Genomic DNA, 129,654 nt, shown 5'->3' on the forward strand with positions numbered 1-129,654 from the left:
CTCATAATGTTGTTGATAGTCAGGTGCAAAAGGCATTTGGAACTGTTGTGGAGGAGGAGCTTGAGAAGTAGTTGAGGAGAAGGTGGTTGGAATTAGTTGAGCAAATGCTTCCATCATCTCATTACAGTTTTGATAGACGTCATTCAATGACTGCAACGGATTTGGAAACACATTTGTAGGAGCACACCTATCCTGAATCATTTTGATAAAATTGCACTGAATAAATGGAAAAATTTAAATTGTTAGAATATGTCAACACAAAATAAAATAGAATATAATAAAATATGTCAACACAAAATAAAATAAAATATAATTAGAAATGTTTTTGTTATTACTGATCCGACCGAATATGCTCCATTTGGAGATATGTATTTCCTTGTCCTTTGTAAGTGCCATTGCATATACTGCGAGTAATGTATTTCCTTGTCCTTTCTAGGATGGGTTGTTGTAGACCAAACTGCCTCATCACCCGATCAGCAGCATGCCACTCAACAAGTGCAAAGCAGATGAGTGGTACACGTGCTCTGACTACATCACGTATGGGGCCCACATAGGTAATGTTCCTATATGGGGTCCACACAAACTAATATATAAACAAAGTTAGTAATTAATGAATACAAGAATAGTTAGAAATAATAGTAAATATATTAAAAATTAGAATTTACAGAAATTACCTGATCAATGCATAAGCGACCCAACATTGACCGTATTATGTTCGTTGCATGACCAGCGATGTTGGTGGTGATTAGATGTTGTGCCCACCTAAAATGTAATGTTATTGGTAGTTATTATTATATGAATAATTTCAAACAAAAACTATTGTAATTTGAAGAATTTTAGTAATAAAATCATGGAAAAAATATACCTTTGGACTAAAGGGAAAGTTTGTGAGTCATTGTTGTATACTCTTGGAGCTAGCATTGTGATGCGGTCATATGTCCATGACTGTAGTAAATGCAAGCATCCACCGATTTCAATTTGATGACTTATGAGTGCTGCACGACATATTCCACGATATAGACACGCCAATACAGCTGAACTCCAACTATATTGGAATGTCTGTGACAAGTCCTCCAACAATGGGAGATACATCAGGTGGACTCGTGATCTTGATGTATCTGGCATGAGGAAGCCTCCAAACATGCGTAAAATAAACGCTCTTGCGTGTTGCTCAATAACAACATCATCAGCATGTGGTGGAAGAACCACAAAAGTTGAGTCGAGCCAACTCATTTGGATTCTTTGACCCATAATTTGTTTGTCAGTTGGGATTGCACCCAACAAGTTGTGACAAATCATTTCCCAATTACCACTTGTAATGCCAGTAACAGGAGCTCCATTTATTGGCAACCCAAGTTGGTATGCGACATCTTCAAGAGTTACTGTGCACTCGCCAACAGGTAAATGGAAGGTGTGAGTCTCCGGCCTCCATCTCTCAACTAATGCCGTAATTAGGTGGTTGTTGATTTCGATTGTACGGATATCAAGAATATGCCCAAATGTCGTGTTACGAATAACTTCTAACACCGGTGCAGAAGGTAAATTTTGCCAAAAGTTATACCTTGCTCGAAAAGTCACTTCTCCATCATTCCAAATGTTGGTGGATACATGATTTTTTTGAATGGTGAGAAGGGACGGGTTAATTGGACTTGGACCAATATGTTCCATTTTTTTGATAACAATTATCGGGAAATGAGAGAAAGTAGGATTTTAGAAAGTAAGATTTCGGATGGCTTGGTGTGACAATGAAGGCGCTGGATGGTTCAATATATAGGGTTGGAATTCGTGGATGGGGTCCACGACTTCACCAAACTCATGGATGGGGTCCACGAGTTCCTACCTGGCAATGGTACTTGTGCCCTAGCCACACATGAGATTCCCTGGCTAAACCTACCCTGGGCCAAACTCGTGGGTGTAGTCCACGATTTCCATTGAAGTCGTGGCTGACATCCACGACTCTCTTTTAATTTCGTACACAGAACTCGTGGATACCATCCACGACTTTCATTGAATATTTTGATTTTCCGTTCTTTTTTTGAATTCATATTTATTGATGTATTTATGTGTTGTGTTTTTTTTTTAATTTGAATTTGAATTTGGTACTTCCGAATTTTTATGATTTTTGAATTTTGAAATTTGTTAGAATTTTCGAATATGTATGTTTTTTGAAATTGAATTTTCATATTTGAATTTTAAATTGATGTGTTACACCACTAAATTTGAATATATATGTATTAAATTGAATATATATGTATTACACCACTATGTCACGATTGTATTAAAATTGATACTAACATAGCTTTATACCTCTCCACACTTCCATCAGCTTTGTATCTGGTCTTAAAGACCCATTTACAACCTAATGGAGACTTATCATTAGGTAAATCTGTGATTATCCATGTGTCATTTTGCTGTAAAGCAGCCAACTCTGTTTTGATAGCATCCTCCCATGGAGGTGATTTTATGGCTTGAGCATAGGTTTTTGGTTCTATATGTGTACTAATGGTTAGGACCTTTGACTTATAGGAAGATGTCAAGTTCTCATAATTCAGGTAATAGGATAGAGGATACTTAGAGTTGGAGTATGGAATGTCAGCTTTGTAAAGCATGGCACAATGGCAGTCCTGCAAGTAGGTTAGGGGCTTAGTTATCCTTCTAGTCCTTCTGATGTTAGAAGAATCAGAAGGTACATCCTCGGTTAAAGGAGGAGTGGAAGATTTTTTTTCCAAATCATCATTCATAATGGTATTATAATGATCTTGAGGTATGCAACGGTTTTTGTCTTTCTGTTGAACAAAACTGGGTAAGGCATCTTCATAGATGATGGGGTCTTGAGGGGTAATGTTCTCTGTATGCTCATCAGAGTTGATATATGAACAATTAGGTTTGTATGGTAAGATATTCTCATAGAAAATTACACTTATACTAATGCTAACAGACTTATTGACAAGGTTGAGAGTTATAAACCTTTGTCTCCTTCCTTATAGCATAGGAACAAACATTTGCAGGCTCTAGGATCAAACTTAGATCTTTGGTGATTTTGTGTGCTAACATAGCATAAAGATCCAAAAACTTTTAGGTTTTCTAACTTAGGCTTTTTATTAAACAGGACCTCAAAGAGGCTTTTCTTGTCTAATGTAGGGTAGGCAAGATATTGATTATATATGCAGCATGCCTTACTGCATAAGACCAATAGACTTTAGGCAATTTTCTTTGAATTAGTAGAGGCCTTGCTACATTCAAAAGATGTTGATGATTTCTCACCATAATCCCATTTTGTTGGGGTGTGTAAGTGTAAGAGGTTTGATGCAGAAAAAAAGATTTGATGAGGAACTCTAGCCCATTGTCACTTCTTACAACCCTAACTTTGGCAGAGAATTGAGTTTCTACCACGGGGATGAAGTTTTGCAGGGATTTGGATGTTTCACTTTTATTATTCATAAATAAGACCCAAATAAACCTACTATAATCATCTACTATAGTCAAGAAGTATTTGTGTCCATGGATAGAAGATATAGAAAAGGGTCCCTATATATCTACATGTATTAAATCAAAATTTCCTAATGAATCAGAATTACTTAAAGGAAAGGGCAATTTCTTTCGCTTCAAAAAATGACAAATATCACATATATGTTTGTTATTAATGGTGACAAAGGGGAAATTGTTTTTCATCATATCCATGCAAGAAAAAGAAGGGTGCCCTAATCTATAGTGCCAAAGATTGTGATTATTAGTAGTAGAAAAATTTATTTGATGTTCTGATCTAAAGGCTTTCAAGAGATATAGTCCATTGGTCATTCTAGCTGAACCAATCTTCTTCAAATACCTCTTCTCCTGAATTTGGCAGTGATGAGCATCGAAAGACATAATACAGGATGAGTTGGTAGTTAACTTAGATATTGAGATCAAGTTATAGGACAAGGTTGGTAAATATAAGACATCATGTATAATAAGGCAGGGAAAAATAGGAACAGTTCCTGAAATCTCTGCCATGATGTTATCACCATTAGGCAATCTTATCCTGATGGACTTGATTTGTCTATATGCAGAGAAATTGGATAGACTAGAACTTATGTGGTCGGTGGCACCACTGTCTAGTATCCAAGGAATGAAATTCATATTAAGATTACATGTAGTTTCCTCATGACGTGCAGTTGATGTTGCTGAAAGGACAATACTGATTTTGGTGGATCCATGATCAGTCTCCTTAGGACCATTCCCTTCCTTAGCATGCTGACCAAACCTTGGCACTGCTTCTTATTTAAAACAAATATAGTCTCATCTTGTTGTGTCTGATGGGTCGTTGCCTTCTTAGATTGATTACCTACTTCACTTGCCATTGTATTGATTCTTTCTTCGCTAGCTGAGTGAAGTTTGTAACAAGTTTCTGTTGTGTGTCCACTCCTTTTGCAGTGAGTGCAAAATTTTCCTGAACTTGAATTATTGGTCCAAGATCCTTTAGTTATACCACTTGTGTTGCCTATGAGATTTGTAGAGGTGACTCTACCTTGGTTCTTGTTACAGAAACCTCCTCTTTTCAAATTATTGGAAACAACCATAACCTTTGTATCTAAATCTTGTCCATATATTTGCCTTTCTTGTTGTATGACAAGGGAAAATACTCTACTCATGTTTGGCAGGGGCTCAACCAACATAATCTATGATCTTACACCAAAATATACATCATTCAATCCTTTTAAAACCTTATCACATGTCCTCTATTCTATGGCCCCTTACATCATAAAGGGCACCACATTAGCATTCAGCGTCAATCAAATTACCACTTGAACACCTGACCTCACATTTACACTTAGGCATAGGTCGAAAGTTATCCAATTCATCCCAAAGAATCTTTAATTTAGTGAAATAATCAGTCAAAAAAAGATCCCATTGCCTAAAATTAGCAATGGATTCTTGTAAATCAACAATTCTGAAAAGATTACATTGGGAGAATCTTTCTCTCAATTCGTCTCATATCTCATAAGCTTTGTCTATCCATAATATGCTTTATGCTATCGAAGGAGTGACAGATTTAGTAATCCAAGAGATTACTATATTATTGGCCCTCTACCAAGCCTTGAATGTAGGATCTGTCTTTGATGGCATTTGAATTGTGCCATCCATGAATTCCAACTTTTGCTTTGTTATGAAATTCATCTCCATGGCTTACTCCGTTGATAGTAATTCTCACCATTTAGAGGTGGTGAGACCAGAACACTTGCTGGGTTTTCAGATTGGTGATAAAGAATCTTGTGAAGGATTAATAGTGATAGTATTATTTTAGGATGAGGAGAGATCAGAAGTCGAAGAAGAAGAAGAGGAAGACAAGAAATAATGAAAAAGGGAATTTTATTATTGAGTAATGATAGCTTTCTTAACTGACTTGATTAATTAGAAATGAAAAGGGGACAACATATAAATAGCTAATGAATAACAACTATAACAAACTAGTTGTTATTCTTCCAATTGAACACGTGACAAATAAGAGAAAATACACATGTGCATATTGTTTGCAATACAAGTTAATTGTTTCTACGCTAGGGGACCAAGTGCTTTTGGCCTTGATTTAGTGTCCTTGACTGACTTATGAAGCATTGATGTAGTGGATTCATTCTGCATTGATGTAGTGGATTCATTATGCTCGAGATTGGCATGAATTGAGTGGCCTAACAAGCAAGCAGCCTTGTCTGCATATTCAAAGGGTTGGTCGTGATCTCTTATACAGCCAAAACCAATCTCGAGGCACTATTGTCTTGGCTTGGCCTAGCATCATCCTGGTCCCTTGGTGCATCTAATTGACCAGGCTTTCTAATGTAGGAATCTTCATTAATGTGTTGTTTGTCATCAATTAATTTTGATAAAAATGGAAAGTGTGGATGATGAATAAATTTAAAAACCAATGGCATGGTTGAAGAAGCAAAAGAAGAAGAAAGAATATATATGTGTGTAAAGGGATCTGTAGCCTAACTTTACCCTTGTGAATTTTGTTAGGACTATAGGTCAACCCCTAATTTATCCAATGCAACCTATAAAAAAAGAAATAATCTTCTATTAAAGAAGTAAGAATGCTTTGGTTTGTTGTGGTTTGGTCCTTTTGGCTGTCGCGTAATGATGTTATTTTTTAAGGGAAGAATATGAGTTTAAGTGTGACTGTCGATTTGATAAAATTAAAGTCTTGGTTCTCAGAAAATACGATGTCTCGGTTGTGTCCTATCTTAATTGGTGCACGGATCCTAGGTCGTGCATTTTTGTTGTTTGTAGTTCTATTTTTGTTTGACTCTTTTGTATTAGGTTAGCACTTTTTGTGCTTCTTTAATACATGTTCTCTTTGCTTATAAAAAAAAGATTTCTAAAAAGACCAAAAGGTCAAGAATTTGATTCCTGAGAATTACATTTGTTGAGAGAGACAACTCTATACATTCTTAAAGTCATTAGTTCCTTACCCAAAAGATAGAGATACTCTTTGAAATATCCAAAATCATGCATTCATTTATATGACTATATCATCAATTTTGGAATACATTGCATCATAATTTTGAGACTTGTTTTTTTAGTTATATATTATTTTTTAAGAAAAATATGTATATACTGATAGTGTAAAAGTTTTTTAATACTATTATTGCATCATTTAACATTTATTTTCAATTATTTTTTACTTTTTAATAAAATTAATACAAATGAATGATAGATAATACATTAACTGTTTATAAATCTTTACGATACAGTGTATAAATATTACACTAATCTTTTATTTTATACATTTACATGTAAAAAGAATGGTTAATATGCAAATACGCTTGGGGCCCCTAAATAATTCATGAGTGTAATTGCAAATTCCTTTCCATGATACATCTTCTTGCATCATGTTACACAAGGAGTACTACATTTGTCACACGGAATTCAAATGCACCATTTATATAGTAAATATCCGTTGTGGATAACTTTCTTGGGTATCATTGAGTTTAGTTTCATTTCATATCAGGTAGGGGTGTCAATATGGGCATTGCCTGCGGGCCAGCCCGCATTGCCCGCAAAAAAATGCGGACAGGGCATGGTATTTTTGTCTGTTAGCTCATATTGTCTAGCCCGTTTGCCTGCTTTATTAACGAGCAGTTTAAACGGGCTCCGCGGGCATTACATTCTACACTTTAAAATTTTAATCCATGACTTTATTACTGCTTGGTTATTTTATAATTATTATTGCAGACTTGTTAGAGAGAATTATTATCTAATAAGGTTAGAGAGACATGTTTTGAATTATTATTAAACTTTTAATTATTATGTAATGTGGTTATGTAAAATTTATTGATTTACTGCCTAATGTACTTGATAACTTAGCATTCACCATTGTTGCTTTTTTAATGTAATAAGGAAAATGCCAGCGGGCCGCTCGTTAGCCCGTTAGCTCGTTTTAAAACGAGCAAGACATGACTTTTTGTCCGTTAACCAATTGCGGGCATGCCCGACCCGCTTAAATTATTGCAGGCATTTGCAGGCACGGGCTAAACGGGTTGGGCGGCCCGTTTTGACACCCCTAATCCCATGTTTGGCAAAAATAATTGGGGGAAAAACATTTAGCCGAAATGACGGAAGACATATAATGCTTACGTGTTTGACAAAATTGGTTAAAAAAAATCAGTCAATGTTAAAGGCTAAATGTTGATAAATTGATATCTTTTCTTTGATATTACTAAATGTATTCTTTCACATTTTTATAAGAAACTAATCTATTTTGTGTTTTGTGGTTATCTTTTCCCAATAAGTAGTGTTCTTAGAAATCGAATATTTGACATTTTAATCATCTGACATCTTTGATAAAACTAGTTAATAAATTAATTGAAAATGATAAGAAGATGAAAAATATCTTATAACATATTGAATTATCATACATAAGTTATTTCAATGTCCTCTCATATTATAATTTTTAATCTTATGGCTTATGTTAAAATATTCTCTAACCAAAACAATTATCTAGTCATTTTGGTCAAATAAGAATGATGCTTAACTTATAATTATCAAATATATCCAAACTGTCCATATTTGAGTTCAAACCCTAAAAATATGGTGTAATCTTATGCTATCATGCCTCTATTAGACATTTTTAACTATAAAATTTAGATTAACAAATGGTATTTTATAGTAAACATTAACAAATGGTGTATCATCATCATTTTTAATATTCTTTTTTTGTATATACATGAATGATTATTATTTTTAATTAAAATAATAAATGCAATTATAAAATAATGACAGTTATAATTATGGTCATTGTATGACATGGAATTAAAATGAGACTTAAGAAATAAAAATAGAAAAATTGATTAAAAAAATTTAGAATACATTTAACCTATGAATTTACAAAAAAAAAAAGAAGAAGTAAATATCCATCTTATTCATTACAAATTTTCCTGTATATCAATCTAATCTATAGGAAAGCAAAAATCTAAAGTTGTAACTAAATTGTATCAAATAATATATGATAAAGACTAAAATATCCCTATAATAAGTCATAATAAATAATTAATAGGAAAAATGATTAATTTGATCATTATTCAATATTTTTAAATCAATTTAAAATTTTCATTTTTCAAATGAAATTGGCAGATTCAAATTTTTTTGAAATAAGAAAATGAATCTACCCTAAAAAATGAAATAGAAGGAAGAAAGGGCCTTGAAACCCAACCAAACAAAACATCACAAAAATTGGTCTCTTATATCATATATCATCGTACTTTGCCTACAAAAACCATAACCAAGTGAAATTTGTTGTTCCCCCCACTCATCTTTTCTACTAAACTAAAACCCTAATAATCTTCTCTTCTCTTCATTCTTCAAATCCCATTCCAATTTCAACCAAATAATAGAAGATCCAATCCATGTTGTTGGTGATTGATGATTGATGATAGTGTTACAGTGTTGTGACTCATTCACTCATTAATTGACTAACTCACTTTTTCAAACAATAACATGTTAAGCGTTCTACGTGTTCATCTTCCTTCTGATATTCCAATTATTGGATGTGAACTCACTCCTTATGTTCTTCTTCGCCGTTCTGATAACAACTATACTACCGATGATGTTCCAGAAACTGCTCCGTTAGAAGGACATTTTCTAAGCTATAAGTGGTTAGTTCTTTTTCCCTTCTTTTTTTTAATTTTGATGAAGATGATTGATACATGTGGTAGAATGTTATTATAGCGCATATGATTTATTTTATGTTTGGTGCATTTTATATGGAGAATAGAAGTGGTGTGTAGTTGTGAGGTGTAGGATGTTTAGGTTTTGCGATCGGCGTGATTTTTGGATAAACGGTTTAGTCGAGTGTTTAGCGAATATGATTTTTTGAACTCAACCCGTTTGAATGTTTGATATTGAAGTTGGTTACCTTTTACTAATTTCAGTGAAGAATTTCACATTTGGGTAGTGTTTAATTGTCGTGTTGGAACGGGATATAATGTGATATGTAAGTTCTAGGGAATTTAGATTGATTGCTGTGAAATTTGGAATTCGTAAGAATTATTTGAGATTATTCATACCATAAAGTTGGATGTACTTTGCTATTGTTTTTATGGTGCCATAAAGTTGATTGCTGAAATAATGGTGAAAATTTTGATTATATTATATACCAAAATGATTCCAAATACTGCCTTTATGTGCGGTTTTTCTGTTGAGTTAATATTATAATTGAACGATTTGGATTTATTTTTGACACTATCATTTGGTTGTCTTTTTGGCAGGTATCGCGTACAAAGTGATAAAAAGGTTGCTATATGTAGTATACATCCATCCGAGCTGGCTACACTACAGTGCATAGGTTGTGTTAAGGCCAAAATACCTGTTGCCAAAAGTTACCATTGCACTCCAAAGTGTTTTTCAGATGCATGGCAGCATCATCGCGTCTTACATGATCGTGCTGCAAGTGCAGTTAATGAAAATGGAAATGAGGAGGAGGAGTTGTTTGGCAGATTTAATAATTCTGGGTCTGGATCAATCGCTAGCGTATCTGCCACTATGTCAAGTGCTAGTTTGACAAATGGGTCCGCACCTATGTATCCAGCAGCTGTTACGCATCGAAATGGTGGTGAAACTTGGTTTGAAGTTGGACGATCTAAGACATATACCCCAACAGCTGATGACATTGGTCATGTCCTTAAGTTTGAGTGTGTTGTAGTTGATGCCGAGACAAAACTTCCAGTGGGGTATGCTAACACTTTACTAACTTCCCGTGTCATTCCTGCCCCCTCGCCTAGCCCACGCCGCATGGTACCTGTTGATGGGATGGGGCATTTAGATGCAGATGGACGTATAACATCTTCAGGAACTTTTACTGTTTTATCATACAACATATTGTCTGATGCATGTGCCTCAAAAAATGATCTATACAGTTACTGCCCCTCTTGGGCTCTCTCCTGGCCATATCGCAAACAAAATTTGTTACGGGAAATAGTTGGTTACTGTGCGGATATTATCTGTCTTCAGGAGGTACATAAGTGCTTTTGGATATGATGAGAAACTTGATTTAATTACTGTGCTCATCTTCAACTCTTTTTTTGTTAAGAAATTTCTTTTGAATGGTGTTCAATAAAAAGTCTTCCATTCACTGTCCTGAAATCATGTTTAATTTTCAATTGCAGTTGGTTTTAATAAAAACATGACCATGGACTTGGGGGCACAAAGCAATGCTGCCACTGGTCAATCTAATATTTCTAAACTCGAATTGCTACCAGTTGTAAATGATATACTATCTTTTCATCTATTGCTTAAAAAACTTTTCTTTCATTTCCATGCTTATGTGGTGTAGATTTATGTTAGAATCTGTTTTCTTCTCCACTGCACTAAATCCCTTAGAAAGATATAACTGCTTCCTATATTCTAATAACTTTCTATTAAGCTAATGTGCATTCTATTTCTCCTCAGATTCAAAGTGACCACTATGAGGAATTTTTTTCCCCTGAATTGGACAAACATGGCTATTATGGTCTTTACAAGAGAAAAACAAATGAGGTTGTTACTGTATTTTATTATAAAAGAGGTTCTTATAGTCTACTGGTTTCCAATGGTTATAGTTTTTTAATATGGCGGGTTTACAGGTATACAATGGCAAACCCAATTCAATCGACGGTTGTGCAACATTTTTCCGCAGAGACAGATTTTCACATGTGAAGAAATATGAGGTTGGGATTGTTTTATACGTATGGTAGTTCTCTTAACTTTGTACACAACTTATAATCATCTCTGCTTGCATGCAGGTTGAATTCAATAAGGCTGCACAGTCTTTAACAGATGCTATAATTCCACCCAATCTGCAGAAAACGGCCTTGAATCGGCTAGTTAAGGTGGCTTATTGCACCTAAAAATTCTACTTCTGCTTTTTAAAAATTAAGTTATTTCTTATGGAATAGGTGCTTACCAAGTTTTCTTTATGTTCTTAGGATAATGTTGCACTAATACTGGTTCTAGAAGCCAAAGTTAACAATCAACCTGTTGATAGTCCAGGGAAAAGACAGCTTCTTTGTGTGGTAAGCTGTTACTTATGTCGACAAGCAATCATCTTCTTTGCACTAATGTGTGTGCCTTCATGGTCCACGATGTGCTTTTTATGTTTACATGCATATTTGGTAACACTTATTTTGTAGAAATAATCGTTTATTTTCGGGAGCTTTTGATTGTAAGCTGGTATGAATACAGAACTAGCTAATCCAAACATGCTCTATTTTGTGTATGCCTTTTGTTTATTTTCCCCTGTTTCCCTAAGTGTAGCTTCAGCCTTCATTATCTGTTCAAAATAGGGCCTTCTCATGAAAGGCCTTTTCTTAGTTATCCATTTATACTAATGAATAATGATGGTCATTTCCTGATATGGTCGAAGTTTTTCACCCTCTAAGCTGTTGTTGGTTACTAGGTTTTCATGTTTTTCAATGGTGATTGTTCTGGCTTATCATTTTGTTGATGGTTGTTGGTCTAGAGGAAGAGGGAGGCCAAGAAAAACCATATCCGAAACAATTAGGAAAGATTTAGAGATCGATGTTTTGTCAGTGAACATGATTAATGATAGAACATCATGACGTCATTTGATCCATGTAGCCAGCCCCACCTAGTAAGATTAAGGCTTGGTTGTTGTTGCTGCCCTAGTATAACAACTCTTGATAGTTCAAATCCGAGGTGTTTCCTTTTTTCATTAAGAAGCTCAAAATCTCAGTTAGAACGGACCAAGCTAGATGTGTGGTTTCAAATTTTATGCTTATTTGGATCATTATTTGAGGGTTTTTTAGTAGTTTAGATCAAAGCAACTTTTTATGCAATACAATATCTATTACTAACTCTAATTCTGCTTGTGTATAGGCAAATACACATATAAATGTCCCCCAGGATTTAAAGGATGTCAAACTCTGGCAGGTAAGACCTTTCCTTGTTCATATTGAACAGTGTGTTTATCCGAAATGTGATTGTTATAAATTTTCTCCCCCTTATGTAGGTGCATACTCTCTTAAAAGGATTGGAGAAAATAGCTGCAAGTGCAGACATTCCAATGTTGGTTTGTGGAGACTTTAATTCAGTTCCGGAAAGGTTTGATTACTTCTCCTTTTGATCTAGTTTGGATGCTCTTGTTCTGACAGGGTTTTCTATTAGTATCAGTAATTTATTTCTGAGGCAATTTTTACTTTTGTAGTGCACCTCATGCACTTCTTGCAATGGGGAAGGTAGATCCTTCACATCCCGATTTAGCAGTTGATCCGCTTAACATATTGCATCCTCTCAACAGATTGGCTCACCAATTGCCACTGGTAATGTTTTAATTGAAGTGCAACACTTAAGGGATAACTTATTTATTATGTTCCTTCACGGTTTCACCTACTTTAGTTATGTATTTCCCCCTCAGTTTTCGTTCATGATTTTAATTTATGTGCTGTGGCCTTGTTGGTTACTTCCAATAGGTCAGTGCATATTCATCTTTTGCAAGAACTGGTGGTCTCGGATTTGAGCAGCATAAACGGAGACTGGACAGCAAAACGAATGAGCCATTATTCACACACTTCACTAGAGATTTTATCGGTTCTCTGGATTACATATTTTATACAGGTGAGCTATCTTTCAATCATTTGATAATTTAACATCCCAGACACATTTATGAAGCTGTCATTTTTGTTTCAGCGGATTCATTGGTTGTGGAGTCATTACTGGAGTTATTGGACGAGGAGAGTTTAAGGAAAGACACAGCACTCCCTTCTCCCGAATGGTCCTCCGATCATATAGCTCTCTTAGCTGAGTTTCGCTGCTGCAAAAATAGATATAGGCGTTGACTCATAAGGTACCATCATCTCTCCCCCTTCACTTCTCCAATCATTTTCGTATATACCATCTTATATTATGATTGATTTACATTTGGTTTTAGAAGATCAATTTCTTGTTTATCAATCATTGTATGGATAGGTCAATGACTCCACATTTTCATCTACACACATAGTCGAAGTCGAAGCGAGGGCTGTACCTTTTACTGCTTGACTATGTTCCCATCTTTGATATATTTAGCTGAGCTATACCACATTGGATAGGGCTTGAGTATTTATTTTTTGGTATGTCTAAATTCTTTAATTCTTGACCGATGACGCGGCTCTCGATTTTTGCAGGTCAAATGCAGATACAGATAAACATAAAGGTTAAAAGAAGTCGTCGGTCGATAGTTATTGTCAAATTGGTAGATCATGCCTTTGCCTTTTTTTCAAGGTATCTCCATGTGGAGGTCCTTGCAATGATCTGCTATGTATTATGCCACCTTTTGTCTCATAGATAAGTTATGAGTTATGTTTTACTGATTTGCCTCCGGCCCCAATCATTTTTATAAAATGAAAATTTTCTTAGTGTTGCAAGCTACAAATTTTATAGATTTCACATTTTAGGGTCCTCCAAATATGATTATGACCCTATATCCAAGGTATATCAAACATGCTAGCAGCGGCTTGTGACCTTGGAGGTCATTATTTGAAATCTTGTAATAGGGATAAGACGTCATATATCATTATCGACTTTTCAAAAAAGGTAATACAAATTAATGGTGGATGATAAATTGACAGTGTATAAATCTTTTCAGTGATTGTACATAGATGTTACACTCTCTTGAAACAACCACCTTTATTTTAACTATAAAAGGTAAAACGTGTAATAAATAGTACTTCAATTATTAACTATTAAGTGATTTTCTTATAAAATAGGTGAATGTATAGGATAACTTATGTAGATATATATTACTCTTGCAGAAAATATTACAAAATAATATTAACTTGAAGTTATATTATTTGTGGTTACTTGGAGTAGAAATGAGTTAATGGGGAGAAGTTTGAGTAAAGGGTGTTGTTAGAGACTCATGTATGCATTACTGCGGAGCCACATTTATTATAATCCACAATGTTTAAGTCCACCTTAAAAATATAACAAATTAAGTTTGTATTGAAAAACTAAATTAAACATTTTTTGATAGATTAAATGAACTATTTTTATTATATAGATTATTCGTTTTCTTTCTGAAATAATGTATCAAGTCGAAAATTCTCGTGCTAAATCATTACTTATAGTGAAAATATCTTGCACATTGAAAAGGTTAAACAAAATGGTAAAGAAATGTTGCACATCAAAAATTAAATGTATTGAGGGCCAGACATGTATAAAAGTCAGCTACAGTACCACCCGTAATTACTCATATTGAGTAAAGGTACCATTCGATTACGGTTTAAAAGAAATTTATACGGATAAAGAATTCTAACCTTTAGTTTGTAAATTGAGTTTTAGAGTATAAATGATTTATATATGAAATTATTCTAAAGTTTTCATTTTTCATTTATTTTCTTTTAAAATTCAACTTATAAATAGACTCGATGATAATCATCAAGAAATCTAAATTTAGGAAATGTTTACTAAAAATGAAATGTTGTTGAAAATTGCTTATTCAAATGTCCTAATTTGATAAACAATTTTCAATTTCCATTCTGCATTAACATTAAGAAATAAAAGTGAGTATAAATTTCAGAAGTTGGCACATTAACAATCTAAAAGAAAGTAAAATTTGCAGCGAACTACTACCAAGAAAGGAATTATTACATATCAAGGAGATGTGGACACGTCAACTGCATTGCATTTTCATTTCCTCCCTTAAAAGCTCCTTCTCCTTCCAACTTTCACCATCCCTCTACTCACACACTCCACGCGCCTACTTTACTATACAATATACACTATGAAAATAAAATGAACTAATAAAGTCTTAATTAAAAAAGAAATCAACATCTCTTATAATGTTTTGTTTGGTTTGGTGATTAACAACCTCAAATTTGATTTTGGAGGCACTTATATATTACGACTTAAGTCATGAGAAGAGTTCAATCTAAAAGACTAGTCTATTTGGTGGGAGAACCTCAAATTTGATTTTCACTCTATCGACACTGACCCAATGGTAGCTTTCTCTTTTGGCGGCTTCACTCACCTATCAGTATTCGATAATGTATCTTAATTCAGCCTATAGATAGCACTTTCCGTGACACAACTCTCAATGAAATACACTAATTTTCTACATGAGGAGAATCCAACCCAAAAGACTAGTTTATTATGTGTGAAAGTCTCATAGCTTAAATAACACATTATATGAACTCATAACATTATCTGTGCGATTTTGTCATTTATAACGGATTTCTATCCAAACATTGTTTTGAGTGTCCAAACCCTGATTTCATTGGGAGCAATCAAAAGTAAACAGTAATCACTATCTAAATCATTCTATATCCAATGCCAATAAAATATTATCACATAAAAAACATAAACTTTAAAAAAAAGAAAATAACATTTTGATATTATTTATTAAAATTTTATTGGTCCGAGATAAAGAATATAACTTCATGAAGACAAATGATCTCTATCGTTTTTATATTTTGAACCACTGCTATAGTGATTTGAGTATAAAGGGGTGAAGATGGTTTACAACTTTACATTATTTTCTCTGTTTCTCTTATGCATGCGTACCATTAATTTACATATTTCACCACTACTTTAACAAAATATGCATAGCACGTGACATGCAAAGTTTTTGTTTTTGCAAGGTTAATGCATAACAAGTGCTTGATGATGCTATTAGAGTTATGCATATTAGTAAAATGATTATGCTATTAAAGTAGTACAAAGATCCGAGAATAAAAATATCCCTCGTCAAAGAACCCTAACTACATAAATCAATCTTTTGATTTGAGACCAAAGACATCCAAGAATATTATGCATAAAACAAAGATAAATTTGTAGAAAATAATGTATAAATTTTATTCTTGTAATAATATATCATTTATGTTTGCACAAGTCTCATTTTTTGTTCAAACCTTAGGTGAGAGATTCACGTGGTTAATTTTCTTAGATAAATTAGGGGTCACATTTTTATTTTACCTAGGGCACAAAAAACTTCAGAACCAAGCCTCTATCTCTATGAATAGATCGTCTAGCAACTCAAGTTTTTTTAAACCCTTATAATTAATAGTTCTTAACATGTTGAATGAAGTTGATTCACTAAAGACATCATTAGTACACAACGACCATGGATCAAAACCAAATTTGATTTCTAGAAAGTTACTCACTTTTGTCACTATTGTAAAGTGCTTTCAACTAAATTACAAAGATAAATAAAAATTATGTGAATGTAGTTAACTTTCTTGATATTCTAAAAAATGATACAATGTTACAAGTTTACTCCCATTTAATATTTGACTAGTTGTTAGTTGATAGTTTTGAATACAACAAAATGACAAATATTTAATTTAATCCCCTATGTATGTATGACCTATGACTTAACCTACATAAAAAGGAAAAAAGATAGAAATAGTTAAACCCTATAATAAAGACTTAAAAATTGTAAAACGCCCTATAAAAAGTACCACCAAGATTTTTTAGATGGTGCCTTATAATAAAGATTAAAGAGAATATAAAGAAAATATAATTAATTGTAAAAATAAATTATGTCCAAAGTAAGATTATTGACACACTTAATATTTATTTATACTCGTCATCAATCAATAATAATCTATAAAACTTAATGCTTATATATGTGCATAAACACACTAAAGTAGACTTAATAATGTTTTGGTTCATGAAAATTTAGCAAATTTAGGTTTCAGTCCTTCTAACTTTTTTGTTTGATTTTCATTATTATATGTTTTTAAAATTTGGTTTTAGTCCAACATAGTCAATTATGATATTGTTAAATCATGAATAGAAACAAAACTAAATTCTAGAACATAAAAATATACCTGAATTAAATCCAAAACTCATGGAAAAAATTCATATTTAAGAATGAAAACCAAATAGCATTTTTATTTACCCTTTCATATGATAGTGCAACACACGCAGTTGTGATGCGTGTGGTTAATCAAGAAAGTGGAACAGAACATGTCTTTTAAGATATATGGTCTTTCTTTCTTCAAAACATGTTGTAAGCATTTCAAGTCTCTTTCAATTCTTTCTCTCTCTTTCTCTCTCTTTCTCTATGTGTCTCAACGACCATACTTACTTAGATAATAGAGAAGTGAACATAACATAGCATAGAAAAATGGGTAGGCTTGCAACATTATCAGAAGAACCCATCAATGAACAAGATACAAATAACAACACTACTTCAAAGAAAGGGTTTCTTAAGTCATATTCATTGAGTACAAGGAACTTGTTTAACTCTATCAAGTCTCATTTTTTCAATAAGAAGCATGATCTCAAGATTCTCCTTAGTGTTCTTGCTTGTCCTCTCTTCCCTGTTCCTCCTAATCCTAAACTACCCTTTAATCAAGTAAGCACTAGTTCAATCACTTAACCATTTTCTTCATCTACCTTATTACTTTCAATTGTGTTTTATTTTGTATACTTCTTTGTTTTACTATTACTTTGAAGATCATTTTGTGTTTTTACAACTATAGTATTTGGTCTAGATTTTGAACAAAATATGTGTTATATTAGATGATTAGGATGAGGTTATTATCACTTTCAAATGGGTATTCATTTCTCTTTGATCATTGACAAAAATGAAAAATAGAATAAAAATTATAGTTGATAAGTGGAAATTATGAATAAGTATCTTGAAGTATAAATGGTCTCACCTAGATATACATATTCTATTTTATAATAGAAGATAACATGATATAAGGTTGAAAAGTGAAATATTTTGGTTTTGAGGAAAAAGTTGAAGCTAAAAAGAATAAATACATTATATCATGGGGTATTTAGAAATTGAGATCCTGCTCCAGAGCCTTGTGCACTAAACAATATTTTTTATTATTATCTTATAATAGAAGTTTATGAAAATATGTTTTTAGTTAGATGAAAATATCTAACTCCACCCTCCTTCAAATGCAATGTTAGGCTTATGATATTATTGAAGTTTTGGTACAAGTATTTCTTAGTGTTAGTGAAGATCTATGTGTTTTCTCTGTCAAATAAAGTTAGCATAAAAAGAAAAAAGGTGTTTAACAAGGGTCCTATTATTTTTGTCACTTTATGTACAAATTTCATGTGTGCCACCAATAAATAATTTGCTATTCTCAGACCCACTTGCAGGTTTCATTTTCTTTTGCAAGAAAGGGAATTAGTCCTTCTATGCATGTTACCATGTGCATCTAATTTACTCTAAAGTCTCAACCTTTTTATCCTATCTACTAGACTAGTACTATTATAACTTTTTGTACTCTCTTTCTATAATTTAGATACACTTATATAAGATTGTAATATCTATCTACATAAATATTTATACATAATAATATTAAAATATGAATGATGAATAATAGACTAGTAATATATAAAACTATTGTTATCGGTGCATACATTTTGTTTAATCTTTCTATAATAATGACCATTTATTACCGGTTGTTGTTAAAGGTGTCATCATCAGCTGAGTATATTATCCAACACTTCACGGCGGCGACTGGCTGCCGGAAGTTGGAAGGGGCGGTAAAGAACGTGTTCGCCACCGGGAAGGTGACAATGGGTGTGGTGGATGAGGTTGGAGGCACAGGGGTGTTAGAGAAGGGCTGCTTTGTAATGTGGCAAATGGCTCCTAATAAGTGGCAAATTGAGATGGTTGTGGCTGGTCATAAGGTTGAAGCGGGTTGTGATGGCACCATTGCTTGGCGCCATACCCCTTGGCTCGGTGCTCACGCCGCCAAAGGTGGTGTTCGCCCGCTTCGACGCACCATTCAGGCAAGTTCACTATGATTAATGCTATTAACAATTCATTTCAAATAATTTATTCATGTTCTATTAATCGATCGTAATTTAAATTATAAAATTATGATCGATTAATAAGTAGTGTGAATAAACTATATTATTTCATGGATATATTGTTTTTAGAATTCTAATTGGTGTGATTGGTTTACTTGTTTGTAAAGCAAGGTATGATGATGTTTGATTCTAGAATTATTGTTGGTGATTTCATGCATTTCATCATGTTTTTTAGGATTTAAGTACCAATTTGGTGAGAGACAGCTCAATGTCAATTTTTAAAATAGGATGATGTTTGATTCTTCAAATATTATGTCACCCCTCATTATAACAAAATTGGTGAAGTTAAGACCCAACAAACCCTTAGCTTCATGAAGTGGTTTAATATTTTTATATTGTTAATAATATTAGGAATGAGCCTCTTTTGGAATTTGCAATGGTGGGGCTTGGCATTTAGCAAATTAAATTAGCATTATTAAAGGGTTACTAAAAGAATTTAAAATCTATGTATTGATCGTAAAGTTTTTTACACTGTCAGTACATCATCCACCATTGATTTTTGTTTGAGAGTCAATGGTGATTAACAAATTAACGATGAATGATTTGTTGCTAATATAAAATACTCTTACACTATTAGTGAATACATGTAAAATCCTTACTAAAATCTTGACAAACAAAAACATGATGAGCATATATTTTCAACTCTTTTAAAAATTCTTTAATGTCAATTAATGAAGTATTGTTCATTCTAATTAATGTTGAGCATGCTTTTTCCATATGCTACCGGCCAATATAATGGATCTTTGTTTTTTCCTACTAAGCTCTTCTTATTTTGGTATATACCTATTAAATTAAGATTCTTTTCACATAAAAAAGTAGAAAAAACTTAGATGACTAAGAAAACAAAGGTAATTTTTTTTTTAGAAATAGTTGAACTTAATGTCATTCTGAAATTTCAAACAACTTTTTATTGGACCATCTGGTCCACTCTTCAATATAAATGACTTGATCAGCATCTTAAATAGTCCCTGTGCTGTTTTCCATTATTGAATAGAGAAATTCCTAGATTGTAACTTTTTTATTTTCAACATACGAATCAATATATTTAACATTATGTAACATTAAGAACATAATTAAAAAGTGCATTCACACATATCATGAGTGCCTTAGCCTCTAGTTAACAACTGAATAATTGTGTTAAAATTAAATTGTTGTATGTTAATTGTGAACAAAGATCTATTGTCGTAATTAATATTTTTATCGGCGCGAGACATGATTTGGGTTAGACCAAAAATTGAATTGCATATTAGTGATACTGAAAAATGTAAATTATTTTGCTTTTGGTACCCTTAAACAACATTTTGGTTGTACATATTGTAGGGACTAGACCCTTTGGCAGTGTCTGCTGTATTCTGTGGTGCACAATACATGGGAGAACAAGAAATCTCAGGCATTGATTGTTTTATGTTAAAGCTATGTGCTGATCAAAAAGACTTAGTTGATAGAAGTGATAACACAGCAGAGATGATAAAACATGTTACATTTGGTTACTTTTGTCAAAAAAATGGTTTACTAGTGTACCTAGAAGACTCTTATCTTACTAGGATTCAATCACCAGGGACACACCCTATATATTGGGAGACAACTATGTCAACAAAAATTGAGGATTATAAGGTTGTGGATGGTGTTATGATTGCACATAGTGGCAAATCAAATGTTATGATAACAAGGTTTGGAGATAATATAAAAGCAGGACATGGTATTACTAGGTTGGAAGAATCATGGGTTATTGATGATGTTGCATTCAATGTTCCTGGTTTATCTATGGATTGTTTCATACCACCTAATGAACTTCAGAAAGATTATCCACAAGAAGATCTAGATTGGAGATCACCATTGCATAAATGATTTGGATGAAGAAATTGTTGATGCTAATTGTTGCTTAATATATACATATAATCATTTTCTAATTGTAGTATTCATATTTGGTATACCATGTGTTGGTTATTAATCTTGTATACCCTATAGTTTTGTACCAATGACATTTTTAAATTAGAATAATTTAAGGACTCGTTTTTTCTAAAAATTATTCTAAGGTAGAGAGCTATGGTATTATAGTTAATAAGGTAGGAATATACAAAATTTCTTTACAATAGTTCATATTATAGTTAAAGTAATTGCTCACAAAAATCAATTAATTCGTATTTAGGCTTGTTAGATACTTAGATTGGCTTCCAACATCTCAAACCTATGTGATTAACTTAAGAAATTCTTCCTTTTTTTCTTTTCTTGAATAACTTAACAAATAGATGAAAGTGATTAAGATTAAGATAAAGTCACTAGTGATTTGATAATTACATAGATGAACATGAAATGGTAAAATTAACCCATTGTTTTACGCAATTGAACAATAGATGGAAGAAGTGATGAGAACTTTGGACTATATAGTTCAATCAATTAAATTAACTAAAATTGTTATTGAGCTATATAGTTGAACTAAAATATTTGTGGTGGCCAACTCCAACATGTAGAACCTAACACTCTCCCACACCCTTTCTGCCCCTCTAATTTCTAGAAAAGAATACAATGTTTAATAATCATATATACACAAAAATAAAACATCTCATTAATATTTACATGTAGTATATTTATTTCATTTTGATAATATGGTATATGAAAATAGAGTACTTATTTTTTATCTCAACAACTTGTATCCTCCTTAAGAAATAATTATGTTAATGAAAACATAGACATGTATCATTTGAATGAATAGAGATATCATGTGAAAGTTATTTACAAATATTATATTATAAGGTTGTCCAAAAAATGTTGGTAACAGAAAACCTCAACTTAACCAAGAATATTAATGAAACAATTCAAATAAAGAGTGCACCCTACATATTAGCTTATGAAATGTGTGAAGGGGTGGCATAAAGAGAGCCCTTATAAGATACTCTCACATTTCATCAAAAAATACAATATTATAAGTACCTAACAATATTCTCCTTCATCCTAAACCCATCCTACTTTTCTTTCATATTCATAAATTTCATCACACATCTTTTATAAGCTAAGTTTGTTTACTTGCTTTTTCCTTTTGTTTAGAAACAAATTAGCTAAGGTTTCAACTCAACCATTTTCAACTACATCATATTTAGTTAACACCCTTTGTATTGAATTGTGTTGATTTTCATTTTCTTCTTCTAGTCATGGTATTTTTGTCCCTAAGTTCTTCTTCAATTTCACCAAACAAATTCACTAGAGTGAATGAAAATAATGAGTGGTTCCATGCAAGGAGAAAGAACAATGTTGTACATTGTCAAGGAGGTAGTGGTAATGTAACAAAGATTTCTTCTATATTAACAGAAAGACCAACAACATTGGTTAGCACAGATCACACTACAACTCTAATGGATCCAGGAAACTTGGTAGTCAAGGATTTGGTGAGTTATGGTGGACCAACATCCACCACATTAATTGGCTTGGAAGCTGGCATAGGAATTGTCAAGTTTCTTAGAGGGAAGAATTTTTTCATTACTGGTGCAACTGGATTTCTAGCAAAAGGTATTATTAACTCAAAGAGTCTTTTTACGAGTTAAGTTTTGGATCGGAATGAAGGGAAAAAGAAGGCTTCGAAACCATCTCATCAGTGTATTTTATAGCTTCCAAGCCTTGCCTTTTCCTTCCTTCACCTCGAAAACTAAACTCGTAAACAGACCCTAACAGAATTTTCGATGCATCTTAAGCTTTTCCTTCATGCTTTTAAGTATGGTATATGGTTAACATTTACTTACTATTGGTCCAGTTCTTGTTGAGAAGATTTTAAGGACAGAACCTGATGTGGGAAAAATGTACCTTTTGATTAAGGCTGAGAACAAAGAAGGTGCAATAAGGAGATTGCAGAATGAAGTATGGTTTTATGACATTTTCTTTGTTCATCTTACATTGCATCACTTCAATATAATTTGAACAACTTATTCCAACAATTAATAGTTTTATACACAAAGTATAGGCACTTTACTATACTAATGTGTCGCGATAAGTTGTCGGAATTAGTTGTTCAAAAACCATTTTTGATCGATTTTCGTGTTTTCACTCGTTGATTTCATATTAAAATTTTAGTTGTTTGTGGTCTAGATCATAAATGCAGAGGTTTTCAGTTGCCTAAGAGAAATCCATGGAAAATCCTATGAAGCCTTCATGTTGAGCAAGCTAGTTCCTATTGTAGGCAATATTTGTGACTCCAATCTTGGACTAGATGGAGATACTTATGATGTTATTGCAGACGAGGTAGACGTAATCGTGAATTCTGCGGCGAATACGACATTTGATGAAAGGTTAGCTTCTTAGTCTTCAATTTTTTTTCTTACTCTCCAAATGTTCTTCAATTACTGTGATATTTTGATCAATGTCTTATGTCAGATATGATACTGCTATCAACATAAACACCAGAGGCCCGTGCCGCCTTATGGCGATTGCGAAAAAGTGCAAGAAGCTTAAGCTTTTTATTCATGTTTCAACAGGTAAAAAGAGAAGAATTGGTTGAAAAAATTCAGCAAAACACCTATAAAACTTTAATGTTTAATACAAGTATAGTGACATTGTTTGTTCAAAATCTTTGATTGTAATGTGCAGCTTATGTTAATGGACAAAGGCATGGTAGAATCATGGAAAGACCATTTAGGATTGGAGATTGCATAGCAAGAGAAAACTCTATATCAGAAGTTTCATCAAAAGTCCTTCCAACATTGGACATTGAAGGTGAAATAAATCTTGTTACAGATTACAAGGGAAACATTGAAGACAACATTTTAGCTCAAAATATGAGAGAGTTGGGTCTAGAAAGGTATTATTATTTTTCATTTTGTTGCCCTATTTATGAAAATATCAATAAGGAAAGTGGTATCACAAAGATTCAGCATCCTATGTAGATTTTGATGTCACAAGATGTTGACAAATCAGAAAAAGATGTATGCATTAACAGTTAAAACTATAACATCCACCATTGATTTTCAATCGACTCTTAAATAAAAGTAACACAAATGAATGGTGGATAATATATTGATTATGTATAAATTTTTACACTATCAGTGCATAGACAAATATTATGATTCATATATTTGATGTGAGTTATTGTTTAATCAGGGCTAGAAGATATGGATGGCAAGATACTTATGTGTTCACAAAAGCAATGGGAGAAATGATGATAGATAAATTGAGAGAGGATATTCCAGTTGTTATAATTAGGCCAAGTGTTATTGAGAGCACTTTTATAGAACCATTTCCTGGCTGGATGGAAGGAAATAGGTATCTCTCTCCCTCAAAATAAAAAACAAGAATTTTTGTGACATTTGTATTAATTATATATGGAATCACCCAATTAAACTGAACGGTTTAACCGTTTAAACTAGTTAAACATAATATGTGACTTCTCCCGGTTTAACTGTTTAAACCGGTTAAACCCAATAAAGCTCCGATTATAGAATTAACATTTTTTTTCTTTTAACAACTAGGATGATGGATCCAATTGTTCTCTGCTATGGGAAAGGGCAACTAACAGGTTTCTTGGTAGACCCAAATGGAGTATTAGATGTGGTAAGTGAGAATATATGTACCACTGATTCTTTAAAATGGTTGTCGTATATCCGATACATATTTTGATATTCTTTAGATGATTTTTTAGTCTAATGTGTATACATTATTCAGTTATTTTACGATATTTTTTTTACGTTTCAACATATCTATATTGTGTTGTATCGATATTTGTATAGGTGGTTCTTATGTGAGACTTAAATACTTATACATAGATGAAATTTGATCTAAAGAGTCCATAATCTGAAAAGGTAAAGAAAGGTATAAGTATAAACTCATAAACTATAAAAGTTTGGTTAATAATTGTGACAGGTTCCAGCAGACATGGTTGTGAATGCAATATTGGCAGCAATTGCAAGGCATGGAATGAACCAAAAGGCAGATATAAATGTATACCAAATTGCTTCATCTGTGGTGAACCCTCTAGTCTTCCAAGACCTTGCAAAATTGCTCTATGAACATTACAATTCATCACCATGCATTGACTCAAAGGGTAGACCAATTCAAGTTCCATTGATGAAGTTGTTTAGCTCCACTAAAGAATTCTCTGACCATCTTTGGTTAGATGCTATTCAGAAAAGTGGCCTCACAAATATGACACACTCAAAGGAAGTGTCTCAGAAACTTGAAAATATTTGCAGAAAATCAGTGGAGCAAGCAAAGTACTTGGCCAACATTTATGAGCCATACACATTTTATGGTGGAAGGTTAGATACTAGTAATTAACCTCTCATTCTTCAACTAGTGGTAATACTAATTAGTTATGCAATGACAAAGATATGTTATCCCAACCATAGTCTGTCTCGGGTCAACGATAATGAACCAAAAACAACAACAATAATGAATGTTTTTATTAGTCTGAGACAACATATGAGACATGATTTCGGACAACAAATATTTGTTAATGCATCTTTTGAAGAATAAAGTAATGAGTTAGAAGAAACAACTGTTTGATGCAGGTTTGATAACAGTAATACTCAAAGATTGATGGAAAGCATGTCTGAAGAAGAAAAGAAGGAATTTGGGTTTGATGTAAAGAGCATAAATTGGAAAAATTATATCACTAGTGTTCATATACCTGGTCTAAGGAAACATGTTATGAAAGGAAGAGGAATGGGTAGTTAGTAACTTAAATCTTATGCTATGTCAAAAATCTTATCAACAACTCAATATTTGCAACTAACTATATGTAATAAAATATACATTTTCCTTCTTTCATTGGATACTATAAAGTATAAAGTATAGTTTGGCAAAACAATTAGCATATGTATTTTATCAATATCTATAATCCTTTGGTTCACACATAACATGTATACTTTATTCATCTTAATTAAAAGAGAATGGTGGTGTTACTAATGTTTGTGATAGAGAAATTACTTCATGAATTGAACTTTCATCCAACATGATGCATTAGTCTGATCATAGTGTTAATTGTATTGATCAATTGGAATAATGCATCCAACTTGAGTGATATAGGTTTAGGCACAAAAACTATATATAACAAAAACTATAACTTAAAATAGAAGTATAATATAGTTTGGTCTAGTTTTATTTTAAGAAATGAAATGGAAAATCGAAAATAACTGATCAACTATTATATAATTAATTCAAAATAATCCAATTGATTTATGAATTAAAAGTAAAATAAATGTGCTATTGTGTAAAATTGAATAATAATAAGATCCACAAGACCATGTTGTTAATTTTCATACCAAATGATAACTTATTTGAAGTAAAGCTTTAATATCAAAAATAGATATTTGGGTATTTAGTAGCCCATTTTTATTTCTAATATAATACTTATATTGGCATAGTTATTAAATGTTCTAATTGATTACTATTACTTTTATATTTATTTATTTATCTTTTTGGATATATTTCCTATGATGTTAATTCTCTAGCAATTTATATTTACTACTTATACTATATTATCTCTTTAAATCTAAAATCATTATTATATTACATTTTTAAAATTAAATTAATATTATCACATACAATAAATTTTACTTTAAAAATTAACGTATATACTTTTATTTTTAAAAGTATTAATTTGTAATATTAAATTTAGTGAGAGGAAAAAATATGGTTCCATTTACATGTCAAAGGTAATGATAATAAAAGTCCAATTGATAATTTTGGGGGTTTAGATTAATGTTGTGAAATTCAAGCTACACGTCAAATCGACATATTAGGTTTAAATGGTTAAGCTGTCTGGTTTGATTGGGTTATTTCATACATAATTAATAATTTTTATTTATAAATATATAGATATATAAATGTACATATAATTAATAATTATGTATAATTATATTGAAATGTATCTTTATCTTTTTTTACTGTGGTAAAACAAAATATTAGAACAATGTTTCACTTTTTATATTTTTAAGTGACCCGTCCGGTTTACTTTTCGGGTTAATCTCCTTTAACTGGGTTAACATAGTCAGACTGAATTTTCCCCAATTCAAAGTGGTTCAACTTTCATTCAATTAAGACCACAAATAGAATCATTTTCAAGTCCGGTTAACAAATCGGTTGGACCCTATGGTCGATTCTGAAAACACTGATTTAGACACTATTACAAAATAATAAAGTTATTTATCAACGGGACACATTGATTAGTTGTATAATATTATAGTAGATCATCAATAATAAGTATTGATAGGATAACCATATATTCTGAAATAATGGCTTTTTTACCCATATGATTAGTATATATAACCAAAAAAGTATTGAAGTTATTTTGGGTGGAAAGTGGGGGCTTTTGTTTGTGGCCACCTTCCAACTATTTCCATGACCAAAGTCCATAAGAATATAAAATTCATGGTTCAAAATAATCATCCTACATCAAATAAAATAAAGCAGGGTAAAATCTATACATTACTAGTATAAAGAATTATCTACATATACATCATCATATATTATTTATTTGGATTACATTTATTGAAAAGACAATAATAATTAATATCAATAATAAATATACAATAATAATATATAAAATTCATACTAATAATTTTGAAATAAATAAAAATAGCAACAAAATTGAATATTCTCAATCCCACAGTTTCCTTTGAACTTCCATGTTCTTCTTCTTTTACTATTTCTCTTCCTAACACTCTTCTTTCTTCATTCTCTCTCCTTTTCTTCTTCCTTTCTCTTTCTCTCTCTTTCTCTTATTTCTTCATTTCTCTGTTTTTGTTCTAACCCCAAAGAGAGAGAGAGAAGAAAATATGGAGGTTGAAGGTGTATGTGTTGTGTGGCAAGGTGCTATTTTGGGAGGAATACTCTTTTGGATTTTGTCATCATCATACCTCAATCTCACTCAAAAGCTTAGATCTTTTCTACAACCATGGGTCATTCATCATGTTCAAACCAAAACCCATATCGTCCTTCTCATCCAGGTAACTCACAATTTCACCAAATAAAATATTCATTCTTATTTGGGTCCCGCACATTATTTTCTGACAATGACAAATATCATTCTTATTCGTATTTGGCTCTCAGAACATGTAACTTTTTCTCGTAACATCTACCTCCTCACTTTCCCTTTGCTAAGAACAAACAAGAATTCTTATTTAAGAACAAAAAGCATTAAATAAGAATTCTTATTAAGAACAATCTGAAGACTCTGTGGTTGCTATAAGTTTTTCCACTTTTCAGCTCTAATGCAGATTTGTTATTACTTTTTTTGATTTATGGGTTATTGCAGATTTAACTAAATAAATGTGTTTATTACTTTCCTTTTATGGTTCATAAATAGTCCTGTTTCAATGAAAAATAATAAGGGCTTAGATTTCCATTCTCCTAAATTTCTAGGCCTTTCAACCTTTTAGCTATAAATGCATTTTCTTTGTTTTTATTTTGTTTGGTTTGCAGAGTTACCAACATGGATTTCTGGATGCTCTTTTCTCTGGGTTGTCATGTGTTGTTTCTGTGCCCTTTTACACTGCTTTCCTCCCTCTGCTATTTTGGGTTTGTACATTTGACAATTTTGCTTTACGATCCGTTTGTGAGTTAGGCTTTGGAGGGAAAAGAATTGAAATGAATGGCTTCAGAGCCATCTAATAAGTGTATTTTATGGCTCCGAATTCGTCCCTTCCAAAACTCAACTCACAATCGGATCAGTAGGAGTAAACCTTCAATTCAGTCTGTGAATGATTTTGCTGTAGCCGGATAGGTCACGACATTGGTCTTTCTAAGGACTTAATTCGTGACAGAATTTTCAGTTCCATGATTATTTCAATATTTCATACACTGAATTGGTGACAATAACTTTCAATGACCTATCCGGTGATGCCATAATTTTTTAAGGACTGAATTGAGGTTTACAATAGTTTTCATTTTGATTATCTTGTTTTGAAACTTAAAAATTTAATGTCTTTTCATGTCTATGTAGAGTGGTCATGGCCAATTGGCAAGGCAGATGACATTGCTGATGGCGTTTTGCGATTATATTGGTAACTGCATAAAGGTATGTATGTATTTGCTTTTTTCATTTAATCCGAAAAGTAGATTCAAGTCGTTTTCGTCTTTCTCGGATCAGTTCTTTTTTTACCTGTTAGTGTTAACTATTGTTTGTGTTTATGTCACTGAATAGGATGTGGTTTCAGCTCCAAGACCTCCCTCTCCACCTGTTCGGAGAGTAGCCACGTATATACTTTTATTTTTAAAAGTATTAATTTGTAATATTAAATTTAGTGAGAGGAAAAAATATGGTTCCATTTACATGTCAAAGGTAATGATAATAAAAGTCCAATTGATAATTTTGGGGGTTTAGATTAATGTTGTGAAATTCAAGCTACACGTCAAATCGACATATTAGGTTTAAATGGTTAAGCTGTCTGGTTTGATTGGGTTATTTCATACATAATTAATAATTTTTATTTATAAATATATAGATATATAAATGTACATATAATTAATAATTATGTATAATTATATTGAAATGTATCTTTATCTTTTTTTACTGTGGTAAAACAAAATATTAGAACAATGTTTCACTTTTTATATTTTTAAGTGACCCGTCCGGTTTACTTTTCGGGTTAATCTCCTTTAACTGGGTTAACATAGTCAGACTGAATTTTCCCCAATTCAAAGTGGTTCAACTTTCATTCAATTAAGACCACAAATAGAATCATTTTCAAGTCCGGTTAACAAATCGGTTGGACCCTATGGTCGATTCTGAAAACACTGATTTAGACACTATTACAAAATAATAAAGTTATTTATCAACGGGACACATTGATTAGTTGTATAATATTATAGTAGATCATCAATAATAAGTATTGATAGGATAACCATATATTCTGAAATAATGGCTTTTTTACCCATATGATTAGTATATATAACCAAAAAAGTATTGAAGTTATTTTGGGTGGAAAGTGGGGGCTTTTGTTTGTGGCCACCTTCCAACTATTTCCATGACCAAAGTCCATAAGAATATAAAATTCATGGTTCAAAATAATCATCCTACATCAAATAAAATAAAGCAGGGTAAAATCTATACATTACTAGTATAAAGAATTATCTACATATACATCATCATATATTATTTATTTGGATTACATTTATTGAAAAGACAATAATAATTAATATCAATAATAAATATACAATAATAATATATAAAATTCATACTAATAATTTTGAAATAAATAAAAATAGCAACAAAATTGAATATTCTCAATCCCACAGTTTCCTTTGAACTTCCATGTTCTTCTTCTTTTACTATTTCTCTTCCTAACACTCTTCTTTCTTCATTCTCTCTCCTTTTCTTCTTCCTTTCTCTTTCTCTCTCTTTCTCTTATTTCTTCATTTCTCTGTTTTTGTTCTAACCCCAAAGAGAGAGAGAGAAGAAAATATGGAGGTTGAAGGTGTATGTGTTGTGTGGCAAGGTGCTATTTTGGGAGGAATACTCTTTTGGATTTTGTCATCATCATACCTCAATCTCACTCAAAAGCTTAGATCTTTTCTACAACCATGGGTCATTCATCATGTTCAAACCAAAACCCATATCGTCCTTCTCATCCAGGTAACTCACAATTTCACCAAATAAAATATTCATTCTTATTTGGGTCCCGCACATTATTTTCTGACAATGACAAATATCATTCTTATTCGTATTTGGCTCTCAGAACATGTAACTTTTTCTCGTAACATCTACCTCCTCACTTTCCCTTTGCTAAGAACAAACAAGAATTCTTATTTAAGAACAAAAAGCATTAAATAAGAATTCTTATTAAGAACAATCTGAAGACTCTGTGGTTGCTATAAGTTTTTCCACTTTTCAGCTCTAATGCAGATTTGTTATTACTTTTTTTGATTTATGGGTTATTGCAGATTTAACTAAATAAATGTGTTTATTACTTTCCTTTTATGGTTCATAAATAGTCCTGTTTCAATGAAAAATAATAAGGGCTTAGATTTCCATTCTCCTAAATTTCTAGGCCTTTCAACCTTTTAGCTATAAATGCATTTTCTTTGTTTTTATTTTGTTTGGTTTGCAGAGTTACCAACATGGATTTCTGGATGCTCTTTTCTCTGGGTTGTCATGTGTTGTTTCTGTGCCCTTTTACACTGCTTTCCTCCCTCTGCTATTTTGGGTTTGTACATTTGACAATTTTGCTTTACGATCCGTTTGTGAGTTAGGCTTTGGAGGGAAAAGAATTGAAATGAATGGCTTCAGAGCCATCTAATAAGTGTATTTTATGGCTCCGAATTCGTCCCTTCCAAAACTCAACTCACAATCGGATCAGTAGGAGTAAACCTTCAATTCAGTCTGTGAATGATTTTGCTGTAGCCGGATAGGTCACGACATTGGTCTTTCTAAGGACTTAATTCGTGACAGAATTTTCAGTTCCATGATTATTTCAATATTTCATACACTGAATTGGTGACAATAACTTTCAATGACCTATCCGGTGATGCCATAATTTTTTAAGGACTGAATTGAGGTTTACAATAGTTTTCATTTTGATTATCTTGTTTTGAAACTTAAAAATTTAATGTCTTTTCATGTCTATGTAGAGTGGTCATGGCCAATTGGCAAGGCAGATGACATTGCTGATGGCGTTTTGCGATTATATTGGTAACTGCATAAAGGTATGTATGTATTTGCTTTTTTCATTTAATCCGAAAAGTAGATTCAAGTCGTTTTCGTCTTTCTCGGATCAGTTCTTTTTTTACCTGTTAGTGTTAACTATTGTTTGTGTTTATGTCACTGAATAGGATGTGGTTTCAGCTCCAAGACCTCCCTCTCCACCTGTTCGGAGAGTAGCCACTACAAAAGACGAAGAAGATAATGCCTTAGAATATGGACTGCCTTCTTCTCACACTCTTAACACAGTTTGCTTATCCGGGTATTTATTATTCTCTTTATTTACCTTTATTCCTATGTCGTATCCTACTCGGCGTGGGGCTAATTTAGCGGGTGAGGTAACAGAAAGGGATTCTATGTCTGTCTTTATGATGAGAAAGTTTTTGTAGTGCTATAGAGAAAGATGAGATGATATATTTTATCTTTTATTGTTAGTTTAACTTGATTAGACGGAGATAGTTTTGCAAAGTCAGATTATATCCATTGAGAAAGATGAAACCTTTGCTTTCAATTCTTTGGTTTTGTCATTGATGGATCTTTCTCCTTGGAATTTCTGTTTATCAGCTATCTTTTGCACTATGTGCTGATTCATACTCAAATTCAAGGTCCCTATGTTAATTACCTTGGAGTTTCCCTTGTTTGCTTGTTCGTGACCCTCATTTGCTTAGGTATGTCTTCTATTTTCTTTTACATTATTAACAACTTCTTATTGTTGGCCTATTGCACATAAAAGCAATGAAAACATTTCGTCTTTGTTGTAGGAAGAATTTATCTTGGCATGCATAGTTTGGTTGATATTCTTGCTGGCCTTGTTCTTGGACTCGGGATCCTTGCATTTTGGCTTATAGTTGATGAGCACATAGACAGTTTCGTGATCTCAGGACAAAATGGTACTCTTATATCTAATTAATTAATCCGGCATGATATAGCTGTATCCTTTATACTAACTGCAGCACATTATGGCATTGAAATTGTAAAGGTTGGACTATATTTATATCATCTCCGTTTCTAGGATGCATTTCTTATTTCACAAGCATCTTTTGCCTTTGAAATGTCCAAAACTGCTTAACTCTTTATATGCAAGATTTTTATTTATTTGAGTAATCTTTTTCTCTGTAATCTATATCATCTTAATCTATTTATTTTGTTTCAGTTACGTCTTTTTGGGTTGCCCTGAGCTTCCTCTTGCTTTTTGCTTACCCAACTCCTGAACTTCCAACTCCAAGCTTTGAATATCACACTGCTTTCAATGGTGTTGCATTGGGAATTGTAAGTAGTTTCTCATCCTTTAACATCATCTAAACTCGTTTCATCTTCCGTCTTTCATATTATGAGCGAATACACACAAGATTACATGATTTCTTCTTGATATAGTTTAGAAATAATTAGTGGAATAGAACTTAGGAATATAACACTTGAGTAGAGTCATCGACCAAAAGAAGAGGTTTTGGCTCTTGAGGTGCTTTAGTTAATTGCAACTTATTAGCTTTAAGAACCTTTCCGATATTGGGGACTCCACATCAGAATTTAAATTCTGAATGTTGATTGGGCTAGATCTAAGTCAGTCTTCAATGGTGACTTCACTGACAGTCTTGCAGCTATTGCATGGAGTGCTGATGTTACCGGTGAACATGCTGAATACAAATTTATCTAGTGCAACTGTAGAGTAGACACATCAAATGTCCAACATCAGCTATAAAAATGCTCACGGATAGACATCAAGCCGAGTTAAAAATGTAGCTGTAAGTCTGTAATGCAATTCACTTTGTTGCAAGTTTGGAATACAACAATTTTAAGTAGAATCGAGTTGTAACACCTCAGTCCTGACATGGACCTCTTGGGCCCATGACCATGAATATACTGAGCGTGCCACCCACGAGCTTAAATACCTCATTCAATATTTTATTCGCCAGAAGGAGTCTTTCGCGACTCGAATCTGTGACCTCAGGGACAAATAATCATTGTTCAAACATTGAAGAACAACTACATAAGTTTGCTTCTAGGATTCGAACTCATGACCTTTAGGCCATAAGGCATGCAACTTTATCATTGTGCCGAGACTCACCCTCTAATACAATCACATCGTTGCAGGAAAAATGATTTGATTGTCGTTGTTGCTGCAATATGCATTGATTTAAATTGCATATATTGTTCAGGTGACCGGGGTACAACAAACATACCATCAATTTCACCATGGCGCAGTTCCTCATTTGTTCTCCGGAGACCTGACATTACCTGCATTTATGGGAAGAATGATGTTGGGAATACCAACAATTTTGGTAGTGAAATTCTGCAGCAAGACTCTAGCAAAATGGATAATCCCAGTGGTAGCGAACACGTTGGGCATACCGATAAAATCAAGCAGCTATATAAAATCAGATAAGAAGATTAAAGAAGGAGGTTACTTGCTATCAAAGCATGGGGTATTTGATGTTGATACTGGGATTAGATTTGTTCAATATGCAGGTCTTGCTTGGTCTGTGGTGGACCTTGTTCCATCTCTTTTTACGTACACCAACTTGTGATCTTTGAGATATAAGATCCAATTTTGTACAGCAAGATATCATTGCCATTTGGTCACTCAAAATTGTAGTTTATCAGTATATATTATCAACAACGTATTCATTTTCTTCGTAGTAGGATTCTGAAATTAGTCAATCATATCTATAAAAATTCAAGGTTTATAAAAGTCAGTGTAAGCTTTGAAATAAGAGTAATTAAGTCTATTTTTAATCAATTTGTATATGAACTTTTTATGAAGTGGTATATGGCAAGTGATTTTCATTATGGACATTGTCAACTTACACGCTTTTTGCTGTACTTTTTATTTTATACCTCAAATAAGAAAAAGGTTTCTCTTTGATATAAAAAATGTTCTCAACCTCCAAACCCTTGCACGGCAAAAATTTGAAATTTCGAGTTTCACGGCAAAAGAAGAACATATTAGTTTGGATGGATTAGATGAATTGTAATAGATAAATGAAAAACTATGGATTGATCCAAATAAAATTTCTTAAATTATACTTAAAATTGTTCAATATATCCTGGGATTGGACCAATAAATTTCTTAGTCTAATGTTTTTTTTAATTCAAATCTAGCCATTGTTAAAAGTAGTTAATGGCATTACTAATCAGGATAGATTAATAATCATACATGGAAGACTAATGTGTCAACGAAAGAAAAGATGATGGACAGTGTCTGAGCAAATTTGAACATGATTAGTAAGAGCAAAACTGAAGCACTATTACCATTCATTTTTACTGATAATTGATGGAGCATAGCAAAAGCATCCACTAGACAAAAATACCAGTCATAGCTTCTAAAGCCTGAAAAGTAAAGGGATAAGAAGAAACAAAAACAAAAACAAAATAAGCACATTTTGCTGGAATAATGCCATATACTGACATGGTCATCATCTTAGCAACTTCTCCAAAAGGGTGTCCACAGCAAGTTGTTGAGTAGGGAAGATCAGTGGAATGTTACTTGCACTATAATACATCAAAGTAGTCTTTGAACATGTATACCCATGGATTTAAATGCTTACACCAATCTCACCATTGTGGATGATGCACAACTATCTGAAATAAGTGCAGAGAGTAGAGAAGTAACAATGATACCACCACACATTCAGCAGCAGCTGCATTAGAGGAAGTAATCCGGCGTTCTTCGTGTCACGTCAGGTTCTCCTCTCCTTGGAGCAGGTTCGAACTGCAATAAACAATTCATATTCCAAGGAATTGGAATGAAGTTAACAAATATAATTCCCAGCAGAGCAAATTATGTTATATGTCAAAGAAAGAGACCTGGATAAATGTGTGGTTCATGCAATCATCAACTTCCAATATGGAAGCCATGTTCCCACACCGGTAACAATAGTTAGGTGCACTAAAAATGGTAACCACCTTTTGTTCCTGTTTCAACAACAAAATAATGCACATGTCTAAAACTATATCCCCATTTTTTAAAAGCAAGCAAATGAAAGAGAAGATCACTGCATGAGATGAAAAAAATACATGAGCCCAGTTAAATCCATCCATAACCAGCTGATGAGCTCTAGCAATCAACTTAAGACCATTTGTGTGATTGAATTGTTCAGATATATCCTGACAGAACGTGAATTAGCAACGTGAATTAGCATTAAATTAATTAAAACTAAAATAGTAATAAAAAGGAAAGACAATAACCTAGAGTTGAGAAATTAAAGTTATGGTTACCTGGCCAAAAGTGTATATGTTATATGTCAAAGAAAGAGACCTGGATAAATGTGTGGTTCATGCAATCATCAACTTCCAATATGGAAGCCATGTTCCCACACCGGTAACAATAGTTAGGTGCACTAAAAATGGTAACCACCTTTTGTTCCTGTTTCAACAACAAAATAATGCACATGTCTAAAACTATATCCCCATTTTTTAAAAGCAAGCAAATGAAAGAGAAGATCACTGCATGAGATGAAAAAAATACATGAGCCCAGTTAAATCCATCCATAACCAGCTGATGAGCTCTAGCAATCAACTTAAGACTGTTTGTGTGATTGAATTGTTCAGATATATCCTGAAAGAATGTGAATTAGCATAGAAATAATTAAAATATTTAAATAAAAAGAAAGAAAGGCAATAACTGACATCTCGATGCTTCAAGTATAACATACTCAACAACCTGGAGTTGAGAAATTGAAGTTATGGTTACCTGGCCAAAAGTGTACCCAGCACCACGAGGAGAAATTCCCCAGCCACATCTGTCATCTGGGTCAGACCACAACAGATCACACATGGGCCCTTCATGAGGAACCTCTTGAACACGATCAAAGTTCCTTATGTTATCAAGGGTCTCAATTGAAGGGGACAGTCCACCATGCAAACAGAATATTTCAGATTCAACCTGGAAGGGACTAAACTAAATTAGAGGCTGAATGCTCAAAATCCTATAACTACAACTTTAACTTACAATTTCTACTTTATTCATTGTGTCAAACATGATAAAGTTGTTAACCAGCCAATCTAACATTGTGTAGCATATAGTAAAGACAATCAACAACAATTAGCTGGTCACAGAAGGCAAACTAAACAACCTTGAGCAAATTACATTTCCTGAAAATTCAGTAGGAAATCAAATGTTCAAAAAAATAAAGAAAAGGGGATAAGAAGGAGTTCATTCAACCTCTCAAAGAAAAGGTAAATATTGATAATTTTGATTAACATTACAAACGGAGAATGTAATTTATTCCAAGACTCTTCTATCTTCCAAATTTTCAGTTTACATAATAATGACTTAGACATACAAACAATGTACTCAAATCACACAAAAAAAGAATAAAAGATGGGGGGGGGGGAATACTAACCAATGCAGTCAATGGAAAAAAATCAAAAAGGTCAGTAAAGATCTTCCAGACATTAGCACTACCATACCTGTAAAAAAAAGAGCTATCATGAAAGTGAAAAGAGAAACAAGGAATTATATTATTGAAGTTTAAGAAACCAAACCAATAAGCTAACATCTAAATTCAGCCTGGCAAAGGGTTCGATCCCCCAGAAGCCAAGTTGCATCGGAATCTAGATCCAATTACATGTGATATCAGTCCAGCCACATCAGCACATCTATAAACTCGTCTACGTTACATATACACTTATGCATGTCACCTTCAAAGTCCAAACTCAATTTCAAATATAAATATAAATCTATTCATTGATATAAGCAGTTTGCAATCAATTATGAATATATTAAACAGACCACTGGATGTAACCAGCATAAAAAAATTAGCTAATTACTTAATACCTCACAACATCCAACTGAAACAACTACAACAATATACGCAAACAAATCTTTGTATAAAGAGAAGCATCTCCTGTTTTGTCCCAAAGGACCTGTAAGTGAAGGTGCTGAAAACTCACTTTCTTAGGCATTCATCGTAAAATCCGTATACTTGGGTAATCTGCATATAAGAAAAATAATGTCAATGAATAATATACACCAATAAAAGTCTTCAAATCAAAGCCGAAAGTGTTTAGTAATAACAATTTGTGATACAACTAAAAAGCCTCCAAGACTATTTAATTTTTGTGCCATTCAGGAATAATATTTACCACCTAAATTCAGAAATTAAAGCCATAAAAGGCCTCAAAACACATAAGCAATTTATAATTCTGAATGAAAATAGTGAAAATGAACACCTGACGGCTTTCATGGTTTCCTCTAAGAATAGTAATTCGCTGATGATACCGCACTTTCAGTGCCACAAGGAGCTGCGAAGAATGTCAAATAAAGGAAAATTAAGAAACAAAAATATTAACAAAGGAGTAACTATACATTAACTTCAAAATCACCACAAACCCCAGCTCAAAAGGCAACCAAAAATAATATAAGATTAGGTATAGAACAACTGCACAATATCCAAAAAAAAACCATTCAACCATCTAGATAAGCACAAATCTTCATAATTACAGTGAAGGAATTTAGATTACAGTATAACCATGATTAAAACATAGTACACCTAATGTCTCAACCTTCAACGATCTCTAATTGAATGGTCAATCCAGAAATAGTTCTCAAACATCTGGAATATATTTATGGCAGGTTTGGGATTTCATCAGAATATGATATGACTTGCCTAAAACCATCACAATGCCTAAAATTTGTCAATGACTATTGTGTCTGTTATTCACAAGTTCAAAAGTTCGCGCGACAAACATATCCAGCAAACATGATTGTAAGATAATACAAACTTCTATATGCAAATAATCCACCTTCCATTCCTGATAGCCTTTTAAATGTTGAAGCATCGAAAAACCTTTTACAATGCTACACATTCTAATACGACTCTCTTCTCTATGTGCTTCTTTATAAATAAATAAAAAATGAAAGCAGTTATCTGCCACTTGGAGATGGTCCTATTTTCTATTTTCTTCATAGTTGCAAAAGACGAGTCAGATGAAGCTCACAGCTCACTCCAAGCTTCACCTGACCTCTTGAGAACATTTTTTCACCTGATCTTTGTAACTCCAGTCATTAATGCACGTTTGTCATAAAATGCACTCCCATGTACGAGTGGAGAAAGAGAACAGTATCAATAAAACAACTATTAAAAAATGAAGAAAGAAGAAAAGGCAAGTATCTATAATGGTTGTACTTACTGTCACGGTCTCAACTGAATAATAACCCCGGTCCACATAATCACCCATAAACAAGTAGTTAGTGTCTGGACACTGCAAATAAACAGGTATATTTAGAACTCATAATTAAATAATCAGCAAAACATATTATCCAGAAACTAAAATATACAATGTTATCTTAAAAATTCATTTTGCCGAATTAAAAAGGAACTTTTAACATAATATCAGTGAAGTCAATAGCTAGTAATTCCTGTATTTTACATTTCACTCCCAATTCCTCTGATGCACTCCAGTCCCCAAAAAAATTTCCTTTCACAGGTCTCAATTAGCTAGTTAAGAAATTCCAGAGCTGAAAGAGAAGAATTGAATACAAAAAGAAATTCTTAGTCAGAAATTATACCTTTCCTCCAATTCGAAACAGTTCAGCAAGATCATGAAACTGCCCATGAATATCGCCACAAATTGTCACAGGGCTTTTCACAGGCTGTTGTTCAGGAAAGACATAAAAAATTAATGCTTTCTCTCTCTAAGAAACTAGCAATTAAAATTTGCAAATGGAATACCTTGAGGTTACATTAGCATTGAGAAACTATATAGCACAAGCAAAGTAAGCACTTAAGGTTAGAAAGGTTGAAAGAATTACATCCTCCTTCCACAAAATAGGAATCAAAAGCAATTGAGTATTGTCATCAGGATAATAACCCAAATAAGAGGAAACTAAGACAACTGGAAAATATCAACTCATTTCTAAACTAACAAAGGATTACTTTTCATGCAAAACAAGTAGCTGATCAGACATTAGTGATGCAAGTGAAATCTTAGCCATGGAAAATTCTAGCATGCCCCAGGTAGAGTCAGAGCATAGCTGGACTTTCAAAACTGTTGATTTATTATCTACAAAAATGAAGTAAAAATAAAAGATGAAAATTTATGAAATGACAACATTGACATCTTCCTTTCTCCGCCCATCCAAGTCACACCACCAACCATCAATTCCACCAGCATCATCTCTGGCAACCACCATCCATCTCCACAATGCTCTGACCATCACTATCCATTCTCCATTTTCCTCAATGTCATCACCATAACAACCCCGTAATTGTGACCACAGCCATGTAATTATATATAGATCTTTTTGAAAAGTTGTAAACTGATTATTATTATTGACAGAGTTTGGTAGAACAAGATTATGACATTGAGTAAGTGATGACTGAATATTTAGTGGTCTGTCTTATTCCTTACATATTTTTTGGCAAAAGTCCACAAAAACCCTAAACTTTATGCATTTTACAAGTAGATACAACAAACTATTTTTTTTCTTCCTAATTACCCCTTAAACTTTAATTGTTGGTGAAATTAATCCTTGCATAAAAATATAATGTTAAATTACTAACAATGAAAAATTCTCTCATGCTTTTTGTTTTAATCTCAATTGTGAGATCATTATTGTTTAATTTTAATTTTTTTAATACCAATATTACTATATTACCCCCTTTAACTGAAATTTATTTATCCTCTTCTTTATCAATTTGTATTTTGACATTGGTGGTTTCCTCCGACCACTAACACTAACTAACATGCACTGCTGTAGTGGTGGGCCTGTTGTTACGGTTGTGAGTGTGATGGCAACAGTTCCTTCTTGGCTTAATAGTAATTTTACATTACCTTTATGATGGAACCAATTTCACCAACGGATAAAGTTGAAAGGGTAATTAGGGGGAAAAATTTCATGATGACTACTTGCAAAAGACATAAAATTGGAATTTATAAGGTGGTTTGATCATGCTTATTATAACATTGTTTATATTGCATAACATTACACATTCATTTTATTGAAACAAAACTTGCTTTAATTTTTGTGTCATTCTTGGGATCTAATAATGTTGAAAAGATCAGAACATGGCCAATATTGACTTATGAAAGATAATGTTGGCATTTGCGAAATTTGGTGACAATAAGGTGGGGGTAATAAGGGGTTTTCATGGTGAAAATTAGACTGGTGCATGAGAAAGAAAACTCAAGTTGGTGCATCCTAGCATTTGCACAATGTCATTAGAAACACAAAACGACATCATTAAAAAATAAAGCATAAACTAAAAAGAGGGGAAGAAAGGGCTCCACCTGGACATTACTCTCATCCGTTAAAATCTCCTTAGCCTTCTCACATAAAACTTTAACCTACGGGAATGTGTGAAAACAAGACCATTAGTTTATTTTTATTTATTTTCCTCAAACATAGTAATAGCAAGAGGTATATAGATGACATTTGAGATAGCTTCCCAGAAGAGGTCATGACAGCTTAAAACAAAGAACACAAAGACAGACAATATAAAATGATATTTTTGAGGTGAATAAATAGCAAAGGGAAAAACATTTTCTAAGATACATCACTCAATAGCAATGAAATCCACACATTTTTCCAATCTCAGAACTTTTTACATAAAAGAACTTGGGACCATAAAAGTGACAAACCATATGAGACCACTACCATAGCACTATAGCACCCACACAATTATTAAGCACCCCTTCCTGTTAATCTCATCAATCTTCAGCTTTAACCAGTGGTATGCTTCAACTTACACCTATACAAAGCCTATATACCTGCTCTGCCACCTAATGATTTATGATAGAACATTATGGCATCCTTTGATCCATGTAGCCGACCTCACCTAGTGGTATAAAGGCTTGGTTGTTGTATAATGTTATTACATTCGAGGAATTATCTCATCTCCCCAAATATCTGACGACATTATCAACAGTTTCACGAAAATTCCAATTCCCAGAGGCAAGGCCAAAGAAAAAACCATCCACATTTTTAGATATCAAAACTCCATACTAGAAAGACGCAGAAGGATCTCCTCCAAATTAAGCCACTAATAACACAATTCATGAAGCAAATTTTACTTCATATCAGGGCAAGTAAATAACAAACATCTCGTATCTCTACCTCCATTTTATGAAATCGAACCGTAGTTTCACATAGTTTTCACTGAAGATTCACGATGCAAATTTCACAGCCGAAACTCATTTTGAGGGGAAAATAATATCTAACTCTTCCTATTTGCTTCACTCCAAATTCCAAAGAAAACAATTCACCTATCTCTATCTCCATTACATGAAATAAACCATAGTTTCACATACTTTCCACTAAAAAAACAAACAACTACAGAAAGCAAGGCTGATTCCGTAAATTACAAAAAATTCGTTCGGAAAAGAAGGAGATTGTAAAGAATGAAGGAAAGCGAATCGAACCTGTTGTTCGGAGAGTGGTTTGCATTGCATGAGCTGCGAGATCTGTTCGTCTAGATCGTGAGAAGACTCTGAAGGTAACGAATTGGCGCCCATGGTGATGGAGAGATAGAGAGTGAGGATTCAGAATGAAGGGGGCGCGTGAAGTTAAAGGAAATTATTTTGTTAAAGTGGAGCGGTTGATTAATAATAATAAAAAAGAGTGTAATGTAATATCTCTATAGAGTAACTTCATTATGGATTATTTGTTTTATTTATAGTGCACCATAAATGATATAAGAACAGTATCATTTTTTTTATGAGTTTAAAATCTGTGCACTGACAGTGTAAAGTTTTTTACACTGTCAGCACATCATCCACCATTGATTTGTATTACTTTTGTTTGAGAGTCAATGATGGTTAATAAATCAATGGTGGATGATTGACTGACAGTGTAAAAAATACTTACACTGTCAGTGTATACATATTAAATCTTTTTTTATAATACCTCTTTTTCTCTAATACTTAATAATAATAACAATGGATGGTTTGGATGCCCTTGAGTTTTATTGTTTTTTTGGTACTAAGATATCTCTTCACTATTTTTTGAATAAGGAACTAAGCATTTCAGGATTTGTGGTTACCTCACAAACATTTGATTTTGTCCTCCATAGTGACTCAATGTTAATGATTTTGCATAGATGGCACGTAAGAGAGTATATGTCACATTCTTTTTTTGTTTTTCCACTTGTATGACAATATTCAAGTGACTTAAATTGGTTTCTAGAAAAATAGTGTGGCACAAAATTGTCCATTAGCAAAAAACTAACTATAACATCCTTCAATTCCTTTCTTTCAATTACTTGTTATGATTTAATAAAAAAACATATGAATCTTAGTATATGTGGAATTGTTTCAATTTAGATCAAATGTGTATGTTGTCCATTTGATATTACACTCTCATGTGTTAAAATAGGATGGTATTACCCTAACCATTAACTACTCCTAGAATGAGAATGTACTTGTTCACAATAGCTTGCCTTAAAGTGCCCAATTTGTGAGACATTAATGCAGCAACTTAGATATGAAGCTCACAGCTTATAGTTCATAACAACTTTAAATGGTGACTCATTCGGAAGATATATAAGTAGTTCAGCACAATGCACACATTTTATATTAAAAAAATTATTGGGATTTGTGATGAAATATTCCTCATATTTTTAGGGATACCCAAATGGCAAGAAAACCCACACATTTACATTATATGTGAAACTTGTGCTAGTAATGGACATTGTTCAAATCAGCCATTAACAGTTAAAAATAACCTTATTTTATAGCAATAATCGGACAAAAAATGCAAGCAGCAAAATCAGATAGCAAAAGAATTGTCAAATGATAATTTCATCTAAAGTTGAAATAATGGATAGGTAAGAAAAAAGTATCAAGAGGTCAAAAGATCACACGAAAATAATATATTTATTGAATATACACTATCATTACTGTTTTATTTAAAAAAAAGAATGCACCTCTCACTAATTTCACTATTGTACAGTTTATTGTGCCAAAGCCCTTTTCCTACTGTATAGTAATTTCTGAATACTACAACAAATACAAAGACAAGAAACTATCTGTTTCAGAAGAAGAGTTCAACTTTGTTGTCCAAGACTAACAAACAGCATAGATTGGAATTACCATGACAATGAAGCTTCCCATGTTGTTAGCTTTGGACAATTAATGGTTGGATCAGGAAATCATAGGATAATAATTTGTCCTCACATGTTGTAGTTGGTTGTTCATTTTCCATTATGGCTATCTCACTTTCCATATACCATTGTTTAAAAAAGGGGATTGAGGAACAAAATGTATATATCTAGTTCAGTGCATAATGAACTCTTTCAAGAAGTTGAACTACCTGGCTGACAGAAATATGAGGAGGTAGGAATGGCTTTGAGCTTGGTTTTACTGTTTTTGGTGGCGGCTCTGAAGAAGACAAAATCATCTGTTGCTGGATATTTGTTAGCTCCAAAAACTGGGTCAACATGTCACCATCGAGTATCTTCGGCACTCCAACCTAAATATAAAATAGATGTCAGCAAAATAAAATAATAAGAGAAGAAGATGTATATACTGATAGGGTAAGAGGTTTTTACACTGGTATTGTATATTCACCGAATCATCCACCGTTAAAATTTAATCATCATTGACTTTTAAATATAACTAATACAATTAAATGGTGGATGACGTTGTAACTATGTATAAATCTTTACACTGACAAAATGCATAGATATTACACTCAAATAATAAATGACTACAAGAACAGGAACAACAACAAAGCCATTTCCAGCTAGGTGGGGTCAGGGTCAGCTCCATGGATCAAACCACTCATGTCATGTCTGTAGAAAGGCCATTCAAATCCACGTCCTTTTTAATGGTTTTCCCTGTATTTTTTATCGGTCTCCCTCTACATTTGACTATTAGGCCACTACTTTTCTTACTAGGACTTATAATGAAGGCAAGATTCTATCATCATTTCCTCAAAAGGTGTTACCCCTAGTTTATAAAACACTCACCCCGAATCTTATCTTGTTTAGCTTACAGTCATTCCCAAAGGAACAAGAGAGAAAAATCAAGGACGAGAACAGCAAAAATTATTCCAAGTAATGGATGTGTCAAGATTTTAACCAATTAGTGAATATTTATTAGATGGAATAAATAACAAAAGATAATCGTGAAAGAAAATAAAATGAATCATCATAGGATAATAAACCATGAGTCCCCCCTCACCCCAATGCTTTCAGGATTTTTTCAATAGTTTTAAAAAGAACAACGAATTTGCAATCATACTCCACTAACAAGATGGCACATATGTGAGGAAGTTAGATATTGGACATAGGTAAGCATAGGAAGAATTAGAAGGTAAATTTGGATCAGCTTCTAAAAATAATGACCAGTGAGGATTCTGAAACTATAAGATTTTTAGGCAGTGGGTAAAAACTAGAGCTATAAAGAGATAACAAGGAAAGTAAAGACAAGCTAGCATCCAATAATAACCTAGTAATAAAGTAATTAACTAGCCAAAAACAATTAGGCAATATATTTAAAAAAAAACCCAATAATTAAAAAGCAATGAACGTCAAATTTAGTAACTCTTACTGGATTTTCACGGCTACGGAACTCGTTATGATCGTTTCCAAGAACAGGCGCTGTCAGATGATGGGCAACAAGTCTTGCTTGCACCGCTTCTAAGAGCTCATATTCTTCCCTACACATAGGATAAATGGTATTTGCCAGACATGTCAAAACTCAAATCCAAGTCAAAAGGACAACATTGCCCTAACCCAAAAACAAATCAATCCATTGAAAGTTGAATACTTAGGCCGTACTTCATAATGTTTTATATTCACTGTTTCATATAAGTTTTGGTTAAATTAATTATTTGGTCCCCATAGTTTCACTCGATTTATACATAGCTTCTCATAAGAAAAATATCAAGCTTCGCAAAAATATAGCTTCCTTATGACAAAAAACTCGTCTTCCCTATACTGTTATATAATATATGTTTTTTTCATATAAAGAAATCAACTTATAAAACTCATGTACAATTTGCCCTAACCTAGCAACCTGAGTTGATAACTGAAATGATATCATTTTCATTTTAAGATTGACATTGAGCACAATAGTGTTGGGACAAAATTTACTCGACCCAATCACTAACTTCTAGGGTCAGATAACATGACCTATTAAATCATTTCAAGCATTCTATTGGACACACTGGACTGCTATATCTATATCAACCAACTTACATGAGAAAATAGAAATAAAAATCAAGCACGGGTAAACAGCCCTTAACAATTATTCTCCTTGATATTTATTAAAGTTGCTGCCAAAACTAGTTGGTACCTTGATAAAGGGGTGAAGATGATTATGCTTCCTAACAGAGTACTAGCAATAATAGTATTTTCAGTATTTATCATTGAGTCAACATTTGTCTTGGGAGTATTGCCACCTTGCAAAACATCATCAGCTGGAAGTCTGTATGAATATGAGCCCTGAAATAATAATAGATAAAAAAACATAAATGACACTAACCAACAAAAAACCTAATGGGTTAAAACACACAAGTGAAGGAATAGAAATAAGAGTGGCAACAAATTGCGAAGTTACAGAACAAAACATTACAAAATCCAAAAGCTATAAATGATAAATTACTTTGGATGTCCCTACAGCTTCACTGAATTTTCAAGTAGGTCCCTATAGTTTAGAGTTTTTACAGGGCCCCTATTATTTTAAAAATATTCATTAGCTTCTTCACTCTTAGGCAGTTTGTCAAAAGTCCGGCCATGGCAGAATGCAGTGGTGGATTTTAGACGGAACGCCATTCACCATCCAATTTATGACGGAGGCCACCATTTGGGGTTTATGAGCCACCATGATGGTGAAGGTGCATGGCGGATATGGAGGGGGTTTTGGGTTGGGTTTTATTACCCCAGGGTACTTTAGGATTTTACTGGGTCTTTTGGTGGGGTAGTATTTCATTCTATATAAAAACCATCTCTTGCAGAGTAACTCGCGTCACTATGGCAATTGATTACAGTACACTGCATCTGCAAGCTGCCCGCTTTCAAATCAAATTTCCACAAAAACTTATGACATGATTTCTAATGCAAATTAACAACTGTTCTCCCAGGATGTTTAAAGTATATACCTTTTGTATGCTCATGGCTACCTCAGCCATGAAATAACCACAGCTTAGTATCAAGTTGCTTTCATGACTTGCATTGTCTGAGGCAGAAGAATAATCCGGGTGAGTGAGAAATAAATAAGCAAATAGCTTTAACCTTTAAGCATGAAAATAACATTCTATAACCATCTAAACCACCATTGTAATATAAAACACAGGCCATACTATATTGCATCAGAATTAAGTATAAAGACCTTCAATTATGACAACAACTGTACAAATGATAGAAACCATATACAAACTACATCAGTGACCATGAAGGTCCATTTGCATAACATGAACTACAGAGACGTATTTACTCCAACAGTGACTAGGAAATTCCATTTGCATAACATGAACAGGCACGTTTCTTAACAGGTTTCGAATTACATTCATGAATGTTTTGGTTGTCGTAAAAGCAAATAGTTCATATTTTGAAAATCCTGGTCCCAGAGAAAATAGAATTTCAAACACAAGCAGTAACCCCGGAATTAAAAAATGGCTAACAAACACCTGATTAGACAAAAGGCTTTAGTTCAGATTTACCTTCCAAATATTCTGTACATAAAACAGCAATGCTTCCTTTGCGATCTGAAACAACTGCTGTTTCAGTATCCATAAGAATGCAATCAGCAACTAACCTCTGTGATGGGTCACAGTAAAGTTGCTCAAACTTTCTTGCTTCCTAGCATAGAAGATACAAAATTAAACAAGTTAAGCATTGCTTTTTCTTAAGATAAAACTATAAAGCTATGTCACCAATAACCAAATAACAAAATGAGGACCATGATCCTACCATGTCAAGCATAAACATTGTGAGCTAACTTTCAATGCAAAAGGAAATGAAGGGAGAGGAATGAGGTACCAAAAATAATAACTACAATGATATAAATACAAAGTTTAAGGAAAATATGTTAGCCTTAATAACTAAAAAAGAAACAAACAAAACAACAATATAGAATTTATTTGTCTATTTTTATTAGAAAGAAATATTAATAGCAGGGAAGGGGTAATATACAATTAAAAAAACATCAATACAGAATTGCTCTTAGTCGTGTAACCGGTGTTCAACCGAAAATCTACCAAGGGCATTCCATAAAAAGCAATTTAGTTATTGGTTTCCTATGGTTTTTAGCTTTAAAAAATAACAACAGAGACGGAAGCCATCATCACTCACCTCATGGTAATGATAGAAAAGGATACCATCACGGCAATCACCAACTGCAATTCTAGTAGAATCTGCAGTCAAAGATGTTACCATGAAGCGTGTCCTTCCCACAGCAAACCTTCTCACTCTTAGGGGATGGTCACTTGGGAAACCACATACATAGAACTGAATAACAAGAAAAGAGCTCCATGAGAAGATCACAAAAAACAAACATAGATACGGAAGCTTCTGATGTGGAAAGAGAAAATGTGAAACGACGGAGCAGTAAGGAAGTGATAGAAAGGGTGCAAAAAAGGATAGAGTTTCACCACTTACGGCATTGCCAGCAGATGCCAAGAAGTAATGATCAGTATAAGGACAGATTGCAAGTACCATTCCCTGCCATGTAGTTGCATAAACCAATCGAAACTGCCATACTTCATTTTCATCAAGTTTGATGCCATCAGAACTATTGTCATCAGGGCTGCTGCCAAGACTGCTGCTTGAAAGCTGCTCAGGAGCATATGCAACAATTTCATGGAATGGTGAAGTCCTTTGAGATGATGACCCAACTTTTGAACAGAATGTCATTGAACCACTATCTGAATTTTGCACATGATCAAGGCAGAGAACAAGAAGACGACCCTTGGCGCTGCCAAAGAAGCATCCAATTATAAAATGGTAATTACTGTGAAGTGCATAAATTTCCAAAATACAACTAATGGACAATGATATCAAATAACTTGTTTTGACATTGTACATGCAATACAGGATTATCAAAGACAGGTCATGAACACATGTTTTGGTAGAAGATCATAAACGTATTTTATTAGATATACAGATGTAAAACAAATATATCACCCTAAAGATTTTATATAATTTTGAAAACTTTCACCTTCACTTTATGTGATGTTATTTTGGAAATACATATTAGATATTTCTTATAAGGAGGTGGAAAAATTGAGATTTTTTGGCTGTATTCTAAATTTGTCATACCTAGCCTTACAGAATCCAATTAGGCAAAAATCAGCCCAAAAGTAGAATTCTTGATGTGTGACTAAAAAGCAGATTGGTGAAATAGGGGGAGTTTCTCTTGAAGGCCAAATAGCTTATTGCTAAAATGCAGTTTGGCATAATCTAATTTTGTGTACACCTAATAACTGTGTTTTCAACCAACAATATCTTGACTGAGCACACAAGCCAAACATGTCATAAATCATATTGTAAAAGATTCCAGTGTCCTTCAGTTTAGACCTGTCCGAAAAGGAGAGTGGGTGACCATTTAGAAGATTACACTGCCCCTTTTAAGCAAATGTAGAATTTGAGACTTTCACAATGAAGAACAAAGGTTTTAAGTTCGAGGTCTTATATTAGTAGGTGAAAGTGATTGTTGCAAATGGTGATTACATGTTACTAAATAAAGCTTACTTTTGAAAATTCACTTTATACATCATACCGACTATATTTAGCTTAATATTGCATTATTGCACACTTCTGTGACTCAATTGTCACTGAAGCATGACTTGAACTCTTCTTTTGGTGAGTTGAGGTGTGTAAAGACTCCTTCAAAAGTAACTTAGAAGAAGCTCGCCACAACTTGGTTCATTTAACTTGAAAAGCCATATGCCCATGTGCAGTTCGAAAAGATGAGTCACCAGCAATTTGATAGTAAAAGCCTGGTCAATTAGCTTGGGATATAAAGCTAAAATGTCATACCTCTCAGCTTCACCATTGGGCATTATGGCTGGACCAGAAGACAGACTAGTTCCAACTACAAGCACCTGCTCACTTCCAACTCTTATTAATTCCATGGATTTTCCTGTTTCTCCAAGTTCAAGTCTAAAAGATGACAGCACTGACCCACTTAAGGGATCCACACAACATATGTCAGACAAACATGTACCACAATTGAGTTCTGTCCTCATCACAAGCAACATCCGGCTTTCATTGTGATACAGGACCTTCCGTGGAGTGCCCTCTAAATGAAACTTCTGCACATTAAGTCTCTTGCTCTGCACCATCTCCACCTAACACATCATGTGATAAATGCATCGAGACATCAACACAGAGCCACAAACAAAATCAAATCAGGAACGCGAACAGTAGTTATTTGGCTTACTTCTAATTGCTAAGTGATAAAAAATGACAAGGGGGAGAAAAATCAAGGAACAAAAAAAGTAGTAGAGTAGACACCATTAAGAAACAGGACCAACAAAAAATATTTAAGATACGAAAAGAGACTCTCTAAAGAAATTAGACCATTTTTATTTTCTCCTCTACCCAGTGCCTCCTTAAGCATGTTACATGAGTCAAACTAACCCACAGTAATAATAACATGTATATCATATCTTAGGGCTTTCTGCACATATAAATCTGAAATCTAAAAGCATCTTCCAGTGCACTGTAAAAGAAAGAGCAACCAAATAAATAGTGGGGATGAAGAAATGTGGCAGCAAGCAACACTGTCGTATGATTTTCTTACCAGATGCAAACTGTTCTCTGCAACAAATAATATTCCTTTTGGACACTCAACAGAGCTAACAGGAGTCACATGTGTGGATGGCTGAAATGAGATTGAAGTATAGGAAAGGCTGTGTCTTGCAGTATGCAACAACCAAGGTCTATCACTCAGAGCAATTATATCAGCATCAAGTGTGTCACCCAGGGGTACCAAGAAAACTGGAGTAATGCCGATGCGACGAATGGCAATCAATTGAAGAGTGGAAGGAAGGCCACTCCTCTTGTCAAAAACATTAGTCACAGAATTTACCAAATTTATAGAAGATGGAGCAGTATCCGCCACATTTAGTGGTGATGAAGGACATGGTTCTGCCGGCCACTCAAAGCGAAGGAGCATTCCATTCCTCAATCCAGCTAGAACATAATACTTGTCAACAAATACAAGACGCACATCTTGGGGTACACACCCAGTTATAGCAGTTCCCATAGTATTTGTTAATGAAATTGTCCCACGAGCAACTACAGTAACACCGTCAGATGCAAAAGACCAAATTTCCACAGAAGGCTTATGTGTGCCAATAATAAATGTCTTATTGTTGTCCACCCCACTCAAAAAGGAGGACATGCAGCTATTATTTGCTGAAATGGGTGAATGTGTTTGTTTTTGCTCATTTTTTTGTCTAGGGATGGAAATGCATGATAATTCATTCTGCAATTCCAAATGCTGCATTTCATAAATTTCATAATGAGAAGCTGATAGCAATCTAACCCCAAGGATAAACAAAAAGGATGGGTTAGATGTTGATACAACAACAAAGTTATGCCCAACCACCCCTAAACTGATATTCACATTGTGTGGGGACCAAGATGTGCAAATAGGAGAGGACAAAGGGATACCTTCAGGGTGAGCAGCCTTCGTAGGCAAACAAAGCCTAACAGTAGATTGGTGGATCTGAACAAGCAAACCATCACTCACAAGGCCACATGCCAAAGTACATACATTAGGATGGAAACCAACGGAATCAGTCACATCAGTAAAACTTAAGCCAACTGACAATATCCTGGTCTCCTCAACAAACGACAGAACTAGGAAAGAATGATATGAATCAGCAACTTTCATTCGAACTGTCCAAGTGCCAGTTACACCTTGATATATAGGAGCAGTTCTAAGTAGCTTTTCTACACTAATACCACTCCGAATAATCCTTAATGAACCCTCAGGTGCCACACCACAGCAAGCAAACATTTGATCATGCCTCTCATCATGATAATCCACAACTGTCATGTCCAAGATTGGTGCAATGTTTTGAATAGGGTTTGAATGACAAAGCCTTCCATCTTCCAATTTCAGGAGCATGCCATCTCCCATTTCTACAAGAGCAGCCAGATATCCGCCTTCAACCCACAAAAGTGCTTTACAGGGTAGACCTTTATAGAGACACTCAGAGAGATTAACATTAAGGTCATCAGGATCAAAATGAATTTCAATCATAAAAAATTCTCCACTATCTATACAGAAGATCATCCTAGGATCTTTTCCATTTTCAGGTTCCCAACACCATGAGCATACGTACTTATAACTTGAACTTGTACTGCCATTGTCACTGTCTATGCACATAGGATCATAATCACTCAGCTCCAACAAAGCACAGGCAGCAACATTGAAGCGTTCATCATCAATATCGTGTAATTTACATGAGTCTTCAACATAAGCCTGCTCTTCCACGACATTAGGTAAAAAGTTTAAGCTAGTTCTATAGACACAGCATGGATTGTGAGGATCTCTAAAATCCATTAAGAGAGCATCACCAGCCCTGAATAGAAATGCAAGTCCACAAGAATTAGGAACTTCAACAATGTCATGCGCTAGGGGCCCAGCTTCAACATACATGGAAATAACAAAGATTGTATGTGCTTTAATATTCCATTCCAATAACAGCAATTCATTTAGAAGTGATCCCTTCCTGTAGAGCACAAAAATCTGAGGTTCAGTAAGTATACATCAACACACAAAGAACAAAGACAACAGACGCTAACTTCCATCATAGAGCAACATTCCGGACTCAGAATAATCACTTGACGATGGTTAACATATGAATCACCATACCTATTTAGAATAACAGCTAGTAAAGGATTTTCTTCCTTGCTTGGTTGCTTGGAATTTTGCGAAATAAAGCACATGCTCCAAATAGTACCACGTATACTGGTTCTCTGGATGCTTCTGGAAGTACCTGCAGCTGCTGGACCTTCCCCTTCAGAAGGATATGTTATTCTCTGGAGTTGAACAAAAAAGATTAGGTAAGTATATTTCTTTGGGCAAAAGAATTTGTTTATCAAAATGGGATAAATTAGAACATTCAAAAATGATAATAGTGTGTAATAATTCTCAATAGGACATCATAAAAAGAAAAGGAACTGTTAAAACAGGAGATCAAATCTCTCCAATGATCTCTTTGAAGATCCGTCAAACATCATTAGCAGAACACCATAAAGGCAGCAACACAAAAAATCTTGTCCTACATGTATTTCTACATCACAGCCTAATATTACCAATGAAACAGTTGTATTGCATATGCATTATACCAACACACATGCATGCAGATTTTGTAAAGTGTAGGATGGTATAGTGGCTTTAGACCTCATCAATTATATCATTGCCAGTCGTTGACATCGAAAAGAGAACCAGCCGATCCTCATATGCACTGGCAGCAATAAAACAACCACTGCATTAAGAGAGTCGAGAGTTAGTAATGTTCACAAAAATTACCGTGCTTTTTTATTTGTCCAATTTAACATAATCCAGAAGTGCACTCTATTGTGCTTGTGCAAGCACAAAATATCTTAGCCAAAGAATGAAAAAATATATCCCCATTCTATTATCAATACAGAGCAATCACAAGTAGTTAGATTTAATGATTTACATATAGTGAAGTAACTCGGTAAGCATTGATGACTACTTTATTGAAAGGATTTAATTTTGATCCACCGAGACAGTGTAAATTATTTTGCACAATTAATGAAAATATGGTGCCATGTTCTTGAAATAGAGCTAAAATATTTTTTTAAAGAAGGGTGGTCCAGTGCACGAGACTCCCACTTAGTGGGATCTGGGGAGGGTAGATGTACGCAGCCTTGCCCCGCAAGCATAGAGGTTGTTCTTCTTTATGGAAGTGAAAAGTCTAAACTACCATAATGATTTGTCCCTTTGATGTTAACTGATAGCTTCACATTAATATAATGTGCAATTTAAACTCTTACTCTGAACCCCACAGTAGGTCAAATACCGTATGGGGTAGGGGCATTATAACAAGAAAATATTGTACTCTCCCGTATTTGTGTGATTTAACGAGTATATTTCAAAATGCATCATACTACACGCATTTTATTGAATGAAAAGAAGCCCGGGGCAGAAGGGAGTAAAATAGGAATGGTAGAGTCACCTCATCTCAGTCCAAACCATTACAACCTGAACCTGAGCCACAGGCCCACAAGTCAGTAACTCAGTATTGTTTGTAGACATCAAGAGATCTTATCATTAATATGACCTGTTTATGAACAGACAAAGTGACACTTACATACTTAAAAGCTTGGCAAAGAAACCTAACCATGGTATTGAGGATAATATATTACAGCCTGGTACAAATTGAAAAGATACATAAAATTCCTATCGGTAGAACCCTACAATAATTGTCCTAAAAGTTCATAGACCAATTACAAGGGCAACACTATTATTTTAAGTCTGTGAAGCAATTAATATATGCTTACAGAGTGAGAGTATAACACACAACAGAGATAACAACAAAGATAATGTAGATGCCTTCCTAGAAAATAGAACACACAACAGTGAAAAGGCCATCACCTGGAATCAATTGCTAACATTCTTCCAGGAAGATCTCTTGGGTTTCCAGGATGCGCTAGGGGCCCAGCTTCAACATACATGGAAATAACAAAGATTGTATGTGCTTTAATATTCCATTCCAATAACAGCAATTCATTTAGAAGTGATCCCTTCCTGTAGAGCACAAAAATCTGAGGTTCAGTAAGTATACATCAACACACAAAGAACAAAGACAACAGACGCTAACTTCCATCATAGAGCAACATTCCGGACTCAGAATAATCACTTGACGATGGTTAACATATGAATCACCATACCTATTTAGAATAACAGCTAGTAAAGGATTTTCTTCCTTGCTTGGTTGCTTGGAATTTTGCGAAATAAAGCACATGCTCCAAATAGTACCACGTATACTGGTTCTCTGGATGCTTCTGGAAGTACCTGCAGCTGCTGGACCTTCCCCTTCAGAAGGATATGTTATTCTCTGGAGTTGAACAAAAAAGATTAGGTAAGTATATTTCTTTGGGCAAAAGAATTTGTTTATCAAAATGGGATAAATTAGAACATTCAAAAATGATAATAGTGTGTAATAATTCTCAATAGGACATCATAAAAAGAAAAGGAACTGTTAAAACAGGAGATCAAATCTCTCCAATGATCTCTTTGAAGATCCGTCAAACATCATTAGCAGAACACCATAAAGGCAGCAACACAAAAAATCTTGTCCTACATGTATTTCTACATCACAGCCTAATATTACCAATGAAACAGTTGTATTGCATATGCATTATACCAACACACATGCATGCAGATTTTGTAAAGTGTAGGATGGTATAGTGGCTTTAGACCTCATCAATTATATCATTGCCAGTCGTTGACATCGAAAAGAGAACCAGCCGATCCTCATATGCACTGGCAGCAATAAAACAACCACTGCATTAAGAGAGTCGAGAGTTAGTAATGTTCACAAAAATTACCGTGCTTTTTTATTTGTCCAATTTAACATAATCCAGAAGTGCACTCTATTGTGCTTGTGCAAGCACAAAATATCTTAGCCAAAGAATGAAAAAATATATCCCCATTCTATTATCAATACAGAGCAATCACAAGTAGTTAGATTTAATGATTTACATATAGTGAAGTAACTCGGTAAGCATTGATGACTACTTTATTGAAAGGATTTAATTTTGATCCACCGAGACAGTGTAAATTATTTTGCACAATTAATGAAAATATGGTGCCATGTTCTTGAAATAGAGCTAAAATATTTTTTTAAAGAAGGGTGGTCCAGTGCACGAGACTCCCACTTAGTGGGATCTGGGGAGGGTAGATGTACGCAGCCTTGCCCCGCAAGCATAGAGGTTGTTCTTCTTTATGGAAGTGAAAAGTCTAAACTACCATAATGATTTGTCCCTTTGATGTTAACTGATAGCTTCACATTAATATAATGTGCAATTTAAACTCTTACTCTGAACCCCACAGTAGGTCAAATACCGTATGGGGTAGGGGCATTATAACAAGAAAATATTGTACTCTCCCGTATTTGTGTGATTTAACGAGTATATTTCAAAATGCATCATACTACACGCATTTTATTGAATGAAAAGAAGCCCGGGGCAGAAGGGAGTAAAATAGGAATGGTAGAGTCACCTCATCTCAGTCCAAACCATTACAACCTGAACCTGAGCCACAGGCCCACAAGTCAGTAACTCAGTATTGTTTGTAGACATCAAGAGATCTTATCATTAATATGACCTGTTTATGAACAGACAAAGTGACACTTACATACTTAAAAGCTTGGCAAAGAAACCTAACCATGGTATTGAGGATAATATATTACAGCCTGGTACAAATTGAAAAGATACATAAAATTCCTATCGGTAGAACCCTACAATAATTGTCCTAAAAGTTCATAGACCAATTACAAGGGCAACACTATTATTTTAAGTCTGTGAAGCAATTAATATATGCTTACAGAGTGAGAGTATAACACACAACAGAGATAACAACAAAGATAATGTAGATGCCTTCCTAGAAAATAGAACACACAACAGTGAAAAGGCCATCACCTGGAATCAATTGCTAACATTCTTCCAGGAAGATCTCTTGGGTTTCCAGGATTAGATAGTTCAACATGTGTTATGGGAAAAAACCTACAATGGTGCATAGAGAAAAAAGAAGGAAGCTTAGTACAAAATAACATACAGGGTTAAGGACAATTACAATTGAGTGACAGCTAGTTCTTGACTTGTAATTAATGGTTATTCAATTCTGGATACGCATTGATCCATCAAACGAGAAATACTCCTCAATAATACTGTTACAAAAAATAAAAAGATAAAAGACAAAACAAACCTGTGCATTTCATTGCAAAACGTGAGCAACGAAAGTTTCCCAGAATCAGATAGAGCAACCAAAAGGTCTTTACCCCACATCTACAAAGCAAAACAGAATCAGATTGAATAAGATTTAACCTTGCCAAAAATAATTGTAATCTACTCACCACAATTAATTGCATTCAACAAAACAGATGCTTTTTCGGGGGGAAAGCAGATTTACTAATCTACCATCATTAGATGAAAATGAAATGACTAACACACACCTGTGGATCGCGGGTACGGAATTTGTCATTCCAGGGCAATATGGCAAGATCCTTAATGGTGCCAAAAACGGGCTGATCACAAACAGAATGTACATTTCCGTCCTCACCGATCACTGCCAATTCTATAGATGTCTCCTAAAGCCACAAATCAATAACACTATGAATTATTAATTAATAGTAACATAAGCATAGCATATGTAGCATAGAAGTTCAGATTTTGCTTGGGCTATATAACAAAAATAAAATAAAATAAAATGGAGATGAATGACATCATTAATTAATAACAACACAAACATAGCATATATGATAAACAGGTTCATAATTTAGTTGTTATACAACAACAAAAAAGAAAAATAAAAGGTTTGAGATTCTAAATTCAATCAGCAAACCTAACCTCGGAAAACAAAAGCTATAGAGCTTGATTTCAAAATCAACAACACTATCATATGCAACTAAACCCTAAACCTAACAACAATAACAACAACAACAAATAAGAGAAGTGATTGTTTGAAAAAGGAAATAGAAAGAGATTGACCTTAGCGAAAACGACGTCGTTTGAGGTAGGTGAACGAATATGACCGTAAAGGAGTTGAAGAACAACGCTTCCTCTGAGAACGCACTTGGAAAGGTAATAACGTCTGGCAGATGAAGAAGAGGAGAAAGAGCGAGCAGAAGCACCACCGCCAGCACCACCGCGCTTAGTGGAAGAACACTCTTCCTCGGTAACCGCCATTGAGAGAGAGAGAGAGAGAGAGTTTTGAGTTTTGAGTTTTGAGGTTTGAGTTAGGTTTTTGAAATGAAGAAGAGTGAAAGAGTTGGGGTTAAAATAGGAATATAAAAAATGGTATATTGAAATTATGGTGCCATTGGAACACTAAATGATTCTTAATCTTATTATAGAACATATGCTCATGATGATGATGAGGATCAGAGTATCACTATTCATGCACGCACTCTATTGCCCCTTTTCTCTATTATTATTAATAGTGCTATAATATAATTCAATTAATCCGAATTCATAAAAATATATTCACCGATAAGTTTTATTATTCATATTTAATTATCATTCAAGTTGGAGAGATATAAATTAGAAGGAAGAGGGTATAAAACATGGAGTTTAAAGTGAAAGCAGAAGGAAGAGGACATAAAACATGGAGTTTAGCCTAGATTTGGAGGTACATATGAAGGGTGAAGATATTAACAGTGTTGCAAAGGAATCATAAAATTGATCATTTTTCTTTGGAATATGAGGGATTAAATTGATTTTTTCCTCTAGAGCAAATTAAAAATTCCAAAAAAAAAAATCATGAACTATGAATATTTTAAGACATAATTTTTTGGTTTCCCATAGGCATCGTTACACTAGAGGCAATTTTGTCCGAGTCGGGAATATCCATATGTATATAGGGCTAACTTTCCCAACGGGTATTCTTTTTCATCCACAATACCCGAACCTGAGATTTTACTTAAAGGAAATCAAGCATGTACTACTAGAACCGACACTTGTTAGTATTTTAAGGCATAATTGATTTATATCTTTTGTTCTTAAAATTAAAAAACAAGTCGATCTATTAGGTTGAATATCAAAAGTTATATTCATTTAATGTGCAAGACAAACTTGTAAAATTAAAATTGAGTTTGACAATTTATACTCTTTACATTTTCCCATGAAAGTTAATATCCTTTAAATATGTGTTAGTTGTAACACCATTACCTTGATATGTAACTCCTTTTGATTCATTATGATTTTAAGAATTTATAGTCATTGATTTCGGTGAGTCTGAGTCTGAAGTTAGGAGGGTCAGTATTAGGAAAATAAAATATTGTATGATGTAATATAATAATTTATGAGTTAGAAATGCAATATAGGAACAAAGCTCTCTCTCTTATAAATTCATTAGTATTTAGTATAGACACGTCTTAGTTAAAAGAAATCATATTTATAGTTCATGCATGTAAAAAAGTGAATTTGTTTTAGTTTAGAAAAAAAAAAACAGAACATTGCATCCAAATTTCTGATTTCTGAATCACAAGTACGCATCACCCTTTAGAATCTAACATACCCATGTCGGTAAAGTTTCATTTTTTATTCATCTTTTTCTGTTTACAATATAATTTCAAAATTGAATGTGATCATAGACAATTAGATTTGTAATAAGAGAAACTATTTTCTGAATAAATTTTTGCACCAAGTTATGTAATTTCATATTTGACTTTAGGTTTTATTGGTGATGATGATTGTGGTATCTTGAATCCTGAATTGTGCAATATTTCTTAATCATTGTGCATTACATTAGATGTTGAATTTGTTCTTTCCTTATGTAAATTAGATTAGATTAGAAATGATTCACTGGATGATAGTATTACAAAACCATGAAACAATGAATTTAATTTAAAGAAATCTAGAAGTGATTTCATTATGATGGTTTTTATGTGATGTTTTCCTTTAAATTTTTATAGATTTTATCAAGCATGGATACACCAACGATTGATGTGGACCTCGGCGGGCCGGAGAAAGTTGAAGAGGTGAAAGAGGGGGATCAATTGTTCCGTTGTGATCTCTGTGATACAGAAGTAATTCACAAGTTGGCTCAGATGTTGCTTCCGGGACTTGCTTCGGCTTGTGTTGACAACACATCAGGAGGTCTCTTCAAGACTCCTGGTTCAGTGGCTGATGATTTGAGAAAGGAAATGATAGATTATGTTACCCAGAGAAGCGAATCGTTCGTTGCCGAGTCTGTTATATTGGAAGGTGGTCCGGATAGTGAAGTATCAGATCATCCTTTTGATATCATTTCTAACATGGTTGATGACTTTGTGATTTTAAAGAGGAATTTCTTTAGCCGTGTTTCGGGATGGCTGTTAAGTGAAAGGAGGGAAGACAAGATAGAGGATTTCGTTCAAGAGATGGAAAAGAAAGGTTTTTGGACTTTAGATAGAAGGGAAACAATTGCAGAAACTTTCCTTAAGAATGTTGATTTTGAGAACAAATTTCATTGTGGTATGAAGATCAATTCTCCCGAAGAGCTTTCGAATCATGTTGGCGAGTGCAACTTCAGATCTATATTCTGCGAAAGCGAGGGATGCAATGCTAGATTTTGTGCAAGTCATCTGAAGCAGCATGATTCAACTTGTCCCTTCAAGATAATTCCGTGTGAACAGAGGTGTTCGGATAGCATTATGAGACGTGACATGGATAGGCATTGTATAACTGTGTGTCCCATGAAGCTTGTAAACTGTCCTTTTTTCGTCGTGGGTTGTCGGTCTGCCATTGTGCAATGTATGATTGATAAGCATCGTTCGGATGATGTTCATTCTCACTTGTGGCACCTGCTTAAAGGCACACACAAGCAAGCAAATGGCGAAGATCTTCAACGGCGAGTAGAGGAAATTCTTCAGGTTAGTCTAAGTAAACAACACATACATGAGTGTTGCTCATTCCTTTTTCGACTTGCATTCCTTTTGGTCGACGAATCACAAACACCACTAAAAACTTTTCGATGCTGAGACTAAACACTTTTCCACAGCCAAATTGGCTAATGACAATGCCCAGTTAAGGCTAGAAGATCGTATTTGACAAAATAGTATTTCTATGGTTTCTTACAAGTTACAATATTATTTTGTGCATCCACTTTTTCCATTATCTCTTTCAAATTAAGCAAGAGTTTTTTGCATTACCTATTGATCACACCCATACAACAGAATTGTTTCTGGTGTCAACAAGCGTCTCCCTTAATACGAGTGACTTCTTTTGTAGTTTTTTGGATATAATCCGGATCAAGAGTATGATGGCATAAAATTTATGTAGAAAGGCTTAATTTGTTTCTTATAATCATACATTGGAGACATGAAACTTGAGACTTCAATCATTAGTTACCATTTATTATGAACTATTAGTTGGGAAGGGATACTCAATGTCTTTGTTGTAATCATTGTTCCGAACTTTTTGCTTATTGTGATAGGCTGAATCAAGCGGACGGTTAGCTCAGGCTCGGGATGTGAGATCTTTAAACTTAATTGTCAATGGTATTGAAGCTAAGTTAGGGCCTATGAAGTTGAGCGCCATGGAAAAACATAGTGCGGAGACTGTTACCAAGAATGCTGAGGGAGAAGTTGGTAACACCGATACGAAGGGCAATGAACAGAGCACACAGGATTCAGATACGGTAAATTCATCAGATAAAGCTGACAAGGGTGACATTGTGAATATATATAGTGCAGAGAATAGTGCCAAGACCGAGGATAGCGAACATAGTCATGTCGAAGAAAAGGATGGTGAAGAGAGGACACAAGCATCAAATATGGTAAATCTATCATATAAAGCTGAGGATACTGCTAAGAGTGATGATAGTGAACACGATCTCATTGAAAACAAGGACAGCAAAGAGAGGACACGGAGTTCCGATATGATTAATTTATCTGATAAAGCAGAAATTAATGTTGCAAACGACGATGGCACACAGGTTCACAAGGAGAACCAAGATGCCCCAGATAGTGAAATACTTAAGGGCAACAAAGAGAGCACTCAGACAAATTTGGAAAAAGAATCATATAAAGGAGAAATCAGTGCCACAAATGAGGACAATGCAGAGACTACCACTACAAACAAATATATTGAAGACATCAACTTTGAAGATAAGGATAAGGAAAAAGACATTCGAAATTCGGAATTGGATACTAAGAACAAAGACACTGAATATGATAACTTGAAAGAGACCATAAACACTTCAAAGGTGCAAAATGTATCAGATTAAGCTGCATGGCAAAGGATATGCCGCGGAGAATAATGCGAAGAACATGTTGATATACTTTCAACCCAAATCATCAGATAAAACTGATGACTATTCAGAATTCAATAATACTCTCCTGCTGAATCTTTACATGCAGAGGAGGTTTTCAACTTTGCATGTACCTTATGCTAAATTTTGATTTTTCTTTTTTGTTAATCTTATCATTCATTGATTTTCTTGTGCTTTTCCCTCCCCTCCTTGATTTTTTTGCTGCTTAGCTTTCTTGGGCAGTTCTTATTTAACTTTGAGCTATGAACTTGTATGACATTTGTTCTTTTCATCTTCAAGATTAAGCTACTTTTGGTTGCTTCACTACTATGTTGTTGCTGCTATTGAATGATTAATCAAAATATACCTTCTGAAGACAAGCATGAGTCTTGAACTGTTTAAATTAGATTCAAATTGCATCCATACTAATATTGCAATTTATTTTGGTTCAAGTGAAAATGTTACTCTCTCATTTTCTTGTATTTATGTTTTCGTTTTTCCTTTTGTTCCAAATAAGTCAATACTCAATCATATTGCTTTCCAACTATTTCATTTATTTTATCACATATGGTCAAAAGGTTTTCGTTCTTAGAAAATATGATTATTGGGATGAGTAACCATGAATCCCAAAATGGATTACTTTATTAAAAGCATACTTCGTAATAGCAAAAAAACTATCTCATTTATTTTATCACGTATGGTAAATAAAATTGACTTTATGCACATACGCAATATTTATGACTAAATAAATAGTTAATACTACATCTTTGACTTCAATAATTTTTTTTGACAATTGAACACATTGAGTGACAATCATAACTCATGACAATTAATGTTTAAAGGTATACATTTTTTATATAGGACTAACTTATATGATTATGTTATTACACATCTCAAAAATCTCAATTAAAAACTAAATAACAACCAAAAGTTGTATCAACCAAAAATAACTTGGTAATTGAATCTAAGTGCGCATCATATTTTTCTTCTTAGTGCGTGTCTTCACGTAGTTGTTTAATTCAACTAACAACACTGCACGTCTATTGTTTGCTTTAAGATTATATAAAACGACCCAAAAAACGTTAAAAAGAAACAGAAAATAAGGAATAAAAAAAGGAGTAATAAATAAGAATATAAATATATAATATAAATAAGTATTTGATTTCAAAAGTATAAACAAAAATTAAAAACCAAAACTTCAAAATATATATATATATATAATGGAAGACAGATTTTATAGTGCTGAAAACTAATTCAATATCCCTGCTAGTAGACACACCATAAAATCCTCTTAACAATAACATATCCTCGTTAAAATTAAACATTACAAAAATTAAAACCAGAATCTTCAACTGCATTAGTCAAATTATCAAAAGATAAGATACTGCAAACAATTTTAAAATGCAAAAGTTAAAAGCTTCTTATCCAAAAAAATATATTTAGGAACGAACTCCCTTAAGGCTAACCATACGAGTAGATATATCCCCTTGGGTTCCCCTCAATGATGAACCACCTTGACTCCTCCCTCCATTTGCAGTATCTTGATACCTTGTACTCTGATAACCTCGACCGCCTCGGTCCCTCGAATAGCCACCACCTGCCTGATTGAATACTCTTCCACCACCACTGTATCCTCCTGCACGGCCACTACCTTGCCTTGGCTGAGAAAGGGACAAATCTTGCCACCTGCCACCACCACCTAAAGTGCCTGTTCCACCACCAGCCGCGTAGTCCTGACCGTCCCTCCGCCTTTGAGGCAGGTCCAATCCACCACCTATCCTAGCCTCTGTTGCTCTTTCGTTATTCTCAGCAAGGATAGTTAATTTCTCGGTCAACTGGAATGCCAATGCCTGCAACCTAGTGTGCTCAACATCCTGGAAGACAATGCACCCGGTTGGCTGGTCCCAGCTTGCATGAAGCTCCTCATTGATAATCATCTTACTAACAATGCTATGAGTGTGGGGAACGGAGAGGTCGAAGATTTTTGTGAGCTGATCCAGGCTTAAGGAATCATATGAGGAAGAGAAGGTAAAGAGGTATGTCCTCAATGCCTCTTCCTTGATTTTGAACTTCAGCATTTCAAGCACAGCATCTCGATTTCTCACAAATTTCCATACATCAAGAGAGACAATAACATCATAAGCCTTCTGGAAGTCTCCCTTGTTAAGAGCCCTTGTGGCAGCCATAACGTGATCTCTGACATTTTCAGGTGGCCCTGTGAATGATTGTCTGTCACTGACCTCAAGCAAACGGCGGAAATTCTTGCTGATGATTTTCCGCTTTGAGTCATGAACATTGGCAGCCATATTGGGAACTTCCAGCAGCATAGCAGATATTAGATGCACTGACTCCAGGAGCTCAAGATTTATGTGCATATGATATGGCATTTGACGTCGTCTTTCCAACCGTTCCTGAAAGCAGATAAAGAGTTATAATACTATGGTCCGAAATATAATTATTACAATTCTAAAACAAAGGCAAAAAGTAATCCAGATTGAATGTATCACAACAACTAATATCATTTACTAATTGCAAATCTTTAATCATACACAATATGGAAAACAACACTATGACAGTGACATAGCTGTACATTTTAAGACTATGGAAGTTTGAATAATATAACCTTTCCAATGTAAATTATAATACACCTTGGCAGTATATAGACAAATTCCTATCATTTTCTTCTGAAAGTATTCATGAGACAAATTTCATGTAAAACTCAAGGCCATAATAGCTGCACTGTGCAGACAACTGCCTTACTTGACACTCAGTGCTTCGGAACGAGCTACTCGGGTGAGTGACACAGACAATTAATTTTGGGACTATGATTTTTTATTGATTTAAATATATATATGATAAGGGTAAACATAGATACATCGTCTACTTCCTTGGTCTAAATAAATGCAGGAAGCAGTTATCTAGATCAGCAGCTAAAAACTTAAAACTTGCACCATGTAATAAAACAACCATAAGAATTAAACATTAGTTTGAGAGCCAATCAAAAAACTTGATTTGATATTTTTCAATAATGAAAATAGTGATTTCCTAATTACTCAAAAACATTTATCACAAATTTAAAAGTGAAGGGTAGTAGGTACCTGTTCTGGAGTCTTCTCATGATAACGACTTTGAGACACACCTTGAGCAAGCAACTCCTTCACCCTACCACCAGAATAAAGTTCAGATAGACAGCCGTGTGCTTCAGAAATCAGTCCAACACGAAAAGCAGATAGACCCAACTGTGACATAGCCCTGTTGAATAGTATCTGTGTTGAAATGTCCATATGCTGAACACTATCCTGCAAATGGCTCATAAGTAGTAGATCACGGGCAATTGAGAACTCATCACGAAGAGCATGATGATATATATCACAAAGCATTGCCCGTGCTTTAGTGCGCTCATCGCCATATTTGTATATCAGTGATACCAATACATCCATTTGGGTCCTGCTACTCTCAGGAAAGGTAGGCTTTCGGGGTACAATCTCCGGAGTAACAACAGAGGCAGTAGGAATTCTTGTTGATTCATTCCCTTTGGACTCCTCCCCTGCCTTCCCATCATTATCTCCATCTTCTGTCAGCTCAGCAAGTTTTCTCATGGCATCATAAACCTCTTGTGGTTTGTAATAAATAAGTTCAACCCTCCTCAATGCTACCTTAGAAGCAGATTTGTAATCTCCACTCCTTTCAAGATATTCCTGAACATTCTGAGCAAGAACCTGAAATATAGGCTCATCCCTCAGTCTCTCAACATACTCACGGGTATGAGGATCTATGCACTGTAGGCTCTTGAAAAACTCAGCATCTATTTTTTCCAAGAAAGCTACTAAGTTACCCCAAACATGAATTGGTCCATTATAGTCAGCACCTTTCTGAGTTTCATTCTCATTTGACTCCACTGAATCATCAGCCACTATGTTTGGGTACTGCACTAGAATATCAAGAATGATCAGCATGTTCTGCACACATTTTTTCCACACATTTATAGGCATATGCCCACTAAGGCCGGGATTAACATCAAACTGAGCAGAAACCACACTGAAAAGAATTTCCAGCTTCTGTGCAGGTGTTTTAGCAACTTTGGTTAAGAACGTGAGCTGTTCCACCTGTTCAAATATGCAATAACAACAAACAAAAGTCAATGGTAATCAATAAATTGAGGATTTATAATTTTAACATGCATATGGCCAAAGCATCGATAGTTTTTAGAGGACATTGTGCACAACTTACACCTGTTTATTATAATTGTTATTAAAATAGATGATTGACTTTAAAATAATGATAATAAAGTAAAAAACATAGACATGACTGTACCTGTTCAAACCTTCCAGTACCCTTCTTGCCTCTAGCTGCCACAACCTCTTTGAACTTCTTGTTAACTATGTCCCAAGTAATCTCACTAGGGTCTTTCATAAATTGCTTATCCATAAGCCTATCTTTCTTGCTAAGCTTTTGATCCCACGGTCCATCAGCAGCATCTGCCTTATCATCATCATAACCATCAGCTTCAGAATCAGATTTTGTTACTTTCTTGCTAAGCTGATCCGGCTCGATAATCTCATCGTCACTCTCATACTCTTCCTCAGAATCCTCCTCTTCTTCCTTTTCGCCGTCACTCTCAGGGCTCTCCCGGCTTTTATTGATCAAGTCCTCATATTGCTTATTGTTTTTCTTCAATTTCTGCTTCATTGAGTTCAACGCCTTAGCATTGCTACTACTCATCTTCTTTTTGGCTTCCTTATTTGCCAAAGCCTGAGCCAAGAAATCTTCCAATATCACAAGTGCCTTAATGTAAAGATTGGGGACCTTGTCAGACTCAGTAACACGCATAACTTTTTCAAGCTGTTTGTTGATCTTGTCAAAGCTCTCTTGCAAACTGACCCAATCATTAATCTTCATGGCATTCTTCATTTGGTCAACAGTAAGAGTCATCTCCTCGAAACGCTTATCTTTTGCAGACCTGACGACACGCTTCTCGCCATCAGAGTCATCACTGTCACTTGCATTACCCCGGATATACTTAGCAGCATTAGAAGGTTCGCCTGCTACTTCATTTTCCCTTTCCTCATTTTCATAATCACTTCCTTCCTCCTCCTCCTCAGAATCACTACCACCCTGCCATTCAGAAGAATAACATTTTAATATCAGACAACAAAATTATCGTGAACCCACAAAACATACAAAATTAATCACTATTCTTTATCAATGGAAATCCAGGTTAAATACCTGTGTCCAGAACCTCGAAGCCATCTTTTGTCAAAGTTCTGAGAAACAGATCAATACAGCAAAAAAACCTGCATTGAGCATAATGATATGATTCAATAAATGCTAAACACAGAAATATGTTTTGGTCTATAAAAAATATAGAAAATTTTGAATTTAGTACACCAATCTTTTTCCTTGGCTTCTAAATTCTAATCCCGTCTTGATTTGGTGGTGTGTATTATAGTCCCCATCGATTATGATGTCTCAACACAACTAAGATTTTTTAAGCATCATAAGAAAAGTGATTTTTGACTTGAGTAAAACACTGATTCAACCTTTTGATAGATTTTGATATAAACAATAACTATAAGTGTTTTACACAAAAAGCAATCTGAAGTTGCTTTCAATTATAGTGATAAACCATATTATTCGTTTAAATTGCAGAACTCAACAGTGACTGAAGCTACAATAACCAAATCGCGACCACAGCAATTTGCGCAATTGCAATAAACACACATAACCCTAACCCTAAATTAAAATCAAAATTATGATAAAACGAATAAATGAAAACTGTTACATAATAATATGGCAATATCACAAATCATAATAAGAAAAGGATTAATAAGAGAAGAGAGAGATGAAGAGGAACCTGAGAAGAGAGAGAAAGTGGTGCTTGGTGTTGTGCAGTGCGGCGAAAGAAAGCGAAGATAAGAAGGTTAGGGTAGAATAATACACAATAATAAAAAGGCCCATGTTTTTTATTTATTTAAAGCCCATAACAGGAGCATGACTGGGCCTCAATTTCATGTGTTTCTTTTAAAAAATGTTTTTTTTTTGTTAGAAAATATGATAATTTTTACGGGTCTATTTTTTTTACGGCTCGGTTTAAGGTATGATGGTGATGGTGATAATGAGCGTTGTTGCTAGGATAGTCTCGCGTGAATAACTCTAAAAGGGATTATGATAGGGAAAAGGAAATGAAAGTGGAAATTAAAAAATATAAGGGTGGAATTGAACATTGATAATAAATTATAATATTGTATTCACTCCTAGAGAAGGAAATGATGCTGGTCATAGGCTTGCAAAATGGAGTAAAACATAGTTTTGGTATGTTTGCCTTTGGGTTGAGAAACCTCCAACTTTCTTAATAGAACTAGTCTTACATGAATCTTCTTATAGGTCTAATGAATGTTCCTATTTACTTGCAAAAAAATGAAAATGCATTTATCGTTTTGTTGGCTGCATAAAAGTTCATACTTATTGAATAATTTTTTTTGGTTTTTCACATGTATCCTCGCACTTGAGGCAATTCTGTCCGAGCCGGGAACATCCACAGGTACGTGGGGCTAACTCTCCCCGCGACTCGAACCCGAAACCTTGCTTAAGAAGAATCAAGCATGTACCACTTGAACCAACGCCCGTTGATACTTATTGAATAATTTAATTCATGGTTAATGGTGTTTTATGTATGTTAGTATTTATCAAGTATTAATCACACTTGGGACTAAAACTACTTTTTTAATATTTTCTAAGAACAAAAGCCTGTTTATACCAATTTCATAATAGAAAAATACAAAGAACAATGATTAGATCTCAAAGTGCGAGTAAAATGGTCATAAAAGGACTGAAATAAAAATGTGTTCAAATTAATTATTTGAACATCACCTATAAAAGTCAAGTTTAATCGATTTGCAATGATATTAGAAAAGTTACTTACAATATTATATATCAATACTAATATATTATGAAAAGATTTACTTTATGTAAGAGTTATACATATAAATGATAATTAACTCACCTCTAGTATAAAAAACAAAGTGTGAACCCTACCATCATAATCAAACTCAACCAAACCAAAGTCCAGAACATTTGAGTGCAAGAAAAATATTTAGAAGGAAATATCTATTTTCAATTACCACCAGCCTAGGTTGAATTTGGAAGGAATGATTTGAAACAGGGAAATAAATACAGTTTCAGCATGGGATTATCAAATTCATTTTTATCCCATTACCAAGTGTTCATTGAAATCTTCAGTTCCCAGATCATAGCAAATACAAATATCAGTTTAACTATAACTATTCAGAGAAAGATTAAAGACGAAACTACAAAACCCAATAATGGGTATTAAGTGGCTTTCATCTGGCCACAGCTCTAGTACTCATTGATGAATGATAATTGGTGCTTCTCTGCTTCCGGTAAGATGTATATACATCATCATACTGGCTAACCTCATTGGGATTGGCTGTGGCCCCAAGTCCCAACCTTCCTGAGCTACTTGACCCTGGTTTCATATCTACAGTCCCATCGGAAAATGTTCCGGTATCGGGATCAACCTGCTGCAAGTTTGGCGGTGGAGGTATACAAGCGCCTCCCTTTCGTACCAGAGGCTCTCTCTCGTACTCTCTGTCATAATCGTCACCATCTTCATCTCTTGATTCAGAGTTCATAGGGCCCTCAGAAGGGTTAACCTCTCCAATTTCTTTAAAAAACTTTGACACTCTTTGAAGAATTTCTGATGGTGGTACAGTTGATGGTGGTATCATAGTTGGGATATCCAAAGGGCTCATAGGAGAATATGGGACCCCACTACCAATCTGCATCTTTCTAACCATTCCAGGAATTAGGCCAGGAGGGAACAACGGATATGGTGGTAATTGTTCACTGGTGCCGGACAATGGAGGGGGCAATAAATGTGTGCCTGGCGGTTGATTAGCTGGTTGACCAGAAGATGGTATAGGCATAGACCCTGGAAAGGCGCCGGGAGGAGCAGAATTTGGAAGATATGGCTGAGCTGCCAGAGGTATTGACATGGATTGTCCTAGAGCTGGATGTTTATCAGGACGATCTTGTTCTAAGACACCTGAATTAGAGCCCAGCCTATCAGCATGCCACTGCTGGACAATATGGTTGGGGGGAGTCTGCAGCAATCCTACAATTGGAATGGAAGAAATTATAGATAATTGCTCAAATCAAATAATCTAAACCTCAAGCAATCAATATCTTGTAAATGATGTAAAAACATAATTGCAATGTTAAGGGCACTGAAGTACATTATCTTTAACATATTTAGTTAGATAAATGACATATTCATATGATGTCACTAGTGGTCAATGTCATATATCAGGATACTTCATTAAAAACTTGATGAAAAAACACAAATGGTTTGCAACGTTTTATGGATAAATTTATGACAGACGAAACAACATACATAGATTACTCCAGGCGCTTCACCGTCCTAAAAGAAATCAAACAGCACTCAAGCAGACAACTTCTCTTAAAGCAAGGGGGGATTTTGAGGTTTTTTATTTCCAAACCAATCACTGTCTCATACCTTGTAAATTATCCAACTATATATGAGAAGTAATTCACTGACTTTTGCATCACATATTGACATTACACATTCTGGTTTATGGGGAGAAGCTTACCTGCACCTGAATCTGCTGAAACAGACGAAAAATCCTTGGAAGCCCCAGGAAAAGAATGTGTTTGCAGTCCACCAATCATCTCACCCTTCAGCAAAGATATAGTCTCTTGATCATATATCTCTTTAGAAGCCCAGAACTCCACCATTTGGTGCAGTCTATTCCTATATTCTTCATTGCTTTGTGGATTGTGATAAATTCTTGCAAGCATGGATCCTAAAGCAGGTTTAAACGCAAAGGCTTCATTGTCAAGGTCATGGGTGCTTGTTCTCCGATTCAAACTGTAAAATAAGTAATGCCCAAGGAAAATGAAAAGCAGAATCATTGAAGTTAGCATCAATTTCAAGAAGATTATTAGTAGTTAAAACATGAATAGAACTTAGCAAGAGGAGTAGATCTTATCGAGCTAAAAACTAGTAAGAAAGTACAATTACAGGGAACAACATTCTATTTTTATAAAAGGGAGAGGTATAGGGCCAGAAATAAATTTGAATAATATATGAGGTGAATAGAAGCTGGACATGAATGGGAAGGTTTTATTGAACTAGAAAGAAGACAAAAATAACAGACTGCAAATAAAATCCACACACACCTTGTCAGTGAAAAGGGTTTTGATGGGACAAAATATTGTTTAGCTATTTCACATTAGGTTCAGACTATGTTCCAAGATTATTAGGATGGAAATAACAGATTTTGAGAAAAATGAAACAATTGTGAGTTGAGGAGAAAACTATATGCATTTGTCCAGTATGGATAGATTGACATCCTACCTAGTGTAGGGAACACGATTTTTATTGCATTCCACCTATCATGGAAACCAATCGGGTAAAAGCTGCACAATGAAATGACTAAGCTGATTTGACACTACAGCACAGAGACATAAAATAAAGTAAAGCTGTCATCCATAGTTTCTACTGATTAAATTAGAAGCACAGTTCTAAGAGCCTATTATATGCTAAAATTGATAATCAATCATATTACATTTCTTAAATAGTGACCAGAAAGCTATCTCTACACTGAAATGATAATGCATACTACCTGTCAAAAAGAATGTCATTGGCAACATATATTATATGCAGCTGCCTCTCAACGTCATCCAATTGATACACTCTATCTCTAAGAGCCTGTGCTAGAGCTGGTGCAAATGGAGATCTCTGCGTGAACCAAAGTTTGGCACCTTTAATAGACTCCTTTGTACCGTTCAGATTGTTAAGAACATTACTGAGCTCCATTGCAACATCAGATGGAAGTGGCCCAGAGAGCCCTTTGAAAGATTGTGATGACTGATCATACTCAGGTCGACCATGAAGCCCAAAGGACTGAGGATGTTGATGGTGATGTTGTTGATCATAGAACTGTGGATAAGGAGGTGGACCAAGCATTGAAGGTGAAGAACCAATACCAGCAGAGTTCATTGGAGGAGCATTTAGAGGAGATGAACTCATCATTGGATTTGGAGGAGGATGGATCATGGACATTGAAGAAGACTGAAAGGGTGAGTTGAAAGGACCACCTGGAGGACGTGTTGAGAACCAAAGTTTATAGCGATAGTAAGCATGGCCTTCCCCCCCAAAGAGGAAACTATAGGAAGGATTATCTCTCTGTTTTTCACATATCATGGCTTCAAAGTCAGGGCCATTTTTCACAGCATACTCAACAAGTTTGTCAATTCGCTTATGGAGCTCAGGATCAGTTGGGGGTGCGACTGGTGGTGGAGCAGAATCATAAAATGGTGCCGGGGCAATAGAAGGAGTAAAATGAGAAGGGAACGCAGGTGGCCCTTGGTGTTGCTGCTGAAGAAGATGAGGAGGTGGAGCGGCATGAGAGTGCAACTGTTGAAGTTGCTGCTGCTGCAGGGCATGGTGATATGGGTACTGTTGCAGAGAGGGATGTGCGGGACCAGGACCGGGGGGTATAAAAGGTGGGCCATGCACTGATGAAGGAAATTGCTGATGCTGGGGATGAAATCCAAACTGCTGATGCTGTTGCATATTGGATGCTTGTCGTTGTTGCTGCGCATATGCCATAGCAGAGGCTGCAGCATAATCATGACCCTGACGTTCCATATGTCCTCCTAGCAAAATTGACTCGGGGTACACCTCTACAGCTCTTTATCAGTACTTAATGTACCTACAACCGATGAAGACGAAAATCTCAACTTGACACAACACTCGTATTCACAGAAAATACTACACAATACCACCAGAGTAGGAATTTTTATTATATATATACAAAAGAAAACTTTAGTGAGAACACTTTATATTTAAGGTGAGAATAATGACTCTTGACAATACGACATACAGGGATGACCAAGATTAAAAGTTAATTGTCACCTCACAAAAAAAAGTTCCAAGCATTTATGTTCTACCTCATCATTCAAATAAGATTCAATAGTTATAATTCATTGTTCTTACCTTATTTTCTGTTCCCAACTGGTATGTCTCTCCCTACCCTCTCTCTCTCTCTATATATATATATATACACACACACACACATGCACACGCACACACATATATTCATAAAAATAGGTTTTTTCCTAACAGTTTTGGTGCCATTGAGTTTGGAAAGAAAACATCTACAAAAACACTATTGTTTTTCTGAAACTGTAGGTTTTAAGTCAGATAGGACTAGTGAAAATAAAACAAAAAGTTATAAGACCATGTCAAAAAAAACAAATAAAGATAGAGGGTGAATCAAACTATTTTATCTATATAACAATTTGTCCTAATTGCCTTCCTTTCACTTTTATTTCGATTTCATGAAATTCTCATTACTAAATTCAGTTAATTTTACAGTAATACATAAGCTGAAGCTGTTGACCCTCCAACACAAACCCTAACTAATATTCCACTATCATAATTCATTCACCAGTTATTAAAATTCCATGTGAAACTACAATAGTAATAGAAATTAAGAGAAGTTTGTTACACTGTTCCTAAGATGATTTCTATGATTGAGTGAAAGCAATGAAATCGGAAATAATCAAATAATCATAAAATAAGTGAAAACGAAAAAAGTAAAAGGTGCTGATATCGTTACCATTGAATTTGGAAACGCTAATCGTTGCAAGCGAAAGGATCTGAAAATGTTGCAGAGAAAGGGAACATTGTAGGGTGAAGCAATAAGATAATAACTGCACCCTAAGGAAGAAGAAGAAGGCCCATAAATGTTTGGGTATCAAATTAAGGCCCATTACAATATTATTTATAAGAGGGGAATTCATTTACTCGTAAGTTTTTTAAATTTATTACTCATTATATATATCAATTTTTGGGAAATCTAATGGTTTCATTAATGTTTAGATTTAAATCATTAGATGTCCATATATTGATTGCTAGAATGAAGAGTGAGTTTAAAAAATTTATTCTTTGACTAAGTAGATCTTCACTCGAATTATAATTATAGTTCAAATAGTACATGTTTGATTCTCCTTAAGCAAGGTCTCGGATTCAAGTTTTGTAGATAGAAAAATACCCACTAAAAACCTGTGCAAGGATACCTGTGGGAAACCAAAAAAAATTATAATTATAAAATATTAGTTATTTTTTTCTAAAGAATATATCCCATTCTATTTGTTTCCTATTTGCATAATAACTTTGTTTGCAAATGAGCTTGAAGCACATATGAACGGTGGTAAGTTATGGATTTCAAATATACAAATCCTCAACAAAACAAAAAGGAGTTAAGAATTAAGCTAATTGTATGGAGTATTATTTTTTTGTTTCACACGTATTCTCACAGTGGAGGCAATCTGTTCGAATCGAGAATATCAAAGATATGTGGGGCTAATTTTCACAACGGATATTTTGTCGATCCATAAGACTCGAACTTGAGACATTGCTTAAAGAGAATCAAACATGTACCACTTGAACCAACACTCGTTGGTAATTGTAAGAAGTATTTGATAGTTATATGAGAGTTATTTAATATTACTAATATATCACTTCTAGAAGGAGAGTCACCTGAAATTACTAATATACCACATTTAGAAGGAACTCTGGAACTCCCTTTGGTAAAGGTAACTTTGGAAGGAAAGAAAGAAGAAAGAGGTTGGATAGAGATTTTTCCTCATGCTCCTTTGGTTGAGGGGAGAAAGAGAGACAGACGAGAAAAACATGTGGAAAAAATCTTTTCTTCACAACTTTGAAAAGAAAGAGGGGAGAAATGACACATTTGACAAATTTGTCTATATATCCATTTATTATTAACACTTAATTTCTACAATGAGGCAAAAATATTTATATAATATGGTCTTCAAAAATCATATTCGATACGTAGAATCTTCAAAGATTAAAATTAATAAACTTAAATTAAGATATACATATATAATTTTGAGATAGTACATGATATATATATAGTACTTTTATATTATGTATTATATATATATATATATATATATATATATATATATATATTCTACTTTTAAATTATATTGTTCTTGTGGTTGTTTATGCAAGATTCATCACTATGCCTAGTTAATTTTCATTCTCTTTATGTCATGCAACTTGCTATACGAGGATATAATTGCCTTTGCCTCTACTTGATTGGGTGATGTGGCTCATGTGTATAAGCCTCTAAGTTTCATATTGAGTATCTTGTCTTAAAACTAATCGTGAATTCTTTTGTACATTCCACAGTATATGATGTATTTCAAGAAAGCTTTGTGAAGTAAGGATCATTTTAGTATTTGCCTTGACGTATTTCTTATTTTAAATATGCTTGGCCTGGTTTCTTACGCGGAGGGAGGAGGGGGTGAGAGAAGATATTGCCTTGGATATCTGTATATTAAAGAATATTACTAATTCTCTTTTACTTTTTTAGATTTCATATCTTCCATTGACATATTACCTTTAATTGACAATAAATCAAATTAAGCTATTTATTTCATTTGAGCTATACTATTGTTTTAAAATTTCATAAATTCTAGTATTCCTAATTTATTTTGATAAATACTTTTATAACAGTTTCAATTAAATAAATTTGTCAGCAACTTCCTCTTTTCGGGACCTAAGTAGCATAAGACTTTTTTGTTGTTGACAGAGTATATTGCAGCACTACATCAATGCCGATTGGATACAACAGTCTTCTCAGTCTTGGGTTGAACGATGCCAGAATGCACATAGTGCCGAATCAGTAGAGCTGCTGAAGGAGGTACCTTAATTTTGTTTTGGCCAATTCATGTATCTAGAAAAAGGATGATTTCGTGTATGTGAGTTTGTATAATCATCTATGAAAACTGCCAATTTTCCTCATAAAGGTTGATAAACATAAGAATCGAATAAATGAAATGCCCAATATGTAACACTCTTTTCTGATTTCGTGCATGTGAGTTTGTATAATCATCTATGAAAACTGCCAATTTGCCCAGTATGAGAATTCAATTTAGCCCCTACAAGGACAATTGTTTTTCAGTTTGGTCCTCGCAATTTGTATGATCAGTTTAAGGAAAAAAGCACATTTTAACCAGAGATGTTCTTATAAACTTTTTTGAATTTTGAACTTTGAATTTTGAATTGTGGTAGATTTAGTTTATATTTAAACTTTGATTTTTTTGACATTCTAGTGCTTGATTCAAGGTGCACCACTCAAACCCGGAGCTTATAGCATTAAGTTGGCCATTTTAGGTCTTCATTTTTTGATCTATCCCTCAATAAGGCCATCTTGTATCATAAGCTTCTTTTATGGTATGTCTTTCTGTAGGGAAGACCCATGGCAGCTACCAATCTCCGTCTGGGGTCCCTAGAGTCTTTTCTTTTATCCTTTCATATTTTACCCTTGCACTAGCATCTACCCTCCTTAGCTGCCAAAAAATGTATTTTGAGAAGATTAAGGAAATTCTTTTATCTTGCATAATTCCTCCTCCGAGAGATTATGTGTAGCCATGAACTTTATTTGTTTAGTTTTGGTACAAAATAAAACCAGTATATGCATTCCGTTTCCTCTTTTGATTCACTGATGCTATCTTCTGCCGTATAGGAATATTAGTTTGTGAAGATTTTTCTGAGATACTATACTTAGTTCATGCAGTATGATTTTTTTAACACCTTTAAAAATAGAGAACATGGTTGATGTGGTGCTTCTTTTTTGGTGCTCAGATTGAAATCATGTCACATACGATGCAATGAATACATATTGCCTTGATTTATTTAACAATAATGACAAAAAATTGGGTCAATATGTTTGGTTGACTTATTATTTTTCCTTTTGTTCAGGAATTGTTTGATTCTATTTTGTGGAATGTTGTCAATACACTTGGGGATGCACTGCTGCAACCAACAATAAGTTCTGTTTGGAAAACCTGGAAGCACGATGTAATGAAATTGTTTTCCACATTTCCTTCCTTATCTAGCTGCAAGGACAGGCAGCAGCAGATCCCTGATGGTTCGTACCAACTCAGTCTTCAGGCTGGAAGAAAAAGGCCCAAACTTGAAGTTCGTCGTGCAGATACACATGCTTCACAAGTGGAGATGAAGGGTTCAAGCCACTCTATTACTCTCGAGACTGACCCAGGTTTCTTTAAGAATCAAGACAGATTGAGTTCATTGGCAGCTGAGACTTCCAAACAGGCATATTTTAGGGAGGTGCCTATTGAATTTGATTCACCTGATAGTTTGTCCGATAAATGGAATAAAATTGTAGCTGAGGCTGTAGATCCCAAGATCTTGCATACAGATGGAATGGAATCAACGCCTATGAATGAAATGCCTGGTAAAAAAATTGTTGAATCTGGTAGTAAGAATCAACAATGTATAGCTTATATTGAAGCCAAAGGAAGACAGTGTGTGAGGTTGTCTATTGATGATGATGTATACTGTTGTGTGCATTCTCGTTATTTGGGCAGCTTAGCAAAAACTGAAAAACCTGTTTCAGTTGATACTCCAATATGTGATGGTACCACAGTTCTTGGTACTAGATGTAAGCATCATGCCCTTCCTGGATTTTCGTTCTGTAAGAAACATCAGCCTCATGCTGAAACGGGTCAGACTTCTAATTTAACCCATAATACACTAAAGAGGAAACATGAAGAAAATTACTATGGTTCGGAGGGCTTGTTTTGCAAAGACTTGGTACTGGTAAATGTTGGAAGTCCATTGCAAGTAGTACCCGTGTCAGTAATTGGCAGTGATTCCTTCCATGGACAAAGTAACTTACATCATAAGCCCATTCATTGCGGCAATGGTCAAAATGCAATGGAGGCACTTCACTGTATAGGCTCTCCTCCCTATAATGACAATGACCGTTGTTTGGAAGCTCCAAATTGGTATTCCTTGTACTGTGAAATGCACCTTCCAAGCTGGCTTAAACGTGCAAAAAATGGAAAGAGCAGGATAATATCAAAAGAAGTGTTCACAGAACTTCTAAGGGACTGCTACTCATGGGAGCAAAAGCTACATCTCCACAAAGCATGTGAACTTTTTTACGGGCTATTCAAAAGCATTTTAGCACCAAGAAACCAAGCTCCTAAGGAAGACCTATTCCAGGCGGCTTTGGCTGAAGCCTCTAAAGATACTAGTGTTGAAGAAATGTTTACAAAGTTGGTTCATAGTGAAAAGGAAAGTCTCAAATTGATTTGGGGTTTCAATGATGACACAGATGCATCCCTATCAGTGGAAGGACTGCTTCTCCTTCCCTCCACAACTAATGACAACTTTGATGATGAGAATGCGATAAAGTGTAAGATCTGCTTTGCACAATTTCCGGATGACCAAACACTTGGTAACCATTGGATGGAGAATCATAAAAAGGAAGCACAGTGGCTGTTTAGAGGTTATGCTTGTGCCATTTGTCTGGATTCTTTCACAAACAAGAAACTACTGGAAACTCATGTTCAGGAGAGACATCGTGTGCAGTTTGTTGAACAGTGCTTGCTTCTACAATGTATTCCTTGTGGTAGTCATTTTGGAAATATTGAGGAATTATGGCTGCATGTTCTATCAGTTCACCCTGTTGAATTTAAACGATCCAAAGCTCCTGAGAAGCAAATTTTGCCTACTATTGAGGAGGAGCCTCCAAAACAACCTGAGCAGGGAAATTCAGCTTCTTTAGAGAATAATTATGAGAATCCAGGCAGCACTCGGAAGTTTGTTTGCAGGTTTTGCGGGTTGAAATTTGATTTACTACCTGACCTAGGTCGCCACCATCAAGCTGCTCATATGGGGCGCAATCTAGTTACCAACCGCCCTGCAAAGAAGAAAGTTCATTATTATTCACATAGATTAAAATCTGGAAGACTTGGCCGTCCTAGATTTAAAAACGGTCTGGCTGCTGCATCATATAGGATCAGTAAGGCTAATGTAAATTTGGAGAAGAGTATTGAGACTATAAAATCACTTGACAAAGGAGAAAAAACCTTACATTCACAAGGAGCTGAGACTGAAAATACTGTCATATTGGAAGAATATCAATGCTCAGCAGTTGCAAAGGTTTTGTTTTCTGAGATGCATAAGACTAAACCTAGGCCTAACAATCTTGATATTTTATCCATTGCTCGCTCTGCTTGCTGCAAAGTTAGTCTTAAAGCCTCACTGGAGGAGAAGTATGGAATTTTGCCTGAAAAACTCTATTTGAAGGCAGCAAAACTTTGCAGTGAGCATGACATTCTAGTGAACTGGCACCAGGATGGATTCATTTGTTCTAAAGGTTGTAAGGTATTGAAGGACCAAACGTTTCCCTTGGTATCTCTTTCTAATGGTTACCCAAGGCCAAAATCAGTAAGTTTACCGCATCCTACTACTGAAGAGTTGGAGGTTGATGAGTTTCACTACATTATCAATTCAAACCAGTTAAAATTTGGGTCCTCGCAAAAGGGCGTAGTCTTATGTGGTGACCTAAGCTTTAAGAAGGAATCAATTCCAATTATTTGTGTGGTAGATGAAGAAATTCTAAATTCACAAATGCAGGGGGTTAATGAGAAAGATAGAAATCCTTTTAGGCCCTGGGAGAGCTTTACCTATATTACAAAGCCGATGCTTGATCCATCCCTCAATCTTACTTCTGAGGTAACTTTCACTTAATTTTTTCATTGATCAAATCCTAATTGGAAGGACTAAAATTCTTACTTGATGTATTTCGTTCTACTTATTTGTCATAGAACAGGTTGTATACTCATGTTTATCTAAGACACAATGTTAAGTACCTAAAATTTTACCAAGTTTTATTAAGCACCCGATGAATATTTTCCTGGTGAATATACCAAAGTACAGACAATGTTCCACTTTTAAGTAAAATATGTCTTTGTGAAATTGAAGATAGAAAGAATTATTGTATCACACACTATATTTTCATTTTTTTCTCAATAGTTTCCCATATTTATTTACAGAGTCTGCAACTGGGATGTGCTTGCTCAGTTTCTACCTGCAGTCCTGAAAGATGTGATCATGTATACCTTTTTGATACTGACTATGATGATGCAAAAGATATCTTTGGGAAACCAATGCGTACTAGGTTCCCATATGATGAGAATGGTCGAATAATATTGGAGGTAAATATTTGCTTCAACTGTAAGTTACTATTAGATCTAAAAAGAGCTAAGAGTTATTTTCTGAGTGTGTTAGGCATTTCTTAGAAACAATATAACCAGCATATGCTAATATCCTGAATGAGGATTAGTCTCGGTACAACAGTAAATGGTATTGTCTTGTGAGTTGTGACTTGGAGGTTATGGGTTCAAGTACTGGAAGTAGCGTCTCCACTTGCATGGGTAAGATCACATACATTTTACACTCATACCCCACCAAGTTGGAGCCCTTGAACCGACCTACCTTTTTTTAATGCTAATATCCTGAATACATTATTTTTTCCTAGTTATTTTTTACTGGACTTCTATGTTTCCAAATGTGTTATACCTTTTTTCCTTTCCTGTCGTTGCAAAATATGTGTTAGTACATCTTTTCTGTGTGTTGACTTATCCCTGTTGTTACTGTCATCATGTATGTTCTTCTCTTGATTCTTTTAGAATTATTTATATCGGATATTATCTAGATTCAAGCATCAGCATTACATGGCTTTGCCCTTCAGTTTCGTTCATAATTTGGTGGCATATACATCAGACATTTGCCATCTCTATTTCGTTATAACTAATTTATATATTTTCTTTTTGTCCTGGGCTGGGAATTGCCCTACAAAACTGCAGGAGGGTTACCTTGTCTATGAGTGTAACCGTATGTGCAGATGCAATAAAACCTGTCCAAACAGAATATTGCAGAATGGAGTTCGGGTTAAATTGGAAGTCTTTAAAACAGAGAAAAAGGTAGTTGGTGGTTCTTATTCTTTTGATAAATTCAAAAGTACTATTAAGGCTTGTTACATCAACGCTTGTTATTCGTTTTACAGGGATGGGCGGTAAGAGCTGGTGAGGCTATCATCCGTGGCACATTTGTGTGCGAGTACATTGGAGAGGTTTTAGACGAGCAGGAGGCACACATTAGGCGCAAGAGGTTTACACTTCTTCACGATGTTTCTTTTCATTAGTTGACGTTGCTTTTCTTTTTAATGACTCAATTCATATCAATACCAGATACGACAAAGAAAATTGCTGCTATTTGTATGACATTAGTGCTCATGTCAATGATATGAGTAGATTGATCAAAGAACAGGCCAAATATGTCATTGACTCTACTAGATATGGAAACGTCTCAAGGTTCATCAATAATAGGTGAGCATACATTTAATATATTAGCACAAAAATACATGTTTCAATTTGTTCATTTTCTGGGTAACATGATAACTGTTTTACTATTTTTTCTCTCAAGCAATATTATTATTTTAACATACTATAAATATGAAGCTTAAGATTTTATCACTAACAACAATTTTTTTGTTCTGATTTTTTCTTCTTAAATTGTTGGTTTGCTGTTGCAATTTCTTGTTATTGCAGCTGCTCACCCAATCTTGTGAGTCACCAAGTTCTTGTAGAGAGCATGGATAGTGAGCTTGCACATATTGGTCTTTATGCGAGTCGAGATGTAAGTACTCTTCTCTATATTAATGTTTCCATGAGTATTGGGAGTATCTCAGTCTCATCTATGTTGTTTGAGAATACGCACATGCAAATTATTAGAATATCCGAAAAGTATCTTATAGTATCTTAATGCATCTTTAAGTTTCAAGCAAGTTAGAAGATTTCTCAGGATTTATTTTTTATTTATTTCCACGTATAATTAGAACTACGATTGTACTATTAGTATAAAATAGGTTTTTTGGATTTCTTTTACCTTTTGTATTATTCGTCTTTCAGTATTATATTCAGTTCATATCCATCTCATGTTTCATTATTTTTAACACAACCTAGTTTTTCCAACACATTTTTGTTGATTTTGTTGCTGGTTGGTGTGGGTGAAAGTGATCCAAAAATGTTAGATATGTGAAGTGATAGTTTGGTAAAAGGTTAAAGGACATCGTTCTATTAGAATGTTGCCCTCATTAAAAAACTAATTGGAAAAAACAAAAAAAAGTGGCAGATGCTACTGTACAGAAACTTCCAAAACCTTGAGGTTTTGGACAATTGTGGGCATTTGCCGTCGATGCCCTACAATTGCGGGCATTTTCAGTCGATGCCCCACAATTGTGGTCATGATACAATTTCAGCAACTCCCAAAACCTTGACATATTGCTGTCTGTTACAGCCATAGACCCAAAACCCTGTTGTATATCTCCTTGTTGATGGATTTATACTAGTGTTTATGGATTAGATAATAGACATTACTTATTTGACAAGAATGAAAATATTCATCCAAATGTTACTAATTCCTGCATTTCCCCCTAGCTTCTACATTGATTCAATTTCTCTTTGTTTCTTGTAAACAGATTGCTTTGGGTGAAGAACTGACATTTAATTATCATTATGAGCTTGTGCCCGGAGAGGGAACTCCTTGCCTTTGTGGATCTTTAAACTGCCGAGGACGCCTTTTCTAGAACTTCAACATTTGTGCTGTTGCAATAAAATTTACAGATTGCCTAATTTTGGGAGCAAAAGATTTGCTCAACATTTAAAGGTTCAATTGTGTACAATTCTTGGCTTTGTACAAATTTTCTTGGCTGTGTACAATTTTTCACCCCCTATCTTTAGGTCATGTCTTTGTTTTGGTAGCTTAGAGAACATTTGTTACCTTTTGATTTCTCTTGCTTTATTTTCTCTGCCTTCTGCATGAAATAATTTTGAACCATTTTGTCCCTTACCCTTCAAAAGAAAAAGTCCTAGATTGGGAACTTTTCATCATTATTTTCTCTTTTTTTATTATCCATTGATTAATATCTTTGATAGTGTGGAGGAATGTAAACATGTGCATTGGTTTTAATTAGTCTTTCTTTTGTTGGATAAATATCTAATTTGTGGAATTAATCTTTCACATTTTACTTTTGTTCCTTAGAAGAAAAAGTCATTTTAAATGATAATAGATATTTCGTAAGGAGATAAATAATATATGTTCTGAATAATATACTTGGAGGCAAATGTATGCTGTTATATTAGGATTAGTAAAAAGCCCTTAAAACTCTACCACATTTTTTTGTAGAGTATGATTGGAATAGCTGCAAGATTAGATTATTTGACGAATCAATTATAAGCATCTATAATGTGATTTAGTTTTACATTTATTGAATTTTTTAAATAATCTTGTTTTGTTTAGATTCTGTAAAATGATTCATTTTTTACATATGGTAAAATACAAAGCGAGTTCCAAAGTTGTTTTTGATAAAGTAATACTATTTGTTTAATAGTTAATTAGGGAGGAATGAAATGACAATGTGATTAGTTTCAAAATAATCTAAAAACGTTTATATTTGAGGTTGAAACTTATAAAGTCGTTTTCCCCCTTGAAACTTTTTGTATCATTTGATTAGATTTGTCAAACATGTTAAATTATAGTTTGAACAACTTATTTTGAATAAAAAACTGTTTTATCAAACATTCCATTTTCCCAACTTCAATTTTTTAGATTTTTATCTAATTGGTAAGACTCTTATAGGTGTTTGTTTCAAGGGATCATGAGTTATTTATGAGAATGTTGGAATAACATGTTTCCATGCTTGTTTCAAGTTTTGAAAAAACATTCTGTGGAAGGATTATTTATAGAAAAATAATTTATTCATGTTTTGCCCTCTTTTCATTCTCATCTCCAAAGGTGGGTATATTATATTATCATTGTAATAGCATAATAAAACTACAAAAAACGCACATCTCCAACTCTCATTTCACATTTATACTCACACCTACATTCTGATTCTAACATTAATATTTATGTATAAATCTAATATGTATACAACTAGAACAATAATAAAATAGACGTGCCAGAAAGTAGAAAATATGTTTTATATAGTTATTTTTGTACAGTTGTATACTTTTTTAAATATCAACCTAATAAAGTATAAATATTTTATATAACAATATGTTATAAAATAATAAATAGTAGTGTTTTTCACACTACTTACAAGGGCTTATAATGATTTCCTACATATATGTCAAAATAAAATATAATTTTATCATATTTTTATAATTGGAGTATTTTAGGAATTATGTAACATATTTTCATGAATACAAATCATCAACCAAACAAAATTGGAAGATATTCTCAAATTTTGAAGATATTTTCATGAATACACATCAATAACAATCTAGCTAATAGCATTTCTTGGAATGTGGTTCTTGGAAATATAATTTTATTAGGTGACTCAAATACCACCTTAGAAAATTATTAAATATAATTTGTGCTTATTAATTGTTTATGTTTATTTACTTGTTAATATTTCATAAACAAAATCAAACAAAAAGATGTTTAAACATTATTAGTATTATAATATGTTTATAGTAATGTTCTATTAGGCAATTTCTTGTGGTTCTACATAACCTTATACAGTACTACAATTGAATCTTGAAAGAAATGCAAATGTAAAATAGTAAAGTGTTAACTTATAAATTTTATTTGTTGATAAAGAAAGAAACCTTGAATCAAAGTGCAATTTAATTCATAAATTGTAACTTTGTGAAAAGGAAAAATACACAGTTATAATGAGTGATCTAACTACTAACTTTTACTTTCTGTCATTTATATTTTCACAACTAACATTTATTTATTACTTTATTCTTTATTCTTTATATCAACCTTCGAAAAAAGTGGTACAGTTAAATTCTAACTTTATTGCTTTATTTATTTGTTCTTTACCAATCTTCCATAAGGAAGTAGTTTGGTTTATAAAGGAAAACGGAAATAAATATCACTTATTATTACTTGTATTAAATTACTAAATTCATATCATTATATCGGCGTTGGAATTTATTCCAACAAAGCTGAGATGATATGAAATTATTAATAATTCAATAAAGCTAAGTTTTTTTATTAAAGGAACATCCTTGAAACCATTATACCGGCGTTAGAATTTATTCCAACAAAGCTGGGATGGCGAGCAAAGAATCGACATGTCAATAAATAAATCAATCAGAAATTTGCCTCAATAAATAGCAAGAAAACTCTTTCAACACTACTGTAGTTAATCGATTATTATCAGCATAATTGATTATCCACAGTTGTATTAATTGATTATGTTCAGCTTTAATTGATTATGCTGAATTTTGATATCTTTGGAAAACATATTTTCTCGCAATGAAAACAGTGATGATTACAAGTCTTTAATGCCCTAAATTTATTCTTGATTATACTATGATTATTAACATTTAGCTCAAATCACAAAATGCAATTAAAACAGAAATCAATAAAGACGAAATCGTAAAAGAGATAGGGAAAGAGAAAGTGCACAAGAGTTTTTATCCTGGTTCATTTGCGGGTCCACTTGCAAACTACCTCCAAGCCTCCCCTTCTGATCTTGGGAGATTTTTCTTCACTATTGGAAATAGATGTTTCATTACAAGCATTCTTCTCATACACCTAGCAAGATATTCCCTTCTTGAACCCGTTAAGCATGCATGCTCGGTTTGACCACTCTATACGCCTACTAGGATACCATACCGTTCATGAATCTGGCCCTAATCGAAGTATTGCTCGATCCAAGACTTCCTGCTCCATGAAGACAACCAATTCTCTAATGTGATGATGCTAACACACCACGAGAACAATCCTTGTGATTCACAAAATAAACCGAGTTATTGTTACATTTAATGCGCGAATAAAACTCTGAAATCGACTCTACAACCCTCTACAGAAATCTCACAATAGCCTTAAACTAAATGTGAAGTTTATGTAGGTTTTGCAAATGAATGAAAAGATGATGGCGCTATGAAAAGAATTTATCTCTTTTCTCTCTTAGAAAACTTATGCAAGAAATATTTCAAAGATAAGCAAGATGCTTTGAAAATTACAGCTCTAAGAATCTTGGGTTTTCTTTTTCTCTCAATGTAAATATGAAAGTTGGTGAATTATGCACATGAGTTAAAATAACAGATTTTATTTCAAACTAATTTTAACTGATATTAATCGATTATGTATAAACTTAATTAATTAACATGCTAATAAAAAATAGTTTATTTGTTAAAGGTTAATCGATTATCAATCTCTTTAATTGATTAATAAGCCAGAAATTATGGGAGGCTAACTACTGTAACTCCTTTTAATCGATTAACGAATTTCAACAAGATATAATCAATTATCAATTATGTTAATCAATTAATATATATATATATATATATATATGAAAATAGTTTTCCCTAATGCATGGTAAACATTTTATATGATGAAAGAACATGCAACACATGATTTTGAAATAGATGATTCTTTTATGCACAAAAACATGTAGGCCTAATGCAAATGCGTGAATCTTACTTATCATATATTTATATTTAGACATGATGCCTCAACCTGTATGAATTTCATTTTAGACTTTTGTGAGACTTCCATCTAGGGTTTATCTAACCTAGACTCAATACTAGGCAAATAATTTGGGACTTCTAGAATAATAAAATAATCATAAGTCTACGACGTTGACCTTTGAGTCTTTGCCATGTTGTTTGTTGTTATGTCCACATCTTCAAACTTCCATTTAACTCCTTATCTTCATCAAAACTAAGTATGTAAATCATGATGGCATCCTTTGACTATTTTCCATTTCAGGTGTTCTTGCATTGGTGTTGTAGTAAGACTTAGCATCTTTAATTTTGGCTTCAACCAATTTACCAAGGCCTAGTGCTTCTGCAATATGGGTGGGCACATCACCGCTAATTTCCCACCAAATTTTTGGGTTTAATCCATAAATAAAATAGTTTAGGACAATATCTAGGGAGAAACCCCAAATTTAATTGCAAATCTTTTCGAACCATTTTGATATTCGGCAAAAGAACCGATCTGTCTAAATTTAAATAGTTATGTTTGGTGGTTTTCATAACAAGAGGGTCCGAACCTGGTTTTGCAAAGGTCTAGTAAAAGAGTCACAATATGTGATATTGGAATTTTGAAAATCCCACTTAAACCAGCTTAAAGCTTCGCCTTTCATATATAAGGAAATAATCTGAAAATGATGATTTGGTGGAACCTAATACAATTGGAAAAAATATCCTGCTTGTAATAACCAATCCAAGAGTTTAGATTCATCAAAAGGGTTTAACTGTAATTTCGGTGGCCGAGGTTGAGGAGAAGGGTTAGGATTAGGGTTGTATTATAGTTGTGGGTAAAGGTTATGTGGGCTAAAAAAGGAGGGATGAGGGTATGTGTGTACGATGTAAATTCTGATGGTTGTAAAGGAGTTTGGGATGTGGGTATCGCTGGTGAGGGTGTGCGTAGACGGGTTGGGGCATTGTTTGTGATATTAGAGAGGTTGGATTAGGGTTTGGTGGATCTGGAAATGGTGGAGTGTAAAAAAGTGATGCCCGAGAGTTTGTATATGATGGATCTGAGTGTCTCAACAATTGTTTCATGTCTAGCATCTTGCTATTCTTTGTTCTCTTGCAATTTTTCAACAAAAAGTTATAGTAGGGTTTCATCAATCTCTGTTTGAGTTTTTGGGAGGCACTATCAATAACGAAAACACCAAATAATATGTAATAAGATAAGATAGAACAACTAAGGATAATACTAATGAACAGAAATTACTGAATAACATCAAATTGCATTAAGATGTTGTTATTGGCTGCCACTTTCTTTACTTACTAACAAATATCTACTAGCATCAACTGTAAACTAGGGTTAGGACTACTAGGGTAACTAGGCCTAATGTAATTAGCCTACTATTATATTAGCGTATCATACATTAGAAATTAAAATTATATCTCATAATAGTCAGACATTCAAGTTGGTTTTTGTTATTCCTTAGCTTCTTGCCTTTGCGGAAAAGTCCTTCTTAGATAGGGCTCTATCATATAGCTTCAATAAAATAATTTTCTTGTCTTAATATGCTAGAAGCAAATTCAACAGATGATTTTATGCTTCCATATGATTTTAAATGCCTAAACTTAATTTTTCAAGTTACATTAATTTGGAACTATGCATGTTACTGCCTACTAATGTGGTGTTATGTAAGTGAACTTTTTTCATTTTCAAGAGAAGTTAAAATGCGGGAAAGATTTTAAACCAAAAGAAAAGGTATACATTTCTATTAGGTGTCGGCTATAAGTTAGGTTGCATAAAAAAGTTTACTTAACTTGAATTCAACTCCATATTTTGACAGAGATATCGCTTTGAATCCAAATTAAAACTTATCTTAGTTTGATCAAATCTTAAGATAAAATCTTGTCAACTTGATATGTTAACATGTCTATGAAATGTAAATTTGAACCATGTGCATAATCAAATCAAAGAATTGAAAACTAAAACTAAATCATATTTATAATATTCAACAATTCCAAGTAAACAACATCCACATGTATTAATAAGATTTTCTTACTCTTATTTACTTTAAGACAAATATACACACCTCTAAGATATAAAAACTTATTTCTAAATATAACTTGAAAATCTAACATTTACATAATGAAGTATTGCTATGGTATATAAGAGCTCAAGTATTATTTATCTCAACAAAACTAAAAACACGAAATTGATCATGTTACCTTGTTTCTACGATTTCATTTCGTCTCAAAATAATTCAAAAAAAATATATTTGGGAGGGGATGAAGGGACCATGCAATTCAGCTTTCCTCATTGCAGCTCTAAACGGTTACATTAGTATTGTTGACATAACATGAATTGCAAGCAACAGGGTATACCAAACCAATTTGTATTAACAATGACATTCTTATAAGATAATAAAATATTTCTTCGTATCATAATATAAATTATTTCCTCTCATATTGAGTAAAAATGGGTGAGTTAAAGAATATATAAGTGAATGAACCCATAAACCTAATATCTTAAGGTTTTTAGTCAAAATGTTGTATCAATCACACTTTTATACTCCTTATAAGAAGAGATATTGTATTCTCTTCTTTTAATGAACTGTGATCTTATCTTATATTAGATAATCCAATACTATAAAGTTCAGATTTATTTCTTCATTTATAATATTTTTTGATTCAAAATATTTTAAAATCTATGTAGGGTTCAGATTTATTTTATTTCAACATTGATGATGTTGACATATCATCACATGAGTTGCACTCATCAGGGCATGCTAAACCAATTTGTATTAGCAATCAAATTTTTATATTGAGTTGAGATCTTCTCGAAGATCTCATATTAGAATATAAGACTCAGATTTATTTTATTATATATAATATTTTTTGTTTGAAATTTTTTAAAATTTATATTGTTAGTTTTTTTTAAAGTCATATCACAATCTCATCAATATTAGACTTTTATAGAGAAGATTCATTTTCTCTTATATATTTCGTTCAACGTTCCATTTTATATTTTTTTCATTATATTATCAATCATATTTCTTTCTTCAATTTTCCTAAACCATTTACGTAATAATGATATAAGTAAAACATTTTCCTTTTATTATATATTTTTGTACTATCTGCGTCAAAGACACCATTATTTTGGCCTAAATGCAATTCTAGAGGGTTGTTTTGTGAGTACTCTTGTCCATTTATAGTGGTGAGTACTCGGTCCGTTTAGAGTATATTTGGATGCATGAAACATTATCTCTTATTGTTTATAAAAATTATTGGACTTACCCATATTTGAATTTGGTCAATATTTTAGGGGTGATAAAATTATCCACAATCCAAAATTCATTTAAATTCATCCAAAATCATCCAAATCTATATGTTAGAACCGAACCGCATATTAAAAAAACAATTTTATTTTATATTTGGATGGTTAAGTTTTAAAGTTAGGAGTTAAAATATGATTAAAAATATAGGATTATTAATACATATAGACTATAAATAAGAGGCAAATAGAAAAAATAAATTAGTAAACAAACTTAAATATCTATTATTCATTGAGAAGATAGAAAGAAAACTAAAAATTATTATACATTTTGTCACTATTTAGAGATGAAATTAATTAAATAAAGAAATTAAGGAACTAAAAGAAAATAAATAAAGAATTTGAGGATATTACTAATGATGTCGAGTATTAAGTGTTATTGTTGAACTAAAGAACTAGTACCAAATTTGGCATTATTAAATTTTGTTTGACATTGTTCAAGGTTTTTTGGACTAAAATTTCAAGTTTGTTATGCGTTGAGATATTGAATTATTATTGTTTTACTAGAAAGAGTATTAAATACTTTATTATTGATGTGTTTAGTAATCATTTAGTTTACTTTATACTTTGCAAATTTTGTTTAACGATTTCTTAAATGACTCTCTTTAAATAAATTGAAAAACTGCGGAATCGAACCGAAGCATTAATGAACGATTCAGTTCGATTCCTATATAAAATTTGCATTTAGTTGAGTAGAACCGAGTCATATATTTGTGTTCGGTTTGGTCACTAAATTGCGTCAAAAACCAAACCGAACTTTTACACTCCTACCAATTATGTTGCACTAGAGATTCTTGCCAATAAGAGTGCTTATAAAAAAACTTAACAAATTCACATTTTTAAAAGTGCTTATTAAAAACACTTTTTAAAAGTGTGTTAAGAAAATTATTTTTTAGAAGTGTTTTTAAAAAAAATCACTTGTTATAAATGTTTTTTAAAATTGATATTTAAAAATGGTTTATTAAATAATAATTTTTAAACGAATTTTTTTCTTCAAATTACTTTATTAAAAATGTTTTGTTCAAATTAAAAAAAATGGACTGGATATACATCCATCCAATCCATTAAAATAGATACATAGATAGAATGGATGGATTGGAATCCATTGAATATAAGATGGATTGGACAATTTAAAAAAGTGATGTAATAGATTTATATGGATAGTTTTCTATACACCCATTAGGATCCAAATGCAAATCCATTCAAACTCATCCAATTGTTACCCTTATTATTTATCATTCTTAAGTTTCTTCCTCGTATAATAGTGATTTCATCCTCTATAACATGTCATGCCACTATCCCGCTATCAAGGTGCCAAAATTTGAAACTTCCATTGGTTATATTCCTTCATTGTGTAACTTTCTTATTTGAATTCATTCATTTTTTTCTTCAACCTAATAATTCCAAATTTCATACAACTGTCATCTAAATAAACAAATAATCCAATACAAAAATTCACTTTCTTTATTATATATATTAGTTTCACTTTCTATATTATATATACATTATCTCCAATTGTTGAATTATATCAACGTTAACTTCTTTTTTCATGGATGATCATTTTGATGATGATTATATCACTCAGTTCTCTTCCTAACGTCGACCATTTCAGTAATGTATTTTCTCACAGATGTTAGTGATGACTTCTTTTCACGTCGACAATTATTATGATTATGAATATATCAATGGTTTCTCTATTCATCAATGATCGTTCCACTAGTCCATTTTCTTCCTAATGTAATTATGTTACTAGTAAATTCTTTTCTCATTGATGACGACCATTATATGGTGATTATACCTATCGTTTTTTTGCAGTTACAACACATTTTTAATGATTTTGTGAATCCATATAATTAGTTATTTATTTTTGTTTTTTAATAAATTATTTTTAACGATCTTAAACTTTAGCTTGAGGAGTGTGTTATGCTATATTTAGACTAATAAAAAAATTATCTTACCTAAAGTTGAATTAGTTTCATTTTATTTGAATTTATCTATATTTTATATTTATCTTATCACTTGGAAAGACTTTTGTCTATCAAATAAATTGTTGGACTAACTCTTATTTTTGAGTTTTGTAAATATTTATCATAACAAATTTTTAATTTTTTTAAAATTTTATAATAAAAGAATGCAACATTATTCCAAAATAATTCATTTTAAAAAATTAATTATAATTCTTTAAAAATTAATTATAAAGAATTATTTTAATTAATTATCCTCAATTCTTCACTTTCTTTTAACCTTTTTAATACATTTTATATTTTCAATATAATTTTTCTTAATTAGTCCACATTTTTTCCCAGTCTCATGATTAAGCTCCTTTTTCACCACACACTTTTTTACTATTTTACATTATCAAATGACCTTTAATGGTAATTGTTGTCCTAGACAATTTTTTAGCAAAGTGAGTTATTAAGTGCACTGACAATGATGTGAGCCAGATAATGAGATATTGTATGAATAATTAAAATTGCATAATACCATTTTTTCCATAAATTTTATTTTCTTCAAGATTAAAAATGGTAAAAATATAAATATTGTATATTTTTCAAAATCAAGGAAATTACTAAGTTTACCTAGTTGCATTGATATGTGTAATTCCGTTTAAAGCAACTTACAGAATATTTTAGCATCACTTTCCTTTACAAACTACCAACTAATGATTTTGTATAGTAATGTGTTTTTTTAGTACATCAATGGCATGTCGAGATCTTCTCCATCTTTTTTTTTATCCATTTCCCTCATTTGGCCGTGATCAAATTTGAAGTACAATTTAATTCAATATTTTCAACTAAAATATTTAGAGAAAAATATGCATAACTGCATAAGCTGACCGAGTAAAAAGAAATTATAATATCAATGCATCAATCACTATTCATTGTCAATCATTATTGCATTTTAAATAAAAATAATACAAATACAAATGAATGGTTAATAATGTATCAATTGTGTATAAATTTTTACAATGTATCTACGTAAATTTTACCTTCAAATATTAATGATGAATAACTCTTTCATTTTATTTTAGATGATTAGACAATTGATAATTAAATGGTTCTCACATGTCCAATGCTAAACCTGTTTTAATCAGTCCAAATATCTTGGGTTAGAATTTTCTGTTTGGTGATTTAGATTCGATGATCATATTTCCTTTTAATGAGCGTGAGTCATGCTTGAACTACAAAAAATAAGTCAAGTTTTGGGATACAAATCCCTGAAAAATGAGATATTAGTTGGATTAAATGCTTCAGTATTACGATATATAATTTCTAACATGGAGCCCACAAAATACAGCGACCGAAATGATTCGGTGTGGACCACCACGGCCAAGCCAATGAGAAGAAACAAAATACAATTTTTTTTAAATGGGAATGAATTATTTTCTGGTATAAGGAGATAAGTTATTTTCTCCTGTTAGTGAAATCATTATTTTCTATAATTATTTTTAAAAATAAACAAAATAGCACACATATTATATTTTTACTGACTATAGGAGATAAATTATTTCCTGATATGAAGAGATACATTATTCTCATTTTAAATTCGGTTTTATTTGCTTTTTAGATGTATCATCAACTCTCAACAAAAAGTAATATATAAATACTATATGATATAATGATTGTATTAAATATTACCTTTATATGACACTAATATTTATTTACTTATTGCAAATTCATTGCTTCATTTTGTTTGAAAATGCCTTTTGGTGTTGGTTTTATTGAGTTTATTGTTTTCAGGTATTTTTTTGGTCCTATCAATGATATTCTCTTATATTTTAAATGAGAAAATAATTTTTTTTGGATGTATACTCTCTCAATAAATATCGTTCTTATGAATTGAATTTTTAACATTTTATACCACTAAATCAATAATTAATTTGAACCAACTACACAAGGTGGTAAAAAGGATAACGGGTGAAATAAACTACATACATTTGGAAGAAATATGCAACAAGAGATTATTTGCACACTTGAGAAAAGTTAAGGGGTGAAGTACACCTTTTCAAAAATTGGGGATAAATTACACATTACAAAACATTAGGATGTAAAATGTGTTTTTCCCTTACCTTAACGATATCTAATCTCGGACGTAGAGCGAGCGAAATGATTCCATGGGGACCAAGGCCACTTGGCATGTGAGCATGATTTTTCCTCTTGATGCTTCTTCAAGAAAACAGGTTGTATTTCTTTTGAAATCCCACCCCTTTAGTGTTAATATTTAATATATGTCCATTCCCTATAATAAGAACATTTTTGAGTACCCAAATGTGTAAGAGAAAGTATGCACATTTAATCACATACAATTATCATGTCAATAGAACAAGTTAATTTAATAGTATGAGGTTTTGCTTGATTCTTAAAATGACTAACATGTAAATGATTTGATTCCTAAAATGACATTTGTTGGGATAAACAGTCACACACTCTGAAAAAGATTAGTTTCTTATTAAATGGTAAGAGAATATCATTGATAATACAAAAAATACAACTATCATCCACCAATCTCATTTTCGTTGAACCTTTAACTTTAATACCCTTATTAGAAATAAGGGAGCCAAAAGTGGATAAATATCAGACATTCCTAATAGAGTCTTATTTCATGTCTCATATTAATCACATATTGTCATATAAATAAATGAAAATTTTGAAAAATAAGAAATAATATTTTAATTAGCATAAGACAGAAAATTAAACCTCATTAAAAACAGATGATCATGTTTGCCAAAAGTAACTAAAGATATTCAACAACTGAACAAAATGAAAAATCCATTAAATAAGTTTACCACTAATGTGTATTTCAACTTATCCTACTTTTTTCAATATTGAACTATTTTATCCCCATATTATTTAAAGTTAATCCAATAGAATCATTACAAAGCTCTATGATTACACAATAAAGCTATGACACTACTTTGTATAATTGCAAAGAGAAATATAATGTAACAAGTCAAAAGTTAAATAATTATTACATATCTAGTTCATGATGAGCTCGTGCTTTTTTTTTTTGCTTAGAGATGATAAATTGTTACAGTGGTGATTTGTTAATTTGTTCACTTTAAAAAGCAGCTTCACAAAGAAATGTTTGATTGAGGAGCAACATGAGAGATTTTGAAATTGAATAAAGCCTTTTCTTGAGCATGTTACTATTGAAGGGGCCACAAGAAAAGGATTGTTGCAAATCAATCATAAAGTGGCACTGTGATTCAGAAGGCATGGTGGCAAAGCTTATGTTGGGTGGGATCCTATGCCGCTACTGCACACTACAGCGATGGTCATTTGACCTTTAGATGAGTCAATTGACAATAATTGGGCATGTGCAAGAATGGGAAAGAGATAACTTGTATGAAAATGTGTATTAATTAAAAATATAAAATAACATTTTTATATTATTTAGAAAAAGATAATTCACCAGAGACATATAAATATACTTATTTACCATATTGTCAACAAGTTTATTATATTTCATAAAATAATATAAATTAAATAAAAGTCAATGCTGGAAATCAAAGTTCAATACTTCTGAAATGTTAAAAGCATTATTATCTAATATTCTAATGTAAATTGAGAAAACTTGGAACAGGGTATATTGAGATTCGACAAGAACTTATATATTTTCCTTTGACAGAATTTATAGGCAAGTTAGATTAAGGATGATAAAAAAGTTGATCCCAAAATACTTGTAAAAATAAATGTAATAAATATTTATAATAATAACTTACGAATAAAAACGATTTTTATGACACTTATGTGTAACGATATATTTATAATAATAATTATTTTAAGATTATATATTATCTAATTTAATATTAATAGCATGTTAGTAGTCACTTTGTGTTTGTCGATCCGTATTCTTACTTTTAGTATTCAAAAATTAATTTTAAATATTTTAGTTTAGAGAATTATATCTTATTTTTTGTATACAATATTATAATTTTTTGATAAAAATATAAAAATGAATTGTACAAGTTAACTTTCATTTATATTTTTTATTGTATGAAAAATATTATAATAATTATTAATTGTAAGGGCAAAATAGGTAAGTAGAAATTACACCATAATATGTTTTGGCTTTATATATAACTAGCGTGTCGGCAGTCACTTCGTGTCTACCGACCTGTATTTTTACTTTTTAGTATTGAATATTTAACTTTTATATATTTCATTTTAGAGAATCATATTGTTTTTTTGTACATGATATTATAATTTTTTGATAAAAATATATAAATGAATTGTGATATTATTAAAAATGCATTGGTAGTTTGATATATTTAATGGATCTAATTTTCTCTAACCTCCATTTATATTTTTTATTGTATGAAAAATATTGTAATAATTATTAATTATAAGAGCAAAATAGGTAAGTGAAAATTATGTCATGTATGTTGTTATAATATGTTTTGGTTTTATTAATTACTAGTGTGTATAGGCACTTCGTGTCTGCTGGTGAATATTGTGTGATACGACATATTTCATTTTTATATATTTCATTTTTTGAATTAGAATGTATTTGTTGTGCTCGGTGTACTTTATACTATATTTTGTGTGTGTTTATGATAATGTTTAATTTAAGCTGAGATATGTGGTTAATTAATGTATTGGTGGTGGTTGTTTAGGATTATATAGTTTTTTTGTAAAAAATAAATAATGTTAAGGCAAAATAGGAAATGAAAATTACACCATAAGGGAAGTTATTTCAAGTTTTGACTTTATATATAGTATAGACTAGCGAGTCGAGCAGCACTCTGTGCCGGTCACCCACCTTTTTATTTTATTTATATAAAATAAAATATATAAATTCAATAGAGAGTGAAAATTTAGAATATACCATATGGTAGTTGATATGATATACATAAAGTTTAAAGTAATTATTAATAATACAAAAAGATAAGTTTGAAATATAAAAAATATATTACGATGGTAGTTATTTATTGTTTTGCCTTTATTAATAGTTAGTATAATAATAAGTATAGAAGTATAAATGAAACATATAGAGATTGAATATCGACTTTTACAAAATAAAAATGCTAGTTGTAGGCATAAAATATTTGTTGACATACTAATAATTAGTATAGAAGTATAAATTAGATATTAATTTAATAAAAAAATGAGCATGATTGTAATTATCCCTTTACTTAATATATGTATGGTGTGATGGTTTGTTTGGTAGTTAGCTAATTTGACACAAATTTTAATGTAACTACCATACGGCTTCTAATTAACTTCAATGATGATGTACTACTTAAGACATTTTTTATCATATATCTTTCTGAATATTGTGGGCTACTAATTTATCTTTATATAATGTGAGAAATTATCATTTTTTATATTTTGTATAAAAATCTCTATAGAAATTGTTTATGTAGCAAATATTTTATTAACACTGTGCCTGCCGTCAATATTGTATGCTAGTACTACGTATTCATTTTTTATATATTTCATTTTTTTAAATTAAATTATATTTGTTGTATTATTTATACTTTATATTATAATTTTTTTGTATTTATGATAATATTCACTTTAAGGTGAGAAATATGGTTAATTAATAGGTTGTTGATGGTTATTTAGGGTTATATCTTTTTTTATAAAAATTAAATAATGTTAAAGGTGAAATATGAAGTAAATTTTTTACTATGGTGGAAGTTACACCATGTTTTGGCTTTATATATAGTATAGATAAATAATGGTAAAATAGGTAAATAGAAATTATGCCATGTAGGTTGTTATAATATGTTTTGGCTTTATATAATACTAGTGTGTACATGCACTTCGTGTCTGCCAGTGAATATTGTGTGATACTACATATTCAATTTTTATATAATTCATTTTTTTGAATTAAAATGTATTTGTTGTGTTCGGTGTACTTTATATTATATTTTTGTATGTTTATGATAATGTTTAATTTAAGGTGAGATATGTGGTTAATTAATGTATTGGTGGTAATTGCTTAGGATTAATAGTTTTTTTGTAAAAATTAAATAATGTTAAGAACAATATAGGAAATGAAAATTACATCATGAGAGAAGTTATTTCAAGTTTTGACTTTATATCTATACTATTAATAAAGGGAAAACACAAAATAACCACCCATCATGATGTAATTTGTGTTTTCCTATTTTGCCTTCAATATCTTTTTATTTCTACCAAAAAACCATATAATATTATTTTCTTATTTTATCCTTATTTTCTTCTTATTTTAAAAGTGTTTTTAAAAAATTGAATATTAGACCTATTGAATAAATTCAAGAGTAAATTTAGCGCAAAAAATTATATTTGAATTTATAAAATACAAACTATACATTACAAACGATAGGAAAGCGAGTTGACAGGCACGATAGTGCATGTCAACACGCTAGTATAGTATAGATAGAATAGATATAGATAATATAATATAATAATAATATAGATTTCATAATAAGTATAAGTGATTGTATTACAATCATAAATTTATTGTATATATCTTATTATTATTCATGTAATAATTATTTTTATATATGATTATTACAAAATATAAAAATATATAATTAAAATTGAAACGATAAATATCCAACGAATACCTCATATAATACAAGTATATACACGGTAAGCATTACCTACAACCACCCAGGCCCCGTTGCCTTCTCACCCATAGACTCACATGATTTAAACCAAATCTAATATTGGGTTTCTTATTGCGCGCCAACATGTTAATAATACTTTTAGTAAAAAATATATATTGATATCCATTTAGGACTAACAACTACACCCACCATTTCAAAAATTAAACTGATAAGGCTGTATATTTAAGAAGTAACAATCTAAATTTCAAACAGATAATTGTAATGAACCGTATAATTCATAAAGAAAATAATAAAAAAACTGGCAAGTATTATTAAACAAATTTTGACAGAGTTTGGTTTTATTTTTAAAATAAATTTAGTTTAAAACTTTGCTACCAAATTTGATATTTCTGTCTGAAGCTGCCTCTTCCTTTTCAGTGTTTTTTGGTAAAAACAAAGGACCACCTGTACCCTTGATCCTGAAGTAGAGGGTAACCAGGTCATTCCATAATGTGTAGCATACGTCATCTTTACTGTACCTGCTGCTCACTGACCGGAATCGAGATCATTTGTCTCATTTTAAATATCTTAATGTGTATCAATCCGAATAAAGATTGTTATATAATTAAAAAGAATAATAACAAAAACATAAAATAATTTTTTATGTTACTTATTTGAATATGATTGATTTTATATATAAAGATATGAACTTTTTGGACATGTTATCCTTTTTCCACTAACCCCACCCCAGCCTTGAAAATCTAACTACGGTCTCTAAAAGCAATTGAGACACATATAATCTCATTAATAAATGGAAGGCAGGCCCACTATTTGTTTGAGTACCGAATTCTGCATAGAAAATTAGAGCCCGTACGAAATTTTTACATAATGAAGTCTAGTTGTTTGATTCTCGACTCAAGTAATAGAGATTATTTATCTCAAGATTTAGTTTCCTTATGTTTCAATCCTATTAAAAAATGCTAACTAGTTTGAGAAAAATATCATAAAAATGGAAAATTTTTATTACTTGTTGTAGTGTGATTGATTTGGAACATAAAAATATAATTCGTGTTCTGGCTTGTGGTCCATACAAATTAGTGTTGTTAAAACCATTTCATATTGGCCGGGTGAACCGATCCCAATATTAGTATGATACAATAATTATATCAGTCATGTAATCATATCAGTCAAAACCGGCTTAAACTGGTCAAAATCAATGTATCGATCGATTTTCAATTGAACGTGAGTCATACAACCAATTTTATTTAAAATTAAAATTTTAACGAAAATAAAAAAATATTGGTTTTTATTGATTTTTTACCATTAATGTTAATAGATTATATATGTATATCTAATTTCACCGGTATGCAATTTAATTAGTGAACTACCGGTTAAACTATTATACTGACCAACACCTTATTAACAACATTCACACAGACAACTACAAGAAGAAAAATCTAAGAAAAATCATAAAGACATTTACTTTTTTCAAGAATGAATCATTTACTTTAATGCTTTAACATCTAGTTACTAATTTAAACCATAAAATTTTCTTTTAACCGAGGGGCTAAGGTCATATGCCATCCTTTACCAAAATAATCATCCTTCTTTTTTCACCCCTTTTTAAAACAGAGCCAACTAAATGCAATGATGTAGTTTGGGACCAAATGATGCACCAAATTCTGAGACCCACCACACAAACAATCATCAAAAAGCATATTGAACTGGTAAAGTGAAAAAACATAGCCATCCCATGAGCCATCATCATCATCATCTATTCCCTTCATTCCCTTTTGCTTTTTTGGGGCCTTGTGATGTTGCTCTACTTTAAGGACCAAAGAGGAACTTCTTCTAAACTACACATACTGCACTAAATAAATACTAGTTACTAATAATTACCCTTCTCTCTCTGCAACTCTATGTTCACTGGTTCCCTTTATGCTTAACACAACAGCTCCTCTTCAATCATTTTCCCACACACTGTGGATTCATATAAGACATTGGTTTTGTAAGGTTTCTCATAGGAAATGAATGACCCCATTTCTTGTTAAGTTTTATGCTTTTGGTAAGTAGTGTTTTTGTCTTCTTTCTCTATTTATTTCATTTGTTAGTTTTTGCTATATCTGTGATCTGTTGTTAACTAGTTACTAGAGCATGATTATATAACTCTTTGGTTATACTTTTGAAAATGGTTTAATCACTTTTCTCTCTCAAGGAAAATTAAAGTAAAGGTGTATTTTTTCCTGCTATTGTGTTTGGAATTTGGATTTCATATGACTTTACTCCTCACGATTAAGAAACTAATCCCTCAGGAGTTTGTGATTGCCCTCCCAATAAATGTCGCTCATAAGAACCTTTGTCTTTTGGTCATCTTGGGCATCTAATAGAGCCTTACACCACTAGACTAATGCCTTGTTGGTTCACTTTACCCATTTGAGAAAAAATATGTATATGTTAAACTTTTAGTTACATTGAACATTTCTCATGTGCAATTTATGTTATACTGCAGTTGTTCCTTTTGGTTTTGGGTGGAAGAGGAGATCACCTACAAAGATTTAAGCTGTTCATTCTTCTTATTTCCAAAGTTTAAGAAATAGTGTATTCAAAAGAAGAGGTGAAGTTCTATAGAAAAAGGAGCAAACTTTGCTGAGATATTTTCTCTTATTGACTTGCCAGTACATCAAAATCTTTGTTTTTACATTGGAAACAAGGACTTGTTTGGTTGTTTGGTTCTGTGTTGATTACAACTACAATCATTTTTATTGTGATGCCATCATAATCGTGTTGTTCCATATTAGCAGTGTGTGTTTGTGAAAACTTGTTAAGTATGGCAGAAATTAAGGTTACAAGGGTGGGGCAAGGCCAAACCAAGATTAAGAATGTTCCAATAGCTGTCACCCCTGAAGGTTTTTGGTGTTGCCCTTCACCTGTTGTGTTTCAGAAAAGCCTCAAGGCTCAAAATCCTATGAATAAACCTAAAGCACCATGTTCGCCCCCACTGAAAACTAGTGTCCAGAAAAAGCCAGCGCCAGTTCCGGTGAGTGAGAGAAGAGCTTCTGCAGCTGCACCTACCCTATCAAAATTGTTGCTTTCTGATGATCAACAATGTAGTTCTGGTCCTGAAAGAACTCCAGCTAGAATATCTGTGGCAGCAGATAGAGGCCCTAGACCCAAAATTGAAACTTTGCCAAGGAAGGTAGCTATTGAGTTTGGTGAACCGGGAACTTGTGATATGAAGGTGGTTTTGTTAGGAAAGCAGGGATTTTGTGTGAAGTTAAGTGTGAATAGGGATGTTCTGACTGAGAAGAGTAGCTTCTTTGCTGATAAACTTTCTGAACAAGCGGGTTTGTCATGTCTTCAAATTGATGATTGTGAGGATGTTGAAATATATGTTGAAACTGTTGGTCTCATGTACTGCAAGGATATGAAGCAGCGGCTTATGAAGCAAAGTGTTTCTCGCATTCTTCGAATACTAAAGGTAATTTATCTAATAGGCTGCTACTATGCTAATTCAAATATGCTGAATGATGCAATTATGGGGATGAAATATGTATTGTTGCTATAACTTTTTCATTCTTACAGCTGATGTAATCATGAGATTATCTTTATGGTGTCGATTAATTATTCCTCTTAACTAGTCTTGTGCTTGGAAACTTGTTTATATCAATGCTAATATTATATTACTCCTCCATGAGTTCTTGTTGAGTAATTGATGAATCCTTTCAATGTAGTAATATGGTGATTCACATGATGGTATTTTTATTTTAAAAAATATTAGTTATTACTGAAGGTAATCCTTATATCCACTAGATCATAACAATTTTGTTTCACAAAATATACTTACTATTCTACAAGGTCTAGTAATGAAAATGCAGTGCCTAAAACCACATTCATTACATTTTGCCACACAATGCCTTCATTTTATGTCTCCCAGTTATTTCAGCATTTCTATTCTTTTGTGATAGGAATAAACTGTTCTTCTGTCATTCTATGTGTGAAATCCAATGCCCTTCTAATTAGATAACACATACAATAAGTTAAATCAAGTTAAAATATCCTTCTTTCTTTATCTTATGTTCTGTTCATAAATTCAACATTCGATTTGACCCCATTTGTGCTGTCTGTTTCCCGAAAAGTGAACTAGTGGAGAGGGTGCCATTAGATCCTGGTGCAAGAGTCTTTCTGTTTTCAAGTTAACATAAGTATTAATAATATACTTTCTAATTTTTTCGATATGATTTTGTTTGAATTTTATGAAACTCCAAATAAAACATGCATGCATATGTAGCATTTACATTTTACTTACCTTCAGTACACTTTGATTGATCTGCACAGCATATGATATTCAACTTTTGACACTAGGATTTGTAAAAGTAGTTGAATTCATTTGATTATACTTTATGATATATGCTTAGTTTTCTCTCTCTGTGTAAAGTTTAAGAACTATGTTGGCATTAGGAGAAATAAATTTAAAAGTCTTTTAGAGAACCTAACAGAATTATCCCCACAGGTTGCAGAATTCCTTGGCTTCAGCTCATGTATCCAATCATGTTTGGATTACTTGGAAGCAGTCCCTTGGGTTGGAGACGAGGAAGAAGAAAAGGTGGTTTCAACTGTACTACGACTTCAAGCAGGAGTTAGGGTCAACCCTGTGCTGAAACGAGTCTCTTCTGATATTTCTAATGTCCCAAAAGATACCCTTTTCCAAATTATCGAACTTGTTCTCAATAGCAACGAGGAAAGAGGTCGCCGAGAGATGAAATCCATAGTTCTGAAGCTCCTTAGGGAGAATAACAACAGTCTTTCAAGCCAAGCTGTTTCATCTGTAATATGTAATGACATGATTTATGGATCATGCAGAAGCTGCTTGGATTCATTATTGTCTCTTTTCAAGCAGGCTGCAGAACCAGCCTTCTCAGACAAACCAAGTGATGACAGAGATCCTATAGTAAAGCATATAGCCCTTGAAGCCGATAACTTGTCATGGTTGCTCGATATTTTAATTGACAAACTAGCAGCTGATGAATTTGCATTGATGTGGGCAAACCAGCAGGAATTGGCATCGTTACATGTAAAGCTGCCAATTGTCTCACGTTATCATGTTAGCTGCATTTCCGGAAGACTCTTTGTTGGCATCGGTAGAGGGCAACTGTTGCCATCGAAGGACATGCGGCAATTGTTGTTACAGACATGGCTACAACCCCTAATGAATGACTATAACTGGTTACAGCATGGATGCAGGTCATTTGATGGGAAACTTGTGGAGGAAGGAATCGGTAGGACAATTCTCACCTTGCCTCTTGAGGATCAACAAAGCATTTTGCTCTCATGGTTGGGAAGTTTCTTGAAAACCGGCTATAGTTGTCCGAATCTTCAGAGAGCTTTCGAGGTCTGGTGGAGGAGAACTTTCATTAGACCACATGTGGAAAGTCAAGGTAATGCTATGTCAGATAGTTCAATATTGTTGTCAAAGCAACATGAATGAAGAAGTATCAAATGATGAGATTTACCAATATGTTTCAATGGTATTGAAATGTCAATTTATGTTAAGGAATCTATGGAGTTGTAAAGATGTGTTGATTGCAGAGTTTGATTTAAACTCTATTAGGTAAGTGATAAGACATGTCACATGTTCATTGGATGAATCAAATGTAGATTCTGAGGAAGATTAATAGCCTCAATGAATTGATAATTTTCAGTATTTGATTTTTCTATAAGCTCTTCAGGGGAATGAAATGAAATTTGTTTGAATGTAGTGTAGCAATAAAGGATTATTAACTGCTTTAAAATCTACTCAATATCTCTTCCAGATATATTCATGTTCTCCTTGATCTTAAACTGCAAGTGCTATAACCATGTAATTGTACTAAGTTGTAGATAATCTGAGAGGGAAAATTTTGTATATTAGGATTCTGCTAGAAAATTTCAATCAAAAGAATGATGGGAAATGGAAAGTTTCAGAGTTATCTTAACTGTCTATTTCATGGCTCAAGTTTTTTTTCCCTCTTCAAAACTTAACTCGCAAACAAACCATTAGGAATGTGTCACATCTAGGTTTTATTCTATTTTTTCTTTTCTCTTTTTAGAAACATTGAAACTTAAAGCACCAGTAAGTGGCTACTAGAAAGAATCCATATCTGTCATCTCTATATCGTGTATGAACAATGTCTTTCAGAAATTCTAAGCCAAAATCCACTTTGATTCTTGATCACTAGCTTGACTTTGAGGAGGTTGTGAAATAGTTGCTTCTCTTTGGTTCATGAAAGATAAAAAAAATGAAAGTGAATTTCAAGAAAGACCATTATAGAAAGATAATAATAGAGACCTATAACAAGTTTGAACACACTAATTAACCTTTTCAAGATTGCTTGTGCCAGCGCCTCCACCAAAATTTCCCCTCCTTGTTTGAGACAAATTCTCTCATTTCAACCTTCAATATAATCTACTTTTTATACCTTGGTAAAATAATGAATTATATTTTAATGCTTATGATTGGTGATAAACTCAAATACTTCATTTAAAGCTTGATTGGACAGGCTGAAACATTCCATTTTTTAGAAATTAATTTTTCAATCGGATGCCGATTCAAATAGATGGATCAATGAATCGTGAAATTTATTACTGATATATTATTCAATTAGTTTCAATCTCTTTAGATCATACAATTATTTATAAATTATATAATTCTCCAACACACAAATAAGACAGTTCTCAACTAATAATTATACAGGCCTATTTAGCACAAATAAAATCGCATTGGGAGATTTTTCTTTCCCTTTCAAGGCATAGAAACATCATTCAAGCTTCTCTCTAGTTGTCTTAAGTAATGTAACCAGGACATGACGTCATGTTCATTAACCAGACATTTTTTTACACCATTCCAACCTACACTTAAAAATTTGTTTGGAAGAAGTAATCTAATAGAAGAAATATATTAATGAAGAGAAATAATGAAGTTGGCAATTGTGCTTATATCTATAGTAGTGTCGAGCTATTACCAATATGTTATTATAAAATATGATTGTTGCATTTGGTCTTACAAAGTACATAATATAATATACTACCTCAACCCATTACATCAACTCTAAAGCTTGTGAACTAGATTGTTAAATAAGGGTGTCGATCCAAGACCATATATCCAACATAGCCAGATTATGGTTTGTATCTTCTCATTCATTATGTTGTAACCCAATCATGGATGTCATGCCACGCTTATTACTAGAAATTGGCTTCCTTGATCCGCCTTTATGGCGTCTACCATGATGAGGAACTAGATTCTCTGTTGAGTCTGAGTCATGGGTTTGGATCCAACATGGACTATGTGCCATTTGCATAATAATCTTTAGCGTGAAGAATATCCTGCTCATTTTTTCACTAGCTCCTTCATGCGACTTCTTCCACATGAGAGTCTTCTCCCCTTTTCGCGTTCGAGTAAATTTAACTATGTCACAAGAGCTCAACCCTTAACTAAATTTGTGGTGTAGATTCTCCATACCTCTATCTCCATCTAAGAGAATACGCCGCTTAGATATACGTTGATAGTCTTTCAACATAAGGAAATCTCTACACTAGAGTCTACCCATAACCTTCCTCTTCCATACTCAACCATAACTGGACCACAAAGCTTTCTTGGAAAACCCCATAGGTTGCTATGAAATCCACCTTAAGGAGTATACTCACAACAACACCTTTCATCAATGTCAAACTTAATAAAAGGGATGGTTCTATTCAGTCTGCTTTATGCTTTTTTTCATTATTGGAATAGAACTGAACTAAACTAATCATGAACATAGTTTGATTCATCTATTCACTTTTATAATGAAACATGTTAAATTATGTCAAGTGTTTGTAAGTTTGGCACAATGTTATCCTTCCATTGTAAAATATTGTTAATTTGTTGGGAACAGAAAAATGTGTAAATTGTTGTGAATATTGCAGAAGTAAGAAAAATAGAGAAGAATAAGAATGTATACGGAAGTGTGTAGGAAGAAAATGAATTGAATCAAATTACATTGCTTTGGTTACACAAACTAACTTTCCTTTTATAGTACAAGGAAACTAACTAACTTTCTATAAACATAAAGGGTGAACTAATTGAGTTACAAAACTATCTAGCATAAACTTCTCTTTACTCAAAAACTAAAAATAATTTTTATCTACTTTTCCTTATAGAAGTCTACAAGAGCGATGAGGAATCAAAATATTCTCAATCAAGTATCATCCAATTATTAATTGTTCATTGGTTTTTGGTTCGATTCTCGTTGTTCTGGTTCCTATAGAAATGTCAACTCAACCGATACAAATGATTTTTAAAAAACGATAACAGAACCATATTTTTCGCTTTAGTCTTGTTCAATTCCATCAGTTTATGGTTCAACTTGGAAATATTTACACCTTTATTAATGGGAATATTATTAATAATATCAATATCATGTAGAAAGAAGATTTTTGAAAGACATATGATTCCATCATTTTTTTGCATATCTATAAGTACTTCCATAGTTTAATTCAAAGTTGAATTTACTTTAGGTTTAATTACCTTAAATCTCTATGGTTTTGACAACTAATGATCATAAGGGTTAGTTTAGGAGTTAGACTTTGGAGGAGAAATAAGAGAAAGAGAAATGGGACTGCTAAGCCTTTTTTTTCTTCTTGTTTTCCCTCCAAAATCTAAACGGATCCTTTATCTCACTTTTAATAACACTTTCCTCTCCATTGATATTCTGATACTTGTAAGAGAATGATTAGAACTGATATATGCACGAATAAATGATGATTGAGCTAAGTATTTAACCTTTAAGGTTTTGATAAAAAAAAATAAGGTTTCAATTTAGATTTGTTTGAGTAAAATTGCAAGACCATATTCCTTCGCTGTTGGATCGAGAAAAATATTAGGATAAGGTCCAAAAAATTTAGAAATTCAATATGAACAATGAGATGTGAGAACTTTTTAGATATATGGAGATTAAATTCGTTTAGCAAATTTCCTTTCGTCTAGTGAATTGGAAGACACTTATTGAGCAAATTTCAATCTGCTCAACTATTATCTTTGAATTTCTAGGACTAAAAATAACAAAACATATGACTTGTAACCTAACTTTTGCTCTTTCTTATTTTCCGAGTTCTTAGATTTAAGTTTAGTTTTAGGGATTTTATAACCCATTAAAAATAGAGACTTGAAGATTATATGCATTGCAACCTTGTGGAGCTTGCCTTGTGCTCTCTCATTGATGGTTTTCATCTTTTCTTTTCCATTGTGTTAGTTACCATGGTAATGAGTAACTAACTTCTCCCTTGTTGATATTAGATGTACATATTCATTTTGATGTATCTATTTTGATTCATTTCATTGTATTCATGTGTATACAATAATTTCTATGATTTAATTTTGTCCTTACTACTTATTTTAGCTTGATCACTTAGAATATGATGGTAGATACTGAATGTATGGTGGAAACCATGCGCTTGAATATGAAGTAGAATATCTCATCTAATGGATCTAATTTCTAGTATAGAGACATATTGATTAGTCAAAGATAATGTCCAAGCTTATTACAAGTTATTTTGATAATGACTCAAGGAATTGATCTTTTCATTAGTACACCAGTGATGTTAAAGAAATCAAAGTCTTGACATATTGAATAGCAAATCTAACCCCAAATTTTTTTATGACATTTAATCTTCATCTTACTTTCTAATTATTTAAGTACAAAATCAAAACCACCTGTAAAATAATCCCTGGCTTATCATAATTGTTTTCAAATTGCCTAATATTGTCCAAGTTCTTCTAAATAGGATGATTCTTTATAGTAATTTGCGACAACCCAATTCAATATTTTATTGAAAAGTTACCCATTAGCAAAATGAAGTTGTTGGGTTTTTAATTTTTAAGGTTTTGCTGCATATAGATTCTATACATGTCATGATTCTCCAACCATATTTTTTTGTACTACCAATGATATCCCTCACCTTAAGAATAAGAAACTAATCCCTTTTAAAGTGTATGGTTGCCCCTATTAACAAGTATTGCTCATAGAATTCTCCGATCATGTTTGACTAGAAGAGTAAGATTAAAAACCGTAAGATCTCTAAAAATCAACTCACCCTCACCTTTAGAGGCACACATATTTTCCTATTCCATCCAATTTAATTTTTTCAGGTTAATGTTTGTACCTGATCAAAACCGACTCAGGATTATAGAAAGACCACCATAATATAGGTTTATAGGAATTTGTGAAGTTGGCACACGAAACACAACAACGGGTGTTGAATTGTGTTTGTTAATTTTTCTAAAAAATGTACTTTAATGAAACTCTTTCATAAGCAATTATATGATTAAATAGAAAAGGAAAATGTCAATTGTATAAAAATATTATCTTACAACAAGTTTAATTCTCCATAACAAGAAATAATCAAAATCAATATTTAACAATAGAAAGAATAGCGTTAGAATTTTTATATTGGTTCACTTTCAATAGTTCTGTCTAGTCTCTTATCTTATAAGGATTTTCCATTATTTACAAGTATATAACATGTCTTTAATCAAGTATTCTTTTCTAGACCTAGCCTCTTCAAATTATAACAACTAAGTATTCCTTAATAAGCAAACCTCTCTTGGCTCTATGATTAAAGTGTTTGTTGATCTTAGTGACTCACCATGTGAGAATATGAAATATTAGGGTCACTTGAGTTTTGAGACCTACAAAGAAATAAATCTCAAGTATTAGATCTACAAACTCTCATATTTTTTCTTACTCTCAGCTTAGTTTTCCTTTAACAAAGATATTACAAAGAATGCTAAATTTTATATAAATAGAATTTCTAAACTATTAAATATTGGCTTAAAAGAAAAAAGGAATGATGTGGCCAAGTAAAATGAGTGGCTATAGTGAAACCTTTTTTGTAGCCAATGAGAAGAAGAGGTTGTGGTGAATCATATTTGTTTTTGGCTATACAATCCTCAAGGCTTTCACTATAAATAGGAATGCTCCAAGCCATTGTAAGACACACCAATATTCTAGCCTTAGTGCATATTCTCTCTTCTTCTCTTGNCTTGTTCTAATATTGTGAGGAATATTTTAGTGTTTAAGATATACTTGAGAGAGAGTGATAGTGGGTGTACTTGGGTTTTGGGAAGTGAGTGAAACACTTGAATGAACTTGTAATTCTCTTTTATCATAGTGATAATATCATTGTTGCTCTTCAAACGTGGACGTAGGCAAATTGCTGAACCACGTTAGTTTCTCGGTGTCATTTTCTCTATTTAAATTTATCCATGTGTCTTCCGCTACAACATAAACACCAAGTATTTTATAAAGTTTATATGTACTTATATTTTCTCTTATTCTTGTGAATCATTTGTCTATTATCTTTTTTATATGTTATTTTCGTGAGATTCTCCTTTCTTTTATAGACGAATTTCAAATACTTCAAAGAATGTTCTAATAATTTTCATAGTGTCTATTTGAAATAATCATTAAATGCATTATTTCGTTGAGTCTTAATATCTAGAATAAAGTTATTCTATTTATTCATTGTGTATCGAGACATGTTAAACTTCACATTAAATATGTCACATTCAATGTCTCCAAGTTCTTTTCCATTGACATATCTATATGTTTTCTCTTTGGTCATTAGCTTCACACTTTAATGAGACTTCTTGTATATTGCTCACATGATTTTAATTATTTTTGTGTGTGCATAGATTCATTTTTTGTGTGTGTGCATGAATTATAGTTAGAGATTATATTATATCGTGTTTATAGAATATTAAGTTTTTCTTACCAAGATATAGAATATCTAATTGAATCATTAGAAAACACAATAAATATGCATAACAAACATACAAGTTTAAATGATTGGACGAGTAGATATGCTAAACAATATACAAGATTATATTGTTAAAGTTGTTAAATGTGGTGGTCATTGGATATGATTATCACTTGGGAATACTTTGTTTTAGATGCATGCGACTTTGATTTTGTTCACACATGTCACTAGATGCAATGTCACCAGACGCGATAACTCGACGAGATGAGTTTAGTCAATGGACTTTTTTGACTTAAAATTAATATATATAGGGATTTGATAACTTAGGTAAATATATTTTTTTTGGAGTATGTAATAGATTTAATAATAGGGATATTTTATAATTCTCATTTTAAAACATGGTTCATGATACTCATGTTTTTCGGGTGATTATGAGATAGAACAACTTTAGCCACATATGTCATCGCCGAACTCATATTTTTGTGGGTCACCGCCGATCAGATTAGTTAACCTATTGATTCATGATACTCGATTTGGGGAAGTCAATTTTCTTCCACTCTCTTCATTATCATAGGTGATGGTTCCGGTTGTGGCGATGCTGACAGCCGTAGTGGTGGCGGGTCACTATCTGGGATGGGGATGGAGGAGATTTCTTGGTTTGAGATGAGTCGGTTAATAGGAAGGAGATAGGATTATGGATGAGTGGGGTGAAACTTTTTGTAAAATAGAAATTATGAAAATACATTTATTACTAAACATATTACATCTAAAAATAGGAGGATTAATTTTGTCCAAAAACATTGGTGCATAATGCTAACTCATTCCAACTAAAAAACTTCTTGATCTTGGTTAGCAAATCCTATATATATATATACATTCCCGAATTTGCATTTACCAAGTGATTTGAGGACAAACAATTCTGTTTCGGTTGTCTTTTGATTGAAATTTTGTTAAGTGTTATGGAATGTTAGAAAGAAAGAAGAATATGGAAAAAATGTGGAATGGATGGTGCCACAAACAAATAATTGCTTGATAAGCCTAAGTGACGTTCACCACAAGAATTATGAGATTCTTGATAAGAACTTAACTTTGGTTCAATAAGAACTTAACTTTGGTTCAATAAGAACTTAGAAGAACAAACTCACTTACATTTCATAATTAGTAACACATGTAACAATACATGTATAACAATATATGATATATGTTAGTTTCAAACTCAATATCACAAAAGTTGGAAAATATGTTCCAAATCATAAGACATTAGGAAACAATTTAGTAACTAATAACATATATAATACTAACGTAATAACAATTTAGTAACTAATAACATATATAATACTAACTTAATAACAATTTAGTAACATATATAGCACTACAATTTACACAAAATTGATAATTTAAGCTAAAAATTGGTTGAAGAATATAAACAATAATAAAATATTATTCCTTAATCCCTAGTATATATTTCTTTAATATGCGGTTCGTTTCGGTTCCAACGGTTCCTAAATTTCTAAAACCATAAACCGAACCGAACATAAACGGTTCCTTAAAAAAATAACCAAACCGAACCGCGAAACCAAACCGAATCACATTTTGCAGTTTGGTTCGGTTCCATCGGTTTTGCAGTTTAAACCGGAACCGCTTATACCCATAATTTGGATGATACAATTTGTCAATTTGAATTCTTCATGAATCATTTTTTAGTTTGCTTTCACTAGAAGTCCAACTAGATGACCGACTGCTTGTATGACTTTTTGATCCACATTGAGCTTTAGTGGGCTTACATCATGATTTTACATTCAAGATTTCATTATAAGAAGAAATAGTATTAAACAAATATAAATTGTTATACATTATTAGATTATCAGTTCCAACAATACTAAAATTTTCCAATTAGGAAACATAAAGTAGACAGTAAAACAAAAGTATCTAATAAATCTAAATTATAGCCAATACTTAATAACAACACATATATTTATATTTATATCATTCAACATAGTTGTTGAAGGCCTTAAGCATAATAGATAACTTAGAGTCCAAGTCAAGGTTGTTATGCTACAATAGTAGCATAGATAAACTAGGCTAAACATAGATAAACTCCACTTGAATACTTGTTATATCTTCTCCTAGTTTATAGGTTTTGGTTACACTTTCAAATTCTCATCTTGTATTCTATTTAATCTATTGTACATTCTTGGATCAATGTGTGGAATTTAGAAATCTTTCATGGTATCAAGAGCTGTTATAGTTTAACCGCAAATTTTTCTTCTTCTCTGATCCTGCCTGCTCTCTCATGATGAGCTCCTCCATCTAAAAAACTAACCATGTTCCACTCACTAATCCTTCCAACTCCATGGGCAAGCTAATTACACTCAATGTTGGCTCTCCATTGTCCATCAAACTTGATGGTGACAATTATCTTGTATATCGTCTTCAATTTATGCCTCTTTTAATAGGATATGATCTTATAGGTTATGTAGATAGTAGCATGTCTCGTATCTCAAAACACTTGGAGCCACATCATATCACTATAAATCCTATATTCACCCTTTCGATTCGTCAAGATCAACTGATCTTGCATGCTATTGTTTCCTTTGTGGCTGCAACAATAGTCGCTCATCTTGCCACTGTCAAAACTGCAAAAAAGCATGAGACATCCTCAAAACCATTTATGCTAGTCGATCCCATGTCCACATCAAGGTTCTCAAACAACGTTTCACAACTTTTACCAAAGGCACACAACCTATGGATGCTTACCTCCAAGGAATTAAAGCCATTGCAGACGTACTATCCATCATTGGTCATCCTCTTGACAACATTGATATGATAATTCACACCTTAAATGGACCGAGTAATGACTATAAATAAATCTTTGCTGCTATTTGCAACAGGGAAACACCTATCAGATATGCCAAACTTTACAAGAAACTTATGGATTTTTAGTCAATCCTATCCCGTGATACTAATTACAATTTTGAACCACTTGTTGCAACATCCAATGCAGCCCTACGCAGTAGAGGCCACCCACACTATAGATCACAACCTCATTGACAAAAATTCTCCCATACTCCAAATTCTAAAGTGGTATTTCAATATTGTGAGAAACATTGTCATGTTTCTAGAAAGTGCTACAAGATTCATGGCTATCCTAAGAAAGTTGGACCAAGATCTTTAGTTAACATGGCACACCATCAGCCTGTTGTGCAGAACTCTAGCTGAATTCTGGATACTGGAGTTTCTCATCATGTAACACAAGACCTTCACTAGATGACCTTGGCTAACTCTTATCCAGGATCTGACCAAGTCATGGTTAGTGATGGCACATGTTTGAAAATTACTCATATTGGCCAATCATCTATCCCCTACCAACACTAAACCACTCCATCTAAATCAAGTCTTGTGTGTTCCTAATATTCAATCTAATATGTTGTTAGTTTCTAAATTATGCCATATTAACAATTGCACTTTTGAATTCTTCTCTGATTACTTTGTTGTCAATGATCTGAAGTCGGGCTAGTCTCTAGTGCAAGGACCTCTTAGGCAAGACCTCTATCATATTCCATTTACCATCATCAAATATTCTCCTCAAGCACTCACTACTAGTCTTCAATCTGTTTCCACTTGGCATCATAAACTTGGTCACCCTTCCTCCAAAATAACCTAACATATAGTAGATTGTCATCAAATTCTAATAAAGCTTCCCTCTTCCCATGAATGCAGTTCATGTCATTGTGCTAAGAGTCACAAACTACATTTCTCTAATCATTACCTCACAAGTAATAAACCATTGAAACTCATTTGTTCTGATGTTTGGGGACCAACCCTTATTAGGTCTTTAGATGGCTTTGCCTATCATTTGATATTTGTTGATCATTATTCCAAATATGTATGACTTTATCTAGTGAAAAATAAATCAAATGTGTTTACAATCTTTATCCAATTCAAGTCAATTGTTGAAAAGTTTTTTAATTTACCTATTGTCACATTTTTTTCTAGATAATGGAGGAGAATTTGTAAAACTGAAAACCTTTTTAGCCACACATGATATTACTCACTTAACTTCTCCTCCTCATAACCCTGAAGTAAATAGTACAACAGAAAGAAGGTACATACACATTGTGGAAACAGATAAAGCATTATTGCACTATGCCAATCTACCAGCTAAATTCTAGTCTCATGCTTTTCAAACAACAACATATTTAATCAATAGAATGCCAACTCCAACCATAAGCATGAAATCACCTTTTGAAATCATATTCCAAAACGCACCTGATTACAATAAATTGTATTCCTTTAGTTGTTTATGTTTTCCATAGCTAGGCCTTCTCCTAATAAACTCCAACCAAGATCAATTGCCTACATCTTTCTTGGTTATCTCATTCCTAGCATGCTTATTTGTGCCATGACCCCTTATCCAATCATGTTTATGTCTCCAGACATATGAATTTTATTGAAGATTCCTACCCATATCATGATCTCAATAAACACACTACATCATCCACTCCTCATCCTCCAGACGCCACCCTTCATACACTAATTTATGTCACTATCGCACCATCTTTGGCAAACTCATCCTCTATGCAGCCTCATGTCCCTTCACTATCAGCAATGGACCTTGTAGTGGCCACTAATCCTTCACCACCTACAAATTCATCTAAACCACGGTCATGCTCTCTATCACACACAACAATTCCCACCAATCCTACTAGAAGTCATCCCATGATCACCAAGTCTCAGCACAACATCTTCAAACCTAAGAGAATACTAGATTTCACCAAACACAATCTTCTTGAAAATCTTGAACCATCCACTATAGCTCAAGCCCTTAAAATTCCTCAGTAGAGACAAGTTTGCTTGTAGGAATTTAATGTTTTGTTAAAGAATGGTATCTGGACTCTAGTATCAAGGGAAGTGGCTCACAATCTAGTTGGTTGTAAATGGTTATTCAGAATCAAAAGAAACCCTGATGGCGACATTTCTAGATACATGGCTAGGTTGGTTGCAAAAAGATTCACACAAACACCTGGAATTGATTTCAAAGAAACATTCTCACCAGTTGTCAAGCCTCAAACAATCAAGGTAGTTCTTACGATTGCTCTTAGTCGTGGCTAGTCTATGCACCAACTTAATGTCAATAATATTTTCTTACAAGGCACTCTAGTTGATGATGTCTACATGCAGCAACCACCATGTTTTGTCCATAATGAGTTCCCTACTCATGTTTGCAAATTAAAGAAACCAATCTATGGCTTACGGCAAGCACCTCATGCTTGGCATGATTCTTTCAATAATTTTGTCCTGAATTCTGGATTTCAAACTAGTCTTAGTGGCAGTTCCTTATTCACCTACAATAAGGATGAAGTACAAGCTTTCGTCTTAGTGTATGTTGATGATCTCTTACTTACTAGCAACAAAGCTGCATTTCTACAATAGTTCATGGTTGGATTATCTTCTAGATTCTCCTTTAAATACCTTGGCTTTCCCATTACTTTCTAGGCATTGAGTTTATACCATTAAAGGAAGGTCTCCTACTCACTCAACATGGCTACATCCATGATCTTTTAGACACATTTAACATGTCTGGAGCCAATCCTACAAGCACTCCACTATGTACCTCCACTCCTCTTAAGTTGCAAGATGGCTCTGCTGCTAAAGATGCCAAATCATTTCAAAGTATTCTAAGAGCCATGCAATACTTAACTCTCACAAGACCCGACCTATCATTTGCAATCAAAACGTTGTCTCAATTCATGAATCAACCAACTCAAATTCATTTTTAGCAACTTAAAAGAATTATGAAATATCTCAAACTCACACTTAACTTTGACTTTACACTCAAGAAACCGGGGGGGTAATCTTGATGATAAAATATCAATATCTGAATTTCTTATATATGTTGGTGGAAATCCTATTTCATAGTTGTCCAAGAGACAAAGAATAGTGGCACGATCTTCTATGAAGGCATAATATCGCTCCATTACAACTACAACTGCAAAAATAATGTGGCTGATGAACCTATTGATTGAACTTGGAGTTCAGACTCCAACACCTACATTGTTTGGTGATAACATTGATGCAACCTATCTATGCTCAAATCAAGTGTTTGACTCACGTATGATGCACATTACACGTGATTACCACTATGTCCGACAACTCGTGCAAATGCGCAAACTACATATCTCTCACTATCCACCAAGAACTAGCGTGCCGACATTCTCACCAAACCTCTGTCCAGAGCAAGATATGTGCCTCTCCATTCCAAGCTTGCTGTCACTGATGGTGACCCAATAGATAACTTAGAGACTAGGTCAAGGTTGTTATGCCACAAAAGCAGCATAGATAAACTAGGTTAAATATATATAAATTCCACTTGAATACTTGTTATATCTTCTCCTAGCTTATAGGGTTGAGTTATACATTCAAATCTCATCTTGTATTCTATTTAATATGTTGTACATTCTTGGATCAAGGTGTGGAATATAGAAATCTTTCAAAGCACAAGTGTCATGTAAGAAAGAACTTTAAGTTTAAATTATAATAAGACATTATAACAATTATTCTTTTATTTATGCACTCCAAATTTAATACTTTGTCATGAAAACATAAGAAACTATGAGATTAATAAATTGGTTCTATTCAAATATTTTTCAATTAAAAACAAAAGAAGCATTGTGGTTCCAACAATATCAACTCATTCACTTTGGCAAGATTGCTTTTGCTAGGGCCTTCCACACAGTTTCCGCAGTTTGATAAAAGAAATATTTTAGGACTGCCCACCCTCCCAAATAAAATTGATTAAATGCTTGATAGGAATTCCAAGATTAGCTAAAATGTTCCAATATCTATTCTATTATGCTCATGCACATTCATACTGAAAAACAATGATTGTTGGAAATTAATTCTCTACCCGGATACCTAGTAAATTATATCAACAAACCTTGAAATTTCGGCAGCCTCCTTATTATATTAGCTTTTGGAAACATAAAATTATCATCAACAAAAAGGAGTAGGATACCAAAGGTCCTACTTTACACACCTTTCCTAAGACAAATCTTTTACTCTTTGTATTAAGGATGAAAATGCTTGTGCAACACTGAGAGGAAGATTAAGTGGGTGGATTTAATATGTGTACATTATAAGAGTTTGTACATTTCCACACTTTGAGTAAATTATTCATCATTCATATATGAGATAAAGTATCTACTTATACTAAGAGATAATCTATTATATGTCTTTATATATTAATTATCATTTACTCAAAGTAATATAAATCAATAATAGATTACATACTTATATTATAAAAAACTTTACATTAATCGTACATAGATTTTAAAATCAAAGTGGATTAGTCATCCCATATTTCGATACAAATTATCATTAGTAAAATATAAAATGAAATTGTTTATAAAGATTATACTCCTCTAACAAACTACAATCTCTTCGTCCCCCTTTTAAAATGACTTACTCAAATCTATTATTTTTATGAAGTTTAAGATACACAAAGACGGAATGTGAAGGATAAAATGTAAATATGAAATTCAAATCTATTATATGTCTTTATATGTTAACTATCATTTACTCAAAGTAATACAAATCAATAATAGATTACATGCTTATATTATAAAAAACTTTACATTAATCGTACATAGATTTTAAACTCAGTGGATTAGTCTTCCCATATTCCGATACAAATTATCATTAGTAAAATATAAAATGAAATTGTTTATAAAGATTATGCTCCTCCAACAAACTACAATCTCTTCGTCCCCCTTTTAAAATGACTTACTCAAATCTATTATATGTTTTTATGAAGTTTAAGATACACAATGACGAAATGTGAAGGATAAAATGCAAATATGAAAATAAACTTAACTCAGGAAGGATGAAAATTTTGTGTTAAACTAGTGAAGATAGTAGATAAGATAAGATTATGAACAAATACATTATAAAGAAAGTTGGAGTAGCTTAGATTAAAGAAAGTTGGAGGAAATCACTAGAATCCCCAAATTTAGAGGCACGGACCAATAAAACCATAAATAAAATAATTATAAAAGATTTAAAAATAAATATTTTATTAATAGACATGATGTATGATATAGTATCATGTCATTCTTCAATTTAGATAATCAACTTTGTCTAATAGAAGTAAGCCTTAGAAGCATTGTGCCTTCATCACATTGTCTTCTCCTTTTAACCTAAACTCATAAGTCACCAAGACACTATCAATAATATTTAAAATAAAACCACTTTGAGGGATAAGATTGACGAAGGAAACAATTTTTTTTATTAGCCAGCACCTTTAAAAAGATTTTATAATCAAAGTTTTGAAAGCCATTTCTTAATTGACATGCATCAGATATTATCAAATTTGAAATTAGATTTCTTTATTTCCTTATAAAATAGAGAGGATCTCAACCTTTTAATAGCTTAGAGTTTTAAAATTTAATCTCGTGTATTGTATAAAAACTAACACATTTTAATATATAAGCATATTTAAATATTAATTATAATCAGGCCCAACATTGCTGATGTGTGAATAAGTTTCTTAAAGCATGATTTTAGAGGTTCAATTATTGTTATTATGTGTATGAAAAAACTATCCTAATTAAGTCAAAACTCACTTCAGTATTATGCATGCTTCAAATCACATAATTAGTCAAAAACTCATCCATTGAAAACACCCCTAAAAATAAAAAAAAGTATTAAATATTAATTTATGATAACATCATATATGTTAAGTAACAACAATGTGTTAGTCAAGTATTGTAAGGTCAACTGGATTTTCAGATAGACCAAAAGTTAAAGATTCGATTCCTATAAGCGACATTTGTTGGATGCAATTATACGCTCCGAAATTGATTAATTTCTTACCCATAGAGTAAGAGGATACTTTTGGTTACCCAAAAAACAAATATGTTAAATGAAATTTTATTCATTCACAACTATATAAAATGAAATACCTCTATGTTTTATTTGTTTTCCTTGAATATTTGTCCATTTCTTACATTCTTTTCAAAATAATATTGTGTGGTAGTTCTTAAAGATTTTCCTTGAAAGAAATTAAATTTTAAGTATTATTTCTATTAACTAATTGGCTAATTTGATTTAGATAAATTACAATTACCAAATGTTCTATCAATTATTTCTAATTATAATTGGATTGTGATTACAAATTAAAAATAATTAACAGTGTAATATCTATGTAATGACAATATAAAGATTTATATACATTTAATATATTATGTATCATTTATTTGTATTACATTTTATGGAAAAGTCAATTGTGAACTACCAATGTTAAATAATTATGTTACAATATGTAAAACTCTTATACTATTAATGACACGTATGCATTTTTTCTCAAAAATAAATGCACTAAACTCTCCCATGTCACTCCCGTAAGATTTTAAAATATTTATTGGTATGTGGACTTAGCCTTTGAAAAACCCATTGGGCATGGGTATGTCATTTTCACTTATCCTGTGAAATTGATCCACTTCTCCAAAATCGGAAAAAATAGCTTTTGGTGTGACTTATAACGTGTAGTTATATTGATAGCTGGAGGCTTGTAGCAAGTGACGATTTTAAGACCAATGAGCATGATATGTAACATATATTAAAATAAAAATAATATGTATCATCATATATAAAAAAGATGAAAATATGATTGTCAAAGTCATAAGATTTAAATATTGGTAATCAAATAAATTATACAATTCATAATTGATCTCTACATGACTTTATATTTTGAATTTGTTGAATGATCAGCCCATTGTCAATGTTATTGAATATATCTCGCTCAATATAAGTCACTAGACAGTCATTCGTTCATGCATCTCTCATTCGATTATTTAACCTATTTTTTCACAATCTTCATAGCTGGAAATATTCTTTCTACTATTCTTGTGACAACATGTAAAAATTGTTGTTAACTTCAAAAAAAAGATAAATTAATTGGTAAACAATGTGTCTTCCACTTTCAACCAACTTTTGTAAATATTATTGATTCATTTCAAATAAGAAAATTCAACCTTGTAATTAGAGATAGCAAAACGGTCGCTATGCCTGTTTCGCTTGTGCCCACAAATGTCCGCAATATTCTAGGCAGGTGTGGGCCTTTCCCGTTTAAAAACGGGCTAATGGCCCCTCAGACATTGATAAGAAATATAAAAAGAAAAAATAATACAATAAAATAGGAAAAAAATAAATAAAGTAGTTGAAGAGATTTAAAAATAAGAACTTTGATATTTTATATGAAGTTGAACAAAACATATTACATTACAACTTTTTAAGACATTAAATCACATTACATCATAATTTATTTAAATACACGTAGGCATGGCGGACAAACAGGTTGGACGAAACGACCAAAAAAACAATTTTTGAATGCCCTGCCCACAAAACAATTGTGGGCTATGTGTGGCGGCCCTCGGGCTTACCCATTTTGCCATCTAAAATTGTAACACATATCAATGATCTATGTCTCAAGTTGATTATCCAGCATCACCAAATCAGTTTAACAAAAATCACTTGGATAGAACTTCGCAAATTCAATCAGTTTTGTCATATCAAAACTATAGTACAAATAGATTGGACTTAAAGAATACATATAAAGAAGCAATTGATTATTTGTCTCATCGTGAAGTTCCTTAAGTTGCATATCCACAATAGTATAAAATAATTCAACTCGATAATGATGCTCTATTGTGATAGCATGCGCTCTGCCTCCACGTCGGGATTTACCATCAGAAAAAATTCAGCATTGTATTATATTATATTACTGTTAGAAATTCATATTTTCTAATTAAGGTGATCATCATATATTTAATACAATTATATCAGCTGTTTATTTTGGGGTTACAAAATAAGTGATCTAATTACTGACAACTTATAAGACTTCTGAAACTGATAACGAATATGAGCTTAATGAGTGGATACCCAAACAGTTAGCCTAAAGAAGATAATGAGAACTCTGTAAGTTAACGCATAAGGAATGATTATGGTCCCCAATACACCAAATCACAAATAGTTTTCACCTCTCCTCATCACAGAGAAAATGAAGGTCCCAAAAGGAATTCAGGATTTGGTTGAGGAAGACCGTTATACCAAACTCTCTCAAAATGTATGTTAAAGGAGTATATTAGAGAACATGGAATCATGTATGACATTGTATCTTTGTTATATATATATATGTGGAAATCATGAGATTCAATATCCTAGTATTGATACTTTGCCAATCACAAGGGAATTTCTATCAGTTACCTCTTGCAATAATTCAACACGATAATGATACCTCTATTATATCAGATTACCTCTATTGTCGTGCATATTATAAATAAGATTACCTATTGCAATAAAGATTCTCATCCATCACCTATCATAGTCTCTAATTGTTGCTTTGTGATTTTAACCAAGTTCATATCATTAATGATGTCTTGATCTTTCCTTTGTATTGCTTGTGATACTTCGTTTGAAACACCCAAAATATTTTCATCAAATGCAACATGAATGCAAATTCAAAATCTCCTGTCAAAGGTAAGATACCTTTGGCTTCATCTCTTTTTTCCGGAGTTAATCCATCATCTTTAATAATTTTAACAACATCACATATAACAAAATACATCAATATCAAATTTATCAAAGTTGTATAATATGAACCCCAACAAATATTAACAGTTCGCTTGAGACTAGTTTCTTGATTCAAAACTTTCCTACTTAGAATTTCTCCTTTCTCCAATATTTTTCCAATGCCTTATTGGTAGTATATTAATTTTTTAAAACAAAAACTAGGGCATATAGCACTGTGAATGCTTGTAGTTATAGATGTAACTTATTAAAATAAAGATGTTTGGTAAAATATTTTTGCAACTAGCTAAAATTTGAAAAAAATGATTAAAAAAGATATACATGTTTTATTTAGTTATTTATTAATTAGAGTAATTAAATCTATAGATATTTTAAAATAATCTCTTTTTATACTTATATTTTATTTATTTATTTGTTTTATTTTAATATATATTTTTTGTTTCCAATATTTTTATTGAAAATGCAATTAAATTAAGTAAGTTTATAATATTGTTTCACTATTGACATTATATATCATTAAAATATACAGTACAAACTTATATTAGAGTAAATTATATATACATCCCCTGAGTTTTAATAAAATTACACGAATCACCCTCCATTTTTGCACAAACCTCCCCTAAGTTATATATGCACCTTAGAGAAACTACCTATTGTTAGTTTATTGTTAAATAATAGTGTCATGTGAATCATGTCATTTAATGAAATTTTATGACAGAAATACCATTTTCAGACTTCATAAAAACATGTTTCAATATATTGTTCATAACTTGTTTGATAAAATGCTTGAAAGAATTATAATGAATATTAAGAAATTGAATTCATATTCCTCTATTTTAAATATTCTCAATCTCATGTCCCTTACATGACATCTTGTTTATCTGGTACAACTTCTTCACCTCACTTACTATGCTAGAGATCTATTAATGAGAGAATTTGAACTATGACAAGTTAAAATTAATGAAAAGCCATAAAAATAGAATTTGAACAACATATTGGAAAGCCAATTTGAAGAATGTCTTTATATGGCAACGTCTTTGTATCAGTAAAATGATGAAATATCAGTTGGTATAACGGAAGCCACATTTTATGTCAATTAATTAGTATTGCAACAATTGATGTGAATCTGTGATGGTAGAAGGGAAATGACTCACAATTCTTTCAAGCATTTTATCAAACAATAGAGAATCAGAACAGAAGAATTGGAATATAATAAAATCCACGACAAAAGAGTCTCATACTTTCTCAGAATTTAACACAATGAAGCCAATTTTACTATAGAGTACAATGAAATGAAAAAAAAAATCAGAATACAATACAAAAATGAAAAACTAAAAGATGACAATAGAGTAGAAAAAACGAAAGATGGAAACAATAGAAAATATGAGAATACAATAAAAAATATGAAATTGTTTCTACTCACCTCTTAGTCACAAGATAATCAGTTGCCAAATTTGATTTTGATTTATTTGAACCTTAGTTTGAGAAAGATGATTTACTCTATTAAAAAAAAAGAGTTGCGTTTTTTGAAATGAAGGGCAGTTTAGTATTTTACTCATTCACTTTAACTCTTGGTTAACAATGTTAGAACTGTAAAAAAAGAAGTCAGTGTAATCTACTCCTTATGTGTAACTGTAAAAAGGGGAGGAGTAGTATGTCTAGTTTCATTAAAATTGATGGGAGGTCCATGTAATTTACTCCTTATATTATAAAACTTTGTAAGTTGTGTAGCATATCTAAAGTGATAATCACGAAAAAGCCACACGAATGGAGAAGACTGTTGGTCTATGTGAAGCAAACATAAAGGGATGAAAGGTATGAGTGACAAATAAGATTTTAATTGAGGGCACTTAATTTTAAATTTTAAATATTGAAGGGCAAAATTGGTAAGCAAATTATTGAAAACTACTTTTACTTTCTAAACAGTGCTTGAAGTAGCTTTATGAAAAATGAGCTTTCAAACACTATAAACTTCTTTCTAAAAAGCTACAAGCTACCTTCAAAATTTTGTTTATTGAACAAATCTAGTAGCTTTTTGACCGAGTCAGAAAATTACAAGTTACCTAAAAACCTACAAGTTTGCTTTGCCGAACACTGTGATAGTTCGCTTTGGTAAAACTAGTGTTCTTGCATCATGTCTCTTAAACAAATGTCAAAATATTTATTCCGAAGTGGACATGTAGAATTTGTAGTTGTGAGCTTGTAACTTATAGTTATAAAGATAGCTGAAAACATCATATTAAACTAGAGCGGTTGTGTAAAACTAGATTTGTAACTTGTTGAAATTTGAAAAATAACTAAAATATACATAAAATATTTATTTATTAATTAAAGTAATTAAATACATAGATAATTTAAAATTAGATTTCAATCCTCAATTTTAATATTTTATTTATAATTTGGTATGCAATGAGATATGGTGAGAGACAATAAAAATAATAAATATTTTTAAATTAAAGGTAATTTATGTAGTTTTTGAAGGGTAAAATTTTAAGCGCATTATTGAAAACTATGTTCATTTTCTAAACGCTATTTCAAATAGTTTTTCAAAAAGGAGCTTTCAAATGCTACAAGCCCATTTCTTGGAAGCTACAAGCTTCTTTCAGTTGTTGCTGATGGAGCAATGATATTAGTTTATTGAATGAATCAGAAAGGTACAAGCTACCTGAAAAACTTCAAACTTGTATTGCTGAATAGTATGATACTGAAACCTAAAAGAAGTAAAAGACAGGCCCATCCGATTATGTCTATAGATGGCAAAACATACAATGTCCGTGTACGCACTCGCATAACCTGCATTTTTTTTAGGTCAGGGCATACAAGTTTTTCCCATTTGCCCGTTTCGCCTGCCAAGCCCACGGGCAGCCTGCGAGCATAATTTAAGGAAAAATTAAGAAAATTTCAAATAAATTATTATCTAATGTGAATTTTAATCCCTAAATATATTGTAATATAATGTGATTTGTTCAAGTTCATATAAAATAGAGTAAATTACACTGACACCCCCTGAGTTTTAGTGAAATTACACAAACCACCCCTCACTTTTCTAAACTTACACAAACCTCCCCTAGTTTTGTACTTTCATTACACTGACCACCCCTGTATAAGAAATAAGTGTAATCTTTTAAACAAAAAATGTGATAAATGCAATTAAGTTAAACAAAACATGATATATTGTGTAGACAAGTCTAAATAATATACAAATCAATGTATCTTTATTATTTTTTTGTTACAAAATGCATCAATAATTATAAATAAATATTGTTTAAATCACTCTTATAATGTAGTGTAACGAACCAAAAATAATAAAGATACATTGATTTGTATATTATTTAGACTTGTCTACACAATATATCATGTTTTGTTTAACTTAATTACATTTATCACATTTTTTGTTTAAAAGATTACACTTATTTCTTATACAGGGGTGGTCAGTGTAATGAAAGTACAAAACTAGGGGAGGTTTGTGTAAGTTTAGAAAAGTGAGGGGTGGTTTATGTAATTTCACTAAAACTCAAGGGGTGTCAGTGTAATTTACTCTATAAAATATCAAAAAATTTGTTAATTTTTATCTTCTACTACTTCATTCAATTTATTTTTATTTATTATATAATTTTTTATTTTTTAATTAATCAAAATTGCTTGCAGGTCGCCCGCATGCATGTTAACGCATTTTAAAACTGACAGGACATTGAATACGGGTCGGATGCCAACTCTAATTATGTTTGAGGATTATAATACAACATTCACACACATAGGCTATCTTTGGTTAGGAAAAAAATGAAAGGATAGAAGATATGAAGAAAGAGTATGAGTAGAGATAATATGATGAGAAAAAGACTGCATTTTAAGAATGTTTAACACAAGAGAAAGACAAAAGAAAGAAAAGGTAAAGAAATATCATATTTTATTATATAGACAATAATATTTTTGTCATACATTTTTATATGATTTTTATTAAGGGTATAATTATTATTTCGCACATCTTAACTATTTCTCCATGTATGACAAGGATATTATTGTTTATATAATAAAATATCATATTTTTTCTATTTTCTTTCTTTTGTGTTTCTCTTGTGTTAAACATTCTTAAAATGCATTATTTTTCTCATCATGTTATCTCTACTCATACTCTTTCTTCATATCTTCTATCCTTTCATTTTCTCTCCTTGTTGAAAGATTTATTTTGAGGTTTTCCCCTCTACAAATTGTCCCCAGCAGCGGTGTCAATTTGTTGAAAGGTTTGTTTCCTCTTTGGTGTTCTCTTTTTTTTTGTCAAGTAAGTGAAATCGGTTTTATTCTTTGTTCGCCATCTCGGATTTGTTGAAATAAATTCCAACGCCGATATAATGGTTTCAGAATATTCCAGTTACAACTTACTTCTTTAATAATCATGTAAATAAGTCATTCCTTCTTTTCCCCATCTCGGCTTTGTTAGAATAAATTCTAACGCCGGTACAATGGTATCGATACAATCCCCTATTACATAATTCTTAAGTACCTTTGAATACCATCTTGGTTTTTCAGAATAAATTCCAATATCGGTTTAATGATATTCTAATGTACAAAAGTGATGAATAGTTAGTTGTTAGAAACAAATAAATAAATAAACAACAAAAGAATAATAAATTTAAGTGATCTTTATTTATTTACTCCCTTTCGGGTTCATTTTATTAACAAACCAAACTTCTTCCTTAAGAAAGGTTGATATTAAAGAATAAATAAATGGTGGAATGTAAACAACAATAAATAAAAGTTAGTAAGTTATTCATTACTTTTGTATATTAAAAGGTGTTTTCAACAAATAAATTTATTGATAACACTTTACTATTTTACAATTTACACCTCTTTCAAGATTCAATTGTAGTATAGTATAGGGTTATGTCGAACCACATGAAATTTCCTAATAGAATGAATCATATAAATATGTCAATGCACAAATAAGAGTTAAATATATTTTGATGGTTTTTGTTTTGAATTGCATTTAAACAATTAACAAGAAACATAAAACTAAATATTAACAAATTCTCGAGGAGACAAGATCATTTTGAATGATGAAAGTATTTTTCAACTTCTTATGTATTTGAATTACATAGACAAATTCTTATGTTATACTTTGATTAACTCCAAACACCAAGTTCTAAAATCCTCCTTTTAGTGTATTTCCTAAAATGGTAGAATGGTGATCACTTATATTCATTACTAAACAATACCAAACATCAAGGTCTGAAATCCTCCTTTTACTGTATGTCCTAAAATGGTAGAATGATGATCACTTATATTCACTACTAAACAATACTACGTCCACAAAGAGACTAGGTTGTTACACCCAAATCTTGGCTACTCTAATATTGAAGTAGTAATGAATATAAGATCTTAAGAAAAGTATGCTTAACTTGGCAAATAAACTAAGTAGTACAACTACTTCTTAGTTTATTTGTTAAGTGTTTGAGACAAGTAATATTATGACTTGAAATCAATTTTTAGGTGATTAATCTAAAACGAGCAATAAGAATTTCTCAACCAAGTTAAATTAATCAAATCACCAACTTGAATGATTAAAATTCAAACCTTTTAGAATATAAGAAGAAGTAGAAATACATAACCATATTCAAAAGAAATTGTTAGGAGAATGGGCCATCCATCCAAGGATTGGATGCTTTGAGTTCCAAATGTGATTACAAAATTGATTTTTGTATCTCATTTGCCTTCTCCTTTTCTCCTCTTGAATTATAAACTAAAATTATTTCAATAGAAGTTCCTAAGAACTAAGAACAAGAAGCAAGAACTTATGAGAAGAATTTCTAGGCAAGATGTGAATGAAAATGTGAGATATGATGTTGATCTTGATATATTTTTTCGAATGAAATGTGCCCTATTTATAGAAATTCCCTGAGCCCGCTGAGTTGCTTGTTAGCACCGCTCAGTAGCTGACCAAGCAGTTGACCAAACCCTTCAGCATGGGTTTGATCCCTTGATGAATTAGCTTTGTCACCTCCTTATGCTTGACTCATCAAAGCTAGTTGTGAGCTATGAAACCAGCTATTGTGAGCTACTCTGGAAAGCCTATGGTGGGCTACTTGAGGGGAGGTAATTGGTGACTTCATGGTTTGCTTGTTGGCTAAGTCAAGACTGGTTGCACACTGCTTAGCACACCTGTTGCACCACTAAGCTGCTTGTTCAGCAGTTTTGACCGTGCTGACTAGGACGTGGCCTAGTGCTTGCTGATCTGGGCAGGAGTCTAGTTATCCACTGAGCTGCTTGGTTGCACCGCTAAGATGCTTGTTGAGCAGCTTGGGCATGTGCCAAGCTCGTGGCTGACCGTGTCAAACATGAGTGCTGACCGTGTCAGGACTTGTCTGGTGCTAGGCTGAGCGGCCAAGAAGGTCCGCTCAGTTGCTTGCTTGAGCAGCTTGGTCTAGGTTAGGATGGTGTCCAGGTCAGGCTATTGTCCAGGACAGCTTAGCATGGCTTGTTCCACACTCAGCTGCCTGCTTGAGCACCTTGATTTTGACTTCGTTTTCTTTTTGGCCATGAGTCTTTTGTCTCTTCTTTTCTTCTTTGTAAACCCTACAAAATACATAAAAAAGAAATACAAACACAAATATACAAGATTGTGATATTTTATACAAAAAGTATTGTTTTAAGTTGGTTTTTCTCAATTATGCTTAAGATAAGTGCCATAAAAGTGTATAAAATTTAGGTATGTTTGGCACTTATCACCCTAACCGAAGATAGCCTATGTGTTGTTATCGTAGCTTGAAACAATTCTAAATGGCACGAAATAATACTTATTGGCTGAGTCACGACTAGGTCACTCTCTTTAAGACGTTTCGTGGCACTGCCCAAAATGTGCAAGCAGTCTATCAACCACGCCATCCCCAGGATAAAACAGCTCTGATAGTAGTAACTTGAACTTCTAACTTATATTAATAACACTTTTTTTACTTTATATAAATAAGCAAAAGAAATCTTGAAAATTGACATAAAAATAGCAATAGTGGTAGTACTATGATGTACTTCACCTAGAAATGTACTCGGAAAATGGACCTTCGAAATTTGAATGATTCATTATTCTAATGTTAGAGCACTGTTTAAGGTATGAAGGACATAAACTTTGATTTAAATATAGTATAATCAATGAATTAAAAGTTTTAAAATTGTGGTTTTCATTACAAACGTTTATTCCAGCATAGCTAAACATGACCCTTTAGGAAGATCAATTATGTGTTGACATGTCACAGGAATAATAAAAAAATCTGACTCGTGAATGTTGTTACCGTAGCTTGCAGCAATTCTAAATGACACGAAATAATACTTACTGGCTGAGTCACAACCAGGCCGCTCTCTTTAAGACGTTTCGTGGCATTGCCCAAAATGTGCAAGCAGACTATCAACCACACCGTCCCCAGTATAAAACAGCCCAGATCTCTGTTATCAAATTCTTATTGCACTGTAAGACCCGATCTCGAATACACCCACCACAATATGGCTACCAGTGCCAATTCTCGAAATTACCCACAATATGGCTACCCATGCCAATTCTCTTCCCACAATACTGACTACCAGTGTCAGTTCTTGAAATCCCACTTTAGCTGCATGTGCCAATTCTTAAGTACCACAGAAAGAAAGGGGGAGAAGGTTGTCGGAATGCGTTGGCAGAATATTAGGGGGGAGAAAGAAAAGTTGAGAGGAAATGCCTTCAACTTGGTGAAAGTTATAATGAAGGGAGGAAGCCTCTATTTATAACATGAGATTTTTTCGTGTTTCTCATTTCTCCAATGTGGGACTTGGGAGATGTTTTTTTTCCTTTCTCAAAACTCTTCTATGTGGGACTTGAGAGTTATTTTTTCAAAACTCTTCTATGTGGGACTTGGGTGTTTTTTATATTTCACACCCAAAAGTTCCCACTAATGGTTTTCAACAAACCATGTTCCAACAATCCCCCACTTGAAATTAAAAAAACGATTTCCGAGAATATTTGTGGTTTCAATAAGATTGTGCATAAACGAAGGTGTCATCCGACTTGAACCTTTGCATAGTTAATAAGATCCAGATTTTACTAGAGTAACTCGTAGTCTTGAACTCTATCTCCAACATCAAACCACACACAACCTTTTCAAAGGTTTATTCTGTAAAGCCCGTGCGTTAAAGGCCATGCACGTCTATCCCAATATAGTGAACGCTCTAGAAATTTAAGCCCCTAAATTTCATAGGAAGCGGCCCCCACTTCCACATTCACATAGG

General features: G+C 32.7%; 10 protein-coding genes across 23 annotated transcripts; 6 read left to right on the forward strand and 4 right to left on the reverse strand.

The window, feature by feature from the left end:
* LOC109348255 (carbon catabolite repressor protein 4 homolog 1-like) lies at positions 8,744-13,859 on the forward strand. 2 transcript variants are annotated; one of them, XM_019588591.1, is made up of 13 exons: positions 8,745-9,125; positions 9,738-9,979; positions 10,013-10,482; positions 10,918-11,004; positions 11,091-11,174; positions 11,250-11,336; positions 11,433-11,519; positions 12,343-12,396; positions 12,476-12,567; positions 12,671-12,785; positions 12,936-13,080; positions 13,153-13,309; positions 13,629-13,859. In XM_019588591.1, exons 1-12 carry the CDS (start codon positions 8,968-8,970, stop codon positions 13,299-13,301), a joined length of 1,770 nt encoding a protein of 589 aa, XP_019444136.1. In that variant the 5' UTR covers positions 8,745-8,967; the 3' UTR covers positions 13,302-13,309; positions 13,629-13,859. The 2 variants fall into 2 exon arrangements, with proteins under 2 accessions (XP_019444135.1, XP_019444136.1); XM_019588590.1 differs by having other exon boundaries at positions 8,744-9,125; positions 9,738-10,482.
* LOC109348256 lies at positions 17,484-21,671 on the forward strand. Its single transcript, XM_019588592.1, has 4 exons — positions 17,484-17,803; positions 18,886-19,206; positions 20,608-21,151; positions 21,659-21,671. Exons 1-3 carry the CDS (start codon positions 17,573-17,575, stop codon positions 21,133-21,135), a joined length of 1,080 nt encoding a protein of 359 aa, XP_019444137.1. The 5' UTR covers positions 17,484-17,572; the 3' UTR covers positions 21,136-21,151; positions 21,659-21,671.
* On the forward strand, positions 22,280-26,032 carry LOC109348257 (fatty acyl-CoA reductase 2-like). The gene is made up of 9 exons (XM_019588593.1): positions 22,280-22,791; positions 23,033-23,136; positions 23,365-23,564; positions 23,650-23,750; positions 23,863-24,073; positions 24,373-24,534; positions 24,741-24,822; positions 25,132-25,526; positions 25,779-26,032. The coding sequence occupies exons 1-9, from the start codon at positions 22,437-22,439 to the stop codon at positions 25,942-25,944; spliced, it is 1,776 nt and encodes a 591-aa protein (XP_019444138.1). The 5' UTR covers positions 22,280-22,436; the 3' UTR covers positions 25,945-26,032.
* LOC109348258 (lipid phosphate phosphatase delta-like) lies at positions 27,964-34,538 on the forward strand. Of its 2 annotated transcripts, none has more exons than XM_019588595.1 (8): positions 27,964-28,217; positions 28,693-28,788; positions 29,213-29,287; positions 32,041-32,171; positions 32,474-32,577; positions 32,671-32,799; positions 33,063-33,178; positions 34,066-34,538. In XM_019588595.1, the coding sequence occupies exons 1-8, from the start codon at positions 28,047-28,049 to the stop codon at positions 34,432-34,434; spliced, it is 1,191 nt and encodes a 396-aa protein (XP_019444140.1). In that variant the 5' UTR covers positions 27,964-28,046; the 3' UTR covers positions 34,435-34,538. The 2 variants fall into 2 exon arrangements, with proteins under 2 accessions (XP_019444140.1, XP_019444139.1); XM_019588594.1 differs by lacking the exons at positions 27,964-28,217; positions 28,693-28,788; positions 29,213-29,287 and adding exons at positions 30,591-30,844; positions 31,320-31,415; positions 31,840-31,914.
* Positions 35,110-42,403, reverse strand: LOC109348260 (serine/threonine-protein phosphatase PP2A-3 catalytic subunit-like). 2 transcript variants are annotated; one of them, XM_019588597.1, is made up of 11 exons: positions 42,272-42,403; positions 41,141-41,197; positions 39,420-39,503; positions 39,041-39,112; positions 38,081-38,152; positions 37,802-37,842; positions 37,252-37,318; positions 36,600-36,791; positions 35,924-36,013; positions 35,714-35,821; positions 35,110-35,618 (listed from the first exon to the last, which is right to left on the reverse strand). In XM_019588597.1, exons 1-11 carry the CDS (start codon positions 42,362-42,364, stop codon positions 35,553-35,555), a joined length of 942 nt encoding a protein of 313 aa, XP_019444142.1. In that variant the 5' UTR covers positions 42,365-42,403; the 3' UTR covers positions 35,110-35,552. The 2 variants fall into 2 exon arrangements, with proteins under 2 accessions (XP_019444142.1, XP_019444141.1); XM_019588596.1 differs by lacking the exons at positions 35,714-35,821; positions 35,924-36,013 and adding exons at positions 36,165-36,272; positions 36,375-36,464 and having other exon boundaries at positions 42,272-42,399.
* Positions 43,703-57,910, reverse strand: LOC109348261 (DNA damage-binding protein 1). Of its 2 annotated transcripts, XM_019588599.1 has the most exons (15): positions 57,550-57,910; positions 57,015-57,149; positions 56,768-56,847; positions 56,482-56,565; positions 55,261-55,345; positions 54,730-54,896; positions 50,597-52,538; positions 49,831-50,141; positions 48,451-48,766; positions 48,145-48,300; positions 47,514-47,652; positions 46,953-47,029; positions 46,148-46,296; positions 45,401-45,509; positions 43,703-44,318 (listed from the first exon to the last, which is right to left on the reverse strand). In XM_019588599.1, the coding sequence occupies exons 1-15, from the start codon at positions 57,745-57,747 to the stop codon at positions 44,118-44,120; spliced, it is 4,149 nt and encodes a 1,382-aa protein (XP_019444144.1). In that variant the 5' UTR covers positions 57,748-57,910; the 3' UTR covers positions 43,703-44,117. The 2 variants fall into 2 exon arrangements, with proteins under 2 accessions (XP_019444144.1, XP_019444143.1); XM_019588598.1 differs by lacking the exons at positions 54,730-54,896; positions 55,261-55,345; positions 56,482-56,565; ... (1 more) ...; positions 57,015-57,149; positions 57,550-57,910 and adding an exon at positions 52,682-52,789 and having other exon boundaries at positions 50,597-52,555.
* Positions 59,487-82,583, forward strand: LOC109347097 (histone-lysine N-methyltransferase SUVR5-like). Its single transcript, XM_019586825.1, has 10 exons — positions 59,487-60,413; positions 60,977-61,756; positions 75,460-75,570; positions 76,632-79,418; positions 79,739-79,900; positions 80,552-80,668; positions 80,752-80,855; positions 80,936-81,073; positions 81,296-81,383; positions 82,225-82,583. Exons 1-10 carry the CDS (start codon positions 59,487-59,489, stop codon positions 82,330-82,332), a joined length of 5,322 nt encoding a protein of 1,773 aa, XP_019442370.1. The 3' UTR covers positions 82,333-82,583.
* Positions 63,072-67,738, reverse strand: LOC109348262 (eukaryotic translation initiation factor 3 subunit C-like). 2 transcript variants are annotated; one of them, XM_019588600.1, is made up of 5 exons: positions 67,647-67,738; positions 67,019-67,086; positions 66,107-66,907; positions 64,891-65,898; positions 63,072-64,203 (listed from the first exon to the last, which is right to left on the reverse strand). In XM_019588600.1, exons 2-5 carry the CDS (start codon positions 67,040-67,042, stop codon positions 63,232-63,234), a joined length of 2,805 nt encoding a protein of 934 aa, XP_019444145.1. In that variant the 5' UTR covers positions 67,043-67,086; positions 67,647-67,738; the 3' UTR covers positions 63,072-63,231. The 2 variants fall into 2 exon arrangements, with proteins under 2 accessions (XP_019444145.1, XP_019444146.1); XM_019588601.1 differs by having other exon boundaries at positions 67,019-67,085; positions 67,644-67,668.
* LOC109348263 (calcium homeostasis endoplasmic reticulum protein) lies at positions 68,842-73,567 on the reverse strand. Of its 4 annotated transcripts, XR_002107718.1 has the most exons (5): positions 73,459-73,567; positions 71,458-72,549; positions 70,423-70,700; positions 69,044-69,926; positions 68,842-68,994 (listed from the first exon to the last, which is right to left on the reverse strand). XR_002107718.1 is itself a non-coding variant. In XM_019588604.1 (4 exons), exons 2-4 carry the CDS (start codon positions 72,483-72,485, stop codon positions 69,133-69,135), a joined length of 2,094 nt encoding a protein of 697 aa, XP_019444149.1. In that variant the 5' UTR covers positions 72,486-72,549; positions 73,459-73,567; the 3' UTR covers positions 68,945-69,132. The 4 variants fall into 4 exon arrangements, 3 of the variants coding, with proteins under 3 accessions (XP_019444149.1, XP_019444147.1, XP_019444148.1); XM_019588604.1 differs by having other exon boundaries at positions 68,945-69,926; positions 70,429-70,700; XM_019588602.1 differs by having other exon boundaries at positions 68,945-69,926.
* Positions 99,662-103,645, forward strand: LOC109348265 (BTB/POZ domain-containing protein At3g50780-like). Of its 6 annotated transcripts, none has more exons than XM_019588605.1 (3): positions 99,662-100,117; positions 100,562-101,530; positions 102,563-103,645. In XM_019588605.1, exons 2-3 carry the CDS (start codon positions 100,880-100,882, stop codon positions 103,535-103,537), a joined length of 1,626 nt encoding a protein of 541 aa, XP_019444150.1. In that variant the 5' UTR covers positions 99,662-100,117; positions 100,562-100,879; the 3' UTR covers positions 103,538-103,645. The 6 variants fall into 6 exon arrangements, with proteins under 6 accessions (XP_019444150.1, XP_019444152.1, XP_019444155.1 ...); XM_019588607.1 differs by having other exon boundaries at positions 99,662-100,098; XM_019588610.1 differs by having other exon boundaries at positions 99,662-100,065.

The sequence above is a fragment of the Lupinus angustifolius genome, chromosome LG05, assembly GCF_001865875.1.
Source record: "Lupinus angustifolius cultivar Tanjil chromosome LG05, LupAngTanjil_v1.0, whole genome shotgun sequence".
Classification (NCBI taxonomy): domain Eukaryota; kingdom Viridiplantae; phylum Streptophyta; class Magnoliopsida; order Fabales; family Fabaceae; genus Lupinus; species Lupinus angustifolius.

What these genes read in the sequence shown, in the direction of transcription:
- LOC109348255 (XM_019588590.1), top strand. Translation starts at nt 8,968, where the DNA reads ATGTTAAGCGTTCTACGTGTTCATCTTCCTTCTGATATTCCAATTATT. An exon ending in ATATTATCTGTCTTCAGGAG is followed by an intron (nt 10,483 to 10,917) that starts GTACATAAGTGC and finishes ATTTCTCCTCAG; the next exon opens with ATTCAAAGTGACCACTATGA. An exon ending in CCTTGAATCGGCTAGTTAAG is followed by an intron (nt 11,337 to 11,432) that starts GTGGCTTATTGC and finishes TTATGTTCTTAG; the next exon opens with GATAATGTTGCACTAATACT.
- LOC109348256 (XM_019588592.1), top strand. Translation starts at nt 17,573, where the DNA reads ATGGGTAGGCTTGCAACATTATCAGAAGAACCCATCAATGAACAAGAT. An exon ending in CTAAACTACCCTTTAATCAA is followed by an intron (nt 17,804 to 18,885) that starts GTAAGCACTAGT and finishes TTGTTGTTAAAG; the next exon opens with GTGTCATCATCAGCTGAGTA. An exon ending in CGCTTCGACGCACCATTCAG is followed by an intron (nt 19,207 to 20,607) that starts GCAAGTTCACTA and finishes TACATATTGTAG; the next exon opens with GGACTAGACCCTTTGGCAGT.
- LOC109348257 (XM_019588593.1), top strand. Translation starts at nt 22,437, where the DNA reads ATGGTATTTTTGTCCCTAAGTTCTTCTTCAATTTCACCAAACAAATTC. An exon ending in AATACGACATTTGATGAAAG is followed by an intron (nt 23,565 to 23,649) that starts GTTAGCTTCTTA and finishes GTCTTATGTCAG; the next exon opens with ATATGATACTGCTATCAACA. An exon ending in TTTTATTCATGTTTCAACAG is followed by an intron (nt 23,751 to 23,862) that starts GTAAAAAGAGAA and finishes TGTAATGTGCAG; the next exon opens with CTTATGTTAATGGACAAAGG.
- LOC109348258 (XM_019588595.1), top strand. Translation starts at nt 28,047, where the DNA reads ATGGAGGTTGAAGGTGTATGTGTTGTGTGGCAAGGTGCTATTTTGGGA. An exon ending in TCCTCCCTCTGCTATTTTGG is followed by an intron (nt 28,789 to 29,212) that starts GTTTGTACATTT and finishes ATGTCTATGTAG; the next exon opens with AGTGGTCATGGCCAATTGGC. An exon ending in CGTGATCTCAGGACAAAATG is followed by an intron (nt 32,800 to 33,062) that starts GTACTCTTATAT and finishes ATTTTGTTTCAG; the next exon opens with TTACGTCTTTTTGGGTTGCC.
- LOC109348260 (XM_019588597.1), bottom strand. Translation starts at nt 42,364, where the DNA reads ATGGGCGCCAATTCGTTACCTTCAGAGTCTTCTCACGATCTAGACGAA. An exon ending in AACCACTCTCCGAACAACAG is followed by an intron (nt 41,198 to 42,271) that starts GTTCGATTCGCT and finishes ACATTCCCGTAG; the next exon opens with GTTAAAGTTTTATGTGAGAA. An exon ending in TGAACCACACATTTATCCAG is followed by an intron (nt 35,619 to 35,713) that starts GTCTCTTTCTTT and finishes TGTTTATTGCAG; the next exon opens with TTCGAACCTGCTCCAAGGAG.
- LOC109348261 (XM_019588599.1), bottom strand. Translation starts at nt 57,747, where the DNA reads ATGGCGGTTACCGAGGAAGAGTGTTCTTCCACTAAGCGCGGTGGTGCT. An exon ending in GCAATGATATAATTGATGAG is followed by an intron (nt 54,897 to 55,260) that starts GTCTAAAGCCAC and finishes GTTCAACTCCAG; the next exon opens with AGAATAACATATCCTTCTGA. An exon ending in ATGTACAGAATATTTGGAAG is followed by an intron (nt 47,030 to 47,513) that starts GTAAATCTGAAC and finishes CTTCTGCCTCAG; the next exon opens with ACAATGCAAGTCATGAAAGC.
- LOC109347097 (XM_019586825.1), top strand. Translation starts at nt 59,487, where the DNA reads ATGGATACACCAACGATTGATGTGGACCTCGGCGGGCCGGAGAAAGTT. An exon ending in ACACTTCAAAGGTGCAAAAT is followed by an intron (nt 61,757 to 75,459) that starts GTATCAGATTAA and finishes TGTTGTTGACAG; the next exon opens with AGTATATTGCAGCACTACAT. An exon ending in CAGTAGAGCTGCTGAAGGAG is followed by an intron (nt 75,571 to 76,631) that starts GTACCTTAATTT and finishes CCTTTTGTTCAG; the next exon opens with GAATTGTTTGATTCTATTTT.
- LOC109348262 (XM_019588600.1), bottom strand. Translation starts at nt 67,042, where the DNA reads ATGGCTTCGAGGTTCTGGACACAG. An exon ending in CTTCGAGGTTCTGGACACAG is followed by an intron (nt 66,908 to 67,018) that starts GTATTTAACCTG and finishes TCTGAATGGCAG; the next exon opens with GGTGGTAGTGATTCTGAGGA. An exon ending in ATGAGAAGACTCCAGAACAG is followed by an intron (nt 64,204 to 64,890) that starts GTACCTACTACC and finishes ATCTGCTTTCAG; the next exon opens with GAACGGTTGGAAAGACGACG.
- LOC109348263 (XM_019588602.1), bottom strand. Translation starts at nt 72,485, where the DNA reads ATGGAACGTCAGGGTCATGATTATGCTGCAGCCTCTGCTATGGCATAT. An exon ending in AATGACATTCTTTTTGACAG is followed by an intron (nt 70,701 to 71,457) that starts GTAGTATGCATT and finishes CTTATTTTACAG; the next exon opens with TTTGAATCGGAGAACAAGCA. An exon ending in TTCAGCAGATTCAGGTGCAG is followed by an intron (nt 69,927 to 70,422) that starts GTAAGCTTCTCC and finishes TTCCAATTGTAG; the next exon opens with GATTGCTGCAGACTCCCCCC.
- LOC109348265 (XM_019588605.1), top strand. Translation starts at nt 100,880, where the DNA reads ATGGCAGAAATTAAGGTTACAAGGGTGGGGCAAGGCCAAACCAAGATT. An exon ending in GCATTCTTCGAATACTAAAG is followed by an intron (nt 101,531 to 102,562) that starts GTAATTTATCTA and finishes TTATCCCCACAG; the next exon opens with GTTGCAGAATTCCTTGGCTT.